Source organism: Lissotriton helveticus, chromosome 8, assembly GCF_964261635.1.
Source record: "Lissotriton helveticus chromosome 8, aLisHel1.1, whole genome shotgun sequence".
Taxonomy (NCBI): Eukaryota; Metazoa; Chordata; class Amphibia; order Caudata; family Salamandridae; genus Lissotriton; species Lissotriton helveticus.
In genome coordinates, this window is record NC_136069.1 from 796,672,414 (window position 1) to 796,816,592 (window position 144,179).

A 144,179-nucleotide genomic window follows, 5' to 3' on the forward strand; every position below is an offset into this window, starting at 1 on the left:
GGGGTTGGGGAGGGGACTCAAAAGAGTATAGCAGTAAAAGGATCAGGAGCAGGGGCAGTAGAGTTAAGGTTTTTAAGAGAATGAGAGGGCTGAAATATCTGATTGGGTGGTTTCTTTTGTCGCTGCTGGGAAAAAGAACAACTAATATGTGCCGCACTATCTCACTAGCACAAGGAAAAGTTTTGAATAAAATGCAAATAATCCAAAACTCCGCAGCAAGGCTTCTGGGCAGAATTCCCAAATACCATTCTGCTTCTGCAACCATCAGAGAACTACACTGGCTACCGATAAGCAACAGGATACAATTCAAAGCTCTTTGTATAGTGTTTAAGGCCATGCATAACATGGGACCTGCTTTCTTCACCCAAAATCTGATTCCTTATTGTCCCTCCAGAACCTTACGTTCCTCCAGTTTAAATGATCTCGTGGTTCCACGCAGCAAATCTGTCTCATGGGGAGACAGAAGATTTCTTGTTTCAGCCCCTAAACTTTGGAATACACTGCCTCCCTCGATCAAATCAAGCCATTCACTCTGGTCTTTCCGCAAACAACTCAAGACCTGGCTTTTTAATCAGTAGACCCACTCTTCCCCTCATTGGTTAAATTCAGCAGATATTTTAGCGCCGAGATGCCCACGGGCCTTCGTTCGCGCTCTATACATTTTATTAATAAATAATAAATAAAGAAATAAATCAACGTCAACGGAATACTAAACAAAGTAAAATATGGAGCATTAATTAGGCGGTTAGTGTCCCTCTCACCCCAGGTAGTATTTTTTCAGGAAACTCATTTAAAAACGAATCTCCCTAAGTTATAACTTCCTAGATTTTTTTGCATGCTTTTTTTGCCTTGGCCAGTCTGGCAAAAAGAGGGGTTGCAATGTTCTTCTCCCGCAGTCTCCCTTGGGAATTTGGACAAGTTCGTAGAGACCCCATGGGGGGGGGGGCTGTGGGTCGAGGCCAAATTAAATGGGTCGTTTTTAAATTTTGTAAATTATTACGGTCCAACGATGGACTATACCACAGCCCTAGTGAAGACCAGCAAGTTACTTAGGGGGCCCGGGAAAAAAGTTATAACTTCCTAGATTTTTTTGCATGCTTTTTTTGCCTTGGCCGGTCTGGCAAAAAGAGGGGTTGCAATGTTCTTCTCCCGCAGTCTCCCTTGGGAATTTGGACAAGTTCGTAGAGACCCCATGGGGGGGGGCTGTGGGTCGAGGCCAAATTAAATGGGTTGTTTTTAAATTTTGTAAATTATTACGGTCCAACAATGGACTATACCACAGCCCTAGTGAAGACCAGCAAGTTACTTAGGGGGCCCGGGAAAAATAATTCTGGGTGGAGATTTCAATTTTATCCAGGATCTTAAAAAAGATACCTCGAATAAAAATAAAAAAGAACTCAAACCGCAAACAAAGAAAGTGCTGGAGGCCCTAAGGCACGAGCATCTGTTGGTAGATCCTTGGTGCCAACTTCATCCTACTACTTCCAAATTCAGCTTTCATTCCAATCAATTTCACACGGCCTCTCGGATCAAATTTTTTTTTATAACACGATCCCTAAGGCTCCAAGGCATCGCAATAGGGGCCAACCAATTCTCGGATCACTCAATTGTGACGATGGAGTTTGAAACTGAAGGGGGCTGGAGGTCCCAACTCCAGAAGGCAGATGGACCGTCTTCTCCTGCAAGACCCTCATTGGGTTGCCAAAACCAAGAAGTGGATACTGGAGTTTTTCACAATTAATGAGGGCTCTGCTGAAATGTTTTCAGTCTGGGGTGGGTTTAAGGCAGCCATGCGGGGGCAAATGATTGCATGCTCTGCAGCCCAGTCGAGAGAAAGGCAGGAGAAGATTAATCAACTTCAACAGGCAGTAGATAATGCAATGAGTTTTAGAGATTCTCAACCCCGGAGTTGTGGCGATGCTGCGACCCAGCTAGCTAGGGCTAAGTTTGCATAGAAAGAATTTTTTCTAATCGAAGAAATCAATAGCTCTAGAACTTTCCAACAACAAGTCTATGGGGAGAGTCAAATGGTGGGAAAGATGCTAACAGGGCAAACAAAAACTATACAGGAAAAATCCTTGATAGCAGAAATCTGTGATCCAAAGACCCAAGATACTATAAAAGATAAAGATGGCATAGCTACAGTATTTCTGGAACGTTATTCACAGCTTCAATAAAATATGAGGTAGGGCCGGGTCAAATTCATAAATATTTTGATGAAGTTGTTCTTCCTGCTCTGCCGGGTCCTTTAGTTGATCAACTATGTCCACAATTTCCACAGGCATTTAGTTTTCACATTTCATATTGAGATTAAGAAGTGAACAAACAAAATGCAGACCAAGTTTTTCCTGGTTGTGGCATTCTTTTCTTATGCTACCAGCAACTAGGCAGAAAGCTAGATAGTAAAAAACATGAACGATTAATCAGTGGCGTCACTAGGGCTGGTGTCACCCGGTGCAGGTAACTCATGGTTAACTTACCGGATGGACCATCTCAACCTCTGCCTGCACCATCTCACCCTCTGCCTGCACCATCTCACCCTCTGCCTGCACCATCTCCCCTCTGCCTGCACCATCGATCCCTTTGTCCGCACCATCTCCCCTCGCCTGCACCATCTCACCCTCTGCCTGAACCATCTCCCCTCTGCCTGCACCATCTCGCCTCTGCCTGCACCATCTCTCCCTTTGTCCGCACCATCTCCCCTCGCCTGCACCATCTCATCCTCTGCCTGCACCATCTCCCCTCTGCCTGCACCATCTCTCCCTTTGTCCGCACCATCTCCCCTCCGCCTGCACCATCTCACCATCTGCCTGCACCATCTCACCCTCTGCCTGCACCATCTCACCCTCTGCCTGCACCATCTCACCCTCTGCCTGCACCATCTCACCCTCTGCCTGCACCATCTCCCCTCTGCCTGCACCATCTCTCCCTTTGTCCGCACCATCTCCCCTCCGCCTGCACCATCTCCACCTTTGCCTGCACCATATCTCCCTCTGCATCCACCATCTCTCCCTCCGCCTGCGCCATCTCTCCCTCTGCCTGCGCCATCTCTCCCTCTCCCTGCACCATCTCCCTCTGCCTGCGCCATCTCCCCCTGCCAGCACCATCTCACCCTCTGCCTGCACCATCTCCCCCTCAACCTGCGCCATCTCCCCTCTGCCTACACCATCTCCCCTCCGCCTGCACCATCTCCCCTCTGCCTGCACCATCTCCCCTCCGCCTGCACCATCTCCCCTCCGCCTGCACCATCTCCCCTCTGCCTGCACCATCTCCCCCTCAGCCTGCATCATCTCCCCTCTGCCTGACCATCTCCCCTCTCAACCAATAGACCTTTCAAAAACAGCCCTATAGTTACATTAGTCCATTCCTGATTTGCTATTTGATTAAATGCGCTTAGACACTCATATCTGCAACTGCATGGTTTATATTTGATGGTTTGAACAAGAAAAACTAAAGACATGCATGGTTTTGTTACCAATACTTTGTCCTTTACTTTGCATTTTGCTATTCCTGCAAACTCATCCTTAGGCTAGAGGCTTGCTATCCAGCTCCCAACAGCAACTTCTCAGGGTGATATTCTCAATTTAAGGTAGTGGTTGCAGAATTACAGTCGGTGCAGTGCCAGCCATCAATCAGCTACAGCACGTAGAACAGCCTATAATAATAAGGACTCACCTTACCTTATTCTGTGCATGCCAAACTCTGGCCTTGCGGAGCGTCTGCACAGGTCGCACCCCAGCCTACTCAACAAATATGTGTAGGCCTCTGACGCAGCCGTCGATCCTCCCATTGTGGAGGGGTGGGGGCATTGAGAGGCCCGAGCAGGTGCTGTGTCGAAAGTTTATCATGACCCCCATCAAGTGCAGGCTTTCTAATCTTAGTCACTGGAGCACTTCCTGTGTGCTAAACATGATACTTTCAGCTCCTGTCCTTCCCAATGTCTCAACAGAACAGAGAACTTGTCCCTTAAGGGTAACTGCATCAGGTTGCTGTGTATGGGGGAACAACTAAGTTTAAAGTAAGAATTACTTTGACATTTTCAATAAAGTTCAGGTTACTTCTTCTTCTTATTATTTTTATTATTATTCTTATTTCCAACTTCTGAAGCATTGAAGCTCAGAGTCATCCTTGCAGGATTCATAATTGTGGATTGGGAAAATGGGCTTTATAGAATTATCATGTTCTTCTTCGTTTATTTTTGCATGCAAAAAGCTCGCTGGAGTCAGTATGATGTAAATTGGTATGGTAGGAAAAAAATCACACATTCTTTTGATTCTCCAGGCAAAACATAGAACAGAGCAACAGCAGTTCAAGACTAGAACGAGATTCATGCAGCTATGAAAGGACTTTATGGGTCCTGTTTACAAAGGCAAATATGCACTTGTATATAAACGCACATGTATATATTTTCCACTGCACCTAGGAGTAACTCTACACTTCTTTGCTAGTCACTATTTCCGAGTGGAGATATACACCTAGGTGTAGACTTACGTCCCTACCTCCGCAAAGCAGGAGCTGAACCTTATTACAACAGGATTTAAGAGTGTTAAGTTGGTATTAACTTTGCACACACTGGTGGAGATTTCCACCGCACAAGGAAAGCACCCCCTACAGGAAATACAGGAAATATTTAAAGTTTATCATTCTTGAAATAAATATATAAAAAAATATGTAAATGTAAAAAATAAATGTAAATTAATATTATTTATTTATTTCTAACCTAGAACTAATACAATCAAATGTTTCAACACATTAAGTCATAAAACTAAAGGTGCATTCAATAAATATTTCAAACAAATTAATTGATAATTAATAACTTTTGAACAATATTTGAGAAAAGTCCCACCATCCGTAACATTTTCATGTACATGTTTATTTAATATGTATTATATTTTGTTACAAATTATGTGTTTAATTAATTAGAATTATTCTTAATATTTTACTAAAACATTTAAGGGTTTAATATAATTTTTATTAACTTTTACAATTGTATAATAAATATATATATATATGTGTATATATATATATATTACCTACTGGCGGTCGCCAGTAGGTAGTTATAGTTAGGACCTAGTTTCCATAGGAAATCCGCAACATTCTATTGGGAATAACTTTGACGCCGGTGGACGAATTTTCACGAATTAATCAAATTAGATGGCCCGCTCCGCTCTGCTCCTTCCCTGAAAGTTTGGGGGGGATTCGTCAAGCGGGGGCCGAGATAAAAGGGGGGTCCCAAAACGTGTTTTCTCCATGTTAATTTCCATAGGACGGTTGGACTCACTTTTAGCCCGAACGGCTGAATGGATTCCCACCAAACTTGGCAAAATTGTAGGGACTGGTAGCCCGATGTGCCTTTGCTATGTCTCAAGATATGTGCTCCAGAGGATTTTGAGTAATTTAGGTTAAAAAAAAATATATATCTATAAGCGCGCCCCGGTACGCGCACCGGGGAGCGCACCCGGCGCGCTACGCGAGTACGCGAGCGGAAAGCTGATTGGCTCTCGGGTGTCTGTCAACATTCCAAACAGTCCGGAGCGGCCGCCATCTTGTGTCTCGGTAGGATCGAGACACAAGAGGTGGCAAAAACAAAGGGGGAAATGACCATAAGGGGGCAGGGTAGACCCCCCTTGACCCCCTAGGTTTGATGTGGTGGCTATAAAAGGGCCCCGCGGGGAAAAAAAAAATCGATTTTCGCGGGGGGAGCGCCCGGTATGCGCACCGGGGAGCGTACCGGGGAGCGTACCATGGGTCTGCATGATTAAATAAATATATTTGAACCTTTCACAATCATGTCACCTGTGTTACCTCAGATTAGGAAGCAGATTGAGCTTCTTTCTTGTTGGTTTGTGTCATGTTTTTTGATAATGCTTAGTATCAACATTTGCAAGATAGAGGAATTGTATTTTGTGAAATAGTAAGGTTTCAGTAGTGAAATTGAATCCTTGTACATAGGACCTGCGGTCTGTTTCTAAAATGTTATTTAAAAAACGATTTTGGGGCAAATGAATGGCTTTTACATTTTTGAGAAGGAATAAATAGTGTCTGCATGATTAAATAAATATATTTGAAGCTTTCACAATGATGTCACCTGTGTTACTTCAGATTAGGAAGCAGATTGAGCTTTTTTCTTTTTGCTTTTTGTTAAGTTTAATGATAATGTTTGGTATCAACATTTCCTAGATAGAAGAATTGTATTTTGAAAAATAGTGAGGTTTCAGTAGTGAAATGGAATGCTTGTACATATGACCTGCGCTCTGTTTCGTAAATGTTATTGGAAACACGATTTTGGAGCAAATGAATGGCTTTTACATTTTTGAGAAGGAATAAAAAGTGTCTGCAAGATTAAATAAATATATTTGAACCTTTTACAATCATGTCACCTGTGTTTCCTCAGATTAGGAAGTAGATTGTGCAGATGAAGTGAGGTATGTCCAGGGGTGCAAAGGAGGTGAGGCCTGTGTCCATGAGTGCAGTGGAGAGGACTCACCTCCTCTGACCCTTGGACAAAACTCACCTCCTCTGTGCCCCCTGGACAGGCCTCAATGTATTGGGTATAATTGATGGTAACAGGGTGCAGATGAGGTGAGGTCAGACACTCACCTTCTTTCAGTCCCCCTTACTTCACTTCCCTTCTCCTCTCGTCCTTTTCTGTGCTTTCTCACTCATTTTCTTCTCGTTTATCAATGCATTCCACTTCACTTACTCTTTTTCATTTTTTTAAGAACACAGCTCTTTGATGAGAATTGGAGGTAGTTCTGAAAAGAACTTTTTTTTTTTCTTCTTTTTTTCTTTTTTTAGAACAAAAACAAAAACAGGGAATGGGAAACTGCTCAACAGCAGCAAAAAAACAAAACAAAATTAGGGCTGGAAACGGCAGCGATGGTTATCCAATGCTCGAACCATGAGCAGAACACTTTGTTCCCCATAGCAAAGTAACTTATCGCAATATCTGCATTTAATAACGCCTTTATTAAAAGCAAGCTGGATGTTGGGAATCTGCTCTTGTGATTGCTCCCTCCCTGATGCAGTTTGTCCTCCGGTTGAAGTAGAGGCCTCATCCCTGGGAGCCTCTCATGCCAGAGCCCTGACACTTTCCCGGGCAAAATTCTGGGGGTGCCTCCTCTCCACATGGCGAATCATTGTGGAGTTACCAAATGAATATTTCTTAGTGGGGTCACCCCGTGACAGGACAGTGTGACAAATCCTGCACTCCACTTTTGGAGCATTTACTTTCTTCTGGTCATCAGGAATAGAAAAAAACTTCCAAATAAAGTGTTCTTTGACTTTCGGCTGAGGAGCCTCTTCATCAAGAAATTTATTGGAGTCATCTTCACTGCTGGATGATCTGGCAGCCATGATAATCCAAGATTTTATTCCCACAAAGATCCGACAGCAAAAAGGCAGGTCTTGCAGTCACAAAAGTGAAAGAAGAAGTGAACGAAATGGGTGGGGATTTCATTCTTTGTTAAAAAACTGTTAGGAACCAATGAAAAGAGTTATTTTAAGGTCACATGACTTGACGCGCTTACGCTACGCGCACCGGAGCGCTTCCGGGGGCGCTCAGGCGGCGCGAACGTAGGCGCTTCCGGGAGCGCTTACGCTGTGCGTCATAAGACGCATCTCGCGGCTACGCGATACGTCACGATGATGTTTTTGTTTGCGGCAATAGCGCTAATGGGACGCTCACCGGTACGCGCACCAGGGCGCGCCGCAAGACTGCGCTTATAAAAAATAGTATTACATAAATATACAATATAGGATTCATTATAAAATAGAAATTAGCTATTAAAAAACCTATGAAATTCACTGAAAAAACCATAGGTTTCACACCAGTTACAGTTAGGAATTAGCATTTAAAAAACCTATTAAATTCACTGAAAAAACCATAGGTTTCACACCAGTTATAGTTAGCTGGAAATTTTACTCGCATAAAACCATTGAAATTCCCACGTTATAGTTAGTTGGACTCACTATAACTTGCGCGTGCAATGCACTGCTGATGACGTCACATATTACATCACTCGTGACATGGTCAGTGACATCACTCATGACATCACTGATGACACCATTTCAGTGAATATATATATATATATACATATATATAGGGCCACATAAAGTACCGTAACCGAGATAACTCCCACCCATAATATCCGTGAACCATTCACTACAGTTCTCAATTCTAAAAGCAAAAACAGTTGTGAAATAAAAAGAATGATAACGAGAACTGTACAAGACAACGGCCATTAGGAATGATAGGCGACCAGAAATGTGTGATGTAACATTATATTGGAACACATATTAGTATCATTAATGAATTATATAGTATAATCATACAATGATTCATGTATGTGCTAAAAAGCAATGATGACTGTAGATAAATTGTATATATATGAATTGATTCTAGCGCGACATTGACCACTACAAGATGGCCGCCAGTTGCAATGATGGAATTGTATAATCTGTGCCGTTTTTTATCTTTACTTCTTGCACACGTGACAGGAAGTCACAATGTGAATTTTATTTAAATCACTGTAATAAAATGCGATGGTTTACACTGACGAAGGCGGCAACGCCGAAACGCGTTTGTAATCCTTGTTATGCTGCAGAGCTATGAATAAAATGGCTAACCACGCGAAAGTGACTACGAGTGCTCTCCTTTGAGATGGGTCCCGGATACGGAGGGGCTAAAGTGTTTGGAAATATATCGCGCACTCCACCGTGCGGCGAGAGGCACCCGTGATTAAGTGGAGCAACGGTTGGTGGAACCAGCGTTCAAAAAGTTAAATTACCGTTTGGCCCCACCGGAGAAGCGTGCTTGCGAGTGTTTGGCACAGCGCGCATTGGGCGAATATATTTAGCGCAAAACGGCACACCCGTGAAAGACAACTGTAATCGTGGAGACGCGGTGATCAGGAAATCTGGAAAGGGTGAGTGACCGGCGCTTTATATTACAGTATCCCGGCTTATCACGTTAAGTCCATGCGAGGGTAGGAGCCATTTAACGAAGTATCAACTCTACAGCGAGAGATGTTCACGGATACTGAGAGGGAGGAAGCGGCAGATTCATTGTTCGTACCTCAAAAAGACGTGAGAAAGAGAGACACTTTACTGGAAAAAACGACGACATCCAGCTCACTTGTGAAACTGTTCCACACACTTGAAAAAACATACGAAAAAGAAATTCGTAAGTGGTGGGAGGCCACCAGCTTACAAAAATATCTGGAAGTGGGACGTGTCCCTAGGGGACTGAGAATTTTTATAGTCCCCTTGTATGAAAATCCGAACAATGAGCTTCTACGAGAGTGGTATGAGTTCATGAATGATGTGACACAAGGAATGCTGAAATTACTTGTCAAACTCGCATGGAATGACAGAGTCAAATTGCAGGAAGAGATAAAGGAAATTGAAAACAAAATCAGTGGCGATAAGGACACGAAAAAAAGTGATGAATTACGCCAACAAATGAAACAAAGACTAATTGACTATGAGAATACAATAAAGCGGAGGAAACAAACAAAGTTAATACGGGATGAAAAGGATTACGCAAATGGACGAATACTGACATTTGCGAAGAAATATGATGCAGCAAGGAAAACCCTACAACAGGGAAAATCTAAGAACAGGACCCCAGTAAGTACGGAGGAATCCGAAGTATCTGAAGACGATTCGTCTTGTACTAGGAGTACTGGTGAGAAAAGAGGTGCTGAAGGCGGTGGGAACCTTACTGGTTCCGAAGAAGAGCCATCTACATCTGCCCCAGAGACAGAACCTCAGTTTTTTCAGGAGTACGAACTCATAAGAGGACTGAGGCAGAGACCAGTGGCAACAACACACCCTCCAGAGACAACAAGAGGAAAACGAGGAGGGGCAGGAAGGGCCGCTCCAGGACGATCCACCCCAGTCGTGACAAGGAGCGCACAAGGGACCAAGTGGAAATGAGTGAGGCACTACCGGAACAGAACACAATAGTCAATCTATCTGACAGACAACTGTCAGAAGAAGAAGAACGAATCCTGCAATTAGGACTAACATTTTGTCATACCCCAGCGTTTAATTATACGCAGACACATATCGATTTATTCAATTTCATTAGAAAAATTAAGTTACAGAAAATCCATATGATGCACCCAAAGAATACTGAGAGACATGGAACAGACGAAAATGACCCCTTGGACACGTTGACAGGAAATGACCTGGAGGCAATCATCATGGCACAAACATTAGCAGAAGATTGCGGTACTCATGACTGGGAGATGGAACCTACCCAGATGCTGGGGGAAAGTGGAATTACTCAGCGAGGCTGCAAAAGCACCATGGTGATCAAATCCAAAATAAATCCAAGAACACCACATGATGGAATCGATACCTTCCAGGAGGTTGTAATAGAGGAACTGAAAAAAAGACCTTTCTGCCTCTGTGCCACTCGTTTCCCCACATTTTTTGGGACCTTATCTGCCCTTTTTCTGGGACCTTTCTGCCTCTGTGCCACTAATTTCCCCCTCAATTGTTGTGCCCTTTTGCCTTCTGTTTCCTTCGGCACCCCTCACCGCTGTGTCCCCTGCGGCGTGCCGCCCTGACTGCCCATTCGCTGCCCCCACCTCCCGCCTCCCAGCTGCTCCTCTCCCCCAACTCCCCATATAGGCCGGCCGCTGTGCGGAGATGAGAGCGACCCTTTACCCTTCCAGGTAGGTCGCTCCCCCTCCGCACAGCACCGCCAGTGGCCCTTCTCTCCCTCGTTGAGCCAGTGTCTCTCTGCCCGGTATCCTTTCTGCTCCCCTCGCTGCCCCCTTGTCTTTCTGCCCGTTTTTGCCTTCTGTTGCTTAGCTGCCCCTGATTTCTGTGACCTTTATGCCTTCTGTGCCACTCATTTCCCCCTGTTTATTGTGACCTTTCTGCCCTTACTTGTGACCTTTTGCCCTATTTGCCACTCGTTTCCCCCTCAATTGTGGTGCCCTTTTGCCTTCTGTTTCCTTCATCACCCCTCACCGCCCCCGCAGCTACGTCCCCAGTGGCTCCGCCCCCTGACTGCCCATTCGCTGCCCCCTCCTTCCGCCTCCCAGCTGCTCCTCACTCCCACCTCCCCACATATGCCAGCCGCTGCAGGGTCGCGCCGCTGAGGTGTGGCAAGCCCGTCTGTGCCCGCCCGCACCTGGACCGAACCCAACACCAGAACCCCTGCCCTCTGCCACGACGACCGCCGCCACTATCACGCCAGCACTCTGCACGCTCTCAACCCCGGACAGACCCACAACTGCTTCAAGGCTGCCCTGAAATGCACACACGGTCCCTTAATCTCCCGGAACTGCAGCTACACCAGCCACAGAGCCGACGAACCCCCCCGCCAAGAAAACCTCAACCACCTCCGATGCATACTACTGAACACCCGCTATGCATGCAAATACGCCATCGAGCTCTGGGACCTGCTCAACTCAACCTCCCCAGACGTTGCCTTCCTGACAGAGACCTAGTTGAACAACTCCTCCGCACCCGACATCGCCATAGCCATCCCAGCCGGCTACAAGATCACCCGCAGAGACCGCACCAACGGAGTCCTAGGAGGAATCGCCATCGTCCACATGAACAGCATCAGGGTCTCAACTAGCACCGACGACGCGCTCAGCACCGCCGAACACATGCGTTTCCAGATCCACACAGACCCCAACTCCAACCTCAGAGGCACCCTCGTCTACCGAACCCCCGGACCCCGCCCCCAGTTCAGCGACTCCATCGCCGACTTCATCAGCACGCACACCCTGACATCCACCGACTACATCCTCCTCAGAGACCTGAACTTTCACCTTGAGAACAACAACAACAACTCCATAACCCTGATCGATAACCTCGCCAACCTCGGACTGAGACAACTTGTCACAACGCCCACCCACTCCGCCGGCCACACGCTCGACCCCATCTTCTCCTCAAGCCCCACGTCTCCATCAGCCACACCACCGAACTCCTCTGGACCGACCACCGCTGCATCCACTTCACCTTCCAGAAACCCACCACACACCACCGCACCCAACAGATCCCCCGCCGACGCTGGAGCAAAATCACCGAAGACCAACTTCACGCAAACCTCGTTCTCAGCCCACCCACCGAAGCCTCCAACACCGACGACGCTGCCCACAGCCTCGGACCCTGGATCGAGGACTGCGCCAACACCCTCGCCCCGCTGAAGAAACCCCCCACAGAGACACCAGCAAGAGGGCCAGCTGGTTCACCCTAGAACTCCTAGATTCCAAGCAAGCCTGCCGGAAACCAGAGAAGAAATGGCACAATGAACAAACTCCGGACAGCAACGCAGCACACAAGTACGACGTCCGCAACCTGCACCACCTTATCAGGGCCGCCAAGAAGACCTCCTTCGAAGACCGCCTCGACAACAACGCTCTCGACAGCAAGGAGCTCTTCAACATCGTGAAGGAACTCTCCAACCCCAGCTCCAACACCAACGACATCCTGTCGTCGCAAGCCCTGTGTGACTCCCTCACCACCTTCTGCCACTGCAAGATAGTAGACATCCATGACAGCTTCAACACCCAGACAGCCCCAACGGACATCAACACAACAGACCCTCCGCACACCATCGACCACGTCCCCTTGCTAGCCTGGACCAGCGTGAGCGTCGCTGACACTATCAAGACCATGAGCACAATCCACTTCGGCTCTCCGTCAAACCCATTCCCGCACCACGTCTTCAACAAAGCAAGCAGCTCCATCGCACCCCACCTATGCAATTTCATCAATCTCTCCCTTGAGACCGCGACCTTCCCAGAGAGCTGCAAACACGCAGAGATCAACGCCCTACTCAAAAAACCCAAGGCAGACCAGACCTCAAGAACTTCCGCCCCACTTCTCTGCTCCCAGTAAGTGCACTGTAACAAACAGCTAACCTGATACCTCGAAGAGAACAGAATCCTGTACCCTTCCCAGTCAGGGTTCTGCAGGAACCACAGCACCAAGACCGCCCTCATCGCCGCCACCGATGACATCAGGACCCTGCTAGACAACTGCAGCACTCATCCTCCTAGACCTCTCTGCCACCTTCGACACCATCTGCCACCGCACACTACGCTCACGCCTCCACGCCGCAGGGATCTGAGACAAGCACTGGAATGGACCACCTCCTTCTTCTCCAGCAGAACCCAGAGCGTCCGCCTCCCCTCGTTCCGTTCCGAAGCCTCAGAGATCATCTGCGGCGTACCCCAAGGATCCTCCCTCAGCTGACACTGTTCAACATTTACATGGCCAGCTCGCACACGTCGCCCGACAGCACAACCTCAACATAATCTCCTACGCCGACGACACTCAACTGATCCTCTCCCTCACCAAGGACCCCATCACCACCAAAGCCAACCTCCATGAAGGAATGAAGGCCGTCGCCGACTGGATGAAGATCAGCTGTCTGAAGCTGAACTCGAACAAGACGGAGGTCCTCTTCCTCGGCTCCAACCCGTCAGCCTGGGATGACTCCTGGTAGCCAACGTCACTGGGGGCAGCTCCGACCCCCACCGACCACGCACGCAACCTGGGAATCATCCTCGACTCAACGCTCTCAATGACCAAGCAAGTCAATGCCGTCTCCTCCTCCTGCTTCAACACCCTCCGCATGCTCTGCAAGATCTACAGATGGATCCCGACAGATACGAAAAAGACAGTCACCCAGACCCTCGTCAGCAGCAGACACAACTACGGAAACGCCCTCTACGCGGGAGCCCCGACCAAGCTCATCAATCGACTACAACGCATCCAAAACGCCTCGGAACAACTGATCCTCGATTACCACCACACGGCCACATCACCCCCACCTGAGAAACCTGCACTGGCTCCCTGTCAACAAGAGGATATCCTTCGAGCTCCTCATCCACGCACACAAGGCACTCCACAAGACCAACCCAGCCCACCTCAACCGACGGCTCTCCTTCTACACCCCCAACCGCCAGCTAAGCTCCGCCGACCTCTCACTTGCCACCGTCCCGTGCATCCGAAGAACAACCAGAGGCGGGAGATCCTTCTCCCACCTCACCGCCAAGACATGGAACGACCTCCCACTGAGCCTGCGATAGACCCAAGACCTGCTGACCTTCAGGAGGATACTAAAGACCTGGCTGTTTGATCAGTAGCGGCCCCCACCTCCCCCCCTAGCGCCTTGAGACCCTGTAGTGCAGTGCACTTAACAAATGACTGATTGATTGATTGATTGATTGAGTGCATAGATGCATGAATGGGTGGGTCACTGTTTGTATGTGTTGAAGACAGTATGTGTGCAGGACTGTATGGATGTATGAGTGTGTGTATGGGGGTGTTAGTGAGTGAATGATTGTCTCAATAGTGTCTTTATAAGTAAGTACATATATTTTAAACTAGTATATGTGAGTATTGGTGTATATATGTTAGTATATATGAGAGTGAGAGATTGGAAGAGCTCCTGTATGAATAAGTGTGTTTCTCTAAGTGAATGTTTAAAAGAGAAAGTATGTGTAAGTTTCTGTAGAAGTAAGTGTGGTGGTGTGTGTATAACTGTGTATGCAAGTAAATGGATGTTTGACTCTTTTTTAGCATGAGTGACTATGTGTGTGAGTAACTCTATGGATGAGTGGCGGTGTGTAATAGGATGTATAAGTGTATGAGTATATATGATAAGTGAGTACATGTATAAGTGACTACATAGGACTGTTGGGGAATGAGTGGATGTGTATGTAGATCTTGGAATTACTGACTAGGTTGTTGTTACTGGTATTGGTATGCCCAGTGTTTTGAATAGTTTTTTCTTCTATTTTTGAATGTGTGTATGAAAGGTTATATTAGGGTGAGAGGAGGTCTGCCACTCTATCAAAAGGATGATGTCATCAGTGATGTCATTAGAGATGTCATCAGTGATGTCATGAGTGATGTCACTGACCATGTCATGAGAGATGTAATATGTGACATCATCAGCAGTGCATTGCGGGTGCGCGAGTTATAGGCAGCTGAACTAACTATAACAAGGGGAATTTCAATGGTTTTGTATGAGTCAAATGGCCAGCTAACTATAATGCCCCTGAAACCTATGTTTTTTTTCAGTGAATTTCTAAAGTTTTTTAAATGCTAATTCCTAACTATAACGTGCCTGAAACCTATGTTTTTTTTTGTGAATTTCAAAGGTATTTTAAATGATCATTTCTAACTTTAATGTGACTGAAACCTATGGTTTTTAAGTGAATTTTAAAGGTTTTTTTAAATACTAGTTTCTAACTATGCCTACAGAGGTAGGACATGTGAAGAAAGAAGAAATAATGCACAGAAAGAAAAAAAAGAAATGCAGAAAGAAGCAACATAAGTCCTCAAAGACGAGGAAAAGTGCAGGAAGAAGGAAAACATGCAAAAAGAACAAACAGAGGAGCAGAAAGAAGCTGTGTTGCAAAATCCTCCTGTACTCTCAACTTTTTCAGAAGGGTACTGGTGGTAACTGAGTCTGACTAACCAGACCTAGAGCCAGTGCTATGTTAAAATACACTTAGAATACAGTGAAAACACCTACATACACTAGGGAAAACTATGCGTTGGGGTTCCCCCTGTGATTAGCATTACCTCATCTTTAAGCCCCTAGTATATAATAGGGCAGGGGGATTAAAACTACCTCTTAAAACGCACCACGAGGTGAAGGGAGGGGGGGCCTGAGATGACATGTGTGCAAACACGACCTGTGGGAGTTTAAATTGGGGGATAAAGTCCCCTTGAATCCTGAGGGTCCCTAGCGTCCAACTAGCCCACTAGGCACCTCCAGTACGCGCCACAGAGGTGCGTTGCAGAGAGGTGTAAAAAGGGGCACGGCCTAGTCCACCTCTCTGCAACGCAGCGCAGTGCACTTACAGGAAGCACCTGGTGAGCTAGTTGGCCCCCAGGGGCCCTCAGGATTGAAGGGGAATTATTTCCCCAACTTAAAACGTGCCAGAGGGCGTGTTTGCACATGTCACCTCGGCCCCCATCACCTCCCTTCACCGCTGTGTAAACACGCTCGGTGGCCATTTTAATTTCGGAGATTAAGTCCCTTTGAATCCTGAGGGTCCCTAGGATCCAAGTAGCCCACTAGGTACCTCCAGTAAGCGTCACAGAGCTGCATTGCAGAGAGGTGTAAAGAGGTGCACGGCCTGGACCACCTCTCTGAAATGCAGAAAAGTGGTGCTTACTGGAAGCACCTGTTGAGCTAATTGGCCCCTAGGGGCCCTCAGGATTGAAGGAGAACTATTTCCCCAACTTAAAATGCACCACAGGGCATGTTTGCACACGTAACCTCAGGCCCCGTCCCCTCCCTTCCCCACTGTGTAAACATGCCCTGTGGTCCTTTTATGTTGGGAGATTAAGTCCCCTTGAATCTTGAGGGTCCCTAGGGTCAAACTAGCCCATTAGGTACCTCCAGTAAGCGCCACAGAGGTGCGTTGCAGAGAGGTGTAAAAATGGGCACGGCCTAGTCCACCTCTCTGCAACGCAGCTCCGTGGCACTTACTGGAGGTACCTGGTGGGCTAGTTGGCCCCCAGGGGCCCTCAGGATTGAAGGGGAATTATTTCCCCAACTTAAACCAAACCATAGGACGTGTTTGCACATGTCACCTCAGGCCCCGTCCCCTCCCTTCCCCACTGTGTAAACACGCCCTGTTGCCCTTTTATGTTGGGAGATTAAGTCCCCTTGAATTCTGAGGGTCCCTAGGGTCAAACTCGCCCACTAGGTACCTCCAGTAAGCGACGTTGCAGAGAGGTGTGAAAAGGTGCACAGCCTGGACCACCTCTCTGCAACGCAGCGCAGTGGCGCTTACTGGAAGCACCTGGTGGGCTATTTGGCCCCCAGGGGCTCTCAGGATTGAAGGGGATTTAATTCCCGAACTTAAAACATGCCACAGGGCGTGTTTGCACACGTCACCTCAGGTACGTCCCCTCCCTTCAACACTGTGCACAGGTGCCCCGTGGCGCGTGTTAAGTTGGGGGATTTACTCCCCTTGAATCCTGAGGGTCCCTGGGGGCCAACAAGCCCTCCAGAAATCTCCAGCAAACTCCAGGGAGCTGCGCTGCAGAGAGGTGTTCTGAGGCCACTCCCCTTTTTACATCTCTCTGCAACACAGCTCTGTGGCTCTTAATGGAGGTACCTGGTGGACCAGTTGCACCCCAGGGACCCTCAGAATTCAAGGGGCGTTAATCCCCCAACTTAAAATGCAACACGGGCGCGTTTGCACAGAGGTGAAGGGAGGGGGTGGGGCCTAAGGTGACATGTCTTCAAACAAGCCCTGTGGTGCTTTTTAATTTGGGGAATTAATTCCTCTATAATCCTGAGGGTCACTAGGGGCCAACTACCCCACCAGGAACATCCAGTATGCGCCAGAGAGCAGCATTGCAGAGAGGTGTTCAGAGGCCATGCCCCTTTTTATGACACTCTGCAACGCAGCTCTGTGACGCCTACTGGAGGTACCTGGTGGGCTAGTGGGCCCCCAGGGACCCTCAGGATTGAAGAGGAATTAATTCCCCAACTTAAAACACGCCACAGGGCATCTTTTCACACGTCACCTCAGGTCCCACCCCCTCCCTTCACCACTGTGCAAACGCTCCCCGTGGCGCGTTTTAAGTTGGGGGATGAACCTCAAGGGATACATAATCCTTTTTTTTTTAATCTCTCTCATTCCTCCACTGGGCAAATGCCCCTGTGGTCCAGCTCTATAGTACCTTCAATCTTCAGGAAAGTGCAAGATGGCAGGTAACGAATCCCTGTCACGAGAGTCACTCATTCCAACTCTCCCCGCTGTTGCTGCATCCTTTCCTTCCAAACCTCCTTGGTGTTTTTAGGGGCATTCTGGCATCATTGGTAATGACCCACACACAGTACACAGTTTTTCCAGGTTGCTCCCAAACGCTAGGGGTGCAGACAATGGCTTGAACCTTAACACTTGCAGCCTGATTCATGTACGGGCCGTTTTGCGCGTCCCTAATAGCGAGTAATAGCGACTCGCTATAGAGGAAACGCAAAACGGCATTCATGTACTTTTCGGGGAAAAAATAGCGACTCGCACGCGGGCGCTAAAGCCGTTAGCGACCTACAAAAAACGCAGAAAAATCGCTATTCCCGGCTACCTGCGATCGGGATTGCGACTCGCAATCCCGATCGCACGGGATTGCGACTCGCAATCCCGTGCGATCGGGAATGCGAGTCGCATTCTCGCGCGATCGGGAAAACGGGAAGACGCATTCCGACCACCGTGATGACATCACAACCAGGAAGCAGCCAGTTCCCACCCCCAAACACCACAGTGACGCTATCCTTCGAGTGTGCACGTCGGAAAGCAGACGCTAAACCACCGTTAGCGACTCCAGAAACGGCAGAAATAGCGACCGCCATGTCTGAGGAACCTGTCCCTGGCCCCAGCAACAGCGCTGGACGAAAGCGCAAGCTCAAGTTCTCCGAGCAGGAGCTCGAGAACCTGATTGAAGGGGTGGTGGCCAACCATGACAGGCTGTTTGGCCCCAACTCCAGGAAGGTCCCAGAGCAGGACAAGCGGAGGATCTGGCTGGGGATAGCCTCCAGCGTAAACTCGGTGGGCGTGGCGGACAGGTCGTTGGAGGAGCTGAAGAAGCGCTGGTACGACCTCCGAGGTCGTGCCAAGGAGAGGGTGGCGGAGCGCCTTGGTGAGGCATCGGGCACTGGAGGTGGCGGACCGACTGTCCCACCCAACACACCCCTGGAGGACCAGGTTGAGAACACCTTGGAGAGGGAGGCGTGTGTTGGCGTGACCCCTCTGGACTCCTCCCGCCCCACCCAAGACACCCAAGGTAAGTGGCATGCGACTGCGACCCTGTCCCCTATGACCGTCCCTGACCAAATAGGCTCACTCATTGGCCCTTAGTCATGCCTATGTTGTGCATCAGGAAATGCCCTGAAGCATTGTGGGAGATGTAGTATGTCCACAATGTAGTAGTACCACAATGCGGCCAGAAAGGTTCCAAAGTGCGCAAATCCACAGCCATCCAGGGAATGACACCCAGCATGCATGTAACATCTGCACGTCTGACAGTCACATGCACCTAATGAGTATCCACTTACCCTCACAGGTGGCGATGATAGCAGTGACAGCGAGAGGCTGCAGATTGATGAGGAGGCCCAGGAGGAGGAATCACTACCCGAAACCCAGCCACCAGCCCCTGCCGCTGCACCAACACCAGCAGCCAGGCCCCCCACCGTACCTGCTCCTGCATCTGCCGCTGCACCAACACCAGCAGCCAGGCCCCCCACCGTACCTGCTCCTGCATCTTCCGGCCAACCGGCTGCCAAGGCCAGGCCCCCCACCGTACCTGCTCCTGCATCTTCCGGCCAACCGGCTGCCAAGGCCAGGCCCCCCCACCGTACGTGATCCTACATCTGCCGGCCAACCGGCTGCCAGAGCCAGGCACCCCACCAATGTGCCTCCAGTTCCTGCCGCACCAGCAACACCAGCTGCTACACCACCTGCAGCTCGTGCAACCAGATCTGGGCCTGCCACAGCCGCAACACAACGGCCGAACAGCAGGAGGGGCAATGGGCATCTCCATGCCTGCATGAGCGTCGAGCGGCGCATGCTCCGAATCCACCAGCGCCAGTCGCAGCAGCAAGGAGCCATCCAGCTCCAGCTGCATAAAATTGGCCGCAATGTGGCGGGAGTAGGAGAGCGGATGGACCGCATGACGGCGGCCATGGACCGCATGACGGCAGCAATGGAGGACAATACTGCTGCGCTCGTCAAGCACCGCAGTGTTGCAAGCAGGCGCCACCACCAGCTGATGAGCCGGCTGTCGGCCTATAGTAGGTCAAATTATGTGGCAGCAAATGCCACCACCCAGCTGTCGCGGCGCTCTCTGACCCAGCAGCACCAACTGGTCCAGTGCTGCGAGGACATAACCAGGGTGCTGGAGCACCTGACCACCGCCGTGACGGCACTTCATACACCTGTGCTACCGGCCATTGTAGGGGGAGACGATGCCAGTGAGGGTGCCTCCAGCGTGAGCAGCCACTCTGCCACGCAGGTCCCGCCACCTAGGCGCAGCACCAGGGCAACGCCTGGTACAGCTGCCCAGGATGAGGATGAGCCTCACAGGCGCCTGGGCATTACGCGCCGGAGGCGCCAATGACATTGTCTGAGGGACACTGCCACAGGCTGACGCTAAGCCTGCCAAGAACCTACTTCACACTGCAGTATGCAGGAATACTGTAATTTGTAAATAGTTGAAACCATAACCTTTTTCTTGTGAATGGAACAAATACATTTATTTTGCTGCACACATTAGCCTTGTGTAATCATTAAATTTTGCATGCAATTGTGATATGTGGGTTGGGGGAAGAGGGTGGGCTAGAAATTGTTCGCTGTGATGTGGTTGCGACGTCTGTGGCCTTCAGCTGGGTTCTCCCCGCGTGCATGGTGCGCATGTGCTGGTGGCCGGTCGTCCCCCTCAGATTCACTGCCTGAGATGTCAACAGGTATCCGGCGCTTGGTTGCAATGTTATGAAGCATTGCACAGACAGCCACAATGCGGCAGCACGCTGCAGGACTGTAATACATCGCCCCACCTGTCTTGTGCAGAATACGGAACCTGCTCTTGAGCAGGCCGAATGTCCTTTCTATACAGTTCCTTGTCCGGATGTGCGCAACATTGTAGCGCCGTTGCTGAGGTGTGGCAGGGTTGAGGTAAGGGGTCAGGAGGTATTCCCGTAGGGCGTAGCCACTGTCACCTGAATGAGAGGAGCAGATGTTGATTGCCTGTGCAGCGCAGTTACTTCATAGCAATGTGACATGGTCGACTAAGTGTACTTACCAAGTAGGTGTCCTTCCCCAAACTCTCCCCTGAACAGTCGTGTGTGGAGTCCGCTGTGCCTGAAGATAAAGGAGTCATGGGTACTCCCTGGGTACTGGGCCACAATGTCAGTGATGATGGTCTTGGCATTGCAGACCATCTGTATGTTGAGGGAGTGGTAGGACTTCCTGTTGCGGTACATATACTCCGTGGCAGCTGGTGGGCAGATGGCGACGTGGGTACAGTCTATGCAGCCGAGGACATGGGGAAAATGGGCGACATTGTAAAATTGTAGTTTTGTCAGGTCCAATTCCTGTTGGCTCGTGGGAAATGTGATGTGGCGGTGGAGCTGGCTGAGCATGGCGTCAACAAAAGTGTGGAGGCAGCGTGACATGGTGGGCTGGGATATCCCCCCAGCAGCGGCTACTATGCCCTGGAAACTGCCGGAGGCCAGGAGGTGCAGGCTGCACAATACCTGCACATGTGTGGGCACAGATTTGTTTCGCCTTGTTGGGTGCTGCATGATGGGGTCGAGTTCTTGTATCAGCCAGGTGATCATTTCCCCATTCAGCCTGTATTTAGCATAAATCTGTTCTCTGGTTTGGCCCAGCAAGGTGACCCGCTGCCGGTAAATCCTTTCCTGCCTCATGCGTCTCCTCCGTGCTACTCGCTGTAGCCTTCGCCGCCTCACCACCATGTACATCCCAGGCATTGTGGAACGCCTAATGCTGCTGCTGAATGTCCTTATGTGTGATTGGTCAGGCCTGGACCTGTTGGTGATTGGCCAACAGTTTTTCAAATTTTACTTAATCATGGCTTTTATGGTTACCACCTGCTTTGAGTTGTCCTTAAATTGCGCCGCGCAAACGTGCGAATTAGCGCTTTTTCGCTAATGTATTTATTTCATGAATGCCGATTGAGACAATATTGCGTTTCGCTATTCATTTCGCAGATTCTGTGGTTGGTCGCTATTTCCGTATCGCTAATGCTCGACTACCCGGAGTCTGCGACTATTATAGCGTAATCGCTATTTAAATCGCTATTCTTTTTTTGCGAATTCGCTATTTCGTACTTGAATGCCGATTCCGTGTTTTGCACCCGCAATTGCTTTTTCGCAGCCATTGCGGGCGCTATTTCGCTTCATGAATCAGGCTGTTGTGGTCCTCCGAATACATATATATATATATTCTGTTTAAGTAACGCCCATTGGAGGGCTGAACAATTATAATGAAGCACCGTCATGGCCCTGTGTTTGAAGCACTGACCCACGATGAACGCCGAGCTCCTCCTCTGAAGAAGACCGTAGCACGGTCGAAATGCATTAGGAAATGAAAGGAGCTTTGAAATAAATCTGCAAATACCCGCGATGTGTGTGCGACTCAATTCTTTCCCTGGAAAGGTGTCTACAATATACATATATATATATATATATATATATATATATATTCACTGAAAAAAATCATAGGTTTCAAGCCTGATATAGTTAGGAATTAGCTTTTAAAAAACCTTTGAAATTCACTGAAAAAACCATAGGTTTTAAGGGTGTTATAGTTAGGAATTAGCATTTAAAAATCTTTAGAAATTCACTGAAAGAAAACATAGGTTTATGGGGTGTTATAGTTAGCTGGACATTTCACTTGTACAAAACCATTGAAATTATTCCGGGGAAGGGGGCGGGGCCTGAGGTGTTATGTGTGCAAACACGCCCTGTGGCGCATTTTAAGTTAGAGAATTAATTCCTCCTCCATCCTGTGGGTCCCTGGGGGCCAACTAGCCCACCAGGTAACTCCAATATGCGCCAGGAGGCTGCGTTGCAGAGAGGTTTATTTTATTTTATTTTATTTTATTTATGCGATTTTATATAGCGCGAACTTTACCCGAAGGTGTCAGAGCGCTTTACATAGGACCCAGTTTCAAACATAAGGACTGACGGTACAAAAAGAATTTGCAAATTTTTGACTTACATAAGAACCAGTTGAAAACATACGGATTTAGGATTACATGCGTTATAAAAAGGTACAAACAGAGAAAAATTGCAAATGTACAAGAGATAAAGTCACACAAGGAGGAGATAGAAATCGATAAACTCTAGGCATATACTAGTGAAATCTCTATCTACTTAGGGAGGGGATACACATGGATATACTCTAACAGTCACATAGGAATGGTAGAGAGCAGAGCGGACTCCTGCATAAACTAGTGATTAGAGTTATCTCTATATACATAGGGAGGGGGTAAGACTGGATATACTCTAAGAGTCACATAGGAATGGAAGAGAGCACAACGGTCTACTGCATATACTAGTGACTAGAGTTATCTCTATATACATAGGGAAGGAGTAAGACTGGATATACTCTAAGAGTCACATAGGAATGGAAGAGAGCACAACGGTCTACTGCATATACTAGTGATTAGAGTTATCTCTATATACATAGGGAGGGGATACACATGGATATACTCTAAGAGTCACATAGGAATGGGAGAGAGCGCACCAGTCTACTGCATATACTAGTGATTAGAGTTATCTCTATATACATAGGGAGGGGATACACATGGATATACTCTAAGAGTCACATAGAAATGGGAGAGAGCGCACCGGTCTACTGCATATACTAGTGATTAGAGTTATCTCTATATACATAGGGAGGGGATATGACTGGATATACAGTCACAGCACCAAGGGAGGGACAGAGAAGGGCAGGAAAGTGAGACAAACCAGAGAGGGAAGCAGAAAGTAACAAGTAAGACAGCGAGGACTGTGTCAGAGGCATCAGGAGAGACAATAGAGAGGTCACTAGGACAGAGGGGGGAGGTCAGAGATCGCTAAAAAGGCAGAGGAGAAAGGTAGAAGAAGAAGTGAGTCATAAAAAGAAAATGGCGGGGAACACAGAGGTCCAGGTCTGAAAGTCCAGGAAGAGTGCTGCCATAGCCAGCAAGTCCGGGGGGAGAAAGGCAGTCCGCAGCAACGGTTGGGTGTTTACCATCGTGTGTTTATTATGTCCTTGCTGCAGAGAGAGAAATTCCCTTTAGGTTTGTCCCTGGAAGCGCTTGGTCCGCTGCTCACCTCTGTCCCGATGGTGCTGTACACCCCCAGGAGTCTCCAGATATTCAGGATCGGCTCCGTCGGCCGTTTTCAACACTGGACGCCATTTTGGAGTCAGGCGATTGTTGCCGATCGGGGGCTATTTCGTGCTTCAATGCGGTGTTGGGGGCAGCAATCGACTCTCCAGCTCACAGATCGCCGCCGATGGATGGGTGGCGTCACTACCATGCTCGGTGTGATCGCGGGGCTGTGGAGCGACGAGGCAGAGACCAGGACAGCCAAAATGGCGGGCCATCACCGATCGCCGCCACATGCCTCCGCGTGTGCCCTCCAGAACTCGCGTCAGGGAATGGCACTGTCGGAGTGCCACCACTCCTCCGCTGCGGCCGCAAACAAGTGCCCCCGTGCTGCTCCTGGTGCATAGCTCGAGGCACCGGTCCGGACTCCCAGAGCCCCGGCGGGCGCCATCTTGCCACCGGGAGCATGCAGTCCAACTCTCCCCGTTCTGTTGTTGGGAGCGCACCCAGGCATGACTTCACGGCATCTCTCAGCGCTGCATGCTCTCCATCACCCGGCCGATGTCAGTACAGGTCGGGGCGACGCTAGGAAGCGGGCAGCATGAGAGCCCGATCGCAGAGCCTCAGCAGGACACGTCTGCCTGCTGAGGCTCCTCCTCCTTATCCAGTTTTGGGTCCCTTAGTACTGCGGCCCCAGGACATCAGTGAGGGAACACTCCAGTTGATGCGATTGGAGCGCAGTTACCCCTGAGTGCCCTGGTGCCCAGGAAGCCGGGTCTAACATTGGTGTTCAGAGGCCACGCCCCTTTTTACAAAACTCTGCAACACAGCTCCGTGGCGCTTACTGGAGGTACCTGGTGGGCTAGTTGCCACCCTGCATCACCTTCAAAGCCAGCCGTATCATCTAAAAAGCCACCACGACTGGCAGCCCTGCCTGTCTGGTGGATAACCCCACCATCTCTGGTAGTTGTCGGCACACCCACAACCAGTACCTCTTCAGACTGGAGAACAAGCAGTGCTAGAGAGAAATGTCTAGGCAACAGAAGTTGTCCATCTATGCACCCAGGATCTGGAATGGTATCCCTATATCCAATAGGACCACTCCTACTGTTCTTCAATTTAGGAAAGAGATCAAGAAACACATGTTTAAAAACATTACATCGCAATACAGTAAGTAGTCTGCCATTCCTCCCAGACACCAGCACAGATGCCTTGGTTAATATTCTGCGTATGTCTCTGCTTTCGAACCAATATATCACTTCACTGCCTTTTGGTTAGGTTCATTCTGTACAAATACCACATACATACAAAGTTCCTTTTATAGGTATATAGATATCATAAAACAACTGTCATGTCACTTTTGGTGGCTTCACAAATACAATATGAATTTAGGAGGTCCTTAGTTAACATTCTTCAGATGGTGATCACAATAGAAGTTTTCGGTTTAGTTAGTGAGATCTCAAAATTTGTTGAGAAGTGTGTGACTTTTAACCCCTTCTGTAAATTGTTCTTGGAGAGAAAATGCATATCGCCTTTCAAGAGCTGACCTGTATTATTATGACTACACGCACACTCTCTCAGTCAGACTTTTGGTCTAAGCCAGACCTAAAGTCTAACTTTACCACTTTTCAATATTCACAAAGGTAACATACAAGTAGTTTATTTATGACAGCAGAGTTTCTACTTTCAGGACAGAGTTTCTGCACTAGATGCGGAATCTCTTCACTTGGAGTGGAATCTCCATCCCGAATGCGAAGATTACGCCTGATTGTGGAGATTCTGCCCTGAGTGCAGATATTCCGTACCAAGTAATAAAGTAGTAAAGTTAGACTTTTGGTCTAAACTTAGACCAAAAGCCTTACTTTACCTTTGTGAATTGGGCCCTCAGTGTTTACTTTCATGCAGTACAAGCGAGAGCTGATGGTTTTACAACATTGATTCAGGAATTAACTCCCTTAGCAGGTCGATGGAATTGAGGAAAAAGACAATAGTTTATCAGACATTCCTAAAAGTGCACTATTTTGCTACAGTGAAGAATAGTCACCAGCATCAGAAAAGTATCAAGACAATCATGTGCTCGCCAAAAAAGTCTGTCTTTCAGGAATGGTATGTCTTACAACTCTGGTACAAGAGGGGGTTATACCTATACCCATCACTAAATAGGATACCTAGGGAATTCTACTCTAATTGTGTTGTTCCTCGAAGTATATTAAATAAATGCTTATGTATGAGTGAATAGGATTTCCAAATCTCCGGCTCGATTATGATCACTGTCAAACCCTGGTTAGGGGCGTCACAAGGCAATAGGGTCTACTCTGCAAAAGTCATAGTGGTTGGGGTTGTTTGCTGATCGCGTTCTAGGATCTGTCCTACTGTGACTCTGTAAACTGGGCCAAGTAGTGGACAGCAAAGTAGTGTGTCAGAGCAGGCTCTCAAGGACACTTACTGAGCCAGCCTGCGGTATGGTGTCCTATAAAGGACTATAAAGGCTCAGGGAGGGGGGCCACATGGACACCCTAACTTTTAAAAAGTGTTGCGTCCCCAGGGGAAGGGGTCCCTGAGGCCTTATTAAGGGGAGGGGGGTCACATGGCCCTTCCCCTTTAATTTAAAGTTTTGCCCTTGGGATTGGGTTCTGGCCTAATTAGGCTCCGGGAGAGAGACTGAGCTTCCCTTCCCTTATTTTTTACCTTGGCCCAGGGGGATGGGGAGCTCGAGGCCTCTCAGAGGATCGGAAGGGGGCAAGACACATCCACCCCAAAAAAAGTAATACACATCGCCCCCTGGGCCCTGGCCCACCGCGTGGCGTTTTACCAAACCCAGTAGCCCCCATTTGTTTTTTTTCTTTTCAAATTGTAGTTGATTGGCAAAACCTCTGTAAATTCGAAACAAAATGTAAAAACAACTACTGAACAGATTTACACCAAATCACGATGTCTACTTGGGATTTATCATTGGTCTACTGTTTCAGGTCAGATCATACAATGCACAATAACCTGTGCTCACCCTCTGGTAGCTTGGCACAGAGCAGTCAGGCCTATCGAAAGAGGCAATATGTAAAGTATTGTCTGCAACACGCACACACATCAACACAATGAAAGCACCACAAAAATGGGTCAATGTCTACTTGAGATTTATCATTGGTACCTTTCTCATCCTTCTTTGGATCGGACTGTGTCTTTTGCCTAGTCTTCTTACTTCTTCCTCTAGTTTTTTTATTTCTCCTTGGAGGCATCTTCTATCTGTAGCTCCACTTCTGAATCAACTTACTTCTGATTGTTCATATCATTTCCAGGGAAAACATCATATAAACTCCACTAGTATGTTAATGATGAAGTATTTATGACAAACAAACCAGTTTTTTTCTGGATCATTAATGGGCTCTTTTCTTCTAGTGTTTCTACTGTTTTTTCTCATAAATTCATCTGCGTTGCACCACATTTTCATAATTTCGTTTTCACTATTCAATGTATATACTAAGTCCATTTTACTGCTTTCTCAATATTGTTTTCAAAGTCATTGAACGCATCATTTGGTCTTTAATATATACAATTTTGTAGTTCTTTCAAACTACACATGTTATCATGAGTATTTTGTCTATTGTCTTTCACATAAGGCAGTCCTTTGTATTTACTGGGAAGGGGGTTGTTTACACTCAGCTTAAGGAAGGTCCAAAGCATCTCCACAAGGCACAGTTTTTAAAGAATTGGCACATGTGATCAAGATGAATTAAAGGCACTTGAATGAGTTTCGGAAAATCCCAGAGTGCTGATTTTTGTTTTGGTAATACAAGACATGTTCTTTAGCATCTCAGTAACCACGAGCTCTCTGTTTATCTAACACAGGCTTATCAGGCACATTGGACATTCCTTTGGTCTGCCTCTGTGAAGAAATTCATTTTGAAATAAAGAGTGCCCAGGCACCCTAAAGTCTCCAGGTTCTTGGGAAAGTACCTAGAGTTATCAGACTGTAGATGTTTATGTAATAAGCCCACAAGTTTATATTTGTATATATCTTCTATAGGGATCCAGCTCAAGGAGTGCAGTACACGAGTAATCTGGTGAAAACAGACAGTCCCTTATATTAAGGAGCTTTGGGGGGGACACAGTGAATTTAAGGGATACCAGATAGGATTCCCCTAGTCTTGGTGTACCTCTTTAGGCTCCTGTTAAAAAAGAGAAAACAGGTTAAATCTAAGCTCATGAATCACATTTCTAGCCATGCTTTTAATGTGTTTAGGAAGATTAAGTCAATTGTCAAGACTACATTAAAAATATAGCTTTCAATTATGATTAAGATATTAGTGAAGTGAAGTCACATTTTAAAGAGAGTGTAGAAGAAATGAGGCAAAGCCAGAAAGAGACTAATATTTTTAGGACTGACTTTGTAGTGATAAGCCGATAACCAGGATTAAATATTGTGGAAGGTTGAATACAGTGCAGAGAAATCAGAGAGAGAGGAAACCCTTTGGAAAGAGCTGGCTGCAATCAGAATATGAGTGATACAATATGCCACTCTTTGCTTACCAAGCACTCACAATAGAAACTGAGGAGTGCAGGAGTTAAGACAGATCGTTGTGGCACTCCTTGGACCTTTTAGAGTAGTATGAATAAGGGTCTAATTTGTGACAGGATAAAAAGCTTATCATAGGTCAAGTAAGACCAGCAGGCAGGAGTCAGTTGTACATATGTTATTTGATTAGAAAGCCTCTTTTGAAATCCTGACTTGTTGGGAAACTACAATTTTAAAGAAGTGGAGGAAATAATAAATCAAGGTAAAAAGAAAAAGATACATATATTAGAAAAAAACACCATGGAACAATGACATATTTAGCCTTCATTATCCTGCCTGCAAATACATGGAAATATCTTTTTTTGTACTTATATTTTTGCAAATGCTGAGCATCCCTCATGCTAACAAAGAAATGTCATCAGTCTTACAGGGCTTGAGATCAAATGGCAAACATAAAAATGTGTGCTTCTGGATGACGCACCTGCGTGCCGGTTAGGCATCAAGGCCTGTGACGGTTGCTTGGCGGCCTTCTTTTCCACCCCAAATACGTTCTCTAGTGATGAGGGAAGATATCCCGAAACCCGGGCCATGTCTCGGGTCTATAGATCTTCACAACAACAAGTACTTACTTGCACCTACTGAGGTGAACCACTCATGAACTATACGTACCAGAATCCTTAGGGGTGATCCGGAGGAGGGGCTAGCGGTGTGCGATCCATTGCGGTTGATTATAAAAATGTGTTATGGAGCGGGGGTAGGCCTGGCTGATGGCCAAGATGGCCACTCTGCTGCGATGTTCGATTCTGTGATTACATCTTAGTCTGTCCCAAAGTCCTCCATGGACAGACCAAAGGCCAACCGGTGTGGTGGTAGATTGGAAGAGTATTGCCTCGGTCAGAGGAGGGCAATAATACTGGAATTAGGGCACCCCTGGAGATCAAAGAAGAACATATTTGCCCCTCTCTTACTGCACTAACACAATATGGCAAAAGGGAGCTTGGAGGTGGCAAACATGCTCTCATGGCTCTCCGAGTCTGAGGGTTGTTGTAACTAGTGCTGATGCCTAACTGGGTTGTGGGGATCAGAGGAGTAAACAAGAGTGCCCAAAACCTGCATTAGACCAGAGCTGCAGGAAACCATGAGTTCTGCCACAGAAGGATGATCATGATGTTTTCCTGAAGAGGTCAGTGCAGGCTCCAGAGGGTACATCTTGTGAGCCTATACGCTGGCCATTACTGGAGTATGGGTCGGTGACGTTGTGGCATATTGCAGCCTCCTTATGAACCTCCTACATCAGTCTATTGATCTGCTGCTGAGACCCCTGATGCCACCTCAGATTTGCCTTTTCCATGGAGGGTAAAATTACATGAAAGCCATCCAACTGGCAGGAGGAGGAACCCAGTTATGAGGGACGACTCACACTGGATGACAAAATTCTTCTTTTCTAATAACGCGTGGCACAATACCCTCAAAGTTTAAAAAGAATCTACTGGGACAGTGGTTAAGGCTGTGGAGGTTACATTGGATGCATTTCAAAAAAGCGTGCGGGGAGAAAGGTGTGCCATCAATTAGAACACACACACAGAAGCTAGACCAGTGCAGACACTCACAAGGAAAGCCCTGGAGTAAGATGCTGGATTTCATAGATGTGCAGTGGACATTAAGGTGAAGTTTGAGCCTCTTAAGATTTTGCAGAGAGGAGAACAATTGAGGATTTTGGTGGTCTCACCAGAGGTGACACAAAGGAGCTGCAAGGGAAGATAGAATATATTAGGAGTCCTTTAGGTGAGTTTTACATTTATCATTGATTAGCAGAACCCATATTGCCCTGGCAAAGGACACAAACTCTGCTGCTTTGGCTTTGGGCCAACTGTATCGGGGATCCCCTGAACTCAGCAGCAGAGTGATCAGAAATGCAATTGCAGAAGGGAAAAACTATTTAGTAGCCTTTGACCCTTGCTGGTTCCTGACCTCAAGCCCGAAATGTTCTCAAGGTTAGACGTTAAAAAGAAGTTAAACAACTTGAATATATCAGCACTGCTGGATTTCCAATTAGGAAGGGAAGACGAACTTCTTCGTCATAGTGGAAGCTGCCAGTGCTTTTTTTGTCTGGCATAAAGGGGGACATTGTTAATGCTACTGCTTCTGATATTTCACTTGCCATAGGCAGAATGGTGAGGGAATGGTCTGGCTTATCTCGTTTGAGGGGAATATATTGCCGAAGGAGGGCTGGGGTGAGAATGTGGAAATCAGGATTCCCAAGAGAGATCCATCCGAGGCTCCTAGTGTTTGGTCTGTTGCCTTTACTTTCCTTCTCCTCCAGATTAGGTCTGATCTCAGACCACAGAGTTTGAAATGCTTCTGTTACCTTAGACTGAATTGGCATCAATCTAAAATGAGTGTTGTATATGAGGCTGTGTATTATCTCTGGAGGTCTGCTTAAGTGCAGTGTTTTGGAACATGAATTACACTATTACCAATGCAACCTTAATAAAAATCAGTAGCACAAAATGGGTTATAAACCAAATTACAAGGCTGATGAAGATGGGAGTTAGAGGTAGCCCATGACCAACCTTACTCCAAACCACATGACTGAGTAGAAGTGCAATAGGAGTGGGAAGTTAGGGCCTGATTACGATGGCGGTGGGAACATCACCGCCAGGCCATCGGTGGCGGTCCCATCACCATCTGACCCTGCAGGACCACCCGACGCATTACGATGGCGGGCGGATAGAGGGATGTCCGAGAGACCGACCGCCACCCATCCGGATGGCTCAAGGAGCCTGTCGGACCGTCAAAGGGACTGCAATCCCTATAATAGTGGCGGTGCCTAATCAAGCGCTGTGGTAGGGATCACAATGTCCCTGTCCGCCACACATGTCATGGCGGTTAACCTGCCATGACAAGGCATGCAGAAAGTGACTTTGGGGATCCCTGGACCTCCGGTATGAGGTCTGGGGGGCAACTATGGTGCCCCCTAAACATCCTTGCACCGTATGGCAGGCACTGCATGGTGCCTGCCACACAGTGCAGGGATGTTCACAAACATGCCTCATAGCATTGATGCTTGTGCTGCAGCACTTTTTCAGGCCGCAGCACAAGCCTCAGTGCTGAGAGACATGTTTCTGACTGCCTCCAGGTGGTTGGATCGTAATTTCCCTGGCGGGACTGCCGACTCCCTGTAGGCTGGTCCCGTTCCCAACACGATGGCGGTCGGACACTCGTTTGACCGCCATCATAATCAGGCCCTTAGTGCTTAGAGATGGAATGGGAGGTTGCCTATATAATGAAGTGCTACAAATCTCCCAGTTATGTACATGCTTTTATGATGCCTTAGATATTTCTTTAGCTCTAAAAGTGAGCGCCAACTCATCTGATTTCAAGTTGAAATCTGAATTTCTCTGGAGTCCGAGTTAGTCAGAGTTGCCCTATGAATTACTTCAAAAGAAAGAAAGTTTCTTAGAAAATGGTGGTGCATAAAAGGATCTGAGATGCAACCTGATGGAATATAATCATTTTTGAAATTCTAAACTAGGCTCCATCCACTGCCTGAAGAGTCAGAGACAATAAAACATTCTGGGATCAATTGGGACAACAGAGAAAACAAGCAAAGATGGAAAGGAAACATTTCGAAACAATCCTAATAAATAATATCCTTGATTCATTAATCACCATTACAAGTAATAAGAGCATACTTATAGTGAATATTTTTTCATCTTGGATAAACAACTTCTGCTTCGGTGGTTTGTCTTTAAGAATAACAAATTAAATGATTTAGCTTCAAGCAAACCCCCATTGCATATTTTCCCTGAAATTGCTTCCCTATTCCATGTAAAGTACCCTTTGCAAAAAGCTCCCACTGTATTGGCAGGACATCCTAATATGGCGAATGGGCTGCTGGTGGTGCGTTGGAGGTGGTGCTTCCACCACAGCAGGTACTTGTGGGCCCACCTGCTTACCCCTTAATGAGGTCCTTAGTTTTCTGAAATTCTCTTGGCATGAAAGCAGACAAGGCTCTGCAAGGAATCGTATTCCGTGGTGGGTTACGGTGCAATAGCTAAAGTAAATATGAAGGCATTATCCGTGTGCAGTGCAGTCCTAGCGTGTCCAATACATTCTTCAGTGTGATCGAAATGGCAAAAAACATCAACATTTAGCTCTGGTACCTGTTCTTCACATCTTGTAACACTGGTGAAGAAGTACCCTATTCATAATGCCTCAATGACATAGCTGTAGCAATAAGTCTTCTAGAACTGGAGGGCACCTTAGTTGAAGTACTGACCCTCTTGTCCTCCGTCATCCATGGCAGTGAAAGCTATATAATAAGGTTGGTTCTGGAACATGTCTCTGATCAGGCAGTCTTGCTATTGATGTGTCCAGCCCGACAGCAGAGAACAAAGTGAATTTAACAATTTTTGTTGGGTTTATAACCATAACATGATTGTAGGTGACCCATCTTGTAAATATGTCAGGCTTGATTCACAAAGGTAAACAGAGATCCAACTTTACGACTTTCGGTATTCACAAAAGACATTTACGAGGTGTAACATCTATTACAACATAGGCATTACATCGTAAGGCCTTTACAAAGCATCCATTGCAATGCATCTGCTTTTACAATGCATGCTATTACAACACATGCCATTACAACGCATATGCCATTACAACTCATGCTATTAATGTGAAAATGAATGCATGTGCTTTAGGTAAGGGCTTTAGGTATTTGGTTTTTGGTTGGGGGAGTGTATTAATACCTAGGTATTCATTTGACTACCTGGAAATTACGCAGTATTAATTTCAATTTTAATTTTTCATTAATTAAAAGATATATTATATTAATGCTTATGAGGGTGTAACACGAATCCTCTGGAACAAGATGCAAGGGAGTTAGGAGTTTTGGGTGGAGTAGTGTATTGCTACCCAAGTATCAATTTTAATTCCTTGGTATTCATCAGTATTGATTTTGATATTAATTGTTAGTAATTTTGGAATACAAAAAAAAAAATTTATGGGTATGTTATACCCATCCTCTGGGATGGGATGCTTAGAAAATAGGGGTTTTGGGTGTGGGAGTGTATTAATACCCATGTATTAATTTTAATGCCCCGGTATTGAGCAGTATTGATTTTATTTTCATTTTGGAGTAATTTTAAAAAAATCTATTGTTTATGACGGTGTAACAATAATCCTCTGGCACAGGAGGGAATTAAGGGTTTTGAGTGGACGAGTTTATTAATACCCAAATATTAATTGAAATACCTGGATATTAATCATTAGTGATTTTAATATAAATTTTTAGTATTGTAAAAATAATTTAAAAAAAATATTAGGGTATGTTATACCCATCCTTTGGGACAGAATGTTTGGGAATTAGAGGATTAGGGTGGAGGAGTGTATTACTACCTAGGAAATATTTTGAATATGTAGGTATTAATAAGTATTGGTTTAAATATTAATGTTTAGAAATGTTCAAACAATTAAAATGAATACTTATGACGGTGTGACACCCTTTCTCTGGCATGGGATGCAAGGGATCTAATGGTTTTGGGTGGGGAGTGTATTAATATCCATGTATTAGTGTTGACACCTGGGAATTAATTCGTTTTGATGTTAATATTAATTTTAGTAATTCAAAATTATTTAAAAATAATACTTATGATAATGAGACACCCATCCTGTGGAACAGGATGTATGGGAATTAGGGGTTCTGGGTGGGCGAGTGCATTGATAATCAGGTATTAATTTTAATGCCTGGGTAATGATCTGTATTGATTTTGATGCTTTTTTTTGTAATTTAGAATTCATTAAAAGTAATACTTAAAAGGGTGTAACACCCATCCTCTAGCATGGGATGCAAGGCAATTTGGGGTTTTGGGTGGGGGAGTGTATTAATATCCATGTATCAATTTGAATATAAGGATATTAATTTATTTTAATAAATAGAATTATGTTAAATACATTTTATAATATTTAAAATCAGTAATCCTAATGGTTTAACATTTGCAATCTGGCATAGATTGTAAGAGAAATAGAGGTTTTGTGTAGGGGTGTGTAGTGTTTTTAAAATCTTATATATACATTTTAGTAAACATAAAATAAAAGAATAAAATATTTAAAAGTATGTGAACATGGATATATGTGCAGGCATACGAATTTATAAAAATAAAGTAAATAATATAATATAACTTAAAAATTGAACAACTTTTATTGTTATTGAAATAATTAAATAGGACACATAAATGTTAATCACATTTTTTGATTTATTTAAAAAATATATATAACAGTGCATTAAAAATTTACAAAAATAATATAAATACATTTCAAATTATATCATTTATTAAAAATACAACTTTTTGAAAAAAGTAAATTTGCATTTTTGTTTACATTTTTTTCTGTTTTTGCCTCGCTTTTCTATTGATGTGACAGAGAGAAATTGTTCTTTCTTTAATTTTCACTTTTAGAGATGACATTCCAGGTTGCAAGTCTGTTTCTACAGTCGGTGGTTATCGGTTCAAAGTCAGAAGCAAGGAAGAGCTGCTCTCAGGTAAGGCAAATGTAAATTATTAAAAAGAAGTTGTGGGTGGCCTACTTTATTGTAGAGAGATTGGGGAGGTAGTTAGATAAATGTTAGTATTTTTATGTATGTTTTGAATGTTTTAACTAACATTTTCATTCCTCTGCAGGTAGCTGTTGTACGGCCAGATCGAATGATTGCTTTTTTGACACTTTTGTTTTTTTTAAAATCTGTACAAAGTAAGGTTAAGATTTCTTTTAAACCAAAGTGAAAAAAAGCAATATTTTACTTTTTTACTTTTTGGTGCTTCACCTGTTTTTTTTAAAAGTATAGCGTATTCATGGCTGTTTGACCACGTGGAAGTTTGGAGAACACAGATGGCATGGATGTCCGACTGGATGTTTTGGACAAAAGGTTTTATAGTGGATTTTTACATTATGCAGTAATTTTACTGCATGTTAAAGTTAGCATTATTATTTTTTGTAAATCTTTTGTAAGATTAAGGATGGTTTTAGAATATATGGACTGTGGATTGCAACAATCGATTTCTTGTTGTGTTTTATGTAAAAAAAACGTCATTTTTCGGGGGGGGTTGGGATGCATTTTGTTTGTATACATAGTATATTTTGCAGCAGTGTTTTTTCTGTAAGACATGCCAATTTGTGTCTCTTTTGTTAGATTTGCACAGGATTTTTGGTGTGCTCCAGACTCTTGCTGAACTGTGGAAGTTTACAAAAGACCAGGAATCAAAGAAAGAAGACAACTGAAGGTAGGAAACCAGCATCTGTAAAATTTTGAAAAAAGGCAATCTAATTAATTAAAAGGAATTGCAAAACAGGCAAGTAAGATAGAATAGGTGTTAGTGTTAGTTAGAAATGTAGTATGTGTACAATATTGTCTAGGTAATCTGAAGCCACCATCAACGAAAACTGTTGAATTTGTCCCAATATCGCTCAGACATTTCTTTTGCTCTTTGGAAATTCGTGGGTTCAGACTACCAATCAATGATTGCGCTATTGTCATTTCTTGGAAACTTTGTTACTTCTTCAAAATTTTCAAGACATGGTAAATGTTTGGGTGAGGTTTTCCGATTGATTTGTTGAAGGAGCTGTGCCATCCCTCTATGGCATTATTAGTCTTTGCTCCTCCCACTAAGTAAGTTGTGTAACAGTTCCACCCCTTTCCAGGAAACCTTGGATTCCTCCTGCGACCCGACCTGCTTAGATGGCCAATCCATGTGTTTTCAAAGTAATTTAGTAAGGGAGCCAATTTGTCTTTGGTTGATGTAAAATACTCAGATTCTTTAATTGCTGTGTAGTATTTGTTCACATAGTCAGGAGGAACAAAGCATAACACTGTTAGCTTCTTTAACTCGAATTGCTGTTTACTGTCTGATATGTAATCCTCAACTAGGGATGTTTTTTTTATTTTTCTCCAATTGGCCTGTGAAAAGTGAAAAAAACTTCTGTGTTTTTGAGTGTCAGGATACATTTTGGTAATGATGTTAATCATGGGTAATTCAAAGTCAATTATCACTTTTCTATGACTTATACTTAGTGTTTTAGATTTTATCACTGTCAGAAATTCAGTGTAAGTAGAGGTTTGCTTAACAGGGGGTAAACTACACACTAATGGGACTGTAGTGTTAATAATGTAGGCATGAATAGTGTATATTTGGGTGAATGGTTGGAGTGTTGATTTACACGTCCCATCCATCATCCAAATATTACTAGTCTCCAATTTTACAAGGTTATGGGGTGTGCTAGAAATTAGTATTATCTTTTTCTGAGAGTTTTTGTTGTAATGCAAATGAAAGGTTTCATTAGTAATGGTAACAGTTATCCCATGTTTGGGGTGTTATACATTGGGGGTTACTTGCCTGTTTTCTCCTTTGGATAATTCGGTGTAAATTTGGAATTGTGGGCACACATCTTGCCACATGCGTTGGAATGTCTTATGAGTACCTTCCTCAAAACTGCGCCACAGGGTTGATTGGGGGTGGATATAAGTTATTTCATTTAGTTTATGCTTTCTCCAACTTCGATCTCCATTGCAGAGGCAAAGTGGTTTTGCTCTATGGTCCTTTCAACAGTGTCACCAAGAGTAACCTCAGTGCCTGTGCAATTGGACGAGTAATACTGCACACACCTCCAATGACTCCTAGGCACAGTTAATCTCTCCTTACAATAAAAGTAGCCACTATACTTTAGGAGTTGATTTCCTATTTTGGCATAGCACATAGGTGGTTTGTCTTCATGATGCCATTTTGTATATGTCTGTAAAGAAGAGAGAAAAATAGTTTTTGTGTTATATCTTTTTCAATTAATTTTTAATATGCCATGACATTTTTTTATTTTTACATGTTTGACTATTGACATTTCTAAAAATATGTTTTCATGTTTCATCATGCTATCATGTGATTTTGTCATTTTATATTGTTTATTGATTATACAATGTAAAAACAGGTTAATAGTTATTTGTTTGTCTATTGACTTTTCAGAGACCATGTTGTAATAAGCTGTTTGATTTTGTTGCCTCTGATTTTCTACAATGGTTTCTAGTTCTTTCCTGTGAAATAAATAGGCATTTCAAGTAGTTACAGTAGTTTGACTCACCTTAGTTGGGTTCCTTTGTTTGCTTCTTTGCCATATTGCTGTTATAGATTTTTTAAAGTGTTTTTGCTCTTTTCGGGTTCTTCCTTCTGGGCGACGTTGGATTGGTCTAAAAGGAAAAGTGGATTTTTACAGATTGTCATTTGTATCGCTTTTTGCTTTAAAGTAAGAAACCTTTTGGTTAGTTTTGGGTGCAACATTAGGATTTTTAATCATTGTACCTGTGAAATGCCTTCTGGTTGTTGAACTACTGCTTGTGATGATGGTTTGCAGTCCAGTTGAAGCTTTTATGCTATTTCTTTTAATATTTAGTTTAAAGGACCAGAGTAAAAAAAAATAGAAGGGCTGTATGATTAACTTGTTATTGATTACATTTATTACAATAAGAAGTGACCACCACCTTTTCTGAACAAACCACCTGCCGGAGTTTGAATAGTACTTTTTAACCCAAGCAGTTACCAGCACCTTCCCTGAGGTAAGCAGACAGAGGAGCTAGAGTAGTAATTTTGCCCCCCACCACTGACCAACACCTTCCCTGAGGCAAGCACCTGGCGGAATTAGAATAATAATTTTGCCACCCACCATTAACCAACCAACACCTTCCCTGAGGCAAGCAACGGCAGAGGTAGAACAGTAATTTTGCCCCCCCCACCCCTGACCAACACCTTTCCTCAGTCAAACACCCCGCGGAGGTAGAATAGTACTTTTGCCCCCCACCATTGGCCAACACCTTCCCCTGAGGCAAACCTTGGCAGAGTTAGAATAGTACATTTACCCCCAAACCCTGACCAGCACCTTCCCTGAGTCAAACATCACCCGGAGTTAGAAAAGTAATTTTGCCCCCACCACTGACTAGCACCTTCCCTGAGGGAAGCACCTGTCTGAGTTAGAATAGCACTTTTGCTCCCAACCACTGACCAGCACCTTCCCTGAGGCAAACACCCAGCGGAGTTAGAATAGTAGTTTTGCCCCCCACAACTGTCCAGCCCCTTTCCTGAGTCAGTCACCCGGCTGAGTTAGGATAGTAATTTTGCCACCCAACAATAACCAGCACTTTCCATGAGGTAAGCACCCTGCTGAGTTAGAATAGCAATTTTGCCTCAGACTACTGACTAGCATGTTCCATAAGATATACTATTTATTTAAACAACTATTTTTTTGGGGGGGTGTAGTTACTGGCTATATATATACTACACCAAAATGAAGTATAGTGTGTATAGAGTCCAGGTGACCGCAGAGGTTAAAGTTAAATAGAACCTTACTCTCTATTTGCGGTAGAGTGGTCGAGCAGTAAGGCAGTATCAGAGGACAGTGTTAAGCATTTGATGTATACACTCAGTTAGCAAATGAATTCACACCCTTAAGAAGTGAACTCTAGGCCAATTGTATTGGTATTAAAAATATACTGTTGTTTTATTTTAAAACCAAGCAAGCCTGGCACAGTTAAGCATGAAATACTTTACAGTAATAAGTTGCTTATTGTAGAACAGTTTGAAAATGCAATAGAACTAGAACTTTGTTTGATTTACAGGGGATGCAGTAGGTTGCAATACTTAGCAAATACAGTAGATTGAAATGAATAGTCTTTTTCAGTAAATTACAGGTAAGTTACTTTTTAAGGTATAATACAAATGGAGGTAACCAGGCAGGATTTCAGGCGCACAGCATAGGTATGGCAGGTAGTAAGGTACATACAATAAAAAGGGTACTCAAAAGCAAGAAAGGGAAGGTCACCCCACTTCCCTACAAACCCAAAACGTTAGTTCCAGGTGCAACACACTTGATAGTTCCTTGCTGAGCACTCCAAATTCCACAGTTAATATATAATATACAATATCAATCCAAGTCTCAAGTAAATGTCCAGGTAGTCCAAAATCAAGCCAATTGTATCTAAATCATGTCCATATAGACAGAAAGTCACTTCAACTGAGACACCAAGGATCGTCGTTGGTCACAGTGTAGATCCAATTTTATTATACACTTCTCCCAATCAATGTTTCGTCAGGCATTCATATCATGCCATACCGACTTCTTCAGGGCTGCAAGCCAAGAAGATATATTAGAAACATAAGAAACTGTATAAAAATACAGTACTTAAAGGACGTCTTTGAAAAAGTTTACACATAATCAGATCACCATCTACGTGAAAAGGCATAGTCCTTAAGTGATCATGTTTAAAAAGAAAAGGCACCTGAACAGAATAGTGCAACCCAAGGTGTCTATAGTAAACATAACAGGACCCAAAGCCCAACATAAGTCAATTATATACATATTTGAAACGTCTTTACCAAAATAAGTTATCTTCTTGAAAAAGCAAATGTATTCTTCAGTGTGTAAAACAGGATCGAGACCTGAAACGATAGGAACCCATCCTTACTCTCGCATTTACAGCGGGCTCACAGTGCACAAAACGGCCATCCCGAGTAAATCATACTCACTCCACTAGCTCAAGAAAATCATGGTATGTATCCACTGTCAATATCCACAAAACAGGCTCCAAAATCACAGTATAGACATCGTATATCTCCTGTGGTAAACATAAGTATAACATACAGTAAGAGTACCCTCTATACATTTACTTGGTCTTCATATAGTTATATAACACTCGATTCGCACTCACCTCCACTTAAGTAGTCTAACGTGTCAATATCGTATTCCAAGTCTTCTAGGGAGTTATAAGCATCTTCAGAAAAGTTAATCAGACGAACACGGGTACGCGTCAGTCTGCTGGTATATAAGTAAAAGAACGAGATGAATTCCCTATTAAAAGTCTGTACTCATTATTATAACCACTCAAAAAGCCCCATTATTCAGGTATTACCTGTCTCTGTCAGCGTGTATGCTCACTCCGGCATCAGAAACGGCAACTGGCATGCACCACAAGCACCATGTTGTTTAAGTAACCGCATCCCAAGCGGTATCAATGCGGTCGCCATCTTGAAGTGGGTAGTTACCCACTACTCATCACTATCCGTCTCTCTCATCTCCTTAAATTTAAGGTTTTTTAATAATAAACTGTAGTCATGTATCTCCTTTCATCATCAGTCTTATGAGGAAAGTAATTAATATTAGCGAGAACGCATGTTCTCGATAATGATATCTGCTCCCGAACTAAACATGTGTTCTCAGATTTAATAAGACAACGGAGTAAATCTAAAGTTACGTAAACTCAGGAAATGATAAATACTCCGTATAGTTATTCAAATAAAGAATAATAAAATATAGATATTCGTCCCCAATATTCAAACGAGGTCCCGGGTACCCGAACCCTTCTTTTCTAGGTACGTCCTTCCAGTCTTAGCAGGTGATGCCATCAGTGCCGGTTGGTGTACAGAGTGAAGAAATTATTATTAATTTATCTCCACATGGCCTATCTATACATCGCGAGACCCCGATCCTGGATTTCCACCACCATAAGTAGAAAGGGGGAAAATAGGAGAGGGACATTGCTGGGAAAGGCAAAAGAGGATATTCAAATATATGGAGTTAGTAAAGTGCTATCTGTAGCACGTAACATTTACATATTTCTCATGCATCACATCATGTTTATAATAAACATTAATTAGCTCCCCTGTATATTGCGTTAGAGGTTATTACGTTTATATTCGACATTTCATCCTCATGCATCTACACAAATGTTATATATGAGCAACTTCTCAAGTCTACACATTACATATACAACCATATTTGTATATTCCTGCTTTGAGAGTTATAGTTAATCTCCTAGGAAAAATTGCAGTTCTGAATCTAAATTCAAACCCTCTTCAACTGCACGCAGGACCATAATCCATTTTGCTTCTTTTCGTCTTAATTTCAGGATCCTGTTTCCACCTCATCGGTCCAAGGTAACATGTTCAATTCCATGATATGTAAATTTATGATTAACAGAATCATTACCAGTTTGGATAGCATTGAAGGCAATTGGGTATCTCGTGTCCCCATTCTTTAAGGCACGGAAGTGCTCCACCATTCGGTCTCTCAATCGTCTTACAGTACTACCAACATCAATTTTACCACATGAACATGCTATTATGTAAACCACAAAAGTAGTCTCACAATTAATCAATGTGTTAATTTTAAAATTGCCTGTGTTATTGTACTCAAAAGATTGTATTTTCCTTGTAGCCCATCTACATAAACTGCAGTTTCCGCAGTAGTAAAAACCCACTGGTCGTGTACGTAACCAATCTCCTGTCTGCGGGGTTTCACAGGTTTTGGGTAGGTGGGACTCACCATATTCGCTATTGTGGTACCCTTTCGGAATGTTAGACTAGGTCTACTTGTTAGGAATGGGGTAATATCACTGTCTGTTCGCAATAAATGCCAGAGTTTATTCAAAATTCCAAACAGTTTGTGACTCCCTGTTCCAAAGTTGGTAATCATCCTGACTTTCTGACAATTCTTTGTTATCTCATTATTGGTCTTAGGTTTCAGTGTATCTTCTCTCTTAAGTTTAAAAGCTCTATCACAAGCTTTACCAATAACTTTCTCCTCATAACCTCTATTTCTAAGACTTCTGGTCATGTCTTGAATATTCATAATAAAGTCATCATCATTAGAATAATTCCTCCTGGCTCTTATCATCTCTCCAAAAGCAATAGAATTAATCTGGCTTTTAGGGTGGCAGCTATCTGCACATAATAGTGCATTACAGCTGGTTTCCTTCCGAAACATGCGACTACATAGTCTATTGTCCTCAACAAATAGTTCTATGTCTAAAAAGGTAATGTGATTCATATCAAATTGAGTGGTAAACGTCATATTCATATCATTTGAATTGAGGTAAGCAAAGAAACATGTTGAGTTCATCTGGGGTCCCTCTCCACAATAGTAAACAATCATCAATAAATCTTCCCCAGTAATAAATATGATCTATCCATTCTTTGCCCTTTGGGCCCCAGATCCACTCCGCCTCTAAGCGCCCCATAAAGAGGTTCGCGAAGGACGGAGCGAATCTGGAACCCATTGCCGTCCCCAGTTTCTGTCTATACCATATGTCTTCAAACAAGAAGAAATTATTCTGTAACACCATTCTAGTCATTTCTAAAATCATAGTAGTATGATCTAGGTATTCCACTGGTTTTTGGTTCAGAAAACTTTTAGCTTGTATACCTAAGTCATGTGCAATATTAGAGTATAGGGATACAACATCTAATGTAACCAAAATCATATCAGGCTCCCAAGCAACATCATTCATGATGTTGAGAATGTGCTTGGTATCTTCTATATGAGAAGGAAGATTTTGGACAAATGGTCTTAAATACAAGTCAATAAATTGTGAAAGTCTCTTTGTGGGTCCACCGATGCCTGAAATTATAGGTCTGCCAGGTGGTTTTAGGCGATTTTTATGAATTTGTGGTAGGGTATACAGGCATGGGGCCCTAGGGAACTCTACTCTCAAGTATAAATATTCATCATGATTGAGTAGGGAACATTCATACCACTCCTTCAATTTAGTATTAATCATATTGGTAGTTGTCACTAAGGGATTAGACATCACTTTCTCGTAATACCTAGAATCATGAAGCTGAGATAAAATTTCATCATTGTAGTCTTTTCTATTCATTACAACGATGTTGCCACCCTTGTCAGCCATACGAATAATAAGATCAGGGTGTGATGATAGTTCCTTGAGAGACAACCTTTCATCTGGTTTCAAATTACCCCCAGGATATCTCTTTTTGTTTCTTTCCCTCTTTATCAAATTATCTATATCAGCTGTCACTGATTTGTAAAAGGCATCCACTACATTCCCGGCCGATAATTGTGGTGTCCATTTCGATTTAACTTTAAGCCCACTAATAGAGGCATAACCCTGGTTAATCTCTAGGTCCCCCAAAAGAGAGCTTACTGTTACTGGGTCATCTTCATTTTCTGATAAAGACAACAGTAGTTTTGTGTCATAAACATCTTGAATAGTAAGATTACTAAATAAAGGTTTGCTGACTGTTGTCTTGTTACTACTTTCCTATCTAGCAACATGTTTTTTCAATTTCAGTAATCTTGAAAATTTATATAAATCTATTTTCGTTAAAAACCAGTCAACACACGTAGTTGGACAATATCCCAGACCTTTCTTTAATACTGATATATTTTCTGATAGATCAATAGATGAAAGGTTGATAATCTCAATTTCATTAATACCCTCATTCATTTCCTCCAGGAACGTAGTCTCATCCCTGGTCTTGCCTCTTCTGCCTTTGCCTCTGCTCCCTCTCCTTGTCTTTCTCCTAGATTGCTTTCATATCTGCCCCCTGGCTCTCGATTCCCCATCTACTTAGGGTTGTGGAAATCAAGGATCGGGGTAACTGAAATGTATGGAGACCGCCTGTTTCTTGCTTTCTGCTGCGGGTCTCGCGATGTATAGATAGGCCATGTGGAGATAAATTATTAATAATTTCTTCACTCTGTACACCAACCGGCACTGATGGCATCACCTTCTAAGACTGGAAGGACGTACCCGGAAAAGAAGGGTTCGAGTACCCGGGACCTCGTTTGAATAATAGGGACGAATATCTATATTTTATTATTCTTTATTTGAATAATTATACGGAGTATTTAACATTTCCTGAGTTTACGTAACTTTAGGTTTACTCCGTCGTCTTATTAAATCTGAGAACACATGTATAGTTCGGGAGCAGATATCATTATCGAGAACATGCGTTCTCGCTATTATTAATTACTTTCCTCATAAGACTGATGATGAAAGGAGATACATGACTACAGTTTATTATTCAAAAACCTTAAATTTAAGGAGATGAGAGAGACAGATAGTGATGAGTAGTGGGTAACTAGCCACTTCAAGATGGCGACCGCTTTGGATCTTGGGTTGTAAGGGCTGTACCTGGCCTCCACCAACAAGGTGGCCCAAGTACACCACAATTCCTTGCCATATCTAGCATTCGGATGCCTTGATAGTTAGGCCTGCAGTTTGCAGGGCTTTTGAAACCTTCCCAAGGTGGATCAGGTGATCCTGCCAGGTGGAACTATAAACAGCAATATCATCAAGATAAGCTGCACTAAAGGACTCCAACCCAGCAAGGACTTGATTCACCAACCTCTGGAAGGTGGCAGGGGAATTCTTTAAACCAAAGGGCATAACAGTGAACTGATAATGCCCATCAGGTGTGGAGAATGCTGTTTTCTCTTTTGCTCCAGGGGCCATGCCAATTTGCCAGTATCCTGCAGTTAAGTCAAAGATACTTAGAAATTTGGCTGCACCCAATTTGTCTATCAACTCATCTGCTCTTGGGATAGGGTGATTATCTGCCTTGGTGACAGAGTTGAGCCCTCTATAGTCCACACAAAACCTCATTTCTCTCTTTCCACCCTGTGGATGAGGTTTGGGGACTAGAACCACTGGGCTGGCCCAGGGGCTCTCAGAGGGTTCAATAACCCCTAACTCCATCATCTTGCTGACTTCAGCTCTGATGCTTTCCCTGACTTGGTCTGACTGTCGATAGATTTTGTTTTTGACAGGTGCACTGTCACCAGTGTCCACATCATGGGTGCACCAGTTTGTCAGACCAGGGGACAAGGAAAAGAGCTCAGAACCGGACTGACTATTTGGCGTTTTGGAATGCTGCCGAGCTGGGGGCTCATTTCACTGCGGTGGGAGCTGATTTTGTTGATGGAGGTACCCATCAACTAAATCAGCCCCCAGCTCAGCAGCATTCCAAAACACCAGGTAGCCAGTCTGGCCCTGAAAGAGCTTAGCACACTGTTGCAAGACTTGCTTGCAGTCAGTCTGCTGTTGGACAAAGAGGGTGTCTGAAAAGGCAACTCCATCTCGGAGGTCAACATTCTAGTTCTTCCTGCTTCTCACCGATAAAAGTGACACGCTGGCGTGGACGCGCAGCGTGTTACGAGGGTTTTTGCTTGCGTGTATGATACTGTGGGCTGCTGCACGTCTGCACTTTATTTCTGTAAATTTATGAAAACTACTCTTAATTGATTTTTAAAATTGCTCGTATATTCTAGGCTGCATTTTCTTAACATTAGAAGCACTCTTACTGGCTCACCTTGACCTCGCGGTGTCTGTCTGTCAGAGCGGACCCGCCATAATCCGAGGTCAACGTTCTTATTCTTCTCCCTTTTCACCCATAAAAGTGACACGCTGGCGTGTACGTGCAGAGGACGAGTGGAGCAGGTGAGCTGCCGGCATGCCAAAAGGGCGCCAAAGGCAAGCCCGCCTGTGCCCGTCCGCGCACCAGCGTGCACAGCGCCAGCCATGCTGCCCGTTTGAGGAAGTCCGGAGCTGGAAACACAAGGTTTCACTATACTGGAGAACAACTGTTTGAGATTGGATGTTCAGGGGGTAGGTGGGGCTGTTTAAGCTAGAAGAGACCGCAGGGTCTGAATCCAACTTTGCTAGAAGAGGTAGTTTCCGATGTGGTTTGCTCGATGTTAGATCCTTGCCTAAGCACCACCTGGAAACCCAACTGTTAATAGAAACCCAGGAATTAGATGTGTTGTTCATGACTGAAACGTGGACACACCCTGGATCAGATGTGGAATCTGGATTGACCTGCCCACTTGGCTATAAATACTTCCATAAGCCTCAAACCAGTGGCAGAGGAGGTGGAGTGGGGTTTATTTTTAAATAAGTATGGGACTTCGCTCCTTTTGATATTGATGAGTTAGAGGGCATCGAACTTCTGGGTTTTTCCATAAAGGATCCCAAGGGACAGGTACTGACCGGTATAATCTGCTATAGACCTCCTAGACTAGCCAGCCCTCAACTACAACAGGGGCTGATTGAAGTCCTGAGCAACCTGGCATTGACTCACTCCAGACTGCTTGCTGTGGGGGTTTTCAATTTATGGCCTAATGGGAACCTGGATTGGGGATATTATAATCTTATTCAATCCTGTGGTAATTTAAAACTACAACAATGGGTTACTTAGCCTACACTTAAGGGGGCATACGTTGGACCTTGTGTTTTCTGATGAGCAGATAATGGGAACAGTGGATGTCTTACCGGTGGGCTGGTCGGACCATCATCTGATTGTTTTTCAGATATATAACCCCAGGATGAATAAACCGATTATTAGGGAAGTCAGGAACTTTCAAAGTAGGGATTGGAAGGGCCTCTTGACAAAGGCAATGACATCTCCAATATTTTTTATTAATGAGGGTTGTGCTGTAAATAAGCAGGTGGAAGAGAACTATGCAATATTCTGAGAACAAACTAATACCAGGCTAGACCAGATTGCTCCGGTTAAAGGTCATAAAAAACTAGGCAGCCCCTCAGCCCCATGGTTTAATGAAAAATTGAGAAACCTGAAACTGGGTTTTAAGCAAGCAGAAAGGAAATGGCGTAGGGAATATACAGATGAAGATAAAATCATCTGGAGGATGGCAATAACTGAGTATAAAAAATAAACTTTTGCTGCAAAAACAGAGTATTTTGCAGATACCATTGTAAGTGCACAAAATAGTATTAGAAGTGTCTTTAAGATAGCGGATGATATGGTCAACCCGGACTGTTAAAAAAATGTGATTCTGCCTAGTCAGGAATTATGTGACAGTCTAGCAACCTTTTTTGAGTACAAGATCAGTAATATAATTGATGGACTCAAAATGGGTTATACGCCAAAGTAATTACCACACGACAGGTAGGAGTGGATAAACTACACTCCTTAGACCACTTTGACACACTTTCTGAGTTCAATAAAATGGCCATGGGGGTCTCTTCTGGATCCCCCCTGACTCGCTTCCACATAAAATCTGGAAGGAACTGGCTCTTGAACTCGTCCCAATACTTCGGCAAATCTGCAGTCAATCACTGATTAGTGGGTCTGTGCCGGCCTGCAGGAAACAGGCTTAGGTGACACCCCTCTTGAAAAAAGCATCGCTCGACCCGGCTTGTCCCAAAAGCTACAGACCCATTTCTCTCCTACCATACCCAGTCAGAATTTTGAAACAATTCGTCAGTAAATAACTCCCCCAGTTTCTAGAAACCAACAACATCTTGGAAGAGGTGCAATTTGGCTTCCGCCCTGGCCATAGAACGAAGACCGCTATGGTGACTGTCATGGACAATCTACAAATGCGAGCAGACAGGGGACAGTCAGCTATACTGATTCTTCTCGACCTGTCTGTCACATTCGATATGGTAAACCATGAGGTTCTCCTGTCCAGGTTTGAAGAGGCTGGGAGCGTGGGCACAGCTTTGAAGTGGTTTCAATCGTATTTATCCAACAGACAGCAGGCAGTAGCCCTCCCCCTTTTCGATCCAAGTTTTCCAACATTCTGCACGGTGCCCCACAAGGATCTGCAATTAGTCCTATATTATTTAACATCTATATGAGCCCTTTACTTGCTGTTATAAGGGCTCACAATATTAATCTTGTGGACTACGCAGATGACACTCATCTTATTCTGTCTCTAGAGGGAGAGCAATCGTTACCTTTGGAAGATTTCCATGCCTGTCTGCGGGACACATCACTCTGGCTTAGAGAGAATTCAATGCTGACAAGACAGCGGTCCTGCATTGTGCAATAGGTAGAATTCCCCCTACACTTCCGTTTGATTTCTGTCCCACTCCCACTACTACCCCATTGGTTCCCAGTAACACAGTACGTAACCTGAGAGTCATGTTTGATAGTAGATTGACACTTGAGAACCATGTGAATAAAACAGCTGGGAGCGGTTTCTCTTTGATTAGAGCTTTTCAGAAGATCCTCCCGATGTGCTCAGAACACGCTAGAATACTGATAGTTAGAAGTACCATCCTCAGTAGCTTGGATTATTGTAACGCCCTGCTGCTGGAATCTCCAAGATATTTGATTGAGAGACTACTGAGAATACAGACCATGGTGGCTAAATTGGCACTAAGGAGACCACGTCGCTCCTTTGCCTCTCAGGCACTCTCTGAGTTGCACTGGCTCCCAATATCACAAAGGATACAATTCAAGGCACTATGTATAGGTTTGAAGCTTTGCATGACGTTGGACCTAAATCACTGCAGGTCAAATTTACATGGTTCACACCTCCCCAAACTCTTCGTTCCTCTTGGGAGTATCTGGTGAAGCTGCCCAGAGTCAGAAAAACTAAATCAGGGGGAAGGGCCTTTAGCACGGCAGCCTCACGCCTCTGGAACAAACTTCCACTTGACATTGGACAATTGGATGATCTCTTGCAGTTCAGAAAAAGGATAAAGACATTAATTAACCCTCGAGAATGTCCATTGCCATCCTGTTGATTTCTTCCTCTGGTAACCGCATACCATCTGTATCTACACTTAGCCAGACATTCGTATCACAGTGCCAGGGTACCCATAGGGTGATAGTTGCTCTTTACAAGTGTTGATAATAATAATAATAATCTACTTACTCATCTTTTGGGCTATAGGAGAGGAGGTCAGGGAGAGGTTCACACTGCTTCCTGTTCCTCATCAGTCACCATCAGTATGGTGATGTCAGCCCTGTCATTGTAGAGCTTTAGGCGGTTCACATGGATAACCCTTTTGGGTGTCCTGCTGGTGCCCAGATCACCCAAGTAGGTCCTGGCACAGGCAGTGGTATCAGGGGGGCCTTTGGGTGGCCACCTGTCTTGCCACTGGCTTGACAGGTAACACAGGAGCTGACAAACTCCTTCACTTTTTGATGCATCTGGGGCCAGTAAAAGTAGCTAACTAGCCTTTCCTACGTCTTGGTTTGGCCCAGATGTCCAGCTAGGGGGATGCCATGAGTTAAAGTTAGGAGGAACTCCCTGTACCTCTGTGGCACTCTCCTGGTGGCTCCAGGATTGGGGTCTCTTGCCTCAGTGTACAGTAATCCCTCTTCCCAATAAGCTCTGTGGGTACCACTGACAACTCCCTTTGCTTCTGAAGCAGCTTGCTGCCTCAGGCTTTCAAGAGTGGTACTATCCTGCTGCCCCTGGCACAGCTCTTCCCTAGAGGGTCCCTCTGCACCCAAGAGTTCAACCTGGTAAGGGTCAAGCTCCATAGGCTCAGTTCCCTCTGGGGTGTCCTAGTCCTCTCCCTGAGGAGAGGTGTCCTGATCCTTTTGCTGAACAGAAGCTGGTTCCCTATGCTTCTTACCTTTTCTCTTGGAAGGTTGGGCCACACTTTCAGGCTCCAAAATTTATTTTTCACCCTGCTTTTTACTCTGTGCTCTTGTTTTTACACACACCAATTCAGGGATATCCAGCATTGCTGCATGGGTTTTTAGGGGCCTATTAGTATGTCGGGCGCATCGCCACCGCCATGCATAATCTCCCGCCCGCCTCCCATACGGGGTATGGGGGTACCACGGCGGACGGGAAGACGATCCGCCGCTTTGGCCCTTTTCATTTGTGCAATTATTTAAAATATGTTCCTGCATAAACAAATTGTAAATTCCAGTAAAGTCATTCACATTGTCTCCAGTTAACCAACCATCTATTGTCTTTACTGAGTAGTCTACAAAATCAATCAAGGACTGGTTTTGGGTTTTGTGAGCCCCCTGAATCTAAATCTGTACTCCTCAGTTGTGAGTCCAAAACCATCAATAAGAATCCTCTTCATGTGGTCATAAGACCCAGCATCTGGCCCAGAAAGGGTCAGGAGTCTGTCTCTGCAGTTACCAGAGAACAGTTCCCACAGGAGTGTCCCCCAGAGAGGTTTCTTTACCTTTCCCATGTCACAAGCCATCTCAAAGGCTATGAACCATATAGTGATGTCATCACCCTCCTCAAATTTAGGGACAATCCCTTTGGGGATTTTAGGATCATAAGATTGCTCTTTATGCTTATTATTTTGATTGTTGTCACCATCAATGGGTGCTAAACCCACCTCCTTTCTTAATTTTTCTTGAACCAATAGTCTGGACTCTAGATTCAGTCTTTTGGCCAGCCTTGCTAAATGGCTGTCCTCCTCTCAATGTCCTCACCAGAACCCGAGTCACCTGTGTGGCCTCTAGGTTCCCATGGATTGATTCTTGGAAGCAAGGGAACAGGGTTCCTTTCTTCCCCAGGAAGTGGTGGAGGTGGGTACCTTTCTCCATCCTTCTCACCTCCTTCTCCCTCTGACTGGTCACCACCATTTTCAGAAAGGTGGGCTTTTGAATACTCAGCCAATAGCTACTGGAGCTTTTTCTTTGGTTGGATGAGGACCCATTGGTTTATTTTTAAGTTTACAGAAGGACCTTACTTCCTTGAAAGACAAGTTAAGGTAAGGGGTGAGGTCAAGCTCCTGAACCATGTCCTGTATGTCATTATGGTGATCTTCACAAGTAGCTGGGTTCTTATTTTGAGACATTCTAACAAAAAAGTTCTAACTCCTCTACACTTGACTACGGTGACTTTTATTTTCTAAAATTCTTAAAGGGACTTAAGAAAGGCCCTAACACGACTTTTAGTAGTTTTGAAAAAATGCCAATTTGAAAAAAATCTGAATTCTAAAGGCAATTTAAGAGTTCTGTCATGTGATTAGGAGGTAAACAAGTCGTCCAACAAATTCAAGTTGTGTATCCCACCGCTGATCCACCAATGTAGGAAACTGGCTCTATATATACTACACCAAAATTAGGTATAGTGTATATAGGGTACAGGTGACCCCAGAAGTAGCCAGAGGTTAAAGTTAGATAGAACCTTACTCTCTATTTGTGCTAGAGTGGTCGAGCAGTAAAGCAGTATCAGAGGACAGTGTTAAGCATTTGATGTACACACTCAGTCAGCAAATGAATTCACACCCTCAAGAAGTGAACTCTAGGCCAATTTTTTTGGTATAAAAAATATACTGTTGTTTTATTTTACAACCAAGCAAGCCTGGCACAGGTAAGCATTAAATACTTTACAATAGTAAGTTGCTGATTGTAGAACAGTTTGAAAATGCAATAGAACTTGTACTTTGTTTGATTTATAGGGGATGCCGTAGGTTGTAATACTTAGCAAATACAGTACAGTGAAATGAATAGGCTTCGTCAGTAAATTACAGGTAAGTTAGTTTTTACGTTACTTTTCTAACTCAGTGCTGGATACCTAGATTCAGCACTGGGACATTTCCTGCAAACAGGTAGGTAAATAAGTTTTGGTTATTTGTGCGATTTTTTAAGAATATTTTTTTATTTCAAAACTCCACACACAGAAACTTTTTGGAAGAAAATTGTCAATGTTATCCTATGGAGGAAAACAGGTAAGTTATTCACTGTGGGAGTTAAGGTTCTGGGATTAGACTCAGGGGTCCCCCAGGGTCAGTGATGCACTCTTGTTACACCCTTAACGGCACTAGGGCGGCCGGGTGCAGAGTGTTGAGGCCCAATGTTATCCAACGGGGGATAGGGGACCTCCGGTTGGTGGCTGCTGGCAAGCAGGCCACTGGGTTGTGGGAACAAAGCTCCTAGGGTTTAGGTCAGGGCAAATGGGGAAACAAAGTAACACAAAAGGTGCACCCTCAGCGGCACTGGGACGGTCAGGTACATAATGCTGTTTTTCTGTTGGGTGCCCTGTTGTTTTCTATGGAGAACCTCCGGTTTACAAAAGCACTGCAGGCAGGGAGACGAAGGACTTCTGGGTGCGACCACCACTTCGAGAGGTAAGTTGGAAAGTTATGGGTTGGGTTAGGCACTGATAGGGGGGCATTCTGGATTTAGACTGCAGGTGTCGGTTGGAGGCTTGAGACAGGTAAGGGGTCACCGGATCTCGGGTCAGGATCACTGAGGTGACCTCCTCATGGTGTTTTTCCACTCAAGCTTGGGCCGGATCGGTGGGTGCAGAGTGGGCTGGATTCGCATTTTCCAGCTGCTGCCAGAGGTTGCAGTTGAACAAATCCGGTGTTCATGGGAGAGGCAGTCTTTGGAAGTGAAGGCAGGCAGGTCCTCCGGGGTTTTCGAGGTTGCTGGCTGCAGAACACCCTGGGAGTTCGCAGGAGCAGGTTCGAGGGGAGACAGGCCTGTAGGGCTGAGTCCAAGTCAGTGGGCATCATCCTCTTGTTAGCTGGCTGCATGGCTGTTCGGTCCTTCTTCTTCTTTTCTTCTTGCCATTTCTGGATCTGAGGAAGCAAGGTTCTGGGTGCCCCCTAAATACTATATGTAAGGCCGTTACAGGTAGGTAAAGGGCAGGGACAAACGGGTCCCCTCCCTGGGGTAGGTACACTCCCTATTGTGCCACCCTCCAGTGGGAGGGGGACAGGAGCCTGTCCCTGGTTGGTTGGGTCCCCATCCTCAAGATGATGGGGACTCAGGGTTGTGCTTCACCTGGCCTCCCCCACCAGAGGGGTGGAGTTGGTAGAGGTGGGCACACCTCTTTCCCTCACTTGTTTTTCCCACTGGCTCTCCTGCCCAAAGTGGGGGGTAGAACCAGTGGGGACCGGTTGCTGAAAGCAGCAAATGGTCTGGGGAGGCTCGCAAAGGCGGCATGCCTTTGAAGCGTCCCCTTTTGTGAACCCTTCCCATCCCGGGGGAGGAGGCTTGGCACCTTGTTCCAGGATGTGCATTGTTTCAGGCCCCCGGGAGCAGCAAGCTCTTGACCCAGGAGTCCAGAAACATGTCTGTTGGTGGCAGCCTAAGCAGCCACTCACTCGGGTCACTAGAAGTTGGTCAAGTTTCAGGGGGCATCGCTAAGATGCCCTCTGTCGTCCATTTTACATTAAATCCCACACTGGCATCAGTGTGGGTTTAATGTGCTTAGAAGTTTGATACCACACTTCCCAGTGTTCAGTGTAGCCTTTATGGTGCTGTGGAGTTCGTAATCACAAACTCCCAGCACCATATACTCCTAATGGCAGCACTGCACTTACAGTGCCCAGGAATATACTTGGGCACTGTAGGGGTACAGAGCTCATGCACATGTACCCTCACCACTGGCATAGGGCACAAAGCTAGAGGGGTGACTGATCTATGCCAAGGCAGTGGTTTGTGGGCATGGCACACAAGGATGTGTGCCATGTCGACTCTTCACTTTGTTCTGCACCAAGACATGCAGCCTGCAAAGGCAGTGTGAGTGTCAGGGTACAGGACCTCTAAGGGTGGCACAATAAGTGCTGCAGATTTATTCTGAAATTTAAATCGCATTTGGTAGCTGTATGTCTCTCTTCAAAGTCTGTGACTGTATTAGGAAAATTAAAAAGTTTGGGGTTATTTTAGCTTAAATTTAAATATTACTTATGTTAAACATTCACTTACTTTTGACAGAAGATGAGTATTGTTTTTTTGTATCTGTATGGTCAAGATCTGTGAATTTAATATGATTGAACATTTATTTTTAGGGTTCCCAAATATTAGTTTTTTCTGTAAATTTGTTTTGTTTAAAGCTTATACTTACTTCAGTCATTGGATGGCAGTGTTTGATGTTGAAGCTCTCACAATTCTCCTCCTACTCCAGATGAGTGTGATCACCAGGGAAGTCAGTGTACCACTGAGCACAAAAAGGTGTTTTGCTGAATGTATATGTTTGTTTTGGGTTAACGAAAATTTAACAGAAAATATGTTTTGGAATCGATTTTTACGTGTGATTCAGAACTTGACGGAATGTATATTTATTATGTTGAGTAGATGATGGCTGGATTGTTGTAGTGGAAATAGTGGAAGGACCCAGGTTTTTTATGCCTTGTATGTAAATGCTTGTTTTGACAAGGATTGCACACTGTTTTTTTTAAATAAAATGTGAAATACATCCCTGAAAAATGCATGTTGTAAAAAGAAGAATACTGTGAAGTATTAAGTTAGCAAATTTTCTTCCTCTTTTCCACCCATAACATCTGTCTATGTTTAACATACTTTAATTATTAAGGGTTGTTATGGTATTTGTTATATTGGTATGAGTTGTAATGGAATGCGTTTCAATGGCACTTTTTATGTATGTCTATCAACATGCGCTGTCATGGCTTGCATTGTGAAAACATGCGTTGTAATGGTAGTCGAGTTGTAAGGTCCGCATTGTAAAAGTATGCATTGTAATTGTATACGTTGTAACGTCATATATTCATTTATGAGTAGTAAAGTTAGACTTTTGCCTCAATTTTGATCTCAGTTAAACTTAAGACCAAAACTTAAGTTTAACTGAGGCAAAAGTCTAACCTGTAGATGTCCTTTGTCAATACAACAAGTCGTAAAGTTAGACTTTCGTCTCAGTTTACCTTTGTGAATCATGTCCCATATTTGTACCTTCGCAACAAGGGCCTCATGCTTTACAAAAATATGTGTTTACAACTCATAAGTAAATTCAACTTTGGTACCACATCTATTTATAGATCTGTAGCTATTTCCCAGCAATTGTAACAAAAAAGGTTTGGACTTCTGACACTGCAAACTAACCATGCTTTAGTTAAGGCTAGTTGTAGGTTGCTGCACCATTTCCAGAATGACATTGCGCTTCCGTTAAATTTAACATCAATGACTTTCCACTTTTCCATTTAAAGACTGTCTGACTATTTAACACCTTTCCCCTGGCAACTGTATTTTTTATCATTCTGTCATAAAACACTTTGGTATATAAGTATTACGACCCTGAATTAAAGCTATTGTATGCTCATTTATGCAGAAGAATGTATTGTAAATTGTAAGTCACACCACGTTGGGTTTATAAAACCATCTCCCGACTATTCTACAAGTTTCATTTTAATCAACAGTCTGGCTCTATTATTTTCAAAATTATGTGGTTCCGAGTGACAAGCTGCCTGTACAGTGAATCAATATTAGGACTATTAAGAGTGAAAAAATGCATAGCTTGCTGGGCTGACACGCAATGAAGGAGGGGAATGACTAAATGCAACTTTGCATTTCGATTGGAAATAGGTGCCTAATAAGAGGTACTGATCATGTATGTTTTTTTCCACAGTTAAAGAACATTAATAATACCTGGAAAATATTATGTAAATGCTGTGGATCTCAGAAAATCGAACTTCAGCATTCAAAAAAGAAACTTTTAAATAGAAATCAATAAAGCAGCTGGACCATAAAACCTCTCAGTGGAAGAGACACGCAACAATGAAATCATGTGACTTTCCATGAATAAATAACTAGGAAAGTCAGATCTCGGCCAGAAGTGAATGACAGCCATGAAAATGTAACGTAGTGAACCGAAAACAAAGCCACCAAAAACAATACTCAGCCAAGTCAATAGACTCCAGTCTCTTCTAAAGTATTTTAAAACATCCAGGCCGTAATCACTAATCAATTTCTACTTCGGCAGGATTTGAATTTGTCCCTGGTGTTTGCTTTATTGTGTATTCTGATTTGAGTCAGTATTATTTGAATTTGTCAGTGGTATTGTCCTTATTGAGTACAGAGATTTGTGTCAGTAATATTTGAATTTGTCAGTGGTTTTGGTTGCATTGTGTTGGCAATTTATATCAGCAGTATCTGAATTGCCGGCGCTAAAACCTGTGATTTATGGAGAGTCCTCTGACATCAAAGAAAAAGACATTACATAGTGAGATATTACGTTATTATCAAGCATTGCATAATATACAACTGATAAAGTAACAGACAGGTTTTAGCACCAATTGATGTTAACAGGAGCATATATTGAACATTATACACATAAATAGATCATGAGTTGAATTTAATATTTTCATGATTTTAAGAATTTATTTATGTTCACTTATACACTGTTGTTTGCTTAAAGTTTCTATGTTTTTTTATATTTGTATTTTGGACAATAAAGTTAAACATTTACAAATATTAAAAAAATTACAACACTAAAGGTTATGTCTCTTAAACAGGTTTGTGTCTGTAGCACTTTCAAATGAGTAATATGCTGTCGCCAAACAGTTTTGTGAGAATCACCAGGGGAGTGACTTTGGCTCCGCCGACATGTTTGGAGACAGGAGTACATGTTTTGATACACCTGTGATCATTTTGTTTATTTTTCCAGCTACCTGAGCTTTTACTTTGAGGGGCACACACACAATATTGTAATACCATTAGAGTATCTTAAGATAAATAGATAATTTAATTTATGTTTTTTTTTTTTGGCAGCAGCACAGATGGGCTGTGGGCAGCCATTAACCTATGTGGATTTTTAGGTCTGGCGCGACATTGCAACTATCACTTGACCTTTTACCTACACCAATATTCTTCAACAGTTCGTTACTTACACAGAAATACATACTATTTACTTGGAATGCTGCACATTACCATATATCATTCTTTTAAAGCCAGGCCTATTGGCATTGCTAATGCTTGTTTCATCATATTATCTTAGTGCACTCACGGATTTAGTTTGATTCTTAACCACATCGCTGCGGCGGCTATTCCGCCGCAGCACTAAGGGAGCGGGGGGGCCGCGCGGCGGGCGCATGCTGGTGACAGAACCGCTCCGTCACCAGGCGTGTCGGGCGGGTCATGACGGAACCGCTCCGTCATCAGCACAGCGCCACTGCGGCTGGTGACGGAGCGGTTCCGTCACCAGCATGGAACCGGTTAATAAGGGATACAAAATCATGATGAGAATTCCGACTGATGCGCAAACATACTGATTACTGCGTCTTCTTACAGGATATAACAGACGTGCCAGAAACTTGCTAAATGAATGTACATAAGTCACACAGCCTTAAGGAAGCTCAAAGGCGTTATTGGTCACAGTGAAGCACGTATCTGCTATATAAACACTTATGCAAGAAACATCTGAACAGTGAACAGAATTTATTTATGCACACTTGCCACTTGCAAAATACAGCTTTGAAGGGATTCCTAGTCAGCATCTGAATTTTTATAGAGCAGAGTCCTTTGCTTCAAATGATCTATCCCGAACACTTTTATACCGTAATCTATTTTCTTTATTGCTTTAATACAGAATTATACACAAACCTCTCCACTCTGAATATTAATGAAGCTTTATATCACAATCAGCATATTTGAGATGTTTTTTAATTCATTTTTCTTACCCTGCAGTCTGACCAAACAGTGCTAGCCACACATTCGTAACAGAAATGTAATCTAATATTCCACTCAAACTTCATCACATCAGCAGATATCAGTGTCACCACATACTACATATCCTCAGACTGCGTCAAAAAGATCATTAAACACAATTGGCACATTTTAAACACGGGACCCAGACAGTGGGACTATCCCCTCTTTTCTAACAAAATACGGGCTGCTGGCTGCTTCTCTGGTCCAGTCGGTAATTCCTCATTCTAAGTCCTCTAGACGATGCTTCCAGCTCCTTATCTGCTCACATCTGCTCACATCGGTAATTCCTCATTCTAAGTCCTTTAGACCATGCGACAGCTGGTTCTCTGGTCCCAGTGGTAATTCCTCAATTTAAGTCCTCTAGGCAGTGCTGCAGCTGTCTTCCTTCCCAATGGTGATTCCTCATTCTTAGTCCTCTAGTAAAAAACAATATCATTTACAACGCCAATAGCTCTAACTTTCACAAATGTTAGACCGATTGCATTGCTAATGCTTGTTACTCATGTCACTACAGAGCATTCTTTAACCCCAGGCGGGTACGCTCCGCCTGTGGAGTTTCCGGAGTTTTGCCTACTTCCCATTCTGTTGAGAACGCGGAGCTTAGGCAAAACTCCGACCCTATGGCAGAGCGGAGTTACCTGGCCCCTCCACCCTCCCAAAGTGATTATAATGGTTAAAAAGGCACTTACCTGCCGTGGCTGCCTTCTCATTGCCATGGCCACTCTCCTTCCTCCTCCTCGCAGTCCTTCTTCTTAGATAACCCCTACGTTGTACGTCTCGCGTGTGCGCATTCGCACGCTCGAGACGTACAACGTAGGGGTTATCTAAGAAGAAGGATGGCAAGGATAAATACAGACAGAAAAACATTTATTTTCTAGTCTGTATTTATTTTTAAATTTGGATAAAAATGGAAATTGGGTGTTTTTTGAGTGATTCTAAATACACTTTGCCATAACTGGCAGGCCAATAACTGTGTTGGTTGGTAGGGAAGGGGGTTAAAAAAATTTATTTTAGTAAAGAGGCTTAAACAGCTGTAGATATGCACAAGGCTGATACTGAAATCTGCATATTTTCCTACAAGTGCATTGATTTATCTTCGGCAGGTGTTCATAACACTGAAACCTGGCAGACATTCAAGCATGACTGCATATTTATTGGTAAAATAAATGTGGAAATATACCAGTTTCAGCTTTATTTTTTCATAAAACCCAGTATAAATATGGATAAATACAGATAAAGCAGACAAAAAATAAAATGGATAAATACAGATGGAAATTTCCGAAAAATAAATACCATAAAACCAGGGAGCCCTAATTATAATAAAGTTTGGAGGGTGCGGAGCGGAGCGAAGTTCCACAGAGTTGTTTTCCAAGTCCGTGAAACTTCGCGTAGAGGCACTACTCCTGCTCCGCCCACCCTTAGCATTCTTACCATTCGGTTCAAACTCAATAATGGGGAGTTTGTACAGTTTTTATCAGGTGCAGTTTTCCTGCTTTGCCCACTAGATGGTGCCTCAACACAATGTGCATAGTCCAGTAGTTCCACAATATTAGTAATGTTCTGTTGCTATACTGTATTTTTTTTAAAAAAAGGAACATAAAAATTATTGAAAGTCTTTAAGGCCTGTGTTCGGTATTTGGTTTCACAAACTCTTTCATTTTGAGGGACAATTAGCATAACGGAAGCCTGGAGAGTGGAAAAAGTAGCCCCACAGTGTAGATATCACTGATGGCATCTTTAACTGTTACGTGTTTTTTGCAATTTTTACAGGCCGAACTTGACCCAACCTGTGAACCAGAGATTACACATTTTTTAGGCACAGGACGGCTCAGTGATTAACCCATGATCACAGGATGTTGAGCCGCGGCCCGGGTTTGAATCGTATTCCCCAGTTCCAAGATCGGCGGCTCTAGCCCTTAGGCCTCATCTCCACTTCACTTTTATCACAATCTGGTGGCGTCTTGTGTCCATTTTTTTTCCAATTACACATTTAGTTGAGTGTTCTGAGGAAATATGGGTCATGTTGTTTTAGATATAGCATTGCTTCTATGTCCTCAATAGAATTGAATCCTTCCATTATGATAGCTAGGTAATTTGTTATTCTTGAGGTATATGCTTGGGCTGCTCATCTTGGCTTTTACTACTTCTCATCTTTTTGATGATGGTCTTCTCACTACTAGATCCTTCTAACCTTTGTTTCTGGGCCTAGGGTTTGGGAAACCTCTAGGGTACAACGTTGGGGCTACTGGTGTTAGTGGATCTTTTCTTCTTGTAGCTGAATTGGATTACCTATCCATTTCCAGAGTGATCTGTGTATGATCAAGCTCACGTTTGCTGAAGTATGGCACAGTACTATCAGCAATGGACTGGCATGGGTTTACCTTTGTAATTCCTCAAATCTACATGTTCTGTTAGCAGATGTCCACTAGAGCTAGTTGCTTTCATGTCCACCAACCAGTGTTTGTCCTTTGGTGATGTGCACATGTGTGACCATGTGCTTCTGTTCTCTGATTACTTGATTTAGGGCACCTATGTGCTGTTGCTTCCTCACTTCTGACATTGATGCATCACAATTCTTCATTTCATAAACGATATTGTACGAAACTGGAAGTTTTCAGTTCTAAAATGCTGTGTTATTTCGGGTCTGATCCAGGTTACTTCTTATGCGGCATGATTCCCGAAACATTCCTTGACTGTTAGTTTACGTGTTATGTTTTTTTGGGTGCTGATGTGCTAAGAAGGGTTGGTTTCCGTGATTCTTGTTGTGGTTGATCAGTGGAATATTCTCTACGCTGGGGATTGTCCATGACAAGAATTTATGGTGCATAATAGATACTACTGTGCACTTCAGGTACCTTGCTGCAGGCAGAGATGATGTTCATTGTCTCACTTTTTCACAGGTTGTTCCAACAGTGGCTGTGATCCTGCCTGAAATGTGTGTTGACATGTCTATCTTTCCTTAGATACTCTTCAGTTTTACTGACAGAGTTGTAATGGTGTGTTCATATTGTATAGAAAATCTTTGTCATGCCATGCTGGTGTCTCCAGGGTCTTTTGTTTCCTTTGGGGTTAATTTTCACTTAGGTGTCACTTGGTCTCAGTCATTGGTTTGCTCACTGGCCACACCTGGTCTGAGTAAGTATGCTGCATTTTTGAGAGTTTACCCCTTCTGGTCTGTAGGAATCCCAACATCTGGAGATGGGATGGTTATAAACCTGATGGCATACCTTTGTCTACCTGTCATGGGTGGTTTGGAAATGTTTAGTACTTATATATTTTAATGTCTATTGATAAGTGCAGGTGGGCTATTTCATTATCCCAAAATGTGGAATTGCAGTGACAGTCTTATGCAGGTACTGGTTTGATACGTCATCCAGAAAGTCTCCTAGTTTTCAACATGAAATTGTAGTAAAAGTATCAAAACAAGGGCCATGTGGCGTGCATGATTTGTGTACAAATGCTAATGTTATGGATTTCTGTCAAAGACTTAGCATTGCTTTATAAATCTTCATAATATAAATACTGTGACGTGGAAGAGGGATGAAATGATAATAGTGTAATTACTTACCAGCATACTGTGTCCAGCTTTTTCTCGTCACCCTGCTAGGTTCCCTCCTCTGCTTGTGAACTATTTTCGATTATTATGTTACTGCATGAGAATTAGAAGCAGGATCACTGAAAAAAAGGTAAAGTATTTATATTCACATAGCAAAGAGGAGGGGATAACATGTATTATCAATGTTAAAGTGTTAGCATGGCTCCTTGTTTCCGACACATGCTATACTATAAGATTGTTGAAGCATGCAGTGACCTGGAGGCATCCCAGCGCTGGTAAGGAGAGGCTGCACCAGACAGGATGAGGTAGATGCCTAACAGAGTAAGTCTATCTGAAGAGCCAGGTTCTAAGAGGTTTTTGAAAGCGTAGCTCATTGTCTATAACTCTGATGGTCAAGGGACGAGAATTCCAGAGCTTAGCTGCATTGAAACTAAAGGACAGCCCACCACTTCTGTCTTTTTAAATAACAGGGACTGTAGCCATGTGGAGGTTCAAGGATCGAAGTGATCTATTGGAGGTGTAAGGGGTAACAAACTGGAGTAGGATAGGCTGGCTTCACCCCAGAATAGCTCAGTGGGAGATGACCAATGACTTGAATTCTATTCTTTGGGCAATGGGGAACCAGTGAAGATCTCTCAATCTCTGGATGACTGAGATCTAAGAGTTCTGAGTAACATGCGTGTGGACACATTTTGCACAACTTGCACTTTCCGGGTAACTCCTTTGGGGAACTGTGGCATTTGAAGAAACACTTGTATGTCCTGCTTCAGTTTAACAGCAAAGTAACTTCTTTATTAGTAGGAACACGATCCCATCCAACTCTCTCCTGGCAAAGCCTCCTAGCTTCTCCACTACTAAAATGTCATGTTATCCCTACACATTCCCAATGGCACGCTAACATTCCAATAAGGATATCAGCTACCACACACCTCCTTCCCTTAATAAACAAACAACAAATACAAACCATACTTGAATTAAATAATACAATCACAAATAATGTAAAGGTTCACATTGATAATCACCAACATGCAAAATGTTCTCAATAGTCACAATCTGCAAACAGAAATAAGTGTATTGTTCAAAATTGTTTCATCAAAGCATATACATGAATTACTAAACATACTCCTTTAAATACTTTGGTATTTGCACTTTCGTGCCGGATTTTCTCATTCCAGTATCTTTCTGAAATTCTGGCACTGTACTAGACTCAGCATGAACAATAACCCAATCAGGTTTTACTTCTTTGTCCCTATCACTTTCATTACCACCCAAATCTAATCTACTTTTATACAGCACAACTCTATTAAGTTTCTATATCCGATGGTCTTGAGTCCTGATAGCATTATCAAAGGATTTTATGACCTGAATAGGTTTGGAAAATCTCATAGAGTCGCCCTTTTCAACAGGAGCTTTAATCAGAACTCAGTCACCAACTGAAATGTTGGTTTCCTTTACCGTCATTCTCTTATTGAAGCAAACCTTTCGTTTTTGACTTTCTAGTCCTCTCTCACATACCAGTCATCTACACTAGTACCCTAACCCAAACCAAACTCATACCTGTTGACCCTCAAAGGTTCCATAAGTGAGTTAGGATACCTTACTTTAAACAATTCAAACTGAGTTTTGTCTGTTGTGCTATGTGCTGCGAATCTGTAAAATTCCATTTTCCTTTTTACAGCATCCTTCCAATTCAATAAATTGGTTTTAGCTAGACCAATTGTCTCTTTTATCACTCTGTTTAGCCTCTCTATCATTCCATTTGTTTCTGGATGATAGAGAGTACACTTTTTGTGTTTAATCCCTTTTTTCCAAGGAACTCCTCCATTTCCTTTTAGACTAGTTAAACTCCATTATCCTATTTCAGGAATTCTTTCTCTTGCTATAAGCTCCCTTAATTTTTTTTATCACCTGCTTAGTCTCTATACCTCTTGTGAAACACATTTCTGGCTATCTCAGGAACATGTCTTCTTCACTACTAACATTTCATGTCATCCCTATACATTGTCAATGGCATGCAAACATTCCAGTAAGGATGTCAGCTACCACAGGATCCCCAGGTAAAGGGAATTGCCGTAAACCAAATGAGCGAAAATGAGAGCCTGAACCACCACCCATCTCATGGTCTGGGGAAGCAAGGGCAGAATTCTGCACAACACCTGCAACAATCCAAATCAACTGGCCAAGAATTTAGTGGCCTGTGCTTCAATTGTCAAGGTATCTTCAAGCCACATCCCCAAGCTTTCTAGGACAGCCTTGGGGGACGGGGGAGCCGAGGTCAGTAGGCCATCCCAGGCCTTGTTGGATAGAGAGGTTGCTCCAAAGAATCAATAATTTTGTTTTAGCCCTGTTGATCTTAAGACAAGACTTGTTCATCCAGCTGGCTACCTCCTACAAGCAAGGTCCAAGGGTGGAAGTTAGGGGAACCAAGTCTGGGGTAAGGGAGAAAACCAGCACGGTTTCATCCACATAGGAGACTATAACGATTCCAAAAGGAGCTATAATGTCTACCAGTCATTGCAAGTATGTGTTAAATAGTGTAGAACTAAGTGAGGACCCTTGCAGGATCCCACAGGAGATGGACAAGATTTCTGATGAGCAGTCTTTGTCAAAGACCTAAAATGTTCTTTCCTTTAAAAAGGAAACCACCCAACCTACGGCTACGGTTTCCAGGATGGGGTACTGTGCCCATCTCCAAGCAGAGGCTAATCATCTCTAAGAAACTAGAGAAAATTATTTCAGGCTCAAAATCAAGCATTCTCAGAGGTGCTGAATCAAGGGGAGATCCAGATTTGATTTTATTAAAAAGAGCAGTGAACTCATCCAGGGATAGAGGAGGGAATTGGAAGAGGGTTGGTAAACATCTATCCCTACAACAAGCCACCCAAGCACTAGTGCTCTCCAGAATTGATTATGGGATTGCAGCCCTGACTGGGACTTCAAAATGTCATCTCGCCCCCCTGAAAACAACGTTAAATGCAGCAGCCAGAATGGTCACTGGTACTAAGAAATTTGATCACATCTCCCCTGCACTCAAAGAACTCAAATGGCTCCCAATTGAATTAAGAGCCAGCTTCAGAACAGCCTGCCTCACCCAAAAAGCCCTGCACACAGGCAAACCAGAATACCTGGCTGCCAAACTCAAAAAGGCCGGCCAGTCCAGAAACCTCGGGAGCTCCAACACTCTGCTACTCATCCCACTGAAATCTCATAAGCAGAAAACCGCGACAAAATGGTTTGCCGGAAACGCCCCAAAAATCTGGAACTCCACCCCCCCCACATCAGAATGATACCCTCATTTCCCAAATTAAAAAATCTGCTCAAAATCCTCTTCCTCGACCGCTCTCGAACGAACCAATAGAAGCCAAGGATGCACTCCAGCCTGCACTCTTTCTATCCATATATTTTGACCAGTGACACTGACTCAGATCAAGAAAATCTTTCTGGACTCGCGTCCGGTGTGACCAAAGCAACCTTTGGGAGGCGCCCTGTTTGAACTGCATCCTCCTTGCCCGCCCGCGCAACTGCGCCTTTGTTCGTCCTATTCTCGGCTTGATCCACATGTTTGACTATACCGTGTACTGCATACTTGCTCATAATTTACTTGCTGTAAAGCGCTCTGATACCCTCGGGTCCAGCTAGCGCTATATAAAACTCCTAAATAAATAATAACAAATAAATAAATGAATCGTCACTTTCATTGACCTCTTGAAACGATCAACAGAGGGTCAGAATTTTAGAAGGTTCAGAAAAAGGGGCATTAGTGGTAGATTCCAACAGGGACTTTGTTATTTTGAACATCTCTCTAGGAGAATTAACAGCGTTGTTGATACTAGTTTCAAAATGAGAGGCCTGAGCTCGCAGAATTTCACTATGGTATAGCCTCACTTTCTGCCAATACAGCATTTTTTATTTTACTCATAATCCTTTCTCCAAGCCCTTTCTGCATTCTTGCAGATTTTGATTAGCGTTCGGACGTTGGGATAACACCATCGAGCAACATGTTTTGGGGGATTTTTGAGTAATAGTCTTCTTGGGGATAGTGTGATCTAAAGAATAGGTCAGCCATTTCGAGATCATATTATTGGCAATGTGAGTATTCAAGTCCAAGCAAGGTGAGGTTAGACTCAAGGTGCAGCTCCAACTATCTCCGTATAACTTAGACCAGTGCCAATCTTCCATTGCCTTCTGCTTTTGGAATAATGTTGGGTTAGATCACGGGGATCACATAGTGATCTGTCAATGAGAGTGGTAGAGGATCCAAAGTCTGTAAAGAGGGATTGTTAGTAAAAATAGGATCCAACAGGTGGCGTCTTGCACAAATGGGTTCCTGTACCATTTGCTCCAATTGAATGGCAGCTAAATCAAACATGTGGCTAGTTGCTTGGGTGTCATTAACTTCGTAAAGGTGCAGGTTAAGGTCCCCCAATACCGTGAAATGAGAAAATGTTGTGACCAAACTCCCTCTAGCTCCTGGAAAAGACTGAGTGAATTGTCATGGAGGGCCTCGGGCGAAAGACTAATACTCCCAAAAATGAGGTTGTGTGGCACAGTGAAATATCAATGTCATGAGTGGTGTAACATGTGAGGCCATAGCAGTGCATTGCAGGGGCCTGAGTTATAGTTAGCTCTGGTATGATGTTGCAATTGCCAAGGCCACACCACACATACTGCATGTTTTTGACAAAGTGTAAAACACATTTATAGACATATTTTACATAATTTTTCACTGTAGCTTTTTAGTAAGATACTAATTTAACGTTCCCCTTTGTATTCTTTTGTCGAAATAACTACATCAAAAATGCATTTTCCTACTTCACAAAACACCGGAGGTCGCAATGACGTCAGTATTCACGAATACAAATGACAAAGTGAAAAAGACATATTTTACTCAAAGTTTGAGTCTAGCTGTTTTGCAATATAATGGTTTCACTTTATTTAAACAGCGCAGTTGACAAAAACAACAATTTCAAAGAGTAAGTTTCACCATTAGAACTCACTAATAGAGCATAACTACCAAAGAAATGTAATTCACTTATCAAACTACCCATTGTCAACAAAACTCATTTTGAAAATTGTGCAGTTATTAACTTGTTTACACTATTTCTACAAATATAAAATGGAATCAGAAGAACCAAACGAATCCCTATAACTGGTTAAAGTTCTCGGACAGTAGCAGGACTCAGCTGCACATGACAGTCTTGTGATGAAGAACCACCAATGAAAAAGCAAAACATAGCTTAAGATTTTTACACTATTCCACCTTGAAAATCAAAGACCACAACTAAATTGGTGAGGTGCAGCATATGTGAGAAGACATTATCTCGGGGGACAGCAAAAAAATATTCATGTGGTACAAAAAGAACGTTGCACCACTTGAAAATTTACGAGAAAAGCAATTTACAATTACAGAGTGAAAAAAAGGAGATGGAACTCCAGACCTCCAGCCCATGCACCTGAAAAAACAATTTCCAGCTGAAGGGCAGAGAAGATGCAGTTAAACGTCACCAGAACTAAAGCGTTTTGCTACTTTCTGCTTGAACTATAAGACCACCGTAACAGCTGGAAAGCAGTCTGTGGATGTAATTTAGCAGAATGTCAAAAAACATACGCATTCATTTTTATTCTTCTTTTATTGCTGCACTTCAAGCACTGGGAAAAAAATGTAAACAATGAAAACAAAGAAAAATGTATTAGGATTTCATTTTGAACATTAGGCAACCAAAACAAGATACAATGGTGAAATGGAGAAGATAATTCTAAGATGCAACTTAAAGCTGTTGGTATTATAGTGCCTCAGTCTAATTTTTGCCTGCAGTTACAAAATATAGGGCCATATTATCAAGAACGGCGATAACATTATCACCCCTTTAGCGGCAGGAAACTGCCACTAACGCAGCGATAAGGGGCTTGATAATATGCCCTTGTGAATTCCTATAGAAGCCCGGGTTTGATGTCCTTCACACCAGACCCTGGGCTTCTATCGGAATTCTCAAGGGCATATTATCAAGCCCCTTATTTCCGCTTTAGCTGCAGTTTTCTGCTAAAGCAGTGATAATGTTATCGCTGTTCTTGATAATATGGCCCCAAGTCCTGTAATGTTTTTATAAATGTCATTACCAGACTGGAGGATTTCGGTTAATGCTAACTTCAAACTGCCACTTAGAAGCAATACATCATAAAGTGAAAAAGATCTATAATAGAATCTTCCAGATGTACAATAGCCATGCATATAGGCTAGTCTGCCTCTTTTATATGCAGCTCCAGGCAGATAAGTACATTTTCTCCTCACTTTCATGTATGACCTGTATCTTCTATTATGGGCATCTACATGTGTTTGTATGTTTTTTCAACTTATTTTGTATGCCTTTCTGAATAGACTTGTGCCCTTTTCATTTTAATTTGTTACCTTCCTGATAGACTTGTTCCTCATTGAACTCAAACTCATCTTACATCTCAGCTCACACCTAACCGATTTCCGATTTATGGAAATCCTGCTCCTCCCCCCCTGCCCTCAAATCATAATAATAAATAAATAAATAAACCTTTACCCCTCTCGCTCAGGAAACAGCATTTAGGCGCACATGCATCAAAACTAGAAAAAGCGATTATAGCGAAATCGCTAATACCGTAATCGCAAAAAACGGGTCGCACTGGAAGCAGGCTGATGACATCACAACCAGGAAGTCATCCAGGCCATGCCTCATTCAGTGCCCTGAGGAGCTCAGAGGAAGAGGCAGAGACCTGAAGCTGAGATGAGAAACCTCACAATCTGTATCCAGCTACTGTTCCCAGACCCTGGATGGACAAAAACGATGCAGGGAAGAGTGCCACGCCTAGGAAGAGGAAGCTGAAGATCTCTTAGAGGGAACTTGAACACCTGATTGAAGGTCTCAGCAGTAGTTGCGACAAACTATTTGAGAAATTGTCCCTGAAGGTGCCAGAGGCTGTGAAGCGCAAATATGGCAGCGCATAAAGGAAAAAGTGAATGCTGTGGGAGTCACACACCGCAGCATTACGGAATTGAAGAAAAGGTGGTATGACCTGAGGAAATGCGCAAAGGAGCGCATAGCAGAAAGGGTGAAGGACGCAGCGGGCACAGGAGGGGGTCCATCAAATGCACCTGCAAACACAGCCCTGGAGGACCTTGTTGAGGGGACAATCGAGCCTGAGGCAGTCATCCGAGTGACACAACTGGACACATCCAGAGCAGTAGGAACATCACAAGGTAAGATGCATGTAAGCGATAATCCTCTGTGTACTGTATAACCGTGCACAATCCCCCAGTTAAATCACAGTGTACAGGTAAAACCCCATGCCACGTTTCACCTCAGAAAAGGGGGTGGTGATGAACAGAGTGTCTGAATTAAGCAGACCACTCTTACCCAGTCCAAAGATCAGGGCTTGATCCATCACCGTTATTTATCTCACTGCCCCATCCCAGCTCAGAACCTGGCTATATGCAAATTAGTCTGTCCCTGGCCCAGTGCATCATGGGAACAGGGCAGACCAAACTACAAAGCCAATTCTTCACCAGAAAGGAGACAAGCTACCGGGGACCGGTTTCTGGCATTTCAGCCTCTTCGGCCCGGCTTGCTTGAATCCTGATGGAGCAGTGAGAAAGGGACTCATGTCTGAGTATACCCTGCCACACCTATAGTGGCCAAAAACGATACAGAAAAGGGGGTGGTGATGAACAGAGTGTCTGAATTAAGCAGACCACTCTTACCCAGTCCAAAGATCAGGGCTTGATCCATCACCGTTATTTATCTCACTGCCCCATCCCAGCTCAGAACCTGGCTATATGCAAATTAGTCTGTCCCTGGCCCAGTGCATCATGGGAACAGGGCAGACCAAACTACAAAGCCAATTCTTCACCAGAAAGGAGACAAGCTACCGGGGACCGGTTTCTGGCATTTCAGCCTCTTCGGCCCGGCTTGCTTGAATCCTGATGGAGCAGTGAGAAAGGGACTCATGTCTGAGTATACCCTGCCACACCTATAGTGGCCAAAAACGATACAGAAAAGGGGGTGGTGATGAACAGAGTGTCTGAATTAAGCAGACCACTCTTACCCAGTCCAAAGATCAGGGCTTGATCCATCACCGTTATTTATCTCACTGCCCCATCCCAGCTCAGAACCTGGCTATATGCAAATTAGTCTGTCCCTGGCCCAGTGCATCATGGGAACAGGGCAGACCAAACTACAAAGCCAATTCTTCACCAGAAAGGAGACAAGCTACCGGGGACCGGTTTCTGGCATTTCAGTCTCTTCGGCCCGGCTTGCTTGAATCCTGATGGAGCAGTGAGAAAGGGACTCATGTCTGAGTATACCCTGCCACACCTATAGTGGCCAAAAACGATACAGAAAAGGGGGTGGTGATGAACAGAGTGTCTGAATTAAGCAGACCACTCTTACCCAGTCCAAAGATCAGGGCTTGATCCATCACCGTTATTTATCTCACTGCCCCATCCCAGCTCAGAACCTGGCTATATGCAAATTAGTCTGTCCCTGGCCCAGTGCATCATGGGAACAGGGCAGACCAAACTACAAAGCCAATCCTTCACCAGAAAGGAGACAAGCTACCGGGGACCGGTTTCTGGCATTTCAGCCTCTTCGGCCCGGCTTGCTTGAATCCTGATGGAGCAGTGAGAAAGGGACTCATGTCTGAGTATACCCTGCCACACCTATAGTGGCCAAAAACGATACAGAAAAGGGGGTGGTGATGAACAGAGTGTCTGAATTAAGCAGACCACTCTTACCCAGTCCAAAGATCAGGGCTTGATCCATCACCGTTATTTATCTCACTGCCCCATCCCAGCTCAGAACCTGGCTATATGCAAATTAGTCTGTCCCTGGCCCAGTGCATCATGGGAACAGGGCAGACCAAACTACAAAGCCAATTCTTCACCAGAAAGGAGACAAGCTACCGGGGACCGGTTTCTGGCATTTCAGCCTCTTCGGCCCGGCTTGCTTGAATCCTGATGGAGCAGTGAGAAAGGGACTCATGTCTGGGTATACCCTGCCACACCTATAGTGGCCAAAAACGATACAGAAAAGGGGGTGGTGATGAACAGAGTGTCTGAATTAAGCATACCACTCTTACCCAGTCCAAAGATCAGGGCTTGATCCATCACCGTTATTTATCTCACTGCCCCATCCCAGCTCAGAACCTGGCTATATGCAAATTAGTCTGTCCCTGGCCCAGTGCATCATGGGAACAGGGCAGACCAAACTACAAAGCCAATTCTTCACCAGAAAGGAGACAAGCTACCGGGGACCGGTTTCTGGCATTTCAGCCTCTTCGGCCCGGCTTGCTTGAATCCTGATGGAGCAGTGAGAAAGGGACTCATGTCTGAGTATACCCTGCCACACCTATAGTGGCCAAAAACGATACAGAAAAGGGGGTGGTGATGAACAGAGTGTCTGAATTAAGCAGACCACTCCTACCCAGTCCAAAGATCAGGGCTTGATCCATCACCGTTATTTATCTCACTGCCCCATCCCAGCTCAGAACCTGGCTATATGCAAATTAGTCTGTCCCTGGCCCAGTGCATCATGGGAACAGGGCAGACCAAACTACAAAGCCAATTCTTCACCAGAAAGGAGACAAGCTACCGGGGACCGGTTTCTGGCATTTCAGCCTCTTCGGCCCGGCTTGCTTGAATCCTGATGGAGCAGTGAGAAAGGGACTCATGTCTGGGTATACCCTGCCACACCTATAGTGGCCAAAAACGATACAGAAAAGGGGGTGGTGATGAACAGAGTGTCTGAATTAAGCATACCACTCTTACCCAGTCCAAAGATCAGGGCTTGATCCATCACCGTTATTTATCTCACTGCCCCATCCCAGCTCAGAACCTGGCTATATGCAAATTAGTCTGTCCCTGGCCCAGTGCATCATGGGAACAGGGCAGACCAAACTACAAAGCGAATTCTTCACCAGAAAGGAGACAAGCTACCGGGGACCGGTTTCTGGCATTTCAGCCTCTTCGGCCCGGCTTGCTTGAATCCTGATGGAGCAGTGAGAAAGGGACTCATGTCTGAGTATACCCTGCCACACCTATAGTGGCCAAAAACGATACAGAAAAGGGGGTGGTGATGAACAGAGTGTCTGAATTAAGCAGACCACTCTTACCCAGTCCAAAGATCAGGGACAGACTAATTTGCATACAGCCAGGTTCTGAAAACTGGGATGGTGCAATGAGCTAAAAAACGGTGTTGGATCTAGCCCTGATCTCTTGACTGGGTGAGAGTATTCTGTTTAATTCAGAGACTCTGTCCATCACCACCCCTTGTTGCAAATAATTTTGTCCACCCTAAGCGTGGAAGGGTATACTCAGAGTCCCTTGCTCATTGCACCATCAGGATTCAAGCAAGCCGGGCCGAAGACGGCTGAAATGCCAGAAACCGGTCCCCGGAAGCTTGTTTCCTTCCCAGTGTAAGAATTGGCTTTTGTAGTCTGGTCTGCCCTGTTCCCATGATGCACTGGGCCAGGGACAGACTAATTTGCATACAGCCAGGTTCTGAAACTGGGATGGTGCAATGAGCTAAAAAACGGTGTTGGATCTAGCCCTGATCTCTTGACTGGGTGAGAGTATTCTGTTTAATTCAGAGACTCTGTCCATCACCACCCCTTGTTGCAAATAATTTTGTCCACCCTAAGCGTGGAAGGGTATACTCAGAGTCCCTTGCTCATTGCACCATCAGGATTCAAGCAAGCCGGGCCGAAGACGGCTGAAATGCCAGAAACCGGTCCCCGGAAGCTTGTTTCCTTCCCAGTGTAAGAATTGGCTTTTGTAGTCTGGTCTGCCCTGTTCCCATGATGCACTGGGCCAGGGACAGACTAATTTGCATACAGCCAGGTTCTGAAACTGGGATGGTGCAATGAGCTAAAAAACGGTGTTGGATCTAGCCCTGATCTCTTGACTGGGTGAGAGTATTCTGTTTAATTCAGAGACTCTGTCCATCACCACCCCTTGTTGCAAATAACGTTTCACCTCATACACAAAATGCATCATGGGAGTTGTAGTCATGTCAGACAACTGGTCATTCAAAAGCTAACATGGTTAATTAAACATACCAATACTGCATGCTAGCCAGTGTGTTTCATTTTAAATCAGTGATTTATTTTGAAATAAGTTTGTCAAATGATAAACAGAATTAGGATAATACAAGACTAACACTGCACTGTTTCACATCACAGATGCAGCGGAGGCAGACTCCGAGGATAGTGACCAGCTTGTCATATCAGAAACACCTGCAGAGATGGATACAGAGACTCCTGTGGTCCCAGAAAACACACCACCCCCACCACCAAAACACAGGGCACATGTACCCTTTACAGTAGAAATGGAATCCGATCAGACTCCAGCACCCACTACATCCTCCAGCCAGCCACATGTACCTTCAGCAAATCCAACACAGGCACAGCTCCAAACAGGACGATGGCACAGGTCCAGGGCCCATATTGTGTCACATGTTGAGCAGTTCCAAAATGTATATGGTGGCATGGAGTCTCAGATGCTACGTGTGCGGCGCCTGAAGTGGAGACACTTGGGCACAATCAATATGCAGATCACAAACCGGCCAAAAACATAAGCACAATGGCAGACAATGTGCGCAAACTAACATCAGTGGTTGCTGAGGGGAATCTCCAGACAAGCTTGAGCTTACAGGAGCTCACCCGTGCAGTGCTTGCAGGGCAACGCACGAAGCGGAGAAGGCATCACCAGAGCCTGATCCACATGTCAGCAAATACCAGGGCCATCAACAAGCTCTGTAATACCACTGCGCTATTGGCACGGCTCTCCGTGTCAATGCAGATTGACCTAGGCCATTTATGTGGAGATGTTGCAAGGTTCCTTAGGTCAAGTCACCACTGCTGTGGAACACATCTAGTCTGGGACTGTGAGTGCCATCAACCTGGAAGAGGAGGAGGGGAGTGAGGAGGCCTCTAGCCTGAGTAGCCTATCCGTGCCAGTGACCACTAACATGAGCCGCAGTTGGCGCAGCTTAACATCCACGGAATCACGTCAGGGTGATGGTGCAGAGGCATGCGACAGGAGGCACGTGGCAAGAGGCGCTGGCCAGGCATAAACTCCTTTTTGTCCATGGTGGGGTAACCATGGGCAATTTCTACCTGGTGATTGTCCTCCAGTGCTGAGTACAATTTTATTTTTACTTTATAGACCAATGTAATCACCTTCCAATATTTCTAAACGTACGTCTCAAGTTTGGCATGTGCTCATGTTAATAATTATTTACATACAGCATTTGTTTGTCATGGCTCATTCTTACCTACCTCAAAAATTATGTTGTGTGATGTGTGCACGTCTCCTCTGACCCTCTGCAGAGTTTGCCACATGCTCCCGTTGGTGTTGTGCGAGTGGTTGCTCGTCACCATACGAGTCAGTGTTGTCCATCTCAATGGGAATGGCTCTTCTGGTGGCAATGTTGTGCAGCATAGCACATACAGCCACAATCCTGCAGCAGGTCTCGGGGCCATATTGCAATGCACCACAAGTTTTATGAAGGATGCGAAAATGACTTTTGATTATGCCGAATGTCCTTTCTACCACATTCCTTGTGCTTATGTGTGCCGCGTTGTACCTCTGTTCCTGTGGTGTGGCTGGGTTGAGGTATGGTGTCAGGATATATTCGCGCAGGGCATATGCGCTGTCACCTACAGGGTGGAAAGCAAAGGGTTAGCCACAGTCATGCTATTACATTTTGTTTCATGATTTAGAAACTAGACATATGTATGTACCAAGTAGGTGTCCTTCGCCAAATTCACCCCTGAGCAGACGCCTGTGGATGCCACTGTGATGGAATATATACGAGTCATGTGTGCTCCCTGGAAATTGTGCCACAATGTCCGGTATTATGTGCTTTGCATTGCACACGACCTGCACATTGATGGAGTGGTATGACTTCCTGTTGAAATGAAATGAAAAATTATATTTGTATAGCGCGTAAACTACCCAGAGGCCTCGCAGCGCTTTAGACTGATTACTGTGGCGAGCCACCGGGAGGATTAACACGCTTTTGCAAACAGATGAGTTTTCAAGGCTTTTCTGAATGCCATCTGGTTGGTATTCTCTCTAAGAGCCTAGGGAAGAGAGTTCCAAAGCCTCGCAGCGGTGTGGGAGAAAGAACGGCCGCCCCACCGGGCTTTGTTGATTTTAGTTGTGGTCGCTAGATACAGTGACCCAGAGCGAAGGTCTCTGGAAGGGGCATAGGGCACAACTAAGGGAAACAGGATGGCAGGGCCAGTTCGGTGGAAGGATTTGTGCACAATGCACATGGCCTTGAACTGTGCTCTAGCAGCCACTGGAAGCCAATGAAGGTCTTTTAGGGCTTTCTTGGCTGACTGCCAACGGGGGATATTGAACAGTAATCGGGCGGCACAGTTTTGCGTGACTTGAAGCCTGTAGGTCACGGCTGCCGGGGCTCCTAGATATAAAGCATTTCCATAATCCAGGCGGGAGAGTATCAGGGCCTGAACCATGACTCTCCTCGCCTGGAAAGGAAGCAGAGGGAGCACTTTGCGGAGCATTTTCATTAGCCCAACACGCGTGGAGGCTGTTTTGGTGGCTTGGACCGAAAAGTCTAGCGCTTTATCAAGCCAAATACCAAGGCTCTTTATCTGATGTTTGGGGGGAGGAGGAACGCCGAGACATGTGGGCCAGATGGACGCCAGAGTAGTCGGAGGAGGGTTACCCAGTAACATGATCTCTGTCTTCTCTCCATTAGGTTTGAGACAGGAGAGTTGCATCCACTTAGCGACAGCCTCTAGACAGGGGCCCAGGGTGTTGGACGATCCCTCCGTGTGGTCAAGAGAGACCACCAATTGGGTATCGTCCGCGTAGGTGACAATACGCACACCGAAAGGATGGACTATCTCTGCTAGAGGTTGCATATAGGCATTAAAAAGTGTGGGGCTCAGGGAGGAACCCCGAGGAACCCCACAGCTAAGAGGATGCTTGAGGGAGACTACCTCGTCCTCAAACACATGGAAGAATCGCTCATCCAGGAAGGAAGACAGCCATTCCAGGGCCGCGCCCGGCACGCCCATGCCTTTTAGACGATGTAATAAAGTGGCATGGTTAACCGTGTCGAACGCGGCGCGTTCCGGAAGATGTACTCTTTGGCTGCTGGTGGACAGATGGGGACATGCGTGCAGTTAATGCATCCGAAGACATGTGGAAAATGTGCCACCTGGTAGAACTCCAGTTTTGTCTGGTTCAACTCCTGTGGTGTTGGTGTATCATTGTCAACATGGCGTCAAGGAATCTTCGGAAGAAGCGTGAGATTGTGCTTTGGGATACACCTCCGGCCACTACCCCCTGGAAACTGCCTGACGCTAGGAGGTGCAGGCTGCACAGGACCTGCTACGTGTGCAGGGATGGCATTGGTCCTACGGGTCTGGTGCTGCAATAGGGGTTCCAAATCTGTAATGAGGCGCATTATCATTGCACGAATCAACCGGTACTTATCATATATTTTGTCTTCATTTTGGCCCAGCAATGTTATGTGCACTCGGAATACCCTCTCCTGTACCATCCTCCGGCGCTGGGCTGCTGCATTTGTCCTCATCCTCCTTGCCAGGACGTAGAGGGCTGCCATTGTGAAAGGCTTACGGGGTTTCATGAGGCATTTTTAAAGGGTTTCTAATTGGTTGCACCCGTTTTTTAAACTTTTTTTTAACTTTACCTCATGGTTGAGATTCCCCTTATTCTGCTCATGCAAAATAGCGATTTTCATTGAATTCGCTAATTGCGATTTTTTATGCATTGCTTTGCAACTCTTTATTTGCTAATCGCTATTTGCAGTAGCAATTGTATGTTTAGCTATTATGGTTTCACTATTTTGCTAATCGCTAAATTTGCGATAGCTTTTTTCCCGATTCTCTTGTTTTTCCGGTATTTTGGTTGATGCATTGGAAAGTTTCGTTTTGCGTTCTCTAACGGCCTACTTTGCATTTTCGCAATTTTTGCCAGTGCAATTATACTTGATGCATGTGCCAGATATTCGGGTCTCCTCCTGGCGCCTCAGCAATGAGGCATCAGGAGGAAACCTGAGAAAATGACCTTAGCAACGGGCGCACATGCAGCGTATGGAGAATGCTGCTGTCAACTCCAATGCAAGCAACACCTCCGGAAGCTGAGAAAAGACCCTCTGCAATGCCCTAATTTCACTCTCGGTCACGGCAAGAGGAGGCTACTACATAAAATTGTCCCAGGCAATGCCTCCAGAACATAACTACCCCTCGGCGTTAATTAAAGCATTTCCCTGGCAACCCCCTGTTGTTGAGGGGCTGCCTGGGCAACGCAGTAAATCAACAGCTGATTGTTCTTTAGCATATCCAATGACAGGAAGTCCGGCAGTTGGACTCACTCTCAGGTTCTTTAAGACCTGAATACAGCAGTAAAGCCATTTTCGGAAACTCCCCAGAATTCATTCTAGAGTCAGATGCGAGCCTTCATGGCTGAGGAATGTGCTTACAGAATCAGAACACCGGAGGTCTATGGGCCTATACGGAGAGCTCACACCTCATAAACTACTAACCGCTGACCTTTGCGCTCTGATGAGCTTCAAACAATCCCTACAAGGCAGATCGGTTATTCTAAAAATGGACAACTTTTCAGCTGTGGTATACATAAATCGCTTAGGTTGGTCCAAAATCCTCATACCTATAGAATCTAGCCAAAAATCTCTGGATGTGCTGTCTAGAACACAAGATAGCCCTAAAAGCAGAATACCTACCGGGAAAATGCAACATCACTGCAGACTGGCATTCGAGAATCCTCCTAGACCACAGCGACTGGAAACTCAACTTGAAAGCCTTCAGAACTTTAAATCCGTTCTGGGGGCCCTCTGGAAATGGATATTTTTGCAAGCAGACTGACATTCCAACTGCTGAAATATTTCAGCTGGATGCCAGACCCCAGTGCTCAGGCAGTCAATGTCTTTCTACAACCATGGAAAGGAAGTCGAGCATAAGCATTTCTCCCATTTGCAATGATCCAGAGAGTCCTCCAGAAACTGAGACAACACCAATGCTCCTTTGTACCGATAACCCTTTTCTGGCACTCCCAGGTATGGTTTCCGATGAGTTTGGAATTAGTCCGTGAAATACCGTTTCTACTACCAGCCGCGGAAGGCCTTTTAAGGGACGTAGATGGAAGGGAATAGCCCCTAGTTCAGAAAGGGACTTTGAACCTCTTGCCTGGAAAGTGTCAGGAAATGTAATGAAATCACAGACCTTTCAAGACAAGCTACTATACTCCAAGAAACATGAGCTTCTGGGACCCACTATAGATACAATGGCATCCGCAGAACTTGGGTAGTCTGAGGCCTGCAGAGGAACCTGGATTCCGTGGAGGCTCCTATCATACACCTAGCCAAAACTTTAGTTAACAATGGGAGATGGCTTACTTATTGATAAATTAATTGCTACAGATCAGCAATTTCAGCATGCCACACTCTAATAAATGGCAAGACCATAGGGAAAAATTCCATAACATGCAGAATTATGAAAAGTAGCAGACTAAGGAGACACCCTAAACCTAAATATGAGACCCTATGGGATGTTAAATTAATGCTGGACTTATTCACTAATTGACCTCAGAACAGATATCTAGATATGAAGACACTTTCCATTAAACTAGCCTATCTACTCTGCCTAATCTCCTGCCTTAGAGTATCAGACGTTAAAGTACTAGAAGTAACTCATAACATCTATGAAGCCTTTGGTATCAATTTCAAGATTATTAAGAGAACTAAGGCTATGTCAGATACAATTTTCTATCCAAAGTTTAACGCACACAAAAAACTTTGTGGGGTAGATTGTATGAAAGAATATGATGCAAGAATGAGCGAACATTGTGCGCATGGTGTTAACCAATTACTTATCTCTTTTGTGAAACCCTTAAAACCCATTACATCACCTTCTATAGCAATATGGGTTAAATATACAATGCAATCAGCTGGTATTGACCTGAAGAGGTACCAGGCACACTCAATAAGGGGCGCTATGGCTAGCTAATCATTTTGGAAAGGTGGTAAACTAGATGACCTTCTTAACCCTATCAGTGCTGCCGTCGGCCGCTGAACGTTCGGACCACTACCTGGCTGGTGCTGCGAATGTTCCACGGCCGGAGCGGCCCCGCCCACTCTATAGAACACCCGCACTGCGCCGAAATAACGGCCGCAGTAAACGGGTTAAAGCAGCTAATTGGTCAAATTCAAACATTTTTGCTAAACACTATTATAAACCAATTGAACATATGTCAGATGTAGTGTTACTAAACTACCCACATGGATAATGGTAGCCTCCGGTCTTGTAATGAAATTGCGATTCTCCTAATAACATGACAAGAGAATCTGGATTTCATTAACGACACAGAGGCTAACATTATCCCACCCTTTCCCTCCTGTGGGTGGATAAATACATTACTGAACAATAGAAGCATAATTTATGATACAATCCTTATTCAATGTATTGTTGAAAATGTCATACAACCTTATTCAATGTATTGTTGAACGTTTCATGCAACCTTTTTTCCAAAGGATTGTTAAAAATGTCATAAAACTTACCTGCTTTGATATTACACCTTTCTCAGTTACATGACAGAGCACTTATACTCTTATTTCAGAAAACTCAACATAACTGATTCATCTATACTGCTGTTTCCACAAGGAAGATATTCAGAAATAATTAACTCTGTGTCCACTTCATTCAACCCTCATTGTTTCTATCAGTTTGGAATGCACAAAAAAAGGAGAAGAACGATGAAAAATAAAGAAAATGTTATCAAGATGAAGACATACCTTATTACCTCGCATTTAAAAGAGGCCAGCTATCCTATATGCATGGCTAATATACATCTGGAAGAATCTATTCTAGATCTGATTCACTGTATGATGTATTGCTTCAAAGTGGCTGCTTGGAGTTTGCATTAAAAGAAATATGCATACTGTTAGCCTCTATGGGCCCCATGCATCAAATCAAATACCGGTCGCAAACGGGCGGATTCTCAGAATCCGCTCCTTGGCCACCGGTATTTTTGCATTTGGGATGCATCATCCCAAATGCAAAAATCGCAATTTAGGAATCTCTAAATTGCGATTCCTTAAATTGTAATTGCATTTAAGGAATCCCAAATTGAGATTCCTTAAATGCAATGCATGAAAGTTAAAAAATTAGCGATTTGGCTAATAGGAGTAGCAAATTACCATGAAGTTGAACTTCATGGTAATTTGCAAAAACTTTGAAAAATGCACTTTTGTGCATTTTTCTTTGTTGCGCACACACATGCCCTTGGTATATGTGTATGAGACATATGTGCAGAGATCAATTTCAGGGGTGCAACAGGGTGTCATTTTGACACCCTTGCACCCTTGAAATTGCATTGCTCATGTAATCTCCAATTCATTCCTATGGGCCGGTAGGCCCATAGGAATGAATGGGACAGCATTCCTTAATTGCGACTAGCAATTTGCGAGTAGCAATTAAGGAATGTTTAGGAATCGCTATTTTTATAGCGAATCCTACATGCATAGGCTTTTGCGATTCCTAAATAGGGTTTCCTTAAAAATCGCTAGTTAGGAATCGCAAAAGCCTACGTTGATGCATGTGCCAGTATGTCTTTAATGAAATCCAGATTCTCTTGTCATGTTATTAGGAGAATCGCAATTCCTTTCCTCCAGTTAAAAACAGTCTTTGGTTTCTAACAACTTGCTGTAGACAGTAACCCTAATAATGTCTCAGAAACTCATAATTCATATACATTTCAACACAATTCCACATTTTGTTATCCTAAATTGTCCTTACAACTTCAGTTCTAGAAATAGCAGATATATGTTTGTTAGTTTTTTAAGTAGTCTACATTTGAATGACATCTCTATATCATTGCACTCTGTCCATTCTCTTTGACATCTTTAACATACTGTGTAGTGTGTAAAGGTTATATTAACTCCTTCATGAAATATGTTTGGTATAGTTGTGAAACTTCTTTTTTAAATGGAAATGTGTTCAGCTACAAAGTTTGTAATTTCAGTTTCTAATTTACGACCATCCACTCTGCATCATTGTAGCATGACTATGACATATTTCCCTTGCGCTTGTACTAACAACGTTCACCTAAGTTCTAATCTTTATTTTGGACTGATCGTATCTTGATGGGCGTTTTTGGTTACATTTTCAAAGGCCACAGCAGTACAATCTAGTAACGTCAAGTAGAGACATCTTTTCTAATTAATTTCAGCGCTAGCAGTGAAATCACAATGTTCAAAATGTTTGTTCCATTTACAATTTAAACCAAATAATTCCTTGGTATTCATATCTTCTTCCTCTAATAGTCCTGGCATTACTATTAAAAAATGTTAAGCATCCTGTTGAACATTTTGAGAAACACTACTAATCCAGGATAGTACTCTACCTTTTAGACCTTTCTCCAGCTCTGTTGGTGGTAAGTTGCCCATCTTTGGCTATATACGGACTATAGCCTGAAATGGATGTATATTTTGGATGAGAATTGACTTATAAACATTTAAAACCTTGAAGTGGTTTTGGAATGGGAACCAGTACTGACTTATAAGCAGAACTCTAGCTGGCATTTTATTATCCACTAATTTATTGTAACAGTACTTACACATAACTTGCTGTGTGGACAAGACAAAGCATTCCTCTACAAATAAGTACAAATAAACTTTTGCTAGTTATCATTATTCTTTTTCACTTTTTAAATACAAGTCAACAGTCCATGTTTGAATCTTGTAGTGAGTGTATTGACAACATTTACAAACATACTCTAGTTTTTCAAAGCACACGCTGTTACATTTTGTAATCTCTATTTCACAACTATAAACTATAATATCTGTGTCCTGTTCTGCAACTCCTCCTGTTATCAACTCTTCATTTTCCGTGGAGTCCTGTTCTGGAAAAAAGAAAAAAAACTGCACATCATCACAAACCTTTTCTACCTCTGCCACAGTACAAAAGTGCTCTAATCATTTTTCCTAAACATAAAGCAGGCATTTTCACATAGTACAATATCCTAACTAAAGTTTGCATTGTTGAGAGGTGTACAACGTACATCCTGAAAATGAAGGAAGATCCTTTGCCACACTATCTTTGATTACCAAGGTACTGAGTGTCCCTCCAAATGTGTTTGCTTTCAACCTTGCAAGGATCTAATCCTTGTAAAGTATTGATTTTTTGTTTTAAACTTTGCCTTGGGAAGATATGTAGAAATGTTCTTAGTATATAAATAGATTGCTCTCAAACACTAAAATACTACTACAATTCCATTTGTATACAGGCCTGTGCCTCTTCTACATTTCTAGATACCATCACTTCTTTTGCTATAGAAGTGCCGTTCTTCATTTCATAACATTGTCCTCTTTTATCAATAGCATAAACGAATGTGTTATCCTGTAGATAGCATTCTTCATTAAAGAAAGGTTCTGTAGTAAAAGTGTGTATCCATTCATCACTAAAAACTGCACTAAAATTAGTTCTATTGACTAATCTTTTCTTCTGGTTTTGTCTCCTCATGTAGAACACTATTTTTTCTAGAGTTTTTATTCTATTTATAATCAAAATGAAAAGTTTCCTCTACAAAGCATAGGCCTGATCAACTACTCCCTCAGCTTGTTCAATGGCTCACTCTTTCTTCTATACTTCTTCATATTTCTCAGTAGATTTACAACCACTCTACTATGAAACATCCTGGCTCTGATTTCCTTAAACTGCTTCTGTCTCCTGGTTAAGGTATGTCCATCTTTGCTACATTCTTTCCTGTTCTTGTAATATAGATTGTATCCACTCTCATTCTTTCTCATAGTTTACTTTTTATTTTCATTATTCTGTAATCTTTGCAGGTGTCCACATATATTTCAAAATTTGATGTTGTTCTCTTACCAATAGCTCATTTTTTCTTTCACTACTTTTTCTGCATTTTTCCCTTTTGTTTCTTAGTTATGCAGACATACTGTAGTTGTTCCTGATGCTCTTTCCTCCGAATGTTTGTAGGCATTCTGTCTGTAGTTATGTATATATTGTTCTGTAAAAAACAAATATATATATATATTAGTTTTTACACTAGCCAACATACCAACTACTTTACTACTGACTTACACATAATACAAAAACAATTTTTATGTTATGTTGCAGTTTTAAATCTACTGATGAACCTAGCTATAAAACTACATGCACATACTTCAATATACCAAACCCAAAGCAAAACACAAAATGTTATTTATTAGTTACCGTTTAACATTATAGAACCTTCTCCTAGAACACAGCTGCACCATATGTCAGTTCTCACTTATACATGGTGAAAGACCAGTTTATCCCTTCTGTAGTAAATTTTAAAACAAACATCATCAAAAGTGTAGAAGTAGATACAGAGTCTCAACACTGTAAACCCAAAAGGACAACATAAGAGTCATTGGTGTACCTCTCTACCACTGTGGCAGTGGTGTATTTAGTATCTCAGTACCTTTCTACTTAAATGTATCACATTTCAATTTTGGGAAAGAGTGCATAGAAAACTCTGCACATGTATCTCTCTCAGAGTATATAGCTCACTAATTCTTCAGAGTACATGCACAGAGTGTGTCACAGTTTTAATATATAATTCACCAGATGGTTCTCAAAGAATACATATTCCTCACTAAAACTTGTGAATACATGTGTTTGTGGCTGAATACATGAATACTCCCTGGATGATTGAATGATTGAATGAGTGCATAGGTAGTGCCTCAGTGTTTCTCTGAGGATACAGGTTGTGCCTTGATGATACCCTAAGTATATATAAACGTCATGGTTTGTTCCATATCTGCATAGTTATTGCCTGCGTTTTTGCATGAGTAGTGCGAGAATGATTAGGAAAGTGCATGACTAATGGTTCAATAATTCAATACATGCATAGATAGTGGTTGGATGATCACATGAGTGCAACTCTAGTGCCTGTATGATTGCAGCAGTGCATAGATAGTATATAGGTGATGTATAGAGTGCATAGATAGTGAATATGTGATTGTTTAAGTTCATGCATAGCACCTAGTAGATTGGATGAGTGCATGAGTAGTGTTTCAGGGACTGGATAACTACATGGCTGCTGCTTGTGTGTTTTTGGGTCAGTGAACAGGTAGTACCTGGGTGTTTAGATAAATACATACTTAGTGCCTGGATAATTAAATAGGTGCATCAGTAGTGCCTGGTTGATTAGATGAGTGCATGACAAGTGTCTGAGTGATTGCATGAGTCCATTGTTAAAGCTTGAGTGATTGGATAAAAACAAGTGTACTGCTGGTATGATTGTATTAGTGCATAATTGAAAAGGTGCATGAATAGTGCCTCAGTGTTTCAAAGAGTGCATTGATTATGCCTCATAATTTCAATGAGTGCATGCATTGTAAGTGGGTGTTTGGATGAGTGCATGGGTTGTGCCCGGGAATTTGAATGAATGTATCGGTGCAGTCTTGGTAACTGTATAAGTGAATGGTTAGTGCTTGGGTGATTGGATGAATACATGGGTTGTGCCTGCATAGTTCAATGACTACATAATTAGTGCCTGTATGAGTGCAAGAGTGCATGTGTAGTGCCTGGGTGATTGAATAAGTGCATGGACAGTGCATGAGTGATTCAATGACTGACTGAGTAGTGGCTGGATGATTGGATGAGTGCCTGAGTAGGGCCTGACTGACTGTGAAAGTACCTCCATTGCTGTTAGATACATAACAGTTGTGACAATATCTGTGACTCATTGTTTAAGTCATTCTGTCAGTATCAAACTAATTATTTTAATGTATCTATCCATTTCTACTGAGCTATGAGTGAGAGAAGTCTACATATCACACTTGATATATAATTGCATACATGGCTGTCTAGGAGCATACATTGCTCTGTTACTCAACATGCACATGCATCAGTAACTTTCTAAAATGATAAACAACGATTAACACTTTTTCAAAGCACAAAACATTTTCTTAATTTCATACCTACACCATTTCTCAAATATGTCTTGTGTCTTTAAAACATATTCACATTTCGCAAAGAAAAGTTACATTCTAGGTGAAGCTAGCACAAAAACTCTCAAGAGACATTCTGCACTATTAACCCACTTCAATTTTAAACAGAGCATGTTTAAAGAAATGCACCACCCTCACCATATACATTAAATTTTCAACAACCTTAAAGAACATAGATCACCATGTAAACATATATGTGATTTCCTAATACATACAGCTTGAAACCATCTTTCCAAAAAGAAATAGTTCTCTACATCTTTGAGTAAACATAGATCACTATGGAAACATATATGTGATTTCATAATAGATAATCACCTTCAGGCCATCTTTCCCAAAAATATATTCAATTCAATTCAATGTAAACTTTATTTCGGCAATTGCTGCCATAAAAGCACAATTTCATGAATGACAACACATAATAAAATATACTATTAAAGTTAAAAACAATGTCGGTTGGGACCAGAATGGTAGTAGATTTTTCATGAAGATCTTAAGGTACAGTAGGTAAAAAGACAGATGGTAGTTTAAGGGGACAGATCACATCTTAAGGGGGGAATACATCATGTGGGCCATTTCATTTAAAAATATAAATAAATAAGCCAAAAAGCATGATTAAAAAACACAATTAAAAGACAAGCGTCAATTAATAACAGTTAAGATCAGGAGGGGGGACATTAAAATAGGGAATACAAATATATAACTGTCCACATCTTTGACTAAACTCAATAGTCTCATTGTACATATAACTATCTGCAACCAGAAAAACCATATGTCATCATCTAAACATATGCAAACCGGTCCTAAAAGTTAAAAAACACATTGACAAACACGTCCTAATACATATGTAACAAGTATTACTGCTTTATAATTCATATACAAGCGCAGCACCTGTTCTTATCTTTTATTCATGGCTACACTCCTCCTGTTTAATAATGTGACTAAAAGTACTACAATTCCCAAAATGCAAATAACGTAGGTTTGTCTGTTCTGCACATGATGCTTAGACATTTAAAACATTGTCACCTAGAACTTGAGGGGTCGAATTGTCGACGACAATCCTGTTTGCCAGCAACTGACCATAATGTTGAATTGTCCACAATGGTTATTTTTGATGGCATATGATGAAATTTTTGAACTTTCATGTGAAAAGTGTGGTTGAATTTACAAGTCAACACAGTTGTAACTATTTCATGAATCAGGTCATGCCGACCAGCACTCTCTTCCCATTTTCCCAGTAACCTACACACCCTCCTTGCACCTAAACCCCTCCCTCTCCTTCCTGGGGCACTGCTGTTGTTTTGTCGTTTGTGAATCAACGAACTTTCCTTTTGATTTCATTAAATTGTGAACCATATTTTGTGTTTTGATTCATTGTGAGTACATAACAGTGAATATATATTGCTCTTATTCTCTTTTAAAGTTCCTACTGTGTCCTTATTTTCCTAAACAGTTCCACACTGGGACCCCCTACATTTGTACTGTTTATAATGAACAACTGAATCTGTCGGAACCTCATATTTCTTGGTATGCGCACTGGATTCTTCAATACCCGTTCCCATTCCCTGTCTTCTAATGGTCTCCCCAGGTCAGCTTCCCATTTGTGTTGGAGAGGTTCCAGTGTAATCGCCACATGGGTACACAATGACGCTGCAAAGCAGCGGACCAGAGGCCTACCTCACCTCATAACGTGAAGGTATTGTATGGTAAGATGCTGGTTGGGTTCTGGGGACATGTCTCCCCATTTAGCGGTCAGGGTTGCAATCAGTGAGCGGTGCATAAGGAATTGTCCCATGGTAATCCCTCATCCTCAACTAGGGAGTCATATGGGGCAAGTGTGCCATCCCGATACAAATCTCCTAGGGTCTGTATGCCAGCGTCTCGCCAGTGCATGAGTGTAAGAGAGGTGAGTACTCATATCCCGCTAGGGGAGCCCTCTAGCGGTAACGCCGGCACGTATGGGACCAGAGCTCTGGTGAGAAATAGGCTTCTGCGATAGCATTTGTATGCCAACGTCAGGAGGAGTGGTGTTGGTGTCGTGGGCTTAATAGCTGGGTGGAAGAGTGTAAGGAGCCTCTCCAGAGAGTATGGGGTCAGCGTAGACGCTGTGTCTTCACGGCCTTTATCTGCAAACCAGCCGGCAATCCATTGCAGCTGTGCAGCTAAGTAGTAGTGTTCTAAGCAAGGCGCTGCCAGTCCCACCTGATCCGTCGGAAGGTATAATTTCGCTAGTGACAGCCTGTGCCAACTGCTCACCCAGATGAAGTCCCAGAGCAATTTAGAGAATGTGACAAAAAAATGCTGCAGGTATGTATAAAGGTAGGTTGGCGAAGTAATGCAGTAGCCTGGGGAGAATCACCATTTTGGATAATGCCACCCTGCCCGTGACCGTCAGCGGCAATGTGCCCCAGAAACGCATCTGCGACTTGACGGCTTTAAAACCCCTACCCAGATATCCGTCAAAGAGGTCCAACCATTGACGGTATATCTGTATTCCCAGGTATCGGAAGGTGTCCTCTTTCCATGTTACCCTCGTACAATTGAGTGTGTATCCCGGATCTTGTCTCCCCTCCCCGAACGCATAAAGACAGGACTTACTGGCATTTACCCATAGCCCCGAAACAGCGGCGAAATCTCGCAGGATGTGGGCCGACTTGGCCAGGATATTCCCAATGTCTCTCACATACACCAGCAGGTCATCTGCATATAACGACACCTGGTGTACCGCATCTCCCAGTGGTATACCATCTACCATCGATGCGTGAAGGGCCGCCGCTAGAGGTTCGATCGCTAACGCGAACAGGAGTGGCGACAGTGGGCACACCTGTCTTGTGCCCCTGCAGCATCAGATATGTATGGACCCAGCCTTACCCGGACTGTGGGGTTCTTATACAAGAAGCCCACCATTTGTAAAAATTCCAACCCCAGATCATAGCGCTGTAACAGCGCCGACAAGTATCTCCACTCCAAACAATCGAAGGCCTTTTCCAGGTCCATCATTAGGCAACCTGCCCTTGGCCACTCCTTTACACTATCCGTCGCCACTCTAAAAAACCTCTGCAGGTTCAGGGACGTGCTTCGCTTGGACAAGAACCCATTTTAGTCACTGTGGACTAGGGCTGAAACCACTGGCGCCAAACGTTCCACTAGTACTTTGGCGAGTATTTTATAGTCTGCATTAAGAAGCGCCAGCGGTCTATAAGACCCCAAGGTTGTTGGTTCTCGGTCTGGCTTCAGCAGGAACACCAAGTGCACCTCGCTCATTGAAGGTGGTAGAGTGTTTTCCATCCAGCGCCTTTGCGTAAAGCGTGTGTAATTGTGTCACCAGGGACTTCCGATAAGCTTTACAGAATTCAGCCAGCAGGCCGTCCTGTCCTTGTGTTTTCCTGGATGCCATGGATGCGATTGCCTCCCCTATCTCCTCCAGGGTGAGGGGGCAATTAAGTACCTCCTGATGCATGTCTGAGGCAGTGGGCAACTGGATCTGTTCGAGGAATCTCTTTAGCCTGTCGTCCGAACAGCAAACTCTTGACTGATACAGCTGCGTATAGTGATTCACCATGACCTTATGAATCTCCCTTTGCGTATACACCAATTCACCCTCCCGTGTACGTATAGCTGTGATCAGAGCGCTGGTGCTGTTGTGTTTTAGCAGCCAGGCGAGCAAGCGGCCCGCCCTCTCTGCTGTAGCGTATGTGCAGGCTGTGTGGGCTGCATAGCTATGGCATCATACTAGCTCCAAAAGGTCCGCGAGCTGCGTCCGGAGATCCTCTAGGTGATTTGAGTGTTTGCCCCCTCCCTCCCCCTTGCGCTCGTATTGCAGCAGTTGGGATTCAAGGTGGGCGATGGCCTTCGCCAACTGCTTCCGTATGTTCCATGTGGCTCCCAAACAGTGTTGTTTTGCGGGCATCCCACTCCACCAGTGCGCTACTTGCTGTGCCGTTGTTGAGTTAAAAATATGTCAGGATAGCTGTCCCTAGTGATGAGCGGAATTCGGTGTCTTCCAGCGTGGTGGGCTGGAGGCGCCATGTTGGAATAGGGGACCGATCAGCCTCCCAGCAGATTTGAATCCGCAACAAGTTATGATCGGAGTGTGTCCATCCTAAATACTCTGAATTCTTGACTAACGGCAGTAGAGACTGAGACCCCACCACCCTATCTAGTCGGACCTGCAGGTCGTGTGTCGCAGAGTAATAGGAGTAAATATGATCAGCTGGGTGGAGGACCCTCCACATGTCTAACAATATCCAGTGTAAGAGCCAGTCCATGAGCACATGCACATTTGACACTGCTGATGTTGCACAGAGAGGGGGAAAGGATCTATCCATGTGTACGTCAAGCACTGCGTTGAAATCGCCTCCTAGCAGCCAGGGAAGGCCGCATAAGGAGTAAGCACCAGCGACAGCTGCGTCAGGAATGATGCTTGATCGACATTCGGAGCATAGATCGAGGCCAACAATATGTGTTGACTGTTGAGCCTTCCATGCACCAGAGTGTACCTGCCTTCAGGATCTGTTACCGTGTCTGTGCTAACAAATGGGACGCCCGCTCTCACCCAAATTAGTGTGCCCCTACAACGGGCTGAGTACACTGTACCATACACCTGCCCTCTCCAGGGCCTGTGCAGTCTTTCCAGCTCCGGCTGTATTAGGTGTGTTTCCTGTAATAGGGCAATTCCGATCAAGTGCCTCTGAAGATAAGCAAATATGGAGTATTGACGGGAGGGAGTGTGCATTCCGCGTATGTTCCACATCAGTATGTTAACTCGTGCCATGTGCAGTCTGCCAGGGGCGGGGTGTGTCTTAGTAAGTACTGAGCTTGTCCGAGTATGTGTGAACTGGTCTATTGTAACCATAATAACTTGCAAACTGCAAACAACATAACGTGTGGGGCGAACTTTGCGTGGTTGTCCGTCCAAACTTTTTGACCATGCATAGGTAGGCCTGGTGAGGTGTGCGCGCAGCTAACAATCTGCTGTGACCGTCCCCTTCTTACCCCACGTATGCGGTGCGCCACTTGGGGTCCCATCAGTGCAGCCCGCTAAGTCAGCAGTGCACAAGCGCGAATGTGTTATCTACGCGTGTATGAGGACTGCCTGCACAGAGACCCACAAGGTGTTTTGGCCATAAGCGCAGAAAATCTCAAGCAAGAACCAACCAACAGGTGCATACAGTGTCCCCATTGATCAACCCCCAACCCCCCCACACATTATAAACAAACTAATGTAACCCACAATATGGTACTTGCGTGTTCATTACAGCAACGCTCTCATCCTAGGATACCATCCGCAGTCTGTGGAGTAACCACCAGCATGCAAAGTTCTTCAGAGAGTTCAGCCGACTGTGTCGATGAACTGCTCGACACCACCACGCGCTGCACAGAAGATTCCAGGCGAGCTTGAGCACTCGGGGTACCAAGTGTTGTGACCGCTTCCAGTACATTTTGGCATTCCATTCTCATTCTCTCTGGGCTTAGGGGCCACCGTTCTGGACGTTGTTCCACGGGTCGCCCTACGTCGTGGTTGATGCCTGCTTCTCTTGCCTGTTGCAATGCCGTCATCCGGATCCATCGGCCTTGTTCCCGTCCAGAGCCCCGACTCTTCTAGCCAGTCCCACTTCTCCGCCGGCAAGTCAAAAAAGTGGGTTTTACCCTATGCAACCACTCGCAGCCAGGCAGAGAACAACAGGAAGTATGGTAACTCCAGCTCTCTGAGTTGTCGCGTCACCGCCATGTAGTTGTTTCTTCGGTGCTGCACCAGGGCAGTTTAGTCAGGGAAAAGCATGACGCAGCTTCCACTTACTATCAGGCTGTCCAGTTTCCAAGTTTCCCGCAGTACCGCGTCCCTGTCTCTGTAGTTGAAGAGTTTGAACAGGAACGGGTGCGGTCTGGCTCCCAGTTGATGCCTCTGGGCGGGCACTCGATGAGCTCTTTCCACTGCAAATTGCTTCAATAGTGTTCCCTGCGGCAGAAGGTCCCACAGCCAGTTCTCGGTGTACTGTCCAGGGTGTCTTCTTTCTTCTCCTTCTGGCAATCCCACTACACAAATGTTGTTGCGACGCGAGCACCCTTCAGCGTCCTCCGCTCTGTCCTCGAGGGCATGTATCCGCTCCATCATATCTTGCAGTGCAGCTGCGTGGCTGTGAGCGACCGCTTGGAGATCCTTGAGCACTTGACCCTTGTGAGCACTTGTCAGTTAGCTTGCGGTGGTCTTCATGTAGAAGCGTGAAGTCAGAGGTGACCTTATCGATCCAAGTTTCCAAGGATGTCCTGGTATGATCCAGTGCAGCCCCTATTTTCTCCACTGCTGCGAGGACAGAGTTCATTTTGGCTGCCAGTGCTGTGGATGTCTGCCCCATTTCGCTCTCTTCCCTCAGATGTGAGTAATCTAGGCTGTCAGCCCGTAGAGGCCCCTGCTGCATCTTGGACCGCATACGGCCCATCATGAGTTGTTGCGCCGTGGGTATTCACTGCCAGCGCCTGGTCCACACGCAAACAATTTGACCGTGTTAGGAGTTCAGTTCAGGGACCGACTGTCACATAGGCGTGTGGTGCTGGAACTATGTGGCCCGATGGTGGTACATCCTACTTGCCTTCTTCGCGATGACATTGAGAGTCGTGATGACTCAAGTAACCACGGTGATCGCACCTTTTTTACGGTGTTTTAGACACTATAGGTTTTTTAGTGCAATGTTTAAAATCATAATTTTCTAGGGGTTTGTATAGAAACCATTTTTAAAACCAATTTTCTTTTTTCGCGATGATGCCGGGCGCCGCGATAATATCAATAGACGTCACCCGGCAAACAGATCGCAAAATGACAAAGCAAAGGCAAACATTCAATAGCCACCACCACATACAAAACCTATAGCTGCAAAATAGATTATAACCAACACACCAAACATATTACTAACTTAAGGAATCTATAATAAATTGTATAACTCCCTTAATATCTATATAACATAGTGTATAACTCTTTCACTGGAATCTGTGACTGCATGCATCACTCTATCAGTAAATCTCTCATTCACTGTATAAGTATTTCAGAGAACCTGTGGGTTGATTCATCAGTCTATAAATAGTTCTGTAACAACTGTGTGACTTTCTCAGCGCATCTATGAGTGGGTGCATCAGTGTCTCAATGGGTCTGTGATTCGTTGCATGAGCCTCTCAGTCAATCTGTGAGTGCATGCATGAGTGCTTTTGTATATTTGTGAGTAAGTATATAACTGTCTGACTGGATCTGTGAGTGGATAAATGAGTGTCTAAGTGTATGTCTCAGTGGGTGCATGAGTGCCTCAGTGGGTCTGTGACTGGGGTGCATGAGTCTCTCAATGAATCTATGATTGGGAGCGGAAGTGTCTCAGTGGTTCTATGAGTTGTGTGAGGGTCTGAGTGTATGAGTGAATAGGTGCAAAAGTCTCTGAGTGGGTCTGTGAGTGGGTATGTGAGTGACTGTATGGGTGTGTGAGTGTCTAAGTGGGTCTGTGAATGGGTATGAGAGTGTCTGAGGAGATCTATGAGAGAGTGTGTGAGTGTCTCGTGGTCTGTGAGAACATACATGAGTGTGTGAATAGGTCTGTAAGTGGGTGTGTAAATCTCTGGGTCTGTACATGGGTATGTGACTCTTTAAGTGAGTCTGTAAGTGGGCACATGAGTGCCCAGGTGAATCTGTGAGTGAATGGAAGAGTCTCTAAGTAGGTATGAGACTGTGCGCATAAGTCTATGAGTGGGTCTCTAAGTTGGTGTGTGACGGTCTGAGGTGGTCTGAACATGGATGCACCACTCTCTGAGCGAGTCTATAAGTGGGTGCATGAGTACTGAATGAGTATATGAGTAGGAGCATGAGTATCCTAGTGGGTATGCGAATGGGTGTATAAGTGTCTGATTGAGTTTGTGAGTGTGTACATGAGCCTGTGACAGTGACCGGTGAGTGTGTACAAATATATATATTATTTTTATATTTCCACCAATATTTGCGGTGTTGCCGTGATATTCGAGATGTTCCCACAACGGTACATGGGGGAGCCCTGAAGCCCACTGGAGGGCTCTGAATACTGTAAATAAATCGGGAGAAAAACAAGCTTGGCAATAATTACGGACCCTACCAGAAGGTTTAAATTAGGACTTCAATTCCCAGCATACCACTAACTGGAGAGTGAATGCCATTTGGGACAATGCTTTAATGTTCCAGACAGGATGTTGCCAACTCCCTTTCCCATGATTAAGGTGCAGGTGCACTGAAACCCATAGGGAAAGACACCAGTTGGGGCTGTGTTTGTGGCTCCGTTAATAAAGGGTTCATATATATATATAGATATATATATATATATATATATATATATATATATATATATATATATACGCTTGGAGGTGTATATATATAATATATATATATATATTACCTACTGGCGGTCGCCAGTAGGTATATATAGTTAGGATTTTTTCTCTATGGGATTTTTGAAAATTCTACGTCTAATAACTTTGGCGTTTGTGGACGGAATTGGCTGAAATTTTCAGGAAAATGGAACATTTTGTTTCTGAGCAGCCTCTGAAAATTTGGGGGGGTTTCGTCAAGGGGTGGCCGAGAAAAAAGGGGGGTCCCAAAACGTGTTTTTCCCATGTTAATTTCCATAGGGCGGTTGGCCTCACTTTTAGGCCGAACGGCTGAATGGATTTGCACGAAACTTGGCAAAATTGTAGGGACTGTTAGCCCGATGTGCCTTTGCTAGGTCTCAATATATGTGCTCCAGTGGATTTTGAGAAATTAACGTTCAAAAAAAGATATATATCTGTAACAGCGGACCGGGCAGCGCTCCAGGACGCGTACTTTTCGCGCAACGGAGCTTTGTGAAGCGAAGCGGATTGGTTCTCCGGCATCTGTCAACATTCCAAACAGTCCGTAGCGGCCGCCATCTTGTCTCTCGGTAGGATTGAGAGACAAGAGGAGGCCAAAGCGAAGGGGCAAATGACCATAAGGGGGAATAGTAGATCCTCGCTGACCCCCTAGGTTTGATGTGGAGGTTTTAAAAGGGCCCCGCGGGGCAAAAAAAAATAATAATAATAATCGAACGGCTGAATGGATTTGCACGAAACTTGGCAAAATTGTAGGGACTGGTAGCCCGATGTGCCTTTGCTAGGTCTCAATATATGTGCTTCAGTGGATTTTGAGAAATTAACGTTCAAAAAAAGATATATATCTGTAACAGCGCACCGCTTCGCATACTTTTCGCGTTACGGAGCTTTGCGAAGCGAAGCTGATTGGCTCTCCGGTGTCTGTAAACATTCCAAACAGTACGTAGCGGCCGCCATCTTGTCTCTCGGTAGGATCGAGAGACAAGAGGAGGCCAAAGCGAAGGGGCAAATGACCATAAGGGGGCATAGTAGATCCTCGCTGACCCCCTAGGTTTGATGTGGAGGTTTTAAAAGGGCCCCACGGGGCAAAAAAAAAAAAAAATAATAATAATCGAACGGCTGAATGGATTTGCACGAAACTTGGTAAAATATTAGGGACTGGTAGCCCGATGTGCCTTTGCTAGGTCTCAATATATGTGCTTCAGTGCATTTTGAGAAATTAACGTTCAAAAACAAGATATATATCTGTAACAGCGCTCCGCTTCGCGGAGATAAAATTATATCTGTATTACCTAGCTGTTGCTAACACCAGTTAGCGACGGCTAGTAGGAGATAGCGACCATCTTGGGCCCCACTTTGCATGTGAGTGATATTTATCACTAATGACATGCAAAGTGGGCATGCCAAGATGTTAGCGACTGGAAACAGTCGCTAACATCGCTATCTCCTATTATCAACTTTTGGAAATATTCGAGATAAGCGCGAATATCTCCAAAAAGTAACAGCTGCCCTGAGCAGTTCTTAGCCATGTTATCCAATGGGAGGTGGATAACATGGCTAAGAGCATTAGCTCGGTAATGCATGAATATCGCTGAGTTTTCAGTGATATTAATGCATTGCGGTCGTTTTTTATCGTATTTGCGATAAACCTTGATAATAGCAAGGTTTATCTGCGATAATTTCTGACGGTAAAAAAATCTTTGCAATGCATCGTTAGGGATAAATATCGCTTAACTTTGGTAATATGCCCCAACGTCTGTTAACGTTTGATTCGAAGGAAATCAGGAAGTGTTGAAAAACATTGTCTGCGCCATCTTGCCTTTTTTGAAATGCCACACTTTTGTCGTGCACGGCAGCCATTTTAGATGCCTTGACCAGACCCACTCTGTGCACGCTGTCGATCCTTAGCATGGCTCCCCACCCTCGCAAGCATCTCACCCAGGCAGTGGTCACCCCCGCTCTCTGTCTTATGCATGGGTAATAAACCTCCCCCCATCTGCGCTGCTCTTCCCTGAGAATCACACCCTGTGCCCGCCCGACACCTCCCTTTCGCCCTATTCACTACCGCACCCTCTGACACTCCTTTTCCTCTGTGTCCGATTGTCCAGGCCGGTCCTAGGCTATCAGCTAGCCCTGCAGATGTAGTTTATGGCCACAGCTGTAAAGAATCACCCCTCTTCAAAGGAGTTATAGTAGATCAAGGCCCACACTCGATGAGATCCGTCACAGCAGAAGCGTTGCTATTATCTGAAAACCATCCTGTATTGTGATTGGGGAGGGGACCGAGCGTGAAGCGGAAGATTCCAGGGATGACTCTTTGTACATCAAAGTTTTTACAATTATGTGTCACATTAAAAATATATAGCACTCCGACAAAGTAGTAAGATTATAAAACTTTAATAATTTATAAATATATACAAGAAAACAAAAATAGTAATAACATATAAACATTTTTAGGGAAAAACAACGAAGTAGCGGTCGGCTGTGCGAATAGTCCCAACGCAGCACAACGTCCAGATTTCCGGCGTGGGGCGTCGCGGGGGGTGGGTCATCAGTAGCAAACTGTTGTGCGAATAGTTCCAAGGCAGCAGAACGATGGCACCAAGGTGATGTCCAGTAAGTTGCCGCACTGGTTTTGGTATCCTACAATGCTGCTCCGAATAACGGCGTGGGGCGCCCCGGGGGAGGCGGCGTGAACGGGCCTCTCCAGGTGGAGTGTCATCTGTTGTAGTGGGGCGCCCCTTTACCGTTTCAGTTGCCATTCCGTCCGTTTTTGGTCCACTGTGTCAAAAGCCGCAATTCAGCTGAGTTGCGCCCACTCTTGCGGTGCAGCGATAGGCGGCTGTCACAGGACTCTCAAAATGGCGGCAGGCTCTTTCCTTTTTGGGCCTGGTCCACTGAAATGGCACTGGGACACCTTGGAAATCGGACGCTTGTCTGCTAGGTCTTGGACCCCATTCTCGAAAGCGTCCCCTCCGCCTTGAGAATTCATCAAAAGTTTTGGGGGCCCCGACTCCTGCAGGCTTCTGGTAGGGAGCGGCTGCCATGATTGCTCGCGGAATGACCACGACGGAGCTACGAGATGGTGGTGCTCTCATGCTTACGCCAGTTTAGTCTGAAACATCCAGAAACAAGGTGGGGCTTTCATCGTTTGGGAAAAAAAAAAAGTTTTCATCCAATGAAAAGTGTTGTTTTTAGGTCATATGATCAAGCCTTCCATCATTAGGAAACCAAAAGTAAAATGAACCAATGAAAAGTTTTATAAACAAGTCACATGACCTGTTATGCGGCATAGGGTATAAAATGCGGAGAAAATACGTTGGCACGTGAGGCGGCGTCAGTAGCGGACCGATGTGCGAATAGGCCGAAGGCAATACAACGCGCCAAGATCCGGATGGCACCGAGGTGGTGTCATAGTTGAGAGTTCTGAGCAGCGGTTGTAACACTGTCTGAAGCTTATTTGCAGCTGCTGCAGCTTCACAACGCGCCAAGATCCGGATGCCACCGAGGTGGTGTCCAGCAAGTTGCAGCACTGGTGTGGCCATCCTACAATGCTGAAAGTCGGCGTGGGGCGCCCCGTTGGCCTGTGAGTTTGCGTCAGTAGCGGACCGATGTGCGAATAGGCCGAAGGCAGCACAACGCGCCAAGATCCGGATGGCACCGAGGTGGTGTCTAGTAAGTTGCCGCACTGGTGTGGCCATCCAACAATGCTGAAAGTCGGCGTGGGGCGCCCCGTTGGCCTGTGAGATGGCGCCAGTAGCGGACCGATGTGCGAATAGGCCGAAGGCAGCACAAAGCGCCAAGATCCGGATGGCACCGAGGTGGTGTCTAGTAAGTTGTCGCACTTCTGTGGCCATCCTACAATGTTGAAAGTCGGCGTGGGGCGCCCCGTTGGCCTGTGAGATGGCGTCAGTAGCGGACCGATGTGCGAATGGGGCCAAAGGCAGCGCAACAATATTTTTTGACTGACACCACAAGGCGCTGAGATGCCAAGATCCGGATGGCACCGAGGTGATGTCTAAGTTGCGGACTGATGTGCGAATGGGGCCAAAGGCAGCGTAACAATATTTTTTGTATGGAAGATACCACTAGGCGTTGAGATGCCAAGATTCGGATGGCACCGAGGTGATGTCTAGCAAGTTGCTGTACTGGTGTGGTCATCCTACAATGCTGAAACTCGGCGTGGGTCGCCCCATTAGCCTGTGAGATGGCGTCAGTAGCGGACCGATGTGCGAATAGGCCGAAGGCAGCACAACGCGCCAAGATCCGGATGTCACCGTGGTGGTTTCATAGTTGAGAGGCACTTCATCTGCAGTGGGGCGCCGAGATCCGGATGGCACCGAGGTGATGTCTAGCAAGTTGCTGTACTGGTGTGGTCATCCTACAATGCTGAAACTCGGCGTGGGTCGCCCCATTAGCCTGTGAGATGGCTGTTCTTTGGATTTGGGCCTGGTCCACTAAAATGGCCCTGGGACACCTTAGAACTCGGACGCTCGATTTTTTTTTCCTTTCCTGTACATGCAAAAAAAGGTAAATGCCCGGTACGTTACACGCTTCATCTGCCACGATGAACTCTCCAGAGGAACCGAAAAAAAATATAGTTGTGGTAACTATACCATGCATCGTCATATGGAGAGGTGGCACCAATTAATTATAGTGCTGCATAAAAGAGAGATTTGGAGGAGAACCCCTGACCTGCTAGTATATTCATCAAAGAAGTGGCACTGAGAGCTTCACAGGCAAGGGAAACGGTCCCAAATATTTAGAAGAACTTTGGAAAGATTAAAATGACATGTTTAGATTGTGGCAAATTAATTTCATGTGGACAGATGAGTGTTACTCTAATAAATACAGCATATGAACATCATCATAGTCGATGGTTGGTAGAGACATTTTGACTATATCCTGGACCTGCCCGTCCTCGCCCAAAATGGAGCCGGAATAAATGGGACTCGTAACTCCTTGTTGTGTACTGGTTGCAGAACCTTGAAATCACGAGATACGTATGCAGTTTTGAAGCACATGGCGGGTGGGGACGAGAATTGATTGAATATTTCGACATCCCTATTGATATTAAGTTCTGATGTGTTATTGATTACTGTACTGTTGAAAGTTCGAATTAACGTCACCCATGGTACTTGCCCGCAAATGTATATCTAGATAATTTTATTGTAACTGGCCCTGTCGTATTTTAATTATAAAATGTACGTCCACCGATTCCGTAACTGTTAGACACCTTAGTTCTTGCAACCTAATGGCCCGCCCGTTACGTTCCTCTACAGTGTAAATGTCTATTCATCATATACGATTACAGTTTGCTCTGTGGCAGGCCCACGTGGTTATAGGCTCGTATTTGTATAATGAAATTTTCACAATAAAGGTTTTTAAAAGAAAACATGGTAGTAGTATATACATTGGTAAAGTTTTTAATAATAGTGACTGTTTTAGAATCATTAAAAGGCAAGTGAAATAAAGCAGACCAATTACATGAAGGGTAAAAGGTATAATACGAAGGAACGCAGTAAAGATAAATGGTCAAGGGCTGTTGTGTTTTCTATTCCTGCAACATAAAGTGATCGATAAGAATCTCATATTCAGGCGTATCGGCGACTAAGACAGCAGGTCGACCCTCTTTTGCTCAACGGCTCCGTCATGGGACGAAGAAACGCTCTTTTTCTCGAAAAAAGAATATATTTTACTTGCAGGACAGTTGTAAAATTTCCGGGAAAGTACATTAGCCTGGAACATTATAACATATATTTAAGAAAAAATAATGTTCGGAAGTAATGAAAAGCGTAATTTTTAGGTCATATGACCAAGCCTTTCATCATTACAATAAGAAAAGTAAAATGAACCAATGAAAAGTTTTATTAACAAGTCACATGACTTGTTATGCTTACGTTACGCGCTGCGCGCCCCGGATGACTTCCGGATGCGCTAACGCGGCGCGTCATATGACGCATTACGCGACAACGCAGGTACAGAATATAGTCAAAATGTCTCCACCAACCAGCGGTCGGAACACAACCCCTTTCAGCAGGCTAAATAGTTCTGTTAAATGACAACAGAAGGGACAGGCAACAAGAACCATCAGTCAAAGAGGGGAGGGCTAGTTCTTCTCTACCGGGTTACATTGGGGCGCTACCGGAACTGATCGAATTGGTAGTCTACAGTGTTTCTGGATGTTTCAGACTGAAGCTGGGGTTAGCATGAGAGCAGCACCATTTCGTAGCTCCGTCGTGGTCATTCCGCAACCAATCATGGCAGCCGTTCTTTATCGTTATTTTGGGCGGGGTGGGTGGCGGAGCCGAGCTGTTTTGCAGCCATCATTGTGTGGAGTTCAGTTCATCTCACTAGTTTTGTATTTGTCATGAGGGGTTGTTCCTAATGTTTCTATTTTAGCGAGGTCAAAAAGAGATCCCATTAGTGGCCTACTGATTTTGCTCGATTCCTTTTCTTTTTTTTTACACGATTTTTCGTTATCTGCAAAGACTAAACAGAGTATTGCGACTCTGTGTTTGTTTGTAAATAGAGAATGAACCAAAGAGAACTAATTCTAAAACAGTAAATACTTGGATAACAATCAATCAAATGGAGAGAGAAGCAGGCACGACGGATTACAACGGGGGCAAAGGCCTGCGTTAACTACCTTTCACTATCTGCAAAGAGAGAGTACTCCTAATAGAAATGAGGGGGGGGAGGGCACCATTCAAAGCAGATCAGTGTGCATAAACACGAAAATGTTTTCACTTACCACGTACTTGACATTCGACAGCTTATGATATTTGCTATTAAAAAAACATTGAAATTCACTGAAAAAACCATAGGTTATAGACCATATATAGTTAGGAATTATCATTTACAAAACCTTGAAAATTCACTGAAAAAACCATAGGTTATAGACCATATATAGTTAGGAATTAGCATTTAAAAAACCTTATTTTACTCACACAAAACCATTGAAATTCCCTATATAGTTAGTTGCACTAACTATATATCGCGCACCCGCAATCCACTGCTGATGATGTCACATATTACATCATTCATGACATGGTCAGTGACATCACTGATTACATCACTGATGACATCTCAAATGACATCACTGATGACATCACTGATGACATCATTCATGTGACAATACAATGCATCTCCTCACACTTTAATATAACCTCTGTTACACCCAGTGTTAAATAAAGAGTATAATTTTTTAAACCATTGACACACCAATACTAGTTACTACATACGCACTCACTGATTCCTACGTCTACACACACATTCACTCATTCACCCATACAATCATTCATACATACAATCACTCATCTTTACAACACCATCATATGCACTCATACACCTATACAGACACTCACACTCTGCCACTCATCCATGGAGTTACTCACACACCTAGTCAGTCCTGTAAAGAATCAATCACACTTCCATTTTCTATTTTTTCCATTTTCCATTTAAACATAGAGTACCTTACATTTTCAAACATATACTAACACATACTTACTCTCTTATACAATCATTGATACAAGTACACATTGATCTGCACAGAGTCACACATCTCCCAGCCAGCCACACACAAACTCAGTCTCCCATACAAATACTTGGACAATCAGTCAATAACCCATATAGTTACTCATATAGCTACTGATCAACACATGCAGCAGTTTACAGAACAACAGACATAATGATGCACAAATTAAGACAGTTTAGTCACTAACCCATGCACTCAGTGAGACACATTTAATCACTCACTCATACAGTCAGTCACGCACCTAAATCCTTCATCCAGACACTTATACATCTACTCATTCTTCAATATGTAAAACATATTTAAACTTTACAGAAACACAGTCAATGGATGATGTCATCAGTGATGTCATCAGTGATGTCATTTGAGATGTCATCAGTGATGTCATCAGTGATGTCACTGACCATGTCATGAATGATGTAATATGTGACATCATCAGCAGTGGATTGCGGGTGCGCGATATATAGTTAGTGCAACTAACTATATATGGAATTTCAATGGTTTTGTGTGAGTAAAATAAGGTTTTTTAAATGCTAATTCCTAACTATATATGGTCTATAACCTATGGTTTTTTCAGTGAATTTTCAAGGTTTTGTAAATGCTAATTCCTAACTATATATGGTCTATAACCTATGGTTTTTTCAGTGAATATATATATATATATATATATATATATATATATATATATTACCTACTGGCGGTCGCCAGTAGGTATATATAGTTAGAATTTTCAAAAAACCCATAGAGAAAAAATCCTATGTCTAATAACTTTGGCGTTTGTGGACGGAATTGGCTGAAATTTTCAGGAAAATGGCACATTTTGTTTCTGAGCAGCCCCTGAAAATTTTGGGGGGGTTCGTCAAGGGGGGGCCGAGAAAAAAGGGGGGTCCCAAAACGCGTTTTTCCCATGTTAATTTCCATAGGGCGGTTGGCCTCACTTTTAGCCCGAACGGCTGAATGGATTTGCACGAAATTTGGCAAAATTGTAGGGACTGGTAGCCCGATGTGCCTTTTGTAGGTCTCAAATATATGTGCTCCAGTGGATTTTGAGAAATTAACGTTTAAAAAAAGATATATATCTGTAACAGCGGACTGGGCAGCGGCCCAGGACGCGTACTTTTCGCGCAACGGAGCTTTGTGAAGCGAAGCTGATTGGTTCTCCGGCGTCTGTCAACATTCCAAACAGTCCGTAGCGGCCGCCATCTTGTCTCTCGGTAGGATCGAGAGACAAGAGGAGGTCAAAACAAAGGGGGAAATAACTATAAGGGGGCATAGTAGATCCTCGCTGACCCCCTAGGTTTGATGTGGAGGTTTTAAAAGGGCCCCGCGGGGCAAAAAAAAAAAAATAATAATAATCGAACGGCTGAATGGATTTGCACGAAACTTGGCAAAATATTAGGGACTGGTAGCCCGATGTGCCTTTGCTAGGTCTCAATATATGTGCTCCAGTGGATTTTGAGAAATTAACGTTCAAAAAAAGATATATATCTGTAACAGCGCTCCGCTTCGCGTAACGGAGGTTTGCGAAGCTGATTGGTCATTCTGTCACTGGGCTATAGTTGGGCAACATCTGGCTGATATTTGGGCTACATTTGTTTTTTTGTGTGTCTGGCGGCCATCTTTGGGCTACATTGGGCTACATTGGGCTACATTTGGGCTCCAACATATATATTGGCCAATGTAGCCCAATATATATTTTTCAAAGTTAATTTTCGTAAAAACCACTGGAGCATATATCTTGAGACATAGCAAAGGCACATCGGGCTACCAGTCCCTACAATTTTGCCAAGTTTCGTGGAAATCCATTCAGCCGTTCGAGCTAAAAGTGAGTCCAACCGCCCTATGGAAATGAAGGAAATGAATGGGTAATTTGTAATTAGCAAATAGCTCATCGCAAACTAGGAATGGTAAAGAATCGCTATTTATTCCTTAAAGTTCGCTATTTAGGAAATGCAAAAAACTTTGATGATACATATGGCGGTTCATCTCTAACAAGATAAGAAGCATAGGGATACATTTATGATGACTGGCGCATCACCAGGGATGTGTTAGTCATTCTGTGCCGCTGTTCCGTCACCTATGGTGTGCTGCATTTACAATGCGGCGCATCATGGGGCAAAAACAGCACAGATGCGTGATGTATCTGTGCCGTAAAGGTGGCGCATTGCTGGAGTTGTATCGCAAGTGTGATGAAGCTCCAGCAAGGGTCGGGGGTGCCCCTGTCGCAGGGTTTCTGTTCTCACACAGAACTGTGGACAGAGGATTGGAACCTCGGCGAATTAGGGTGTCCCAAAACTCACGTTAGTAATCAAAAACTCCTTAGCAAGCTAGGTACAGTGTCACATTGGATATAACAAACTCTCAATGTTTAGACAATCCAGAATATGAACTTATAGTACCTCAGGATACGTGGAACTCATGAACAGTCGGTCGTTATATATTTCTTAGAAACCAGAACATGGAGTTAAGAAGAACACATGTGTATTTGAAATGTTTATTTACTAATGCCGTCTTCACAGGCGTAGTATCTTAGATAATACAAGTACACATATTATCAGTAGCAAAATTACCAGCATAGTTACTAGTACATAAAAAGCGAATGGTGATAGTATGTTAACATGCTGTAAATGAATAAGACTTAGCAACACTTATAAGCAGCCGCGGGCCGTGGAGGGAGTTACGGTGGGGCAGGGAGGCGGGGAGGGGGAGGGGCAAGGTAGAGAGGGCTCCACCCTGCTTCTCCCCCTCCCCGCCTCCCTGCCTCACCGTAACTCCCTCCACGGCCCGCGGCTGCTTATATCTCACCCTCCCTAATACACATATTATAATATTTGCTAAGAAGGTCTCTTTGTGTTGGTTTAGGGAGTGCCCATACTTTAGTGTCTTAGATTTGAAGGAATCACATCAGCATACACCAGCTCTCTCTTCATGTGAGCCGCATCAACTGTTGTGTATGTGTGTTCGGCAAAGCAATATAAAACCCGCCTCATGCCCAGAATTGGCAGAAGTTGCACTTATGTTATAAGTATGAAGTCGTGGAGATCAGACCTCATAACAATTCTGTATTGTGTTGTTCTTGAAACTTTAGCACTCGCTGTACAGATATAGTTTAACAAGCAAAGCAGATAGTAGAGCAATAACATATTATTCTCATGTAAACCACGATGAACTACTAGGTGGAAAGCTAAAGCAACAACTAAGTGTCGTGTGCAGAAGTTGCAAAAAAGGAAAAATGGCGTTTAAACCGGTAATGAGCCCATGCTAACTTAACATGGTGTAAAGATATCCAGGACCTAGATGACACCTCCCCATGATCCGGAAACGAACTGAATAAGATAATAGAAGTGCCATCTCATGAGAGAAGATTGCAAGTTTATATGTGGACGGTCCGCAAGGTAAAGCATTAAAAACTAGGAAAATGTAATGCTAAAGAAAAATAAAACAGCCAAGTACTTTATCGAGTCTTAAGCCAATAGGCAAGGTAAATAATAAAAACTTGACAAATAAGTCAATGAATTGTCAATGAAATGCTAGTACTCAGCATATCAAACATGAAAAAGGTCTATGACATAACTGTGTATGCAAAATAAGCTGCAACAGCCTCCAATAGGAAGTCACCGTCTTCATCCGAAAACAGTTCAGCCATCCAATTTAAAAGCGGAAAAGAACATACGTGCTCTCCCAGCACCGGATCCTCTATCACCATCAGAGGACAGCTCGGTGGGTTTTCAAGAAAGCTCTGTTCCAAGAAAGACTGTGCTGCCGCCAGTAAATTCCAGGGACCAAGTAGTCCATGCATCAATGCCACAGCCATAATCCTTTCGCCAGGACAAACCAACTCGTGAGTAATGATAGGAGTCATCAGCTGATTAAAGTCGACGTCAGGAGAAACCGGTCCGCAGAGACACAAATCAATGGCCCAATCGAAATCACAGGTCAGGCAGTGAAATACAGGCTGGACACAGGTGAAGTAGGAGAATCGAAAAGATAATCCATATGCCGTGCTTAATATCGCCAACGGCATTGTGCCATAATATTCTAGCATGCGATTGCGGAACAGTGTCAGCAGCTGCAGGGTGGGAGGTTGCATAGGAGGGACATCCATATTTAAAAATGTAAAAAAGCACAAGAGCGTCCGCTGGTAATGCAAGTAAAAATGCCAATCCACGAACCAGAGTGGAGAAAATAGAATGAAAGGAAGCAGGGATGAGTCCAAAGATTTTCTCAAATGAAGTCACGAGACCACTGGTAACAACTTTAAAAAAGTGCGCCAGGGACTTTGCGGAGGATGCGTTAAAGATAGTCGGAACCATCTTGCTGAATTTGAAAGGCAAATCTGAATTGAAAAGTGTGTGCACCTCTGTACGGGTGTTCGCTATGTGAAGCACGAAAGTTTCACGGGCCGAACTCAAGGCCACCTCTCTCTGAGACAAAAGAGCTCTTATTCTTGCCATGCCGTTGAAATCTGTCCCAAGGTTGGTATTTGTGGCCAGATTGAAAACTCCCTATGTTCATGTGTGGGAGGAAATAGAACATTTCTGCAGCAAATAACCCGTTCACTTACTGTTACGATAAAAGGAATACTTTTAATTAACTCAGAACAATCTTCATTATTGAGCATCAAATAACTACCATTTTCCAACAACTTGAACGTGGGGATGATAGCAGGAACTGGCGTGCCTTGCAACACGCAAGCCATATTTGGTCGGTGTTTGTTGCATGAACCGTGTAACTGTATGTGCCTACACATTAGTGAATGATCTGGCGTCTCAGTGCATTCCTCTCCATTCAGATAAACTTCTTGATCATCTTTGAAACATCTGTATGTGTATGGAAGCGACCAGACCTCATGAAGAAAAGCACTACCTAAAGGTTCATAACGACCTATTGGTATATATTTCATACAATTTGAAAACTTATATAAAGCAAAAGGCAGCGTTATTAAACCGTGGATAAGGCACGTTGCCAAAAAACCCGCAATCCTCTGCTGATGATGTCACTGAGCATGTCATGAATGATGTAATATGTGACATCATCAGCAGTGGATTACGGGTAATAGTATCTCGAGTTTACTCCCCTATAGCTGTCTTTCTTTTAACATAAGTGTCTGTTTCCTTCCCTTATACTTACTGTTTTTGGTTCGCTTTCGGTTCGCGTACCGGCGAGCGAACTGGGAAGCGAACTAAGAGAAATAGAGGTTGGCACAGTTCCAAATATTGTACCAATTTTTTAATAACGGGGAGGTAGTTCTGAAAAGAACTTTTTTTTTATTGTTTTTGTTGTTTTATATTTTTTTTATTATTTTTCGGAACATTTTTTTACTGTTTTTGAATTTTTCTGAACAGTTTTATATTCTTTTGGGTTTTTCTTGGAGGGGGCAATGAAAACGATTCATTGTAAAGGGCTCAACAGGAGCAACAAAACAAAAAAAGAAGTATTTATTATTTTGGGCGTTTCGGACAAACTTGCATATGATAGTCAATAGCTCTGTTGATCAGAGTGATGCTTCTTTCTCCGTAGCAAATGAATCCATCGCAAAATACGCAGATGTGTTTTACTTCACCAAATCTCATTTGTATATTTGGCACCATCTCCCTGCCCTCTGGTCCCGTTACTTCCGGTACAACAGATCTTCTGGCCATAATAGGGAGATTATCTAGGTCGTTCCGAAACTGTGCAGCACTGTAGTTGTTAGGATGCCACCTAGTCATATGGCGATGCATTGTGTAGTTTCCGAAACTGTATTTTTTCTCGGTTCCTCTGGACAGTCTATCTTGACATATAAGGCAAGTTACGTATCTTGCATTTACTTTTTTCTGACCTTTGGGAATTTTAAAAAATTGCCAAATGAAGTTTTCTTTCCGGTGAGACGTCCTGGGCTGCTCAGGCAAAAACTGCCTCTCTTCGTGCTCGTCGTCCTGTTCCTCTTCTTCGTCTTCTTGTTGAATTATAACTTGAGCAGGTGGTCCACTCTTCCTTGGATGTGGTGGAGGTGGTGGGGAAGCACCAGCTGAAGCTACTAAAGAAGCCATTGCTCAGTGATCACAAAGGGTCTTTCTCTCACAATGATGAAAGTCAGAGTGAGGAAAGAAGGAGGGATTTTCATCATTTGGGAAAAACAAGAGTTCTCAACCAATCAAAAGTGTTCATTTTAGATTATATGACCTAGTCTTACATCATTAGGAAACCAAAAGTGAAATGAACCAATGAAAAGTGTTATTACCAAGTCACATGACTTGCTGTGTTTACGTTAAGCGCTTTGCAGGGCCTCCAAGTTTGCTTCCAGAAACCTGCGCTTTGCGACTCGCTTCGCGTACCAGTTCGCTAACGTAGCACGTCATATGACGTATCACGCGAGAACGTGAAACGTCATGCGGACGGGAGGCGTCACGATGTTGTTTTCTAACGCGGCACTTGCGGTAAAGAAACGTTTACCGGCTCGCGGTCTATTTCGCGGCATCAAGGTCAGCTAACGGGAAGCTTCCCGATTCGCGAAGCGGGAACGAAGAAAAAAAAATATTTAAAAAAAAAATTATTCATAAACATATAAAATATATTTTTGGATTTAAAGAAGAATACATTTTACAGCTACAGATATTAGCTGTTAAAAAACCAATGAAATTCACAGAAAAAACCATAGGTTATAGACCATATATAGTTAGGAATTAGCATTTACAAAACCTTGAAAATTCACTGAAAAAACCATAGGTTATAGACCATATATAGTTAGGAATTAGCATTTAGAAAACCTTATTTTACTCACACAAAACCATTGAAATTCCATATATAGTTAGTTGCACTAACTATATATCGCGCACCCGCAATCCACTGCTGATCATGTCACATATTACATCATTCATGACATGGTCAGTGACATCACTGATGACATCACTGATGACATCTCAAATGACATCACTGATGACATCACTGATGACATCATCCAGTGACTGTATGTTGCAGTAAAGTTAAAATATGTCTTACATATTGAAGAATGAGTGGATGTATAAGTGTCTGGATGAAGGATTTAGTAGGTGCATGACTGACTGTATGAGAGAGTGATTAAATGTGTGTCACTGGGTGCATGGGTTAGTGACTAAACTGTCTTATTTTGTGCATCATTATATCTGTTGTTCTGTATACTGCTGCATGTGTTGATCAGTAGCTATATGAGTAACTATATGGGTTATTGATTGGTTGCCCAAGTATTTGTATGGGAGACTGAGTATGTGTGTGAGTTGCTGGAAGGTGTATGACTCTGTGCATAGATGTGTGAGCAGTTGATTCACTATATGTATGGGTTCAAGAGTGCATGTGGAAACAGCTGCATGGGCAGTTGACTGTGTGCATGAGTGTATTGCTGAGTGAATGGATATCTCAGTGCTACATGTCAAAGTAAGTACATATGTAAAACACAGTACATGTGAGAGTAGACATATATAAATAACTGTGCAGAAGAGCCAGTGAATGTGTGAGTGGCTGCATGGATCATTGTGAACTTGTATCAGTGATTGTATAAGAGAGTAAATATGTGTGAGAATATGTTTGAATAAGTAAGGTGTGTATAACTGTATAGTTGAGGAAATGGAGGTGAGATTGATTCTTTGCATGACTGACTAGGTGTGTGAGTAACTCCGTGGATGAGTGACAGTCTGTGAGTGTCTGTTTACACTGAGTGTATCTAAGGTTATATTAGAGTCTGAAGAGGTTCATCGTATTATCACATGGATGATGTCATCAGTGATGTCATCAGTGATGTCATTTGAGATGTCATCAGTGATGGCATCAGTGATGTCATCAGTGATGTCATTTGAGATGTCATCAGTGATGTCATCAGTGATGTCACTGACCATGTCATGAATGATGTAATATGTGACATCATCAGCAGTGGATTGCGGGTGCGCGATATATAGTTAGGGCAACTAACTATATATGAAATTTCAATGGTTTTGTGTGAGTAAAATATGGTTTTGTAAATGCTAATCCCTAACTATATATGGTCTATAACCTATGGTTTTTTCAGTGAATATATATATATATATATATATATATATTTATATATATGAAGGAAGCACTCTCGGGGGTGTATATCCAATTATTTATTATTTGTACACAGCACACTGACGCGTTTCGGTCGGAACCTTCCTCGAAGTTTACCAAACCGACAGAGGCGTCCACCATATATTTGCAAATTGGGGTCAAAACCATAAACATAGGACTAGCCTATGACACGGGGAAGGTAACACAAAAAGCATAGGCGCCATCTTGAAATGTCTAAATGTCACAGTACATCATGACATAAGTACAAATTGAAGCCCTGGATGGGCATGGCTGACATTTCAAGAAATATATATATGAAAAACAGTTTATCACTGTAAATACCAATAGAAAAATAAAATAAATAAGAAACGAAATTCAAATGTACTTATCACTCCAATACATTTGCTATGCATACTCCCTCCCCCTGCGCAGTCTCAAATACGAGATCACTAGCACAAACAATCAAGCCCTGGATGGGCTAATGCATTGATAATCCATCATAGACTGTAAGGAGGACCCACACTCCTTTACATTCCTTTTAAAAGGCAAAGACAGATATTTGAGGACACAATCATGAAACTCAGAAATATGGTTGGACACAAGGAATGAAGGAGGTCTAACTCAGAGAACCATCTATATAAGTATACATATTCCTAGAGTCAAGTCAAAGAGATTCAAAACCAAACGCAAATTCCAGTCCATGCAGACATAATTGAAAAATTAGAATCAACAGATCAACAAACCCAAGGGTGAATATCCCATCATAAATAGGTACAGTGAAAATTCAGCCCTAAAATTACAAAATACAAATTACAAAATACAGAATCGATAAGAGATACCTCATCGCTGTCTCCCTACTCATCTACACCAGTACATTATTCCCCCAGATGAGATGATAATTCCTCATGTATATTCATCCCTGAAGGCATTTTGGTTTGAAGGTCAATTATGTACCGTGACTCCAGTCTGCGGAGTCGGACAAGCCTGTCCCCTCCTCTTGGGTTTAACGGTACATGGTCAAGGCCAAAAAAGCTCAAAAGATCCCTGTTGCGCTTGTGTACTTTATCGAAGTGGCGTGCCACCGGGTACGCCTCATCGAAATTGGCAATGGCGCGCATATGCTCTAAAATGCGCATCTTAAGGGGATTCACAGTACTGCCGATATATCTTAGTCCACACGGACAAGTGAGGCAATAAACACAATATGGTGTAGAGCAAGTTATGAATTTGCTAATCCTGCGTTGAATCCCTGTATGAGGGATAGTGTAAGATCTGACTCTTCTGCTGAATTTACACGCCTTACACTTCCCACATGGGGAAAAACCACAGATTTCACCAAAGGCAGTAACTTTTGGGGACTCGACCAAATGACTCTGAACTAAATCGTTCTTGATGGAACGTGCCTTGCGGTAGGTTATCTGGGGATTGGTAGGGAGATCATCTTTGAGGAGTTGATCAGTCTGCAGAATATGCCAACTCTTCTTTATAGTTTTTTTTAAAAAAGCGGCATCTTGCGAAAAAGTGGTTATGAGCCTAAATTTACCACCACTGGTAGCGGAGCTTTGTTTCTCTTTGCTTTTAAACAGGTCTTTCCTATGTGTGGAATTGGCTCTTTTGTACGCGTCATTGAGGAGTTGCTCTCCATACCCTCTCATCTTAAAGCGGGCAATGCATTGTGTGGCTGCCAGTTGGAATTCTTGATCTTCAGTGCAATTCCGTTTTATCCTGAGTAATTCCCCATAGGGGATACTCTTTACTAGGCTGTCAGGGTGACTGCTGGTCGCTCTCAAAACACTATTGCCCGCAGTGGGTTTGCGGAAAAGTTTGCTCTTGAGTGTCCCTCCCTCAACATAAATTGTCACGTCGAGGTAATTCACAGAGGTTTGACTCACTTCCCCAGAGAATTCAAGGTGAACACTATTGTTATTCAATCTCCCCATGTACTGTTTGGCACTCTCAATTGTACCGTTCCAGACGATGACATCGCAAACTTTTCCGCAAACCCACTGCGGGCAATAGTGTTTTGAGAGCGACCAGCAGTCACCCTGACAGCCTAGTAAAGAGTATCCCCTATGGGGAATTACTCAGGATAAAACGGAATTGCACTGAAGATCAAGAATTCCAACTGGCAGCCACACAATGCATTGCCCGCTTTAAGATGAGAGGGTATGGAGAGCAACTCCTCAATGACGCGTACAAAAGAGCCAATTCCACACATAGGAAAGACCTGTTTAAAAGCAAAGAGAAACAAAGCTCCGCTACCAGTGGTGGTAAATTTAGGCTCATAACCACTTTTTCGCAAGATGCCGCTTTTTTAAAAAAAACTATAAAGAAGAGTTGGCATATTCTGCAGACTGATCAACTCCTCAAAGATGATCTCCCTACCAATCCCCAGATAACCTACCGCAAGGCACGTTCCATCAAGAACGATTTAGTTCAGAGTCATTTGGTCGAGTCCCCAAAAGTTACTGCCTTTGGTGAAATCTGTGGTTTTTCCCCATGTGGGAAGTGTAAGGCGTGTAAATTCAGCAGAAGAGTCAGATCTTACACTATCCCTCATACAGGGATTCAACGCAGGATTAGCAAATTCATAACTTGCTCTACACCATATTGTGTTTATTGCCTCACTTGTCCGTGTGGACTAAGATATATCGACAGTACTGTGAATCCCCTTAAGATGCGCATTTTAGAGCATATGCGCGCCATTGCCAATTTCGATGAGGCGTACCCGGTGGCACGCCACTTCGATAAAGTACACAAGCGCGCGCAACAGGGATCTTTTGAGCTTTTTTGGCCTTGACCATGTACCGTTAAACCCAAGAGGAGGGGACAGGCTTGTCCGACTCCGCAGACTGGAGTCACGGTACATAATTGACCTTCAAACCAAAATGCCTTCAGGGATGAATATACATGAGGAATTATCATCTCATCTGGGGGAATAATGTACTGGTGTAGATGAGTAGGGAGACAGCGATGAGGTATCTCTTATCGATTCTGTATTTTGTAATTTGTATTTTGTAATTTTAGGGCTGAATTTTCACTGTACCTATTTATGATGGGATATTCACCCTTGGGTTTGTTGATCTGTTGATTCTAATTTTTCAATTATGTCTGCATGGACTGGAATTTGCGTTTGGTTTTGAATCTCTTTGACTTGACTCTAGGAATATGTATACTTATATAGATGGTTCTCTGAGTTAGACCTCCTTCATTCCTTGTGTCTAACCATATTTCTGAGTTTCATGATTGTGTCCTCAAATATCTGTCTTTGCCTTTTAAAAGGAATGTAAAGGAGTGTGGGTCCTCCTTACAGTCTATGATGGATTATCAATGCATTAGCCCATCCAGGGCTTGATTGTTTGTGCTAGTGATCTCGTATTTGAGACTGCGCAGGGGGAGGGAGTATGCATAGCAAATGTATTGGAGTGATAAGTACATTTGAATTTCGTTTCTTATTTATTTTATTTTTCTATTGGTATTTACAATGATAAACTGTTTTTCATATATATATTTCTTGAAATGTCAGCCATGCCCATCCAGGGCTTCAATTTGTACTTATGTCATGATGTACTGTGACATTTAGACATTTCAAGATGGCGCCTATGCTTTTTGTGTTACCTTCCCCGCGTCATAGGCTAGTCCTATGTTTATGGTTTTGACCCCAATTTGCAAATATATGGTGGACGCCTCTGTCGGTTCGGTAAACTTCGAGGAAGGTTCCGACCGAAACGCGTCAGTGTGCTGTGTACAAATAATAAATAATTGGATATACACCCCCGAGAGTGCTTCCTTCTTCCTGCGGGTGATTGCCGCTTTGGGAGGCAGAGCAGTACTGGTTTTGCGAGTGCACCCTCGCAACGGGAGCACCCGCCTGAGAGTGCGACGCTTTGGTGTTTTTCGAGCTTCAATATATATATATATATATATATATATATATATATATATATATATATTCATTGAAAAACCCAGAGGTTTCACACACGTTATAGTTAGCTGGACATTTCACTCATACAAAACCATTGAAATTCCCCCGTTATAGTTAGTTCAGCTAACTATAACTCGCGCGCCCGCAATGCACTGCTGATGACGTCACATATTACATCACTCATGACATGGTCAGTGGCATCACTCATGACATCACTGATGACATCTCAAATGACATCACTGATGACACCATCCTTGTGAAAGAGTGGCAGACCTCCTCTCAGCGTAATATAACCTTTGATACACACATTCAAAAATAGAAACTAAAATTTTCAAAAAAATGGAGATACCAATACCAGTTACAACAACCTATTCAGTAATTCCACCATCTATATACACATCCGCTCATTCACCAACAGTTCTATATAGTCACTCATACATGTACTCACTCATCATATGTACTGATACACCTATACATCCTATTCCACACAGACAGTCATCCATAGAGTTACTCACACACATACTCACACATGCAAATAAACTATCAAACATCCTTTTATTTGCATATACAGCTATACACACACTATCACACTTACTTCTACGGAAACTTACACATACTTTCTGTCTTAAACAATCACTTATAGAAACACTTACTTATTTAAACTGGAACTCTTCCAATCTCTCACTCTCACATATACTCACTTATATACATCAATACTCACATTTACTAGATTAAAACATATGTAGTTACTCATAAAGATACTATTGAGACAGTCATTCACTCAGTAACACACCCATACACACACTCATCCACCCATACAGTCCTGCACACATGCTGTCTTCAAAACACATACAAACAGTGAGTCAGTCATTCATGAATCTATGTGCTAAGTAATACCCCCCACCAAACCATACACATCACTGATACATGTATTTAAATATTTAAACATTACTCGCTAATATAGGTATTCACTAACATACACTTAGTAAGTCAGTTAACCAATCAATTTTTTTTTTTAAAACATCCATTTAGACACTTATTAACCCATTTATTCTTCCATCGACCTTTAGATATGCATATATAAAACATATTTATTTTCCAGAAAGTCACACATTCACTGGATGGTGTCATGAGTGATGTCATCAGTGATGTTATTTGAGATGTCATCAGTGATGTCATGAGTGATGTCACTGACCATGTCATGAGTGATGTAATATGTGACGTCATCAGCAGTGCATTGCGGGCGCGCGAGTTATAGTTAGCAGAACTAACTATAATGGGGGAATTTCAATGGTGAAACCTATGGTTTTTTCAATGAATTTGCGAGGTTTTTTAAATGCTAATTCCTAACTATAACGCGTGTGAAACATATGGTTTTTTCAGTGAATTTGCAAGGTTTTTTAAATGCTAATTCCTAACTATAACGTGTGTGAAACCTATGGTTTTTTCAGTGAATATATATATATATATATATCAATCTGCCTTGAAGACTGAGTGGATGTATAAGTGCCTGAATGGAGGATTTAGTAGCAATGTGATTGACTGTTTAAGTGACTAATTTAAAGTGTCTCACTAAATATATGGGATAGTGATTAAACTGTGTGAATACCTGTATCACTCTATCTCTTGTTGTGTAAACTACTACATAAGTTGGTTACTAGCTATGTGAAAGTCTATATGTTATGTTATGTTAGTGCTATTTGTATTGCGCACGGCTGCTCCAGCGATGGAGCATCCCGGCGCATTGACAAGGTGGCGAACACAACACAACAGGAAACAGAAAATATTATTAAAAATGGGGGAAATAGATTTTAACATAACTGGGAAAAGAGAAGAGTTTTAGCGGCCTTACGGAAAGAAAGCAAGTCGCCAAGAGTCCGGAGTTTCAAGGGGAGAGCGTTACAGAGCGCGGCTGCCCGCACCCTAAAAGAGCGACCCCCCGCCCGACTGAGTTTGAACCGAGGGGCTACCGCTAATTCTTGGTCCAGCGAACGCAGAGTGCGGCCCGGGATATAAGGGCCCAACAGTTGGCGCAATAAGGGAGGCGATAGGCCCTTCAGAATCTTAAAAGATAAGCACAGTACTTTAAAGTGGATCCGCTGCCTGACGGGTAGCCAGTGCAGGGCTCGCAAAGTTGGACCGGCCGAGCAAAACCTAGGAAGGCCTACGATTGCTCTGGCCGCTGCGTTCTGCACTCTTTGAAGTCGGGTCAGCTCGGCGTGGTTTAACCCAATAAAAAGGGAGCTGGCATAGTCCAGCCGAGCCAGAACCGTTGCTTGTACCACAAGTTGACGAGTTGCGGCGTCGAAGTACTTAAGGGCAGGTCTCAAGTTGTGCAGGATGCCGAAGCAGCACGCCGCCGTCCTTTTGGAGTGGCCAACAAAATTGAGGGAAGGGTCCAGCCAAACCCCCATATCAGCATATTAGTTATTAATTATTTAAGTGAGTATTTGCATGTGATAGTGAATGTGTGTGTGGTTGAGTGGGAGGTGTGTGACTGTCCAAAGATGTGTAAATAGTTGATTTACTAGGTTTATGAGGTTAAGACTGTATGTGGAAACAGTTGTTTGGGTGAGTGAATCTCTTTATGGGTATGGTGATGAGTAAATATATTTCTCAATGATACATGTCTAACAAACTAGAAATATAAAAGGCAGTGTTTGTGACAGTTGTATATAAATAAGTATACATAAGACTCAGTGATTGTATGAGTGACTATCGAAAACTGTATACTTGTAATAGTAATTTTATAACTCACTAAGTATGAGTTACTATCTATACGAATAAATAAAGTGGTGTTTGTATAAGTGTGTAGCTTAGTAAATGTAAGTATGATCAATTGTTTGCATAAGTGAGTAGAATGACTGCATAAGTGAATAGGATGTATGCTGGTGTGTAATGTCGATGTAGGTGTATAAGTATATTTAAAAGTGTTCTATTGATCATTGACAGCATGTATGAGTGAATCTATAGGTAAGTGTTTAGATGTGTGTGTAGATGTAGGAATCGCTTAGTGGGTTTTTAGAAACTGGTATTGGTGTGTCAATGATTTCAAATATGGTACCTGTATTTTACAGTGAGTGATGAAAGGTTATACTTGTGTATGATGAGGTGTATCAGATTGTCACGTGGATGATGTCATCAGTGATGTCATTTGAGATGGAAAAACAACAACTTTCAGAGGAGGGTCAGAGGGAAAATATTTAACGACCATTCAAGTTAATACCCCCAGTAGAACTATATAAACAACAAAGAAACTTGAAGGTCTACACTAGCTGAGTTGAATAGGTCATCACCGGAATCGGCACAAAAAGTGTGCAATACATCAGCTATCACGTGATGGAAAGGCACTCAACATAATAGTTTGAGTCCTATCAGCCCACCAACGTGGCGGAGCCTCATCATGTAGGACATCTTGAACTAGGTCTGTGTACCGAAGCCCAGATGTATTGGCTTTGTATCCCAAGGCCGTAGTTCAGTCAGTGCAAGTGTCCTCACCACTAGTGAAGCTGATGAATGCAGTGCAAGAAGTGAAGTGATGTGTCTTAAAATGGCGGTCGAGGCAAACAAAGAAATTTTATTGATATTCACCTAGACGTCAGGTTAAAAAACAGTGTAGGGACAGTGTGAAAAAATCACTGTCTGTTGCTTGGTAGTAAATCCTGACCTAGTTCAAGATGTCCTACATGATGAGGCTCCGCCACGTTGATGGGCTGATAGGACTCAAACTATTGTGTGATAGCTGATGTATTGCACACTTTTTGTGCCGATTCCGGTGATGACCTATTCAACTCAGCTAGTCTAGACCTTCAAGTTTCTTTGTTGTTTATATGTCATTTGAGATGTCATCAGTGATGTCACTGACCATGTCATGAATGATGCAATATGTGACATCATCAGCAGTGCATTGCGGGTTCACAAGTTATAGTTAGCAGACCTAACTATTGTGGAAAAGTAAATTTTGCCATGTTCTGTGTCCCTACGTGTCATTCATCATATGTTATGTGTGCATGATTAAATATGCATATGCACTCCCCATGTCCGATTAATGACGCAATTACAGTTGTGTCCACCTCTAGTATGCCAGTTTCCAGTCCTCGTGAATACTACGAATATCAGGCCTATGTAAAGCTACGTTGCCACGTTTCTCAGTGTGCACGTTATTCCATTATAAAGTCCCCGTTTCTAGGCCTCAAAAGGGCCCGGACACCAGATTCAGCTCCTGTCTCCTGAAGCCTCGCTGAGGAGCGATACAGCCCCCACCTGTATCCTCGACCCTTCACTTACTTCCTGCCTCGCAGTGCCCGGCCCAGCCTGGCTCAGTCTCTGAGTCTGCCAAGAATATGTTATAGTTCCAGTTATCAGTTCAGCCCTCCTTCTCTGCATTCCTAAGCTACTGAACTGCATCAATAGTTTCCGTCATTGTCTAGCCTTCACGTCTCCACGTTAGAGAAATACTGCATTTAATAGTCATTTAATATTCTTCATCACGCACTACATGTAGAATAATGCATGGTCCAGTCTTAGAATCAAGTTAGCCTTTCCCCTCTTGACTTATAGTTTATATCAACATGTTCTCTAAACATCAGATACTAGATACTGTTTAGGTACATGTCGCTCCGACCCTCCAGACTTCAGTCTCTGCTCCTAGCACAGAGTTCATAGCCCCAGCTTCTCCTAGTGATACGTCATTGCCAGTTTGCGCGCACCACTAGGTTAGAGGTCCCGGCTCCCCAGGTAGCCCCCTCCAATGTTTCCGCCCCATTAATGACATATTCTGTTACGTCTGCACCACATGTCTATGTATACGCCCAGTTACACCTCTTTTCCCCCCTTATCTTTCGCGACTGCTACGCGTCACGCCTTCTGCTCCACCCACTGCTACGCCTACTGCAATGTAATGCTATGTGTTTGCGTTATGTATATATGTTCATGTATTGTTATTAAAAGTCAGCGCGCTCATCCCAGATCCAGCCCCAGCAGCTGCTGGGCCCTGCCATCCTATTCCTATGCAGGTCGTCCTGTTCCTGTCCTTATGCTGTATTAAACCTGCAAAACTCCTACTACCTCGAATCTTGACTCTTATTTATTGAGCTATCTGTTATGATATATGTCTAGTCAAAAATAGGGTATTATTTATTTATTTACCACATAATGGCGCCCGAACAGGGACTTGCCCTTTCCCCACGCGTCGGTGAAGCCACGCCGACCCCCTGACCCTCTGCAGTCGTGACGGAACTCTTCTGCGCAGTGGCAGATATTTCTGCTCAAGTATCCCTCAGGCCCACGGAGGAGACGGAGGAGGCGGTCCAGCATCCAGACGAGACGGTGGAGGAACGCGGCGAGTCCCGACCAGAGCCCAAGCCAAGAGTCCAAGGTCCGAGGTATCCGGAGGTCCACCCGTAACTGAAGTCCGAAGTCCGAAGTTTGTCGTCCGTCGTCGTAGCAGTCCAGTCCAGTCTGAGGCCTTCCGTTCTTGCTGCCCGGTGAGTACCGTTACTGGGGTGGTATCTAGACAGGGTCCATTTAATTGACTCTGGTCTGTGGGTTGGTGGTACACAGTCCCACAAACGAAGTGTCCACTTCGGTGGATGCGGGTCCTGACGTGTCTCTTTATGAGACCGGTAAGTTTCGTACTGTTTCAGCAGTGCATCTAGTTTCTGTTCTAGTCAGTTTCTGTTCTCGAGAAAATTTATGTGTTCTGTTCTCAGTATTTCCAGGTAGTATTCTGTTCGAACTGATTATTTTAAATGTTTTTCATGTATTTTAATGTCGTGGTATGAATGGGGTATAAGTATCGTGTTCATTGTGTATTGTATTGTGTCTAGATTACAGTTCAGTCATGCCCATATTTTCCAAGTTACGTCAGTTAAAAACTAGAAAGGGTCTGCTGGAAGCAGCAGTTCCCGTCCCGCCCAGGGACAGTCCAGGTCACTTTATGTATCAGAAACATGGCATAAGTGCCATATTGTATCTAGATTTATGGGTAGAGTATACCAAACAGTTAGAAGAAAAGTATAGATGGCCCGTATCAGGTACGTGGGATGCCGAGTGCATCATGAGAGTAGAGGAGGCATTATGGAAAAAGAAAGCCAGACAGTCACAGAAAGATGCCATCGAGCTATGGCGCAAAGAAGCTCATAAAAGAACTGAAAAGGAAATCAGAAAATCAGAATTAAGTAGGGAATCCTTAGAACGAGCCCAAGAAAAAGAATTAATCGAGATAGGTGAACAAGTCAAAGCCGAACAGTCAGACAGACAGAGGAATGCCCTCATTAAGGGTATGTATCCTCTTCTTGCCGAGGGCTTGCCAAAAGCGACCCCGGAGGCATCCAGTAATTTTCCGCCACCACTAGTTCCGACCAAGCTACGTCACAAACAGACCGCAGCTGATATTTTTATTTCGTCCTATTTGGACGACACAGTCCCTGAATATGTAAATCCTGTTCGCGCTCCGCCAGTCCCAGTAAATCAGGCACATCCTGCTTCTCCAGACACCGGGGCACCCCATGCAGTACCTGCTACGGTACCCCCGGTCCAGCCAGCATTTCAATTTCCCGCTCCGCCACGAAGAATATCAGTCGACGATTCTAGTTTAGGGGCCGCAGGAGGAGGTCTTCCTCAAACCCCGCCGCCATACAAGCGTTTATCAGCACTCGAATTACATGCTCAAGCATCACAGCGTACTCCTAAAAGTAATAAGTCGGTTGCAGAGATCAGGCAAACCCTTGGCGAATGTGCCTATGACCCAGTTCCAGGCGAGTTTAATATGGTTTTATATTCCGTACGCGTAAGGAGGGTGACCGAGTATCTAGTCACCCTACCCAATATGAAAGAAGATCTAGACAGGATATATCGTTTCATCCGTACAGGGGATGACCCACAAAGTATTAGTGATGCCATGTCTCAAAGGAAAGCCGAGATTCAGCGCATGATATTAAAGTTCTTAATTAACTGTCTAATAAGAGAACAGGATCATCCGTCTAAAGACCCGGAAGAAATGAAAACTCTGACAAAGTGGAGTGATAATATAGCCGAAGGAAAGCACAATACCATTGGTGCCATGGAAAGTATGTACAAGAAAATCCGTAGAGAAATAATAAAGATACACGAACAACGTAAAGCAGCACAAGTAAGCGAGAAAGAAAGTAACTCTGATACTGAAGAGGTAGAGGACGAGAATCCCGCCAGAATAGCGTATGTAGGAAGATCTAGATTTCCAGATCGCCATTTACGCCTAGAACACAAGTCAATTTTCCATCATTCAGCACCAGAACAAGGTTCTCTAGAACAAGTATTCCAAGCTACCGATTACATTCTGAAATCACGAATCGGTTACAGTGAGTTAAGTACCATGCATGAACAAGAACTAGCCCGATCAGCAGTCCGATGGATTACTGATTCTACCACTTTTCCAGACGAAATAGTGGCACAAATGTTTCTGAAAATGCCCCCAGCCGAGCAGCGACTGGTGGGTATGTATATGATTCAGCACCTCATTACTCTGTATGAGGGTCAGCACTCTGATCCAGTTCCGTTACATGATATCCTGAACGAGTTACTCCAGTATAGATGGAGAGGTCTAGGTACCGATTTAATTAGTGTCATTCTAGAACAGCGCCACAAATACCGAACGTTTCTGAACCCGCATTTTGTTCATGTCTCACCCCCAGAAAGTAAACCATTTTACATAGAAAGACAGAACCCGTTACGAGAAGTGCATCCAGTTAAGTCAGAGGACGGTGAAATGCAACGAGTGTTTGTTTACACTCCGATTACAAAGATGGAACTCCTCGAGATGAAGAAATTAATTCCCTGTCATGACAAAGATCCAGCAGGGTTCCATAGAGAATTAAAAGACATGCTCCGTATGGGAGAATACACTTACCCAGATATCATTAAAATGTTAAAGGTCCTGTTGCCCGCCGGGGTGTATGAAAAGCTCAAAGAGAAAGAATGGGAGGTGGGAGAGAAAAAGATAGATTGGACAGTTCTAGAAGCCGAAGACAAGGCACGAGTACCAGGTACTGGTCTAGGAGAGAAATGTAAAGAATTACCAGAATTATTGATTCAAGTTTTACCCAGATTATTGACAACTAGAAAAGAAGACTGGGATGCAATCTCAGCCTGTAAACAGAAACAAGATGAAGATATTAGTGATTTTTATTCTAGGTTTGAAAAGTGCTTCAGCATCAACAGTGGTCTCAAGACAAGTAGTGAGTCGTACCCTCACCTTTTCGTTACTAAATTAGTCGAGAATTCAAGCCCACAAGTTAAAAATCGAGTTTTGAAAGTCGAAAGCACCTGGCAAGCTAATACTCCGTCCCAGATGCTTCAGATGCTCCAGTATCACCAGAATAGAATCAGGGAAGAGCAAGAACACGAGAGAAAACGTATGAAAGACACGAAAATGAAAGTGCTAGTTGCACAATCTGTTCCTCAAGACAGTCAGAAGAGGGGTCCAAATCAAGCCAGTCATCCTGCAGCTCCCGTTAAAGGGAACTGCAATTATTGTAAACAGCCAGGTCATTTTATAAATGAGTGTGCAGTTCTGAAACACAACATAGCTACTGGTAAGACTAAAGAAAGACCACGTCCGCCTAGACAAGAACAAGTTTCACAGACTCCTCAGCCACAGAATGCACAACTGATAGTTACAGTACCGCAGCCTATTGCTGCAACACAGCACGTTACATCGCAGATGTACCAGTATGCACAGTCTGAATATCCAGAGTACCAGCAGTATTCATGAAACAGCCTAGAGAGGGAGGTAGGCTTGCCTCTCATCGAGATACCTGTAGATCAAGAGGGTCCCTATGTTCACAGTCAAGTATTAGGGAAAGACAGAAAGTTTTTGATTGATACAGGGGCAAGTAGGACCACAATTAGTCACGCCGAAGTTCCAGGGGCTCCGCTCTCAGGCTCAAGAAATGTTTCCCTTGGATTTTCAGGAAAACCTATCATAAATGAGATTTCAAAGCCAGTTACTCTAGAAGTAGGTCCATTGTCCCGCACTACTGATCTGTTACTTACTAAGTCATGTCCAGAAAACCTATTAGGCATTAAAACACTGAAAGAGTTAGGTGCAGTTATATGCTGTTCCCCAGAGGGAATACGATTGTTCCTACGTGACTTCAAGGGTCACTATGTATTACGAGATTTTGATTCAAGACTGTCTAATGTTCCGCAGCATTTATGGGCGCAAGGTCCAACTGATGTAGGTTACATGCAAATCACACCCCATCGTGTGACTCTCAAACCAGGTGTAGTGTTACCACGAATCAGACAGTACAGATTGCCACCCGAGGCTGTAGCAGCCTTATCCAAAATTATTGACGAGCTCATGGCTCAAGGAGTAGTTGTAGAAACTGACTCCAATGTATGTAATTCTCCGATCATTCCAGTCATGAAACGTACTGATCCAAATGCACCCCCAGTATATCGATTAGTGATTGATTTACGAGAACTTAACAAATGTATTATTCCTCAGTACCCAGTTGTCCCAGATATCTCTTCCCTATTGACAGCCATTGATTCCGAAGCCATGTTCTTTACAGTAATCGATCTTAAGAATGCATTTTTTAGTGTTCCCATCCATCCAGACAGCCAGTTTCTTTTCGGATTCTGTTTAAATGGAAGGAGCTATATGTTTACACGAGCTCCTCAAGGTTTCACAGAAAGTCCTAGTATTTACAGTCAAGCACTTAAGAGACAACTTGATAACATTCACATGCCAACTGACACTGCCCTGCTCCAGTATGTCGATGATCTACTGATCACAGCCCGTTCCGAACGTGACTGCGAGCGAGCGTCACTGACGGTGTTGCATTTCCTAGCCGAGATGGGGCACAAGGTGTCCCCTTCGAAGCTTCAATTCTGTGTCCAGCAAGTGGTCTACTTAAGACACTTACTGTCCAAGAGGGGTAGGCAGTTGACACCAGACCGCATCCAGTTGATAGCGAGTCTTCCTCAGCCCAGGACCCAGAAGGAGGTACGTGCTTTTATTGGCCTCACTTCTTACTGCAGACAATGGATTCCTCAGTATGCATTTCTAGCCAAGCCACTGATACAGTTAACGACACAGGAGGCAGCCGTATCGACTGTCCTCCCTTGGACATCTGAACATACACTTAGTTTCAACGAGTTAAAGAAAGCTTTATGCCAAGCTCCAGTTCTAGCCACACCGAACTACAGTAAGCCTTTTACACTTTTCGTTACTGAACGCGAAGGTACAGCATTATCTGTTCTCACACAAGATCAAGCAGGACAATACAAGCCATGTGCTTATTTTTCTAGCACATTAGATCCTGTAGCCCAGGCTTTGCCTGCGTGCCTCAAGTCAGTTGCAGCCACAGCACTAGCTATCAGACAAAGTGATTCCATAGTCTTAGGACACTCCCTGACAGTACAAGTTCCACACTCCGTGGAAGTTCTTTTGAATAGAACACAAACACAACACTTGACAATTGCACGTTTAACAGGTTATGAACTGACAATGTTCCAGCCACACATAGAAATCAGACGCTGCAACATCCTGAACCCTGCTACATTGTTACCATCAGCTAAATCAAATCCTGACCCACATGACTGTGTGGAAGTAGTCAACATTACGACAAAGCCAAGACAAGACCTGACAGACATTCCGTTACTAGATCCCGACCTGACACTTTATGTGGACGGTTCATGTATGAGAACAAGTACAGGAGAACTAGTCGCCGCGTATGCAGTGACTACTGACACTGAAGTTATTGAGACACACCGTATTGACACTCTGTCCGCTCAAGCAGCAGAGCTAGTTGCTCTGACACAAGCCTGTATACACGCCAAGAACTTGAAAGTTAATGTTTACACAGATTCACGTTATGCATTTGGAGTCGTACACGACTTTGGAGTGCTCTGGCAGGAGAGAGGTTTCATGACTTCTCATGGAACAAAGATTCAGCATGGTCTCCTTATCCAAGCTCTGTTAGATGCCATACACTTACCGACATCTATTGCTATCATGAAGTGCAAAGCACATACGAAAGTCACTGACATTATTTCCCAAGGTAATGATCTAGCAGATCGCACAGCCAAGCTTACAGCACAGACTCCAGACATTCAAGTTAATCCGACACAGACACAAACTCCAGATCTGACTACATGTATGACAGTTAAGGACCCTACACAAGATGTCATAGATATCCAGTTACATGCTACTCCCGAAGAAATCAAGAAATGGTCCGAACAAGGAGGGGTCCAGACAGATCAAGGATGGTTAACGAAGGGTAGAGCCACATGGTTTCTCCCCGACTCTATGGTTCAAGTCATTATTAATACCGCACATAGTCCAGCACATTTAGGAGAAAAAGCTATGTTAGACAGTATCCAGAACATTTGGTTCAACAAGCATTTACGAGCTGCAGCCAAGCAGAAAGTCCGTACCTGTATGATATGTTGTCAGTTTAATCCAGGTAAAAGTGTCCCGGTGGAACAAGGTGGATTCCAGCCCCCTGACCACCCTTTTGAAGTCCTCCAGATGGATTATATTCAGATGGAGCAATGTCGAGGTTTCAAGTATGTCCTTGTAGTTGTATGCGCTTTGTCCAGGTGGACAGAAGCATATCCAGTCCCAGATTACACAGCCGCGACCACTGCCAAGCAGTTGGTTCGTGAATTCTTTCCTCGTTATGGACTCCCTAGAGTCGTATATTCTGATAACGGCCAGCCATTCTCCTCAGAGTTAATGAAGCACGTTTCCCTTTTGTTAGGGTACCAGTGGAAGTTCCATTGTGTACGCCATCCTGAAGCAGCCGGTCTCGTTGAGAGACATAATCAGACCCTGAAAATCCGAATCGCCAAAGTATGTAAAGAAAAAGGTGTGGACTGGCTAGTAGCTCTGCCAGTTGCTTTATTTTATATGCGCATGGTCGCACATTCCAGATCAGGTCTGTCCCCGTACGAGGTCGTATTCGGCCGCCCCCCAAATATGTGGGGTACTCCTAGACCCCGAAGTATTACCGATGTTTCAAGTAATATGCTGACAGACTACCTAGCTTCCTTGATGTCTGCCCTCAACTCATGTCGTTCACAGGTTGCTGCCGCATTTCCAGACAATACCGAGGTGGCACCGCATGAAATCGTTCCAGGATCCATGGTGATGGTCCGCAACTTTGACAGATCAAGTCCGCTGGAGCCTCGTTGGAAAGAGCCCCGACAGGTCCTCCTCACCACCCGTACAGCCGTGAAGTTGGAAGGACGCAAGGGCTGGGTGCACCTTTCTCATGTTAAACTTTTTAATGGACTAAAACCCGTCTTTAAGAACATTTCCCAGGATTTGAAGGATTGCCAAAATATTGCTCTCAAGGACTGTCCCGCAAATGACATTGATTCAAAACCCCCCCTGTTAGAGAAAACTCCACAGCAGGAGTATAAACAGAAACTACGGTCTAGTAAATTAAGTCAGCCAGTTTGATTGTCTAAGTCCTCCCCTAGGTGAAACGGTTAGACTGTTTCTGACATGTATAAAATAGACCCCCATAGTGAGAGAGTTAGTCAAAACTCAATCCGATGTATCGTTTTTCTATGTTTCATATTATTTTCCAGCCTTATGATTTCCTGTACCAGTTATGCATTTTACCTATGTTTCCCAGTTTCACATGTAAATAAGTCTGCTAATGCTACAGTAGAGCACACGTTTAGTGATCTGCCTCCTCACGAGCTGTCCTACCGCCTCGCTATGCGTAATAACTCATTTATCCGCATGTTACATTACTCACACCAGACCAGCAACGCCACTAATTGTTGGGTGTGTGGTCGACTCCCCCCTTTCCAGATGCCGAAGGGAGTTCTGCCACTTTTTCCTTATCCTTTTTCACATAATGGTTCGTGTGGAGCATGGTCCACGTTAACGTCATCCTCAACAGATATGTCTTTTCTTAACAGTACATGTTTTCCAGACAAGCAAGGTCTCCCTCACCGAACAGGTTTAGATCTAGAAAATGAAGTGTACAATTTAGGTAACTATTCGTCGAATTTTATGGTCCTGAATGTTCAGTCTGATACTACTCCAGACTCACCTGCTATTTCAGTATTACCAGTCAAAGGCGAATTATGTGTTCGTAATTATGGTTCTGTACATGTAGGACATAGTGATTGTACTACTATTGTCAAGTATAGTGACAGTGGGAAATCTATTTTTAAAGCTTCACGTCATTCTTATTTTGTTTGTGGTCAAACTGCATATGTTCGTCTGCCCCTCGATTGGGAGGGAACCTGTTACATTGCCTTCCTACTGCCACCTGTTTTCCTAGCCCCACCTGACTACCATAGGAATTCCTACCTAGTACATACTAGACACAAGAGAAATCTCCCGATTGTCGACTATACTGAAACTGCTGCAGAACAATTCATTGATATTGATAAAGGTGTTTTCCCTTATTTAGGTACAGTTGTAAATAGTAAGTTAATCCGTAGGTTAACAAGAACCCTTGAAACTGTAGTAGATGAGACTGCCTCCGCTCTAGGTAACTTAACCGAAGAGCAATCTGCTATGAGATTTGTCGTTTTACAGAATCGTCTCGTCCTTGACGTCATACTGGCCGATAGGGGCGGGGCCTGTAGAGTCATCGGATCTAGTTGTTGCATTTTCATTCCAAATAACGCGCCGTCTGTTTATTCAGCTATAACCAGACTCCATAAAATTGCCCATCTGATACACCAAGATCCAGGCACCTGGACATGGTCCGGTTGGTTCTGGAATATAATTTCCGCATGGGGATGGAAAGTCTTGTCCTTTCTAGGTATCGCAGTAGCGATCATATTCAGCTGCTGCCTCTGTATACAATGTGGCCCTGCGATTTGCGGCATTTGTGCTACCTCTTGTATTCCTAGTCCCAAGCCCCGTTCTAAATCCCGTTCCAGGATAATTCGAGACGAGCAAATGATACTGTATGAAATGATAGATGGTATCATGAATATTGATGTTTCCTGATGGAAACGTAGTGACAAGGAGGGAATGTGGAAAAGTAAATTTTGCCATGTTCTGTGTCCCTACGTGTCATTCATCATATGTTATGTGTGCATGATTAAATATGCATATGCACTCCCCATGTCCGATTAATGACGCAATTACAGTTGTGTCCACCTCTAGTATGCCAGTTTCCAGTCCTCGTGAATACTACGAATATCAGGCCTATGTAAAGCTACGTTGCCACGTTTCTCAGTGTGCACGTTATTCCATTATAAAGTCCCCGTTTCTAGGCCTCAAAAGGGCCCGGACACCAGATTCAGCTCCTGTCTCCTGAAGCCTCGCTGAGGAGCGATACAGCCCCCACCTGTATCCTCGACCCTTCACTTACTTCCTGCCTCGCAGTGCCCGGCCCAGCCTGGCTCAGTCTCTGAGTCTGCCAAGAATATGTTATAGTTCCAGTTATCAGTTCAGCCCTCCTTCTCTGCATTCCTAAGCTACTGAACTGCATCAATAGTTTCCGTCATTGTCTAGCCTTCACGTCTCCACGTTAGAGAAATACTGCATTTAATAGTCATTTAATATTCTTCATCACGCACTACATGTAGAATAATGCATGGTCCAGTCTTAGAATCAAGTTAGCCTTTCCCCTCTTGACTTATAGTTTATATCAACATGTTCTCTAAACATCAGATACTAGATACTGTTTAGGTACATGTCGCTCCGACCCTCCAGACTTCAGTCTCTGCTCCTAGCACAGAGTTCATAGCCCCAGCTTCTCCTAGTGATACGTCATTGCCAGTTTGCGCGCACCACTAGGTTAGAGGTCCCGGCTCCCCAGGTAGCCCCCTCCAATGTTTCCGCCCCATTAATGACATATTCTGTTACGTCTGCACCACATGTCTATGTATACGCCCAGTTACACCTCTTTTCCCCCCTTATCTTTCGCGACTGCTACGCGTCACGCCTTCTGCTCCACCCACTGCTACGCCTACTGCAATGTAATGCTATGTGTTTGCGTTATGTATATATGTTCATGTATTGTTATTAAAAGTCAGCGCGCTCATCCCAGATCCAGCCCCAGCAGCTGCTGGGCCCTGCCATCCTATTCCTATGCAGGTCGTCCTGTTCCTGTCCTTATGCTGTATTAAACCTGCAAAACTCCTACTACCTCGAATCTTGACTCTTATTTATTGAGCTATCTGTTATGATATATGTCTAGTCAAAAATAGGGTATTATTTATTTATTTACCACACTAGCTGAGTTGAATAGGTCATCACCGGAATCGGCACAAAAAGTGTGCAATACATCAGCTATCACGTGATGGAAAGGCACTCAACATAATAGTTTGAGTCCTATCAGCCCACCAACGTGGCGGAGCCTCATCATGTAGGACATCTTGAACTAGGTCTGTGTACCGAAGCCCAGATGTATTGGCTTTGTATCCCAAGGCCGTAGTTCAGTCAGTGCAAGTGTCCTCACCACTAGTGAAGCTGATGAATGCAGTGCAAGAAGTGAAGTGATGTGTCTTAAAATGGCGGTCGAGGCAAACAAAGAAATTTTATTGATATTCACCTAGACGTCAGGTTAAAAAACAGTGTAGGGACAGTGTGAAAAAATCACTGTCTGTTGCTTGGTAGTAAATCCTGACCTGACCTGACCTGACCTGACCTGTCCTGACCTGCTGATGAATGCAGTGCAAGAAGTGAAGTGATGTGTCTTAAAATGGCGGTCGAGGCAAACAAAGAAATTTTATTGATATTCACCTAGACGTCAGGTTAAAAAACAGTGTAGGGACAGTGTGAAAAAATCACTGTCTGTTGCTTGGTAGTAAATCCTGACCTAGTTCAAGATGTCCTACATGATGAGGCTCCGCCACGTTGATGGGCTGATAGGACTCAAACTATTGTGTGATAGCTGATGTATTGCACACTTTTTGTGCCGATTCCGGTGATGACCTATTCAACTCAGCTAGTCTAGACCTTCAAGTTTCTTTGTTGTTTATATGTCATTTGAGATGTCATCAGTGATGTCACTGACCATGTCATGAATGATGCAATATGTGACATCATCAGCAGTGCATTGCGGGTTCACAAGTTATAGTTAGCAGACCTAACTATAACGGAGGAATTTCTATGGTTGTGTACGAGTGAAATGGCCAACTAACTATAACACCCGTGAAACCTGTTTTTTTCTGTGACTTTCTAAGGTTTTTTAAATGCTAATTTCTAACTATAACGTCTCTGAAACCTATGGTTTTTTCAGTGAATTTCAAAGGTTTTTTAAATGCTAATTTTTAAGTGTGATAGTAGTGATACCTATTTTTGTACTGATTTTCTACAGTTTTTTAGCTGTTTATTCATAAATGTTTTATTCATTAAATAACATATTTTTCTGAAAATTGCAAAAAATATTTAAAAAACATTCAAACTGAAATATTGATTACTTTTTTTGTTTTCATTTTTTTATTTTCATATATTTATATTATTTTCTTTTTTTTTTTAAAGTTCCCACATTTTTTTCGGAGTCGCGCACTCAAAGCGTACACATCACAGTGGGTGCGTGGATTCTAGAAGCCATTTTAGAAAAGTCGTGAAGGATCCGCGTACGGTGTGCGAAGGCTGCGTGTTTTTCAGTTACATCATATACATTTAATATTACGTGATGTGCGCGATTGGTATGCGACCAGCCACGACTCCTGCTCCCGCGCATTCGCGACACATGCGCATTACGGTACGAGACGCTTGCACGGTGGCGGGTCCCGCATGACGACATATACGTGGGGGCACGCTGGATGCGCAACTCCCGAAAAAAAACAAATTAGGTTCCAAAATTATATGTATGTGTCTTTAATATATATATTAGGGCAAGAGATTATCTAAGATATTCATAAAAATAATATATTTGTACATAAAATAAAATATTATTTTTAAATATATTTTCGAGAAGTCGGGTGCGTGCATCGTGAGCGCAGAGAACCAGGTCAGCAAGCTGCTGCAGAGCCAGATAACCAGGTCAGCAGAGCTGCTCTGGAGCCAGTGAACCAGGTCAGCAGAGCTGCTTTAGAGCCTTAGACCAAGGTCAGCAGAGCTGCTCTAGAGGCAGAGAACCAGGTCAGCAGTGCTGATTTAGAGGGAGAGAACCAGGTCAGCAGAGCTGCTCTAGAGCCAGAGAATCAGATCAGCAGAGCTGCTCTACAGCCATAGAACCGGGCCAGCAGAGCTGCTTTTGAACCAGAGAACCAGGTCAGCAGAGCTGCTCTAGAGCCTAAGAACAAGGTCAGCAGAGCTGCCCTAGAGCCAGAGAACCAGGTCAGCAGAGCTGCTGTAGAGCCAGAGAAACCAGGTCAGTAGAGCTGCTTTAGAGCGAGAGAACCAGGTCAGCAGAGCTGCTTTAGAGGGAGAGAACCAGGTCAGCAGAGCTGCTTTAGAGCCAAGGGACCAAGTCAGCAGAGCTGCTCTAGAGCCAGAGAACACGTTCAGCAGAACTGCTTTAGAGCCAGAGAACCAGGTCAGCAGAGTTGCTCTAGAGACTAAGAACTAGGTCAGCAGAGCTGCTCTAGAGCCAGAGAACCAGGTCAGCAGAGCTGCTGTAGAGCCAGAGAAACCAGGTCAACAGAGCTGATTTAGAAGGAGAGAACCAGGTCAGCAGAGCTGCTTTAGAGCCAGAGAACCAGGTCAGCAGAGCTGCTCTGGAGCCAGAGAACCAGGTCAGCAGAGCTGCTTTAGAGCCAGAAAACCAGGCCAGCAGAGCTGCTCTAGAGCCAGTGAACCAGGTCAGCAGAGCTGCTTTAGAGCCTTAGACCAAGGTCAGCAGAGCTGCTCTAGAGGCAGAGAACCAGGTCAGCAGTGCTGATTTAGAGGGAGAGAACCAGGTCAGCAGAGCTGCTCTAGAGCCAGAGAATCAGATCAGCAGAGCTGCTCTAGAGCCATAGAACCGGGCCAGCAGAGCTGCTTTTGAACCAGAGAACCAGGTCAGCAGAGCTGCTCTAGAGCCTAAGAACCAGGTGTTCTGCTCGATTTTTGGGCTCTATTTATGAGTGATGGTGACTTTAAGCTTGCTACCATCCTGAATCTCTATTCTTGCCTTGTGTTGGTCCTTTTAAGGCCTTTTTGCCATACCTAGAAGCATAAACTAGAGGATAGCTGCTTAATATGATGATAGATCCCTTATTGTTGACTCTAATCCATCTATTGCCTATTGGCTTTGACATAATTCTGTGTCCTTTTATGATTCTACCTATAGTAGAGGGTGGATCCTGTTGTCTTGACTTCATATTACATATTGGTATGGTTTGTGTAGGTACTCTGATAGAGCTAAGTGTTATTTCATCCTTCTCAGGCCTACAAGGCCCAGAACTAGAGAGACTCCATTTTGCTTTCTGTCCCTGCAGACTGAGATGCTTGCAGGGTAAAGGTAATGTTTTAGTTATGAGGTGTTGTTCGCTTGGAGAGAACCGGTTCAGGCCGGCCCTTGTCGAAGGATTGTATTTCTCTTCGTGCTGAAGACACAACATCGGGCCGGCCGGCTGGGGATGTGTCCTTGGTACGGGGAGGTGCAAGAATTTGGAGGGCGGCAGGCTGATGCCTGGAACTTTCCATGAGGAGACAGCATTCCATATTAGTGAAGTGCAGAGGCGGAGTCAGGGAGAAGGACTTTGGGTTAGAAGGAGTGCAGTCGTGGATTGGAACGGAGAGCGTTAGAGTGCAGAAGGAGAGGAGATGGAGCAGGGGAGAAGAGACAGTGGATGCTTGGAACAGAGGGAAGACAGACAGCCAGTGAGCTGGAACCAGAGAGAGAGAGAAACTAGAAGCAGTTGTGAGTAGATGGTGTTCTGAACAGAGAGAGATGAAGCAATGTTTGGAGCTGAAGACAGCAGTTAGAAGTAGTTACTTATCCGGAGGAGTTGTGATCAGCTGGAGTCTGAGGTGGTGCCTTTTGGAAGAGGCTGAAGTTATACTAATCTGTGAGAGCAGCTGGAGTGAATTGGACATTTGAACAGAGATAATCAGACAGAATGAAGAAGCTAGTGGAGCGAACGGTTATCAGAGCGGCAGAAACAATTAGACTGAAGCTGGAAGGCGGAGACAGTTCATGGGGGAGAGGTGTCCAGTGCAGAGTGATCAGCGCAGATGCATGTCCAAGAGTGCAGAGGAGAATCACAGACGAGGGAGGAATCCAGATGACAGCTAGAACAAGACTCCATACTAATCAGGTGATTTCTGTCCTGTTATGTTAGTGCCCATGAAACATTATTACTAATCCTTTTCCTTTCAGCGGTGTGCAGTCTATTTACAGTTCCTGTTAGTTAGATGTGGATGTGGTCTTCACAGAGACCCTGCAGATCTGTGTATGTGTCTATTATGTGTTGCTAATGTTGTTTATTGTAATGAGAAATAAAGATACCCCAGTTCTTAGTGAACCATTGTGCAGAAATTGTTATTCTTAGTGAGGCTAACCTTTCTTCTAGTCAGGTGCAGGTGAACGGATGCATCTCCCGTCCATGTGGGTCTGAGCAAGGGGGTAGAGGAGAGCTTATATTTGATAATAACCTTTGCATAGTGAACTAGTGTGCTTCTTATTCTTGTATGAAAAGGTAACCTGTTCTTCTAGTCAGATGTTACTGTGAACAGATGCTACCCCTGATCAGGTAAGTGATAACTGAATAAGGGAGAGAGGAGCTCTTGGATTGAAGGATAAGGTGTACATCACCTAATTTGGCAACTATTGTGAATTTGAATTTAAAAACATTTGTACAGCGCTCGCATACCCAACGGTTTCATGGCGCTAGTGATGATCAGTGGAGGCGGCAGTAAGGAGTTTTAGGGGTAGGCTTGGGTAAACAAAAAGGTTTTAAGATTTTTCCGGAAAAGGGGGTAGGAAAGTGAGGTACGCAGAGCAATCGGGAGGGAGTTCCAGAATGTTGGAGCCAGGACAGCGAATCTCACTCCGCCCGCCCTCTGCTTTTTGAAGCGAGGAATGGTAAGGAGGGCTAAATGGGCCGAGCGGAGTTCTCTGCCTGGACAGTATGGTTTAATGAGGGAACAAATAAACTTGGGAGCGGTGCCCGCTCTGGCTTGGTAGGTAAGTAGCCGAGTTTAAACAGGGCGCGCTCCCTTATAGGGAGCCAATGCAAGGTCTTGAGTAAAGGGGTAACCCGATGATATCTGGGAAGGCCATGGATCAGACGAGCCGCCTGATTCTGCACAAGTTGTAGGCGATGGATCATGTATGCAGGGGCTCCGTTATAGACTATGTTGCCGTAGTCTATACGGGACAGTACCATGGCCATCAAAATAATTTTTAAAGCTGGAGGGGAAAAGAAGCGGGAAACTTTCCTAATCACTCTGAGGGAAAAGAAAGATGAAGAGACCACAGAATTAACTTGTGGGAGAACTGTAAGCTGGGGATTTAGGAAGATACCCAGGGTCTTCCCTTTGGGGACCGGGAGTGGAGGGACACCAAGGGAAAGGGGCCAAAAAGAGGGAGACCAGGGACTGCAGCCACCTCCGGTCAAGACCAATTCGGTCTTGTCCGGGTTGAGTTTGAGGTGGCTGCAGTTCATCCAATCTTGGATGAGGGTCATTGTGGTTTGGACATTCAGGGCAGATGAGGGGGAGTGAGATAGATTAAAGATTAACTGGAGGTCGTCCGCATAATTGAATACGGTGACCTCCAGTTGCTGTAACATAAAAATAAGGGGAAAAATATAAAGGTTGAACAAAAGGGGGGAAAGTGATGAACCCTGGGGGACCCCGCACTCTACCTTGCGAGAGGCCACCGCGAAACCAGCCAGATGGACTCCCTGTGTTCTCCCAGCAAGAAAGGACTCTAGCCAACGAAAGGCTAAGCCCTCTACCCCCGCCGCCCTGACACGGTTAAGAAGGATGGTATGATTCACCGTGTCAAAAGCGGCGGATAGGTCAAGGAGAATCAGGGCTTGCGGAAGGTTGATGTCAATTCCTTCACGCAGCTTGTCCATCACTGAGATTACCACTTTTTCGGTAGAGTGCAGGGGGCGAAAACCAGCTTGACAGGGGGAGAGGCAATGGTTTGTCTCAATGTGGGTGCTCAGCGTGGAGGTGATGTGGGTTTCGAGTACCTTGGCAAGGTAGGGAAGGAGAGAGATTGGGCGGTAATTGGAGGCAGAGGAAGGGTCAGCGTCCAATTTTTTTAAGATTGGGATGACAGCCGCTGATTTATGCGAAATGGGGACATGACCGTGGATAAGGGAGTCATTGAGAAGGGTCAGGGGAGGGATGGGACAAGCTGAGTAGATTTCCCTGAGTATGTTGGCAGGGGCGAAGTCCTAGGGTGAGCCTGATTTGACCCGTTGAAGCAGGGGGCCGAGGGTATCGATAGTAAGGAGTGGGAAGTTGGTCAATGTAGCAGAAGAGGGAGGAGGGGAAGGGTCCATAAAGGTAGGGGAGGGTTGGGGGATGTTGTGTTTGATTTTTTCAACTTTATCTATAAAAAACTCGTTGAGCGAGTCACAGAGGGATTGAGACGGGGGGATAGTTGATGTGGCTCTGGTGGATGAGGCGAGCTCATGAACAGTAGAGAAAATTTCCTTTGATTGTGACTCTGCAACCAGTATCCTGTGGGTGTAGTATTCGGCCTTAGCTTCCAGGATGCTCTTTTTGTAAGTATGCAGAGTGGCCAGATAAGTTGTTTTTAAGGCAGGATCGTAAATTCTGCGCCAGGCTCTTTCTGCCCTTCTTGCAGCAAGTTTTTTCTCTTTCAAGTCGGAGGTAAACCAACGGTTGGCTGCATGGGCCCGTTTTACTGAAAGACGCCTAAAGGGGGCGAATTCATCTCCTGCCCTCGTGAGCCAATTATTGATTGCGACCAGTTGAAGGCCGGCTGACATGCCAGTAAGGTCCGGGCAGGTCGTGGCCAGGGCCGAACAGAGAGAGGGCATGTTGACCTTACCCCATTTTCGAACCCAGGTGTTTTTGGGAAGGGGGGGTTTGACCGGGAGTGTTGTGTGATCCAGAATATTGTATTACTATACCCCTGATGAATAGTGAGACTGATCCCTTTATGTAATGGTAATCATAGGATATGCTGCCGTCTGGGTAGGTTGTCTGGGTCTGTATGAGACCGCGAGATCGCCGCTGATGCTGCCGTCTGGGTAGGTTGTCTGGGTCTGTATGAGACCGCGAGATCGCCGCTGATGCTGCCGTTTGGGTAGGTTGTCTGGGTTCGTCTGGGACCGCGAGATCGCCGATATTGATATTATAAGAGGTCTGGGTATGTATCTTAGGAATTCCCTGTCCTTAGGTGGTAGATATATATTGTTACCTATTGTAAATAGGCCCTAGGGAGGGGGAGGTGGTAACGTTCTGGCTGAGTTAGTGATGCTCTGATGAGCTGGTCCTATCTAATCTGAAAAACCAGGCAGAACATTTGGCGTAGTCGGGCAGTTTTCGCACAAGATGCCTGGGAGTGACCCCTGATATGTAGTTGGACTTAAAACCCTTTCATATTTGACATCTGTGAACAGTCTGTGAATTGCATGGTGGGGTGTGGTCCCTGACCTATTGGCTTGAACAGTTGGAGTGTAAGGAGTTTGCAGTACATCATGGTATCTGACTTATGCAGTGTAGGAGAAATGCTTTTCATCTTGGTCTTTGGCCTGTCAGGCTGGAAGGGTGACTGTGTGTGAGGGGGCCAATTACGTGGTCCCTGACCTATTGGCTTGAACAGTTGGAGTGTAAGGAGATTGCAGTACATCATGGTATTTGACTTATGCAGTGTAGGAGAAATGCTTTTCATCTTGGTGTTTGGACTGTCAGGCTGGAAGGGTACTGTGTGTGAGGGAGCCAATTACATTTTGGTGTTGATGAGATTGTACATTTGTGTATAAAAAAGGCTTGTACATTGCTTATCACATGGCTTGCTGCATTTACTTATGCTGTGAAGTGTGAAATGTATTCTGTGATATAACTTGCTGATAATCCTGTAAATAGCGCCTTGTGATTAAGGCTTTTGAAACTCTGTGGATAGCGCCTTGTAAATATGGTCTGTAGTGCCTTGTATATTTGGCCTGTGAATAGCGTGTTATCATTGTGTTTCTTGTGAATAGCGCCTTGTGCTAAACATGTATGAGTGGCTTCTTAAGACCATGTGCATAGCGCTTTGTGCTTCGGATGTGTGAATAGTTTGTTGAATCCATGTGCATAGCGCTTTGTGAGTGACTAGTTGAATTATTTGTGTGTAGCGCTTTGTGCTTGAGATTGGTGAATAGTTTCTTCCATTGAGCAGGGAAGGGTTGGATCCTTTCTGTCTGTTGGGGGAGAAAATGTGTTTTTGAAAGGAGCTCGACTGTTATGTGAGAACGTGAGAGATTAGTCCTGGGACTTTCCCTTGTGTCTGCAGCGCTCGGGGAAGGCTTAGGTTTCAGCTGCCAAAGGGTTAATATCTTGAATAGAGACAGCAGTGTTCATTTTTACGTACTGTTTGGAATGCATCCACGGGTTTCTGTGTGTCTTCCCTTTGTACACATGATTTAATGAGTTTGACTCGGAGGTGTACATCAACCTGTCGGAATGCGAGGGGGTGTTTTGGTGGATTTCAGCTGTGCACAGATGGTGCAATCTTCGGTTGTGGAAATGAAATTATTTCAATGTAGAATGTGCTTTAATTGGTGAAATGCAACTGTGTGCTTTTACATGAAATGAAGAATCTGGCCCTTTTTATAGGTAGAATGTAAAAGTTTGCACACTTAATTATGAATTCTTGGTTATGCACTGCAAAATTATATGTTGCCCCTTGTTTAATTTGATGGTGTTTCACATGTTATAAAAAATGAAATGTGTCTGCATGCATTGTTGTTCTAATATTTTTTTTCCCTTTCAGCAAATAGTGAACCGTTATGACAGAATTGTTTGATGTTCGTGTATACAGTCAAGGGTGGATATGAGGTTCTATTTTGATTTTGACTTTAATACACTCACATCCCTTACATCAGTTTAAAATTGCTTTAGTGCAGAATGCCGTCTTTTGAATGTTGGTTAACTTTTCACATGGCTATAGAAAAATAAAGTGCCAGCTGCATGGAGTTTCATTTAAAAATGTGTGAGAAACTCCACAAAGCAGAAGTTGTTATTTTAACCTTGAACGAGATAACTCAGGCCCGTCCTCAGACCAGATGGTGGGGGAAGCTCGGCTCCTGCTGGTGATGGTTGGAGCTGGTCCAAAACTCTGAGCGCGACCATCTTTCTAGAGGGAGGGGCTGTTTCTCAAAGGAGTGAGGAGTGACTAGGCCCCAGCCCTTCTGACTTGTGTAAAAAAAAAAAAATTGGGATTTTGCCCAAACACATTTAAAGAGAGTGTTCAAATCATCCCTTGGATTTAGAGAGTTCTTTTCAGGAATTAGGAGGTTTTCTTCTTACAGAAATGAAAAGCACTTGGGGTGCTTTTTTGAATGGAAAATTTTCTTTTATAAGATGATTGATGCTTATCTCTCGTTTCAGGTTGATGGCTTGTGTGGGAGTGCTTGGATGGTCTGCCACCGCCCAGTTTGTTATTTTTATTTTTTTATTTTCTTGTTGTTATGTTAGTTTGTTATTTTCTGAAATGCGGAACCAGCTTGGGCCCAAACTACACCGGAGCTGATGGCGAGAAGCGGTGTCTTACGGCGGATAGCTGGAGTTCCATGGATGACAAGATCAGATGGGATTCCTTGTTGGTAAAGAACTTTGGAGCGGTGTGTCTTGCACACTGGAGAACTGTCATACCTGCTTTCTGTTTTAGAAAGAACAGACTAACTTTTTTTTGATAGAGACACTTTTAATTAAAATCCTTTTGTTGGTTCAAAATGTAAATCTTCAGTTGGATGCCTCAGCAGTACCATTCCTGGATTTCCTAAAAGAATTTTTTTTTTTGACAAAGCCAATAGTAAAGTGATGATCTAAAAGAAAACAAAAAAAACCCATTGGTATTTGGTTATAAAGATGTTCCTTTGTGAAAGGAGTCTATAATGTAATTCCTTGGCCTGCATTCTTGAGTCTTGCATTTTTTCCCATGTTTCTATTTCAGATGGACATGATGCCACTTTTTGCAGTTACCACAAACAGGCCCCAATGATAATGTTAAATTTGCAGTCCTGTTTATGCTTTTGATTTTCCAGTTTGAAAGATGCAGTGCCACATTCATAATTTGGCCTTTGGTTTAATGATTCCTTTTGATATATGCAAATGATTTTGTTTGAAAGTCATAGGGTGCAGTATATAATTAGTGAGCTGCTTTAGTAATCTGATGCCCTGTGATACATGATATTTTGATCTTAGTATGCTATGCTATTACAGATTGACTTTACACTTGTTTATCTTTCACCTATTGGATAGTTTTCCTGTTTTCTGTAAAACAGTTTTGCCAATGAAGGGAAAGTAGTGTTCTGCATGATGGTGCACACATGTGTTCCACAGATTGATACAGAGGGATTAGGTGCACACTGTTTACTGAGTTAGATGACTTATGACCTTTGCCTATTGACTTTGGCATGGTCTCCTATCACTTAGTTTTTCAAGTTTAAGTTTCTGATTCAGCTATTTTAGCTATAGGGATTTCTGGACAGACTATGTCTGAATTATCTTTTAGAAGAGTATATGCACCACACTTAGATCACTGTTTCTGATTTCTTGCTTGATATGCATAGTGCTACACCAGCTATTTTGTAGGAATGGGGTTATCCTTGTTTTCCTGTTATTACACTTTTACTTTGATCCATCAACTTTTAATTGGAGCAGTGGGATTAGTTCCAAGGGTGGTCACCCTAGACTTTAAGTTGTCCCGGGAGGTGTGTCATTTAGTTAGGTCATGTCCTAGATTTACGAGTAATAGTTGCCCAGACATTGAGGACCCTTTGTTATGTTTATTTGTCAAGATTTTACCAAATCCTTTCTTAAGTTGACCGAAGTAGGTAGGCCTCGTTTAGGCCCTTTGTTGTTTTTACTTCACGGATATGTCCCTACATCAATAGACTTCATGAGTTATTACTAGAAGTTGAGGCACATTTAGTTCAAGGGTGCTTAGGTTAGTTTCTTAAGTTGACCGAAGTAGGTAGGCCTCATTTAGGCCCTTTGTTATTTTTACTTCACGGACATGTCCCTACATCAATAGACTTCATGAGTTATTACTAGAAGTTGAGGCACATTTAGTTCAAGGGTGCTTAGGTTAGTTTCTTAAGTTGACCGAAGTAGGTAGGCCTCATTTAGGCCCTTTGTTATTTTTACTTCACAGACATGTCCCTACATTAATAGATTTCATGAGTTAGTACTAGAAGTTGAGACATATTTGGTTCAAGGGTGCTTAGGTTAGTTTCTGTGGTTATCAGATATTTTGATTTGTTCCCTATATCAAGCTTTAGGTGGTATTTCCTTGGTTGTCATTCATTTTAGGGAGACTTTTTGTTTTTGATTTTGTTGATAGATCATGTCGATGTTTGTTTATTTGGTTGTTGTTGTTTATAGATGTTAGCAAGTTAAAGTCAAGGGTGCAATGTTCTGCTCGATTTTTGGGCTCTATTTATGAGTGATGGTGACTTTAAGCTTGCTACCATCCTGAATCTCTATTCTTGCCTTGTGTTGGTCCTTTTAAGGCCTTTTTGCCATACCTAGAAGCATAAACTAGAGGATAGCTGCTAAATATGATGATTGATCCCTTATTGTTGACTCTAATCCATCTATTGCCTATTGGCTTTGACATAATTCTGTGTCCTTTTATGATTCTACCTATAGTAGAGGGTGGATCCTGTTGTCTTGACTTCATATTACATATTGGTATGGTTTGTGTAGGTACTCTGAAAGAGCTAAGTGTTATTTCATCCTTCTCAGGCCTACAAGGCCCAGAACTAGAGAGACTCCATTTTGCTTTCTGTCCCTGCAGACTGAGATGCTTGCAGGGTAAAGGTAATGTTTTAGTTATGAGGTGATGCTCGCTTGGAGAGAACCGGTTCAGGCCGGCCCTTGTCGAAGGATTGTATTTCTCTTCGTGCTGAAGACACAACATCGGGCCGGCCGGCTGGGGATGTGTCCTTGGTACGGGGAGGTGCAAGAATTTGGAGGGCGGCAGGCTGATGCCTGGAACTTTCCATGAGGAGACAGCATTCCATATTAGTGAAGTGCAGAGGCGGAGTCAGGGAGAAGGACTTTGGGTTGGAAGGAGTGCAGTCGTGGATTGGAACGGAGAGCGTTAGAGTGCAGAAGGAGAGGAGATGGAGCAGGGGAGAAGAGACAGTGGATGCTTGGAACAGAGGGAAGACAGACAGCCAGTGAGCTGGAACCAGAGAGAGAGAAACTAGAAGCAGTTGTGAGTAGATGGTGTTCTGAACAGAGAGAGATGAAGCAATGTTTGGAGCTGAAGACAGCAGTTAGAAGTAGTTACTTATCCGGAGGAGTTGTGATCACCTGGAGTCTGAGGTGGTGCCTTTTGGAAGAGACTGAAGTTATACTAATCTGTGAGAGCAGCTGGAGTGAATTGGACATTTGAACAGAGATAATCAGACAGAATGAAGAAGCTAGTGGAGCGAACGGTTATCAGAGCGGCAGAAACAATTAGACTGAAGCTGGAAGGCGGAGACAGTTCGTGGGGGAGAGGTGTCCAGTGCAGAGTGATCAGCGCAGATGCATGTCCAAGAGTGCAGAGGAGAATCACAGACGAGGGAGGAATCCAGATGAGAGCTAGAACAAGACTCCATACTAATCAGGTGATTTCTGTCCTGTTATGTTAGTGCCCATGAAACATTATTACTAATCCTTTTCCTTTCAGCGGTGTGCAGTCTATTTACAGTTCCTGTTAGTTAGATGTGGATGTGGTCTTCACAGAGACCCTGCAGATCTGTGTATGTGTCTATTATGTGTTGCTAATGTTGTTTATTGTAATGAGAAATAAAGATACCCCAGTTCTTAGTGAACCATTGTGCAGAAATTGTTATTCTTATTGAGGCTAACCTTTCTTCTAGTCAGGTGCAGGTGAACAGATGCATCTCCCGTCCATGTGGGTCTGAGCAAGGGGGTAGAGGAGAGCTTATATTTGATAATAACCTTTGCATAGTGAACTAGTGTGCTTCTTATTCTTGTATGAAAAGGTAACCTGTTCTTCTAGTCAGATGTTACTGTGAACAGATGCTACCCCTGATCAGGTAAGTGATAACTGAATAAGGGAGAGAGGAGCTCTTGGATTGAAGGATAAGGTGTACATCACCTAATTTGGCAACTATTGTGTGATCCAGAATATTGTAGTACTATACCCCTGATGAATAGTGAGACTGATCCCTTTATGTAATGGTAATCATAGGATATGCTGCCGTCTGGGTAGGTTGTCTGGGTCTGTATGAGACCGCGAGATCGCCGCTGATGCTGCCGTCTGGGTAGGTTGTCTGGGTCTGTATGAGACCGCGAGATCGCCGCTGATGCTGCCGTTTGGGTAGGTTGTCTGGGTTCGTCTGGGACCGCGAGATCGCCGATATTGATATTATAAGAGGTCTGGGTATGTATCTTAGGAATTCCCTGTCCTTAGGTGGTAGATATATATTGTTACCTATTGTAAATAGGCCCTAGGGAGGGGGAGGTGGTAACGTTCTGGCTGAGTTAGTGATGCTCTGATGAGCTGGTCCTATCTAATCTGAAACACCAGGCAGAACACCAGGTCAGCAGAGCTGCCCTAGAGCCAGAGAACCAGGTCAGCAGAGCTGCTGTAGAGCCAGAGAAACCAGGTCAGTAGAGCTGCTTTAGAGCGAGAGAACCAGGTCAGCAGAGCTGCTTTAGAGGGAGAGAACCAGGTCAGCAGAGCTGCTTTAGAGCCAAGGGACCAAGTCAGCAGAGCTGCTCTAGAGCCAGAGAACACGTTCAGCAGAACTGCTTTAGAGCCAGAGAACCAGGTCAGCAGAGTTGCTCTAGAGACTAAGAACTAGGTCAGCAGAGCTGCTCTAGAGCCAGAGAACCAGGTCAGCAGAGCTGCTGTAGAGGCAGAGAAACCAAGTCAGCAGAGCTGCTTTAGAGCCAGAGAACCAGGTCAGCAGAGCTGCTCTAGAGCCTAGGAACCAGGCCTGCAGAGCTGCTCTAGAGCCAGAGAACCAGGTCAGCAGAGCTGCTGTAGAGCCAGAGAAACCAGGTCAGTAGAGCTGCTTTAGAGGGAGAGAACCAGGTCAGCAGAGCTGCTCTAGAGGGAGAGAACCAGGTCAGGAGAGCTGCTCTAGAGCCAGAGAACCATGTCAGCAGAACTGCTTTAGAGCCATAGAACCGGGTCAGCAGAGCTGCTTAAGAGCCAGAGAACCAGATCAGCAGAGCTGCTCTGTAGCCTAAGAACTGGGTCTGCTGAGCTGCTCTAGAGCCAGAGAACCAGGTCAGCAGACCTGCTGTAGAGCCAGAGAAACCAGGTCAGCAGAGCTGCTTTAGAGGGAGGGAACCAGGTCAGCAGAGCTGCTTTAGAGCCAGAGAACCAACCAGGTCAGCAGAGCTGCTCTAGCTGACACTGACTGACTGACTGACACTGATTGACTGACACCAACTGACCCTGACACTGATTGACTGACACTGACTGACTGGCACTTACTGACACTGATTGATTGACACTGACTGACTGACACTGACTGACTGACACTGATTGACTGACACTGAATGCCACTGATTGACTGACACTTACTGACTGACTGACACTGACACTGACTGACTGACAGACTACTCTCTACTACTCTACTACTCACTCTCTACTACTCACTCTCTACTACTCTACTAATCTCTACTACTCACTCTCTACTACTCACTCTTTACTACTTTCTACTACTCACTCTCTACTACTCACTCTCTACTACTCACTCTCTACTACTCTCTCTCTATTACTCTCTACTATTCACTCTCTACTATTCACTCTCTACTACTCTCTAGTACTCTGTCTCTACTACTCACTCTCTACTACTCTACTACTCTCTACTACTCTCTCACTAGTACTCACTCTCTACTGCTCACTCTCTACTATTTACTCTCTACTACTCCTTCTTTACTACTCTCTACTACTCACTCACTACTACTCTCTACTACTCACTCTCTACTACTCTCTACTACTACTCTATACTACTCACTCTCTACTACTCTCTACTACTCACTACTACTCTCTACCAGACCCCCTCTACTACTCTACTACTCACTCTCTACTACTCTCTGTGTCCATGTCAGACACTAAGTAGTGCACGAAACTCCTCCCCCCTCCCTCGAGGATGATGATGGCGGCGGTCGGCGATCGGCTGGCGTTCTGTGGCTCCCGCTGCGGTCCCCGCTCTTTCTGATTTCTTACTCTTAGCCATCAATTTTAAAAGCGAAACGAAGCGAAGTGTAGCAGTGTGAATTTTGCCCTCTTGGGTGCTGCGCTCCCGTTTACGGAAAACCTTTGATGGAATACATTACCAGTGCACCAGATACACGGTGTTTGGGAACTGAAGTGAGGTGAGCCTGGGAGCGATTTCACCGTTGCTGCTGCTGAGCTCCATTCTGAAACTTTCCGTGAATTGGAGGCGACTGGGTCCTGGGTGTCTGATTCGTGAGGCGTGAGTTAAGACGCTGTCACGGCAGCAAGGGAGAAGGAAAGAAGGAAAAACAGCCACTTTCACCCATACAGTGAGTCAGTATATGTCTCGGTGGAATCTGAACAACGCTATACCAGCCGTGACTCTGCTCTCTTAGACTTGAATCTGCTTAAAAAAAAAACCTCTAAAAAGCTAAAGTTTTTGAAACCAGTGAACCTTTCGGGGTTTTTTAACCTTGGGGTTTATCTTTTGTCGAGGGGCTTACCTTGTGGGCCACTCTCCTCTACGCTGACCGTTTGTCTCCCTCTCGCCGCCGCACCAGCAACACCGAGCGGCCGCTGAGTGGAGAGAGGCCAGGAAAACTACACTTCCCAGGCAGCCTAGCGGCGGAAGACGCCGCAGACCGCATTTCGCACGCCAGGAGGCGCGTAAGACACTGCTTGGCCCCCTCGTCGCGGGTACGCGCGCGGGCAGCGCTGGGAGAAGCCCGGGACAAGGGCGGGACAGTCCTGGACAGGAGGAGACTGGGCTGGGCCACAGATATTGACTTTTTCGTGCCGCTGCCCTCGGTGTCCCCGTACAGTGAGATTGTTACCCATTATTATATTATTAATTATTGTAGTAAATAACTGTCCGATCAGACACTTACTGCTTTAATTATATAACAAGCTTGGTAGTAGCCAAAGATTGTATAGCCAGGTTAAATCATGTCTAAATCCAAAAGTGAGAAGGTTATAGTGGGGGCAGGCACCATTGATAATTACATGGTTAAAATGGTAAATAAAATTAATAACGATAGGAGAGCCTCCTTAGGTAGAGAGGGGCCATTTGATGTAGCCCTAGATGTTACTACTATTGTGGTGGAACCACTGGAAGATGACCTTTCTGGGATGGGCTCGCGGGCTGTTATACCAGAGGATGCCCAGGTTCACCCAGAGTTCCAGGTCAAAAATCTAAATATATCTTCTAGTGAAACAGAGGAAGTCCCACCAACCTCCAGACCAATAAGATCCTGCAGGAAACAACAAAGCAAACGTGGGGGAAAGTATAGTAAAATAAGGGCTGATATCTCTAAACCCGCTAAACATATCCCTTTAAAATATTGGGAAAGGTTATATTAGCAAAGATATCAGATTGGGCTCTGGAAAAAGACATACTGTCCGACGCCCAATATGGTTTTAGAGCTGGAGGGGCACCGAGGACCAATGCCTCAATTTACACCTAATAATATCCAAATATACGAGGGCAGCAAGGGGCTCCATTTTCCTGGGCTTTATGGATTTGTCCACGGCCTTTGACCTAGTTAATAGGTCTAGGCTGTGGACCATGCTGTTGGAAATGGGCCTTGACCGGCCCCTCGTGTATTTTTTGGCTGAGTTACATAAAGATCTGAATGCCTCAATAAGGATGACGCAAGAGGGGAAATGTACGGCTAGTTTTAAGTCCGGAAGGGGGGTGCGTCAGGGCTGTATCCTGGCCCCCATGCTGTTCACCCTGTACATAAATTCGCTGGAAGCTAATTTGTTAACAGCTACACTCGACATTCCGCGTATGGGAGGAACACCGATCCCGGTGCTCCTCTATGCGGATGATGCCGTTTTATTGGCAAGGACTCCTTTGGGCTTACAAAGACTGCTGGATTCATTTGGGAACTTTATGAACTCTCTGGACCTAGTGGTTAATAATGGCAAATCACATATTATGTCTCTAGGGGCTGGTAAAGGTACTGCTAGATCTTTTTATTGTGGGGAAGAAGAAATCACCAGGGTGAAAGTGTTCACCTATTTGGGAGTTGTCTTTGACGACAGGGGAACGTGGTCACCTCAGCTCTCTTTAAAGGTGAATGCTGTGAGAAATTCTTCAGCCGCAATATCAGGATTTGCCAAATGATTGGGGGGGAAACACTTTGAGGCTATTTTGGCTATATATAAAGCCAAAACTATCGCA